Source organism: Lampetra fluviatilis, chromosome 5, assembly GCF_964198595.1.
Source record: "Lampetra fluviatilis chromosome 5, kcLamFluv1.1, whole genome shotgun sequence".
In the NCBI taxonomy this organism is placed as follows: domain Eukaryota; kingdom Metazoa; phylum Chordata; class Hyperoartia; order Petromyzontiformes; family Petromyzontidae; genus Lampetra; species Lampetra fluviatilis.
The window spans coordinates 19,329,120-19,472,271 of NC_136279.1; the positions used below are offsets into that span (position 1 = coordinate 19,329,120).

General features: G+C 50.2%; 5 protein-coding genes across 14 annotated transcripts in view; 2 read left to right on the top strand and 3 right to left on the bottom strand.

Annotated features, from left to right (window-relative positions):
- Positions 1-11,140: 11,140 nt before the first annotated feature.
- Positions 11,141-43,915, bottom strand: LOC144932724 (CCR4-NOT transcription complex subunit 3-like). 7 transcript variants are annotated; one of them, XM_078857102.1, is made up of 21 exons: positions 43,834-43,915; positions 38,296-38,368; positions 31,581-31,648; positions 30,903-30,941; positions 30,015-30,089; positions 28,050-28,139; positions 26,137-26,265; positions 25,363-25,389; positions 25,131-25,199; positions 23,778-23,997; positions 22,883-23,019; positions 21,520-21,567; positions 20,832-21,028; positions 19,696-19,865; positions 18,099-18,333; positions 17,104-17,440; positions 15,647-15,752; positions 14,620-14,857; positions 13,388-13,520; positions 12,031-12,156; positions 11,142-11,635 (listed from the first exon to the last, which is right to left on the bottom strand). In XM_078857102.1, the coding sequence occupies exons 2-21, from the start codon at positions 38,318-38,320 to the stop codon at positions 11,537-11,539; spliced, it is 2,568 nt and encodes an 855-aa protein (XP_078713228.1). In that variant the 5' UTR covers positions 38,321-38,368; positions 43,834-43,915; the 3' UTR covers positions 11,142-11,536. The 7 variants fall into 7 exon arrangements, with proteins under 7 accessions (XP_078713234.1, XP_078713235.1, XP_078713228.1 ...); XM_078857103.1 differs by having other exon boundaries at positions 38,296-38,365; positions 43,834-43,861; XM_078857104.1 differs by lacking the exon at positions 43,834-43,915 and adding an exon at positions 43,625-43,647.
- A 5,724-nt stretch (positions 43,916-49,639) lies between these two features.
- On the bottom strand, positions 49,640-78,001 carry LOC144932279 (palmitoleoyl-protein carboxylesterase notum1-like). The gene is made up of 11 exons (XM_078856220.1): positions 77,487-78,001; positions 72,750-72,802; positions 68,462-68,557; positions 67,779-67,839; positions 66,694-66,752; positions 65,491-65,593; positions 63,326-63,514; positions 57,607-57,707; positions 56,240-56,387; positions 54,901-54,948; positions 49,640-49,961 (listed from the first exon to the last, which is right to left on the bottom strand). Exons 1-11 carry the CDS (start codon positions 77,999-78,001, stop codon positions 49,640-49,642), a joined length of 1,695 nt encoding a protein of 564 aa, XP_078712346.1.
- A 5,863-nt stretch (positions 78,002-83,864) lies between these two features.
- ASPSCR1 (ASPSCR1 tether for SLC2A4, UBX domain containing) lies at positions 83,865-109,032 on the top strand. Of its 3 annotated transcripts, none has more exons than XM_078857110.1 (17): positions 83,865-83,976; positions 86,518-86,573; positions 87,423-87,537; positions 90,862-90,962; positions 92,142-92,202; positions 93,217-93,290; positions 93,739-94,171; positions 98,440-98,499; positions 99,351-99,499; positions 100,163-100,244; positions 100,640-100,706; positions 101,667-101,729; positions 102,100-102,152; positions 105,451-105,502; positions 105,745-105,814; positions 108,078-108,247; positions 108,777-109,032. In XM_078857110.1, exons 1-17 carry the CDS (start codon positions 83,890-83,892, stop codon positions 108,785-108,787), a joined length of 1,704 nt encoding a protein of 567 aa, XP_078713236.1. In that variant the 5' UTR covers positions 83,865-83,889; the 3' UTR covers positions 108,788-109,032. The 3 variants fall into 3 exon arrangements, with proteins under 3 accessions (XP_078713236.1, XP_078713237.1, XP_078713238.1); XM_078857111.1 differs by having other exon boundaries at positions 93,739-94,162; XM_078857112.1 differs by lacking the exons at positions 105,451-105,502; positions 108,777-109,032 and having other exon boundaries at positions 108,078-108,216.
- Positions 109,033-121,781: 12,749 nt separating this feature from the next.
- The window catches only part of TBL3 (transducin beta like 3), a 22,082-nt gene continuing 711 nt past the window's right edge, over positions 121,782-143,152 (top strand). The window contains exons 1-23 of one of the 2 annotated variants that reach the window (XM_078857114.1): positions 121,782-122,010; positions 122,775-122,826; positions 124,445-124,540; positions 125,084-125,131; positions 125,940-126,081; positions 126,754-126,838; positions 127,101-127,271; positions 127,557-127,632; positions 127,827-127,923; positions 128,324-128,583; positions 129,009-129,150; positions 129,931-129,989; positions 130,391-130,497; positions 130,957-131,092; positions 131,619-131,879; positions 132,369-132,439; positions 132,574-132,730; positions 133,239-133,297; positions 134,554-134,657; positions 135,042-135,113; positions 136,155-136,313; positions 136,888-136,978; positions 137,660-138,496. In XM_078857114.1, the coding sequence (XP_078713240.1) occupies positions 121,976-122,010; positions 122,775-122,826; positions 124,445-124,540; positions 125,084-125,131; positions 125,940-126,081; positions 126,754-126,838; positions 127,101-127,271; positions 127,557-127,632; positions 127,827-127,923; positions 128,324-128,583; positions 129,009-129,150; positions 129,931-129,989; positions 130,391-130,497; positions 130,957-131,092; positions 131,619-131,879; positions 132,369-132,439; positions 132,574-132,730; positions 133,239-133,297; positions 134,554-134,657; positions 135,042-135,113; positions 136,155-136,313; positions 136,888-136,978; positions 137,660-138,092 (2,913 nt within the window). In that variant the 5' untranslated portion in view covers positions 121,782-121,975 and the 3' untranslated portion in view covers positions 138,093-138,496. Of the gene's footprint in view, positions 122,011-122,774; positions 122,827-124,444; positions 124,541-125,083; positions 125,132-125,939; positions 126,082-126,753; positions 126,839-127,100; positions 127,272-127,556; positions 127,633-127,826; positions 127,924-128,323; positions 128,584-129,008; positions 129,151-129,930; positions 129,990-130,390; positions 130,498-130,956; positions 131,093-131,618; positions 131,880-132,368; positions 132,440-132,573; positions 132,731-133,238; positions 133,298-134,553; positions 134,658-135,041; positions 135,114-136,154; positions 136,314-136,887; positions 136,979-137,659; positions 138,497-143,152 lie in introns of those variants that run through there. The other variant, XM_078857115.1, reaches the window with a different exon arrangement.
- Positions 138,599-143,152, bottom strand: part of NDUFA3 (NADH:ubiquinone oxidoreductase subunit A3) — a 4,817-nt gene continuing 263 nt past the window's right edge. The window contains exons 2-4 of the mRNA XM_078857121.1: positions 141,377-141,451; positions 139,694-139,771; positions 138,599-139,047 (exon numbers count right to left, since the gene is read on the bottom strand). Coding sequence (XP_078713247.1) covers positions 138,956-139,047; positions 139,694-139,771; positions 141,377-141,451 — 245 coding nt within the window. The 3' untranslated portion in view covers positions 138,599-138,955. The remainder of the gene's footprint in view (positions 139,048-139,693; positions 139,772-141,376; positions 141,452-143,152) is intronic.

Here is a 143,152-nt window from a genome sequence, read left to right on the forward strand (position 1 = left end):
AAGTGCCATAATCACCTGCAGCGCGCACTATGTGCTGCGTCCCATGTGCCGCACACCTGTGTACTCTGCTCCTGTGTCGCGCATCTGTGCTGCGTCCCACGTGCTGCCCGCCTGTGCTGCGTCCCACGTGCTGCCCGCCTGTGCTGCCCGCCTGCGCGCGTAAAACCACATTTCACACGGCGCCCTCGCGCGGGGGACCAATACGTGCAACGCGCGGGGTTCATGCGCGCAACGCAAGACGACGTCACCGCAACGAGAAAGCAAACGGCGATATGCAACACGTTAAGCAATACAAAACAAACAAACACATCGGTACCATTGGAACCTCATTTGCCAGTAAAAAATATGATAATTGTTTTTTTACCCTTTTATCTGGCAAACTGACACCTTTTTTTTACAAGGAGTCATGTTTGCATTACGACTGCAGGTATTGTGGTATATGCAAACATGACTCCTAATTAAAAAAAAGGTGTCAGTTTTGTTGCCAGATAAAAGGGTAAAAAAACAATTATCAAACAAATCGGTACTTTCTAAAAACGCGGCAACGGTACGACCGTTGCTGAGTTCGGTGACGACGATTGACGAGGATGATGATGATGAGGAGGATGATGATGAGGATGATGACGATGATGACGAGGGGGGCAGCAATGACGCGCGGCGTAACGTTTTCGCGAACCAACCCGCGGACGTCTCCCCTTATCCCGAGCAGTTACTTTGCGCGAAAAAAATATTTTAAAATACATATATATATTAATATATCTTTAAGCAATTACTTCATGATGGCTGATTGTAATTTCGTTGACGGCACACCGCCTCGGTGACGCCGTCCCATTTGGTTCAGAGCTGCAAACTGTGATTCATCGTTTAGTCGATCGTTAGTCGATAAGGAGTTGCGTGTACGAGTCGACCGTGTTTATTTCGCAAAGCATGCTGCCTCATTAGGATTTCGTAATAATGATCATTAATAATAATAAGAATTATAACACGGGCGGCATTCGCCTGTGCTCTGTGAGCAGTTAAAACAACCGGGCGAGATTAAGATTTAAAGCTTTCGTGACTGCAGGGATTCATATTCTTGGTTCTTTCGGCAAAGTCACGTAGAAGGGAAATAATAAAATAATAAAAATATAAGACAATAAAAATTCTCACGACGTTTCAAGAAAATTTGAAATTTTCTTGCTGTGGATTTCACACCTGATGATGATTGTGCGTGTGTTGCAGTCGAAACGTCGTGAGAATTTTTATTGTTTTATATAAATATTATTTTATTATTTCCCTTCTATGTGACTTTACTGAAAGAACCAATAATATGAACCGGGCGACAGTTCTGTATCAGATGAATCGAGGGATCTGTATCAGATGACACCAGGGTTAACCGGATGAGACGAGGGTTCGGTATTGGATGAGACACATCTACTGTGAGAGGGGTTTGCGTGCTACGCGTCTCTTTGGCAATTCTCTTCTGAATGGAAGAGAGCGGCCCAATACTCTGACACGTCACGTTGGTGATGTCACTAGAGTCTTATGCCTGGCCATGACCTGAAATGCTTTCTTTTAATTACCAAAGCTTCAAAACTCGTGTTGGACAGCCTGGGACACATAGTCTAGGTCAGTATTTGAAAGATTTTATTTTTATTTTACCAAATAAGGCCCACTGAGCTGTATAACTCAGCAGGCGTCAGAGGGTCGGCCTGGCGATCACAAATGATGGCTCTACGAAGTGGCTTATCGTCACGGGGAAATGTATAGCGGACATCTACTCTGAACGCGTAGTTGTTGATTCTAAATGTGGAGGGAAAAACCGGAGGACCCGGAGAAAAATCCACGTGACCACGGGTAGAGAGACACACGCAAACTCCAAATATATAGCAGCAGGCGTCAGGGTCGGGATCGAACCCACGACCTCCTGTAAACCAGGCGAGGTAGTTAACATCTCGCCACCGAATAGCGACGAGAGAAGAGCTGCTGTTTGGATTGTCTTCCTTTCGCCCACATTCTCGACATAAATACAGGTATCCCTCGATTTATGAAAGGGATGCGTTCTTCAAAGAACATGCGTAAAAACGACATTTTCGTTAATCGGAATTGCTATTCCCATCCGTTTAAAAGAAAACCCTACTACCTCCGATCGGCACGGTGCAAATATACACCGATATCACTTTCCACAAGACAAAAATAATAGATGACATGGCTATTAAAACGAATAAAAGAATTTAAAAGATTTAAATTTCAAACAAAAATGATTGACCTTTTCAGGGCACTCGCCAAAAGACCTGCTGCTGCATTGTTGCATTGTTGCATTGTCTTGAGAGGTAATGTTGACGCCGCCTTCTGCGTTGGCTTCGCCGCGTTTGACGATCTCGCGGCGCGCGGCCAGAGCGAAGCTTCTTTCGCGAGGAACAATTCGATGCCATCAATCGGGGGGGGGGGGGGGGGGGGGGAGTGTCCGTAATTTGCCAAATGCCGTGAACGCGAAACGTCGTAAACACCTAAACGTTCGCAAATCGAGGGATACCCGCGATTCAAATCGCACGCTTTTTAAACATCGAAGCGAACCCGTGTCACTTACCCCAAGAACACCTTCGCAGAGTCTCAATAATTTTTCTTTATATTTTAAAGAGGCCCCTTGCCTGCCTTGCGGCGCCAGTTGCGGGACCAGTTGCAGGACCAGTTGCGGAACAAATTCCGCGTGAGAGGAAACCGGAGTTCAGCTCCGCACAGACGGAGTCACGAATCCAGTGCGTTATCACTGCCATCTCCTGGCCCACCGCGCAACACAATCCCGCCCCCCTCCCAAAAAAACCCACCCCGGCGTCCGCAGGCAAGGGGCAGCCCCAGCCAGCCGAGCCGGGCGGTCTCCCGTCCGAGTACTTAGCGGGGTTCAAACCCCCCCCCCCCGCTTCGCTGTGGCTTCCGAGATCGGACGGGAAGCGGGGTGCATCACGAAGGGCGTTCACTTTGACGGGGGATGAAGCGGCGGCTTGTCGTCGCTTAGCGTCCGTGCAGCGCGCGCGCGCGAGAGTTTATTTTAGCGTTGCTAAATATTGTGCATTAAACTATTACACAAGCAATCTTTACGTTACGTTCTCACACACACACACATTGCGGTGCTTATACTTGAATATACTTCGTTCATATGCATCGTTTATGACGAGTGACGGTTACGGTAACGCACCTTTATTTTTGTTTAATTCGCGTAGCTTCAAATGGACGTGGTCGCTCACTCGCGTCGGTGTTTTGTCGGCGCTACGGGGGAGCCGGGGGCAGCAGGGGGGGGGGGCAGGAACGACGTGCCGATTTACGCCGAGTCCAATGTGTGGTTTTTCTTTTTGTGGAGTCATACGGGTTTGCAATGTCACGGGGAGGAGGGGGGGGGGGGGGCTTCGCGTGCGCATGAGCCACGCAAGCCCCCTAACAGCCTCTGACCTCCCGTGACCTCCTCTGATGATGATGATAATAATGTCATTTACACACCCAGAAAAGCCTCACCGAGTCTCAAAACAGATTTTTATTTTTCAAGAGGGTCCTGCTACATTAGGGTGTTTGACCAAATGCCTTTTTTAAAATATTTTTTTAATTCGTTTTTGTTGTTGTTGTACACATGAACGTAGGCCCACAGCTAAAGGGGTTGGGGTGACCAAAAAATATACAGCCGGGGCAAGAGCATCCGTGAGGCTTGCGCAGCCGACGCGTTCAGCAATGTTCCACTCCCGTGTTTGGAGGAAATCAGAGTGTACAGTGACACCCCGATGTTTACGTGTCTCCCCCCCCCCCATCTTTCACGTCGTTTGGCAAACACGTGCGTCGCCGATCTGCGCCCACAACGACCCCAACGCTGATGGCATCGCCTCGTCCCTTCTCGTGTATCCGTCGCCTCATCCTTCGCCTCCACCACCACCTCCCCTACTGCCCCCCCCCACCCCCCGTAAGTCGTTGCGATTTGACGCCGTTTCGAGATTCGTCATCGCACATTTCAGGGAACGTAAACCCACCGGGGTGTTACTGTACCTGGAATAAATAAAAAAAAACTCACCACCCAATTCAAGGGGAAATATTTCAATTTTTTAGACTCCGTACAGACAGGTCAGCAAGCCACGCCTGCTGTACTGACCATCTCCTGACCGCCCCATATCTCAGGAGATTGTTGAGTTTCAACCCTTGCCCTTCCAAAGCTCCGGGGGACGCTCACTTCGGGACAAGTGTCGTTTGCGAGCAGCTATTTTTAATTCCTGCGCAAGCTTATATGCCTCTAATATGTCCACACGACGTGTTCTGTTCTGCGTTGTCAAAGTACTTTGACGTCTTTCGTTCTGTGCGCCGTTGTTAGTGTTGTTACGCTTAAAGGGAGCAAAGGGTATAACTTTCTACGCATTTTTAATTAGGCACGTAACGACTCAATAATAATAATAATCGACACGTCCGCAATTGATTGCTTTTTAACGCCGATGGCATGCAGTTCGCGAAATCGAATCGTGCCTGCAAAAGCAAAAGTCGATCATTTTCTGATGTATGCAAATCATATGCAAAGTATACTGCTAATTGAGACATGCTAGGCTTAACGCAAGGGAACGAGACAGAATGACAACAACGAACGAGACCGCAAGCGAGGCAAGGAGTGAAGATTGGAGTCTCGAGTCAACCACGATCGTGACAATTTTCTGCGTCGGCTGGCGGGCGAATCATTGCATGCCCGACGATCTGGAATCGCTACTCACGACGATGACGGGAGACGTTGTCGGGACGGTCTGTCAGCGTCCACTCTGAACCCTCGGGTCAAGCAGCCCCCCCCCCCTGCCCCCCCCCCCCCGAAATGGTCCCCCCGGAACTCGTCGCCTTGAATATCCCTTCCGCGTCGCTTACATTCATAACCGCAAACGCGCGCACGTAGTGACATTCGAGTAAATATACATAGAAATATTGATTTTCTCAATCGACGTGAAAAAAACATTCGAACACGACAAACATACGAAACGTGTCGCCTGTACGACGAACCGACCTGTGGAAACGAGCGATGTTGCGCAACGCGACCTTGATGATGTGATCTTCTTCGTCTGCTTTTGTTCCGATCAATGTCTCACGGTGTCGACGATTCACGTCGAGCCATTTGTGACAACGCCGCTGTCACCTGCTTGCTCGCCGTGTCGCACCCAACATGCCAAAAACAACAACAAAAACAACAAGTAGGACGCTCGTACCCGCAAAGGGGGTCGGCCATGAACACCGAACGTGAAGAGGCGGAGTTTGAAGTGCCCGCCGTACCTTTCTTCATTATTGACGACTTGCAGCTCGGCACACGGCAGATGCCTTGCGCAGTGCGACTCACGACCTCCTCTTGATACCAAGATCCAGGATGGTCACGTCTATGCGCCGCTTCTCGGTGGCAGCCCCAACAGTCTGGAACGCAATCACCCCTCTGCACATTCGCAGCATCACCTCAATCGCCTCCTTCAAGAGACACTTAAGAACTCACCTCTATAACCACGTGCTTTCGAGCGACTCTGAGCTTGGCTCCGCGCCTCTGAGTTGCGGCCGTTACGTCCGCAAATTTGCGCGCGTTATAAATTGCATTATTATTATTATCCGAGGCAATGAATGAGGGACCAGGCGATTTACGAAGACCCCCTGAGCCGTAGCAACTCACCAAGCTCTTCGCTGTACCTCGAACCCTTTAAGCACGCCCGTCAACTCAACACCCGAACCTCGCTCTCGAAACAAAACCCTGCCCTGCTCATAACCCTCAGCGCCACTAACCGACCAGACCCTAACCGTACACGTACTCTGACGTGTCGATAAACCCGTGGTCCTTACCACGACCAAATCCCAAACCGAAGCCCTCAACCACTGGCAATGAACCCGGTGCCCCCCCCCCCGCCACCTTTCTTACTCGAAGTTTCACTTTCGGTGCTCACGGCATCATTCAACGGTGTAAAACCAATCTTCGACAACAATGCCATTTGCAGAATTGAACGATTCAAACACCACGCGACGTTCTAAATGGGAGTAGGACTCAACAACTCGTGCGTGATTGAGAGTGAAACCAAGACGACGCTCGACTGGGGAAAGCGATTCGAATTCACGGCGAGTGTGGGCTTGGCATTCAGACACCCAACCTCTTGTGGAAGTCGGTGAATCTGTCTCGGACTTGGGTTTTCGCAAATTCAGTCCGGAATCGCACATCGCACATCGGCATTGGGCGAGCTTAATCGTACGAGGCAGAGGTGTGGACTCGAGTCATGTGACTTGGACTCGAGTCAGACTCGAGTCATGAATTTGATGACTTGCGACTCGACTTGGACTTGCATAACAATGACTTTGTCCAACCTATGAGATGTGGACTCGAGTCATGTGACTTGGACTCGAGTCAGACTCGAGTCATGAATTTGATGACTTGCGACTCGACTTGGACTTGCATAACAATGACTTTGTCCCACCTATGAGATGTGGACTCGAGTCATGTGACTTGGACTCGAGTCAGACTCGAGTCATGAATTTGATGACTTGCGACTCGACTTGGACTTGCATAACAATGACTTTGTCCCACCTCTGGTACGAGGTGTAGGGGGTCCGAGTTTGTAAGCCTTCTGTGCTCGAGGAATCAAGTAGCACCGATCCATGCACCACACACACGGACGTAAGGACCCGCACCCCCGAGCTCGACATGAAAAGTTTCCAAAAAGAGAACAACCTTCAAGTGGGAACCATCACCTCTGAACACCGCACAGTATCATCGATTGTGCAGCTCCGCTATTATCTTCGCGTGTGGCGATAAGACGCGATTCGACATCCGGTTGCTTAGCGCAATCTGAAGGTAACGACTTCCAATCTGGTTTGAGGTGGGGGTGGAGGTTAACTCAGCCAATCATCCCTTTGGGGTTGATAAAAATGAGTACCATTCTGCGGGCAAGTCAAACAGGAGTTTACCCGACGGGAGAGACTCGCCCTTGCCAAAAGGAACGTGGAATTTCCACCACAGGCTCAGGGCTGCAACGGGATGTGAACACCGACTCACCGCTCGTTTGAGCAATAATTTTTTTCTTGGGACTAGTTTGAGCGATAAGTGTTTATTTATTTATTTTTGTGCCGCCGATATTCTAACGAAGTGGGTTCTTCCTCTGCAGGGTCGTGCGTCAGCTGTTTTTTTTCTTTTGCTGCGGTGCGAGCTTCGTTTCTGTTCACCTCTTCAGTTTCTTGGCGTCTTTTTTCTTGTTTACGCTCTGCAATGCTCCGCGAGCCTCTGCCCGTCGCGCAAAACGCCAGCGTCGGTCTCGCGTACGCGCAATGCGTTTGGCAACCGCGCGACGTTCGCACGCGTTAGAACCGACGATGGTACAGCACACGGTGCGCGCTTTCAAGCACGCTTCAGCGGCCGTCTGGAACGCTCTTTCTTCTCCGATATTAGGAAGTCGCCAGGAGCTATGCACTTTTGAATCAACCAGATTGACCAACTCACGTCTTTGGAACTGCTTTTTTGTGCGTTTAGTTTGTTGTCCTTCCACCCGCACCTCCGATTAGCGGGGTTGGCCACGTTCGGTGCTGCGAAAGATGCTCAAAGGATTCAAACTCACAGCCACAAACTCAACGTCGGGGCAATCCTGCGCCAAGTCCAGGAGGGACACTCCTCATGTTGACTCGGTACAACGAATGGGTTTCCACTTGTGGGTTGTTCTCGTTTTGAGCTTTCAAAATGTTGTAAAGGAGGGGTCGGGCAAAAATACGACCTTTTTGTATGTTGGCGTTTCTCCTAAATTAGACAAATGTAATCAAATACAAGTCTGTCGTTTAAAAAGAAAATATATATAGTTGTATGTGTTCAGCGGTCAGAACTAAGCTATGTGCGTGGCGGTGTCTGTGTTAATCGTTCATGGGTGACTTAACAGCCCAACGATTGTTCAACAACGGGGGGGTCAACGATTCCGGAAACGATCCTCATCGTAGCCTCTCCCGTTATTCGTACTCGGAGCCGCGCTGTTCGTGTTCCTGCAAACAAAAAATGAACATGCTTTATCGACGCGCGGAATATGAACACACGTGCACACACGCCCTCATACCTGTATAAACATTTGCAATGGGTTTCCAAACTGAAAGATGCGAAATAACTTAATTTGTATTAACAAAAATCATTTTTTAAATGTTTTCAGTCTTAAATGGATTAATACAAAAATATATACAGTATTAAAGCAGGTTTAAACCAAAAAATAAGCTATCTATATATTTTCGAAAGCCGCTTATTCGAAAATAAACCACTTCTTTAAGCAACAATAATTCTCTCAACGTAAACCCAGCGATACACGCACACACGAAACACTCGCACGCTTGAGCGTGTGTGGTTGCGTGTATACTCATGGTTAGGGAAAACACTTGTGCCAATCGCAGGATCGCAGCTTGTTGTCCAGCAGTCGTTTTCATGGAAATGTTTTGAATTCCTGTGCAATGTTCGTGGCCAAAAATGCAACCGTACTCATGGGTTCGGCGTGGCGGTCTCGCGTGCGCCGAGCCACCGTCAAACCACTTCGGTGTACGGATAGCGAAGGTTCGAGCCCCATCTCGAGGAAGTTTAAACATTTTGGGACGAGTGCAAGCCAAGGTTACACCCCCCCCCGCCCGCTGCCCCCCGCACTAAACTCAAAATTGGTTGCATATTCTCGTTGTGAAGTATTAACGGTGTGAAAAGTGTCCGTGGTGCCAAAACTCTCTGCGCCAACTTACACGTGTGGTTCAGGTCTGCCGATGTATTAATAAACGAGCTGGTGTATTTACAGAGGGTACCACAAAGAGGGGCACACCTTCGTGCCCACTCATATTTACACAATGCAAATCGATGTCACGGCTACGTGGCATGAACGTGGCTTGACCACACTCCTGGGTGCACTTTGAGATTCTGTTTCACCTTCCGAAAAGTGGAAACGGGCGATCCAAAGGGGGCCACCACTTCACGTCGCTGGATGAAATAGTTGCGCAGCGCGGCTTCTGTAAACGTCGTCACTTTATGTAATTCCCGCTGTATTGTATTTCTACCGTACTGTAACGTTAATGTAAAAATAAATCTGCAAATGAAAAAACAGAAACACTGCTTTTTATTGAACGCCAGTCACCACAAGCGTTGCTGTTGCTCTGGAGACCGGTGGAAGATCGATGTTCGGTCGTCGCGTTGATTGAATTCGTCGTGAATTCTCACTTAACAGAGTGGGCCGCGCGAAGGCTGCCACCCTCAATTAAAGTTTCCTTCTTTTAGTTAACCCAAGAGATGTGGATTGCGTAAATCCTTGGCAACCGTAGGACTACTTTCTTTTAGGATCGGTGGCACTAAGCTCAGGACCAGGAGATGGCGGCCACCTTCGTGGGGCTGCGAAATAAGCCGAAGTGTTGACGAAGCAAATGGGTATTTTTGGTTATTTCGGTAAAGTCACGTAGAAGGGAAATAATAAAAATAAAACAATAAAATTCTCACGACGTTTCGGCCACAACACAAGCAGCCGTCCTCAGGTGAAGAACAGAGCTGTCGGAAAGACAGCGTCCCAATGAACACCGCTAAGCTTGGCAGCGTATTTTTAAGCTGTGTGGGAGGAGCAGAGCGCCTTGACAAAGGAGTTTACATATCAACAGAGGAATTTAGTATATTGACGCTAAAAAACTGCAACTACCCTACTACCATACAATAAACCGATGTGAAAAAACTAAACATAAACTACGTCAATATAATCAATGTACTCAATATACTCTTCAATAAGCTGAGCTATTAACATTTTAACAAGCATTAAAAAATTATCAAGCTTAAAAAAAAAATTTGGGATTTGCGCATTTCCCGCAACTGTCTTTTTAAATCCTTTATATTAAGTTCGCTTGCTTGCTTACGACCGTGCAAATCTTTCGGTCGTTTTTTAACCCACTTCCCGTGATCCAATCGAGCTGACATTTTCCACACAGACTCGTTGTGCGTGACAATTAATGTTCGTGAAAATTTTTTCCAAAATTTAACACTTTTTAGGACAAAAATATTATATTTAATTACCAATTGCTTAATGGTGCAATGCAATCATCTGACCCATAGGTGGCAGCCATCTGAAGCCAGAGGACGAGAGGACTCTAGCCGCCACGCATATAAAGGATTTATAGTGAAAAACTTTGTTTTTACGGGTTATACTTGTTGGGTTTCACCTTGGCCCGTCAAGAGCTGCGACTGTTGCTGCAAGAGGCAAACGGCACGGCACCTCTTGGCTCTGTCGACTGCTCGAGGAAGGCCCCCTAACCCCACCCCCACACGCTGCGCGAGAGGCTCTTGGGCGCACAGATTTGCTCGCCACTGGGAGACGGATCATTTGACTTCGGTGTCAGGACGGCGGGCGCGAAAACGAAGATCTCCGCCCGGCAGGAGCTGGCGAAAATTGCGTGAAGCGTTGCGAGCATAACAACAGCATCTATTGGCTTTTTATACAGATATATTGGAATATGGAGGCGTTTTTAGCTAGCTGATGGGAGTTGAGAGCATTGAGGCAGAGTTCAACATGACGAGTTTGGCAGTGTGCAAGAGTTGAGAGTTTTCCTAACGTCTCACGTGTTCCGTAAACAGGTTGCAAATTTATGAAGTTGGGAGAGAAAAATAATGCGAGCAAGTCTGCGTAAAAAAAAATCCAGGCTTAACTCACTTGCAGGCAGAAAGGTAGTTTCTGCACATATTTGGCAGAAAAGTGGCCAATAACCAAGGATATTTCCTGGAAACCGAAATGTGATCTGCACTAAAATATGGATTGCGATTTTCTTCAAAAAATTTTCTTTCCTCTAGGTGATGCTCACGGTTTGCTTTGTATAACCATCATCATCATCATCCACGGTCAATGCACCGCTGGGATGAATCCCTCCACGAGCCACCGGCACCTCTCGTGATCCTGCGACGCAATAAGTCAACCGGGCACCTGCAGACGAACCGATTTCTTCGCTCCATCTCCACGGCGGACGTGTTACTCCACACTACTACGACTACTGCTACGTACACACCGAGGGGCTTAGGCCCGTCGGGTTTTTCACGCTCCGTGACCGGGCAAGTCGTTCACGACGCCCGGGAGTTGATCCAACCCACGACGCAAACGCCAGCGGCGCACGGGCAGGGAACAAACGAGACGCAACAGCGGCCCCTGAAAAAGAAGACTTTTTTTATTTCGTATCACAAGCGCTCCGAAACGCTTGCACATCGTTAAGTTTATAACCAATACTGTACATGATCACAGGAAAATTCTCTCCCTCTTGGCCATACGACAACGTATGCATAATCAAGATGCAAAATACACGATTTACAAGACCCTTGGTTTACTGTCCTTTATGGGATGATGGAGGTTTGGAATTCGAAGATTTGTTTTTTGAGCGGGAGCGGCGTTTCACTGATGGAGAACAGAAGGGTGGGGGGTTAGCCGAGGTTGGGTGGGGGTTGAGGAGGGGATGAGGGTCAAGTTGAACCCTCGGTGTCTCCACCACCACCGCCACCCGCCCAGCGAGAGAGTCACCCCCCCCCCCACCATCGCTCCTGGTGGTCGTGGCAGCCCTCTCACTGCAGGTCGCGGTCCTCCAAGTAGCGATACTCGAAGGTGAACCCTTCCTTCTTGCGTTGGCCCCACTTCTCGTAATCAAAGTAAATGTACGTACCCTGTGCAGAGACACAACAAAGACAAAATGGTCCCCCCGTACAGCCTTTATAAGACTGCTGGAGCAAGTGATGTTAAGCGAGCACCTATGAAGGCCTGCGCGGCCTTTGTCTCCCGAGTGGCGATGTCCACACATCACGACAGGTACTCATTTATGGCCGAGTAGAACTAGGGGAGGCCCAGGACCGGCTCAGATAATCGTCACTGGTATTGGCCGTGAGCGGGAAACAGAGCGAGCATGTAAGCGGGTGTACAAGCCTGGGAGTGAGTGTGTCGGTGAGCCTGTAAGCAAGTGTGCAAGCCTGCGAGTGTGTGGGTCAGCGTGCACGTGAGCACGTAAGCCTGGAAATGTGTCGGCGAGTGTGTAAGCAACGAGCGAGTGTGCAGTGCTACCTACCTGCTCGTACTCGTCCGTGATGGTCTTCGGCTCCTCGTGCCGCTGGAACCACATCATGTACTTGGTGTGGAACCTCCACGACTGCTTCTTCAGGGCCTTGGCTGCCAAGTACTGCGCCTTGGTGCCCTACAGAGCATGCACGACCCACAATGCCTTGCAGGCGCCACAAGCACCACCGCCACTTCTACCGCCACCTCTAAAACCACCACCACCACCTCCATCACTGCCACGACCTCTATCATCACCACCAAAACCACTACCGCCATGGCTCCATCTACACGACAACTCCGTTCAGGTTTCACGCTGTTTTGGGATCGTCTGTGCTGCATTTTCCCGCTACCCCATATGACAACAACAATGATATCCGTGCCACTATAATTACATAGTTTGGTGAGCCAGGTCACCCGCACAAACGAGAAGAAAACGGTCTCTTGAGTCCTCACCTCGTGAAGATAAAGAAACCTGAATTTGATCTGTTAGGGAGCATTAGGGCAGTATAGTCATGCCATGCGACGTGAAATGTAAATGTTGCAATTTAAATGAGGGACTGTGTTGGTTGGTGTGGTCTGGGACGGTTTTTTGTTTTTCTGCCTTGCCCAAGATTGCATTTGGTGCTGAAAAATCGACAGGAATTGATGTACTTACGCAATTTGTACTGTTTATTTACTTATATTTAGTTCCTTGCTTAGCTTTCCTATACTTTGTACCCCCTATCGTTTTTTTGTACCGTTTGTTGCTTTGGTAACTTTCTGACCCGCCCCGACTGGACATCTGTGAAAAAGAGCTTCACGGCTTGTCAGATTCCTCCAGGGTGAATAAAGATTCTAATGATTCTGAAACCAGTTTCACCTTTTATGCAGTCGTCAACGTCGCGTTGTATTGCTATCGCTCGTGGCAAACATTGCGCGCTTTTCAACCCAATAAACTATATATATATAAAAAATATATTTTACCACGTAAGGCCTCACTGAGCTTTATAGCTTTTTTAAGAAGCGGCCTGACCATCACGAATTACATCCCAACGAAGTGGCTTGTCGTCACGTGGACATTTTATAACAGCCAAATACTCTAAACGCGCGATGTTGATTCTAAGATGTGGAAGAAAAAACCGGAGGACCCGAAGAAAAATCCACGCAACCACCACGTGGAGAACGTGCAAATCCCAAATATACAGAAGGCGTCAGGGTCGGGATCGAACCCACGACCTCCTGTATACCAGGCGAGGTAGTTAACACCTCGCCACCGTAGAGCCCAAAAGCTATCGTGCACAGCTGTCCTAAAACCGGTTTCCCGTTAGAATCCGACCGAGACCATCGGCACAGCGTGGACAGGGGAGGGGGCAGTCACGGCACTTTACCTCCAGGTAGTAGAAGATGAAAAAGAGGGTTTCGGTGGAAAGGCGCTGGTAGAAGTCGAGGGAATCGTAGCTGCCAGGCAGAGCGGGCTGGTGGTACACGGGTATGGGGCACGGACTCCTGGGCAGGTAATGCCTGTGAGAGGAGCAGGCACGGGCGGGGGCCACATGGATGTGGATCGAGTGTCCAGACGCTGGGATATGAAACTGGACGGGAGGGCGGGCCCCATTTCATTTCTCGCAACCAGGGCCCGTGGCAACCGGGCCATGCCATCGACCGTCGAGTAATAGACGAATGCGCGGACACGTTGCGTGAATACATGCACGCAAGAGCAGCTACACGCTAAGGCTGAACTTATTTATATTTGACCAGGTAAGGCCCACTGAGCTACATAGCTCTTTCTCAGAAGCGACCTGGCCACAAATGTCAGCTCAACGAAGTGGCTTATCATCATGTGGAAATGTAAAGCAGCGAAATAAGCTGAAGGCGTGATGTTGATTCGAAATGTGGAGGGAGGGAAAAACCGCAGGACCTGGAGAAAAGTCCACGCGACCACGGGGAGAACACGCAAACTCAAAATATAAAGGTGTCAGGGTCGGGACCGAAACCACGACCTCTTCCATACCAGGCGAGGCAGCTAACATTTCACCAGCAGCGCCCCTGCAGCATGCCTGTGCAAGAATGCACTTGTGCGCACAATTTAGCAGTAGGCAAGCACTTCCACTTTTACACGACAGGGCCAATAGAGCCAACAAGACAGAGATCCCCCATGCGGCCTCTCACGAACTTTTGGCGCAAATGCTGTTAGCGAATGGCACCTACATGAACGCCGACACGGCACAAAAGAGGGTTGGTGTGGGACAGCACCACGCCCGGCCGCCTTTTGCCAGCCCAGTGCTGATGTTTACACACTGCACCAGGTACACATTGCGCTGTATAATATACACACTGCAAGAGGCTGTGCCCACCTAGGGGAGGCCTGGGACCGGCTCAGATATTCATCATCAACTCGGGTCGCCGGGTTTGCACCGCGGTGCACGAACCGCTCCACCCATCACACACGCACAACAGCACCACCTCGACTGACTAAATAAAATCACTGAAGTTGCAGTGCGAATGTAATTCTACAACACAATTCAAGCTTGTCTGTAAATGTGGAAATTGCTTCTTAGCCCGATGGGTTATGGTTGGGAGGGGGGGGGGAAATTTCAAGAGGCGTGAAATCGACCCTCACCTGAGCCTCTCCGAGTCGGAGGGGTGCGGCATGTGATGCCACACCGCCTCCAGCATGGCCTGCTGGTACAGCAGCTCCTTGACAAGAGGCACGGGCGCCAGCGGGCAGACGCCCATCACGGGCTGCAGCCTCGCCTCCACCGTCGCCACCTCCACGCCGGGGGACGGCGCGTCCGAGCCCTCGCCGTCCAGCACCACCGGCGGCGGCGGCGTCTCCAACTCCTCCTCCAGCAGCAGCTCTGGGGGGGGGGCAGGGGGAGGCAGGGGGAGACAGGGCACGGGCAGTGAAGTTTCACGAGGAAAATGTCACGGCCGTGCGTAGTGGCACACGAGCGTCTGATCCAGCAACATACAAAAAATACACCCGAAGTGAAAAGCTGTTAATTGGGGCACCGCAGTGGGGCAAGGTGTTAACTACCTCGCCTGGTATGCAGGAGGTCGTGGGTTCGATCCCGACCCTGACGCCTGCTGTGTGTTTGGAGTTTGAATGTTCTCTCTCCCCAAGGTCGCATGAATCTTTCTCCGGTTCCTCCATTTTTTCCCTCCCCATTGAGAATCAACATCACGCGTTCAGAGCATTTGGCTGCTATAAACTTCCACGTGATCAGCCAATTCGTTGAACTATCATCGCATGTGGCCAGGTCACGTCTGAAAAACAGCTATGTAGCTCAGAGGGCCTTACCTAGTAAAATAAAATAGTAAATTTTTTATAGTTTACAGTTTCATTAACACTTTGAATAGGAGCTAAGGCAATTTGTTATTAAATAATTTGTGCAAGGATCTCATAAAGATCGGCGGAGCAGCCAAACCTGCTGTGCTGCGAGCGTGAGTGTAAGCCGGTAGCAAAGCAAGTGAAACTTGTCTGCGTGGACCTTTGAGTGTTACATTCTTGTGTGTGTGTGATGGTGGAGACTCCAGGCTCTCTCGATCGATCGATCGCTCGGTCAGTCGCTCGCTCGCCCACACGGTTTACTTGTTTGTACCATCGCTCGCGAGTGGGTGCGTCATCTGGCTCGCCGCATTCTCACCGCTGTGGTTGAGGTGCAGCGAGTGCACCTGCTCCTCCAGGCCGGCGCTCACCACAATGTGCGCCGCCAAGCTCTTCGGTGAGCTCAGACGCTCGGGGCTTGGGCTCTGGAGCGCCATGTGCGAGCGATTGGCGGAGACGGTCGCGGGGTAGGGGGAAGAGAAAAAATTATAATTACGCTTTCGTCAACAAATGTCAACGTACAACACCACGCAGGAAGGCGATTTTAAATAAACTTACATGGAAAAAACGCAACCTCGACGACAAATTGATCTTGTAATATACGCGCCGAAGGTGGAGCGCGGACGCACTGGTTTGCGCACTGCGCTATGACCCTGGCAATCCCGAGCACGGTTCCTGAACACGGCTATCATCGCTGGCTAAGAGTAACATCATCACCGGTGCTGGGCCTCTTCGCCTTCACCAACCAACGCTGAACAGCTCACCGGAATCTGCCCTAACTTTCCTCTGGCAAAAAGAATGCGAAAAATCAAGCGACAAAGCTGCTGAATGGAGCCGGTGAGGAATCACCCCCAGTGAGGAGTTCGCGTCTGGCTCCAATTCCGAATGGCTCACATGGCGGAGCCGAAATAGGCTAAGAGTGGGTTTCGGTAGATGAAATCATGGGGGGGGGGGGGGTGGTGCACTTCTGCTGCACAACCGACCTATGTGCTTTTCAGGAGAAGCAAACCATGGATCACATCTCCTGAGATGCCCTGCAGCAACCACAACTTCTCAAGATTTGGCAATGCCAACAACGGAAGCGGTGGGCCTGTGCAGAATATTGAGATCTGACTAAAAAAGTTGGACAGGAGACGCGACGGAGACTGACCAGCTTGGCAAGTATTGTCCGTCATGGTATGGGGATATCTTCATCCAGCAGTAGCTCAACAAAAGGGTTGTAACTTATAATTATTTAATATACTCCTAGCCTCTGCGTCCCAGGCTGTCCGATACATCCTTGGAAGCTTCGTAAAATTAGAAAAAAAAGACTTGAAAGTTACGGTCAGATGCGTCATCATGTTTCAGTGAGTTCATGTTGACGTCACTCCTATACGCTTCAATTAAACGGAGCGGTGATGTCACTAGTGAGCTATAATGGCGGGCAAACAAAGGAGGGCAGAGGAGCGACGCTGACAAAAACGAGCGGAGCGCCGGGCGGCTAAAATACACCAAGTTGGCACAGCAGGGGACACAGCTGGTGCCTTTGCCGGTCATCTCAGTCAGTCAACCCATGGCACCTGGGTCCATCCCGTGATCTCCGGTCAGCGAGCCTTCGACACTTCACGTGGGCTCAAAGTGCACCTGGCCTGGCACAGGCACCATGGTGACGTCACCGTCGCTAAGTGGCGAATGGCGGGTATTGGCATTGGTGACCGAACACAGCAATAACCCCCCCCGGCCCGCCCCCAATTTGTAAATCTCTAAATGGTTGGAAGCCGGAGCGCGTGCCCCCACCTTGGCGTCGCAAGGCGAGTGAGCGAGCGGGCCGTTGCTGAGCGCAGGTAGCGACGCCGCGACGCTCGCTCCAACGTCGTGGAACGCCGCCGCCGCCGTCGTCGTCTGCGTCACGGTGACGGTGAGCGTCGCCGTCACCGTCACGGCGGCCGTGGCGATGATGGTGCCCGGAGTCGCCGGGGTGGCCGGCGGTGACGGTGCACTGGCGCTGCTGCTGGCGCTGCTGCTGGCGCCGCTGCTACTGCTGCTGGCGCCGCTGCTGTTATTTGTGGCAGGAAGGGTGGCGTTACCGCTGGGTGGCCTCGGCAGCCCTGAACTCGACGAGTACTCGCTGGTGCTGTGCACGGAATGGGGGGGGGGGGGAATGAGAGGAGGTCGTTAGGCTCCGTTACCTCGGAACAGCGGCCAGGGAAAATTGCCGAGTGACGGTGGCAAAAACGCGGTTGGCATGGGCCTCGGTACGCAGCAAGAACAAGGAATGGCATGGCTCCCGCCGTCCTATCTCCAACCCTCTTGGTAGCACGGGCACCTCGGCCCTGGTGCAAGTTGCACCTCCTGCACACTTGCTTGCTAGCTACTGACAAGAGATGTAACAAATAGTATCCGTTGATCTACTACAGATTCCTGCACCCACGACACGCGCATCGATAATTATGAGTGCAAGGGCCAACTGTCTCGGATTCACCAGTGTGTGTTGCATGTGACCGGCACATAGGAACTATGCAGCCATTCTGTACAGTGTACGTGGTTGACAACAACAGCTGCTAGCAAACCCTGTGCCGGTTTCGACTTATCGCGTCTCCTCAGCAGGGTCCCCCCCCCCCCCGTTCCCCCACCCCCTATTCCGCACAGTGCACGTTAACATACAAAAGCCCGTCAAGTTCCAAATTTACCTAAATCCACCCGTTTCACACCAACCCCTTCGACGACGTTAAGCGCCGTTCCCCACGAGTGTGAGGAATGGCTGGCAGGGAGTTACATCTGGGACTCAGTACCCGGTGCTGGGTGAGGGGGCGGTAGACAGCGGAGGTTGCGCCGCGCTGGGCAGCTGCGTGTGTTCGCTGCCGTTACTGCTGCTGCTGCTGCCGCCGCTGTTTGTGCCGCTGCTGCCGCCGCTGCTGCTACTGATACTACTGCTGCTGCTGCCGATGTTGTTGCTGCTGCTGCTGCTGTTGTTCACAGACTGCGATGGCTCCAGGTTACCTCCCTCCGCAACCACGGCGCTGTAGCCTGAGAACCGATGCGGGTGGAGAAAGGGGAAAACGAGGCGGGATAAACAAGCGTGTCGGTACAATCGAGTTTAACACGTAGGCTTTCGCGACCAATATTAACCATTTGTAAATGTTGTGGGTTTACTCTCCAACACACCGGTGTGCTGAACTAGTAACTAATTGGCATCTTTTGTTTACGTGACAAACCTTACTAATTGGCTGTGTCTGGTGGTGGCGGGTTTAACAACATATTCATACCTACACGATCTAACCCCAAAAAAAACCTCTATTACGGTACAATCGAGTCATCTTCAAGACAGGGCTCAACATGTGCCGGGTGTCCTGTAAAAAATGTTGATAACCCACGAACATCAATGCCCAGAGAGTATTAACCCCTTCCCGTTCCGATGCCATACGTGTACATCATCAGCTTTTCTTCCAATTCCGAAACCGGAAGAAAAAGTATAATAAAATAACTTCATCGGTACCGATCCTCCCACAAGGCCATGCGGGAGGGCGTGCGACACTGTCTGGCGCCAGCGGCCGTAGAGTGTGGTCGTGTCGCTACGGTTCTCTGCGGTGAGTAAAATGTCTTCAAAACCAACGGCGCTACTACACCTCCCTGAATAAAATTAACAAGGAGCCGCTTGCACATTCTGAGATTCGGCGGTGAACGGGGCACGCCACCCCGCAACTTGTAGACGTCTCGGAAAGGGTTGTGTGGACGAGAAAAGCACGAACTGTTCAGTTAATTACGTAACCATGTGTGGGGGAGAGATCATAATAAGTATGATCGAAAGTGGATCGTAAATGTATTCTCCATTAGGTTAACGTAAATACATGTCGGTTATCAACTCTTCAAGGACACTCCCCCGTTGTTTTGGATGAAGAAATCATTTAAAGCCGCGAGTAGAACCTCCCGGCACAACCCCATTTATAACGCACGAGCTGGTGAAGCCAAAGACGCCGACGCTGCAGAATTCCTCTGCAGCGACGCCTCTGTCTGAAGCTAAGGAGGGGTGGGGGGGGGGCGGTCGCTATCTGTCGTTCACCTCCCACGATGCACTTCCGCGGCGTGAAATCAACAAAGCATTTGATTTTTAGACAAAACTCAAGTGCGACCTTTGCAAGGTCAGGTGGCGTTCCGAGCACGAATTCTATCGGCGTCACGAAAAAAACCACGCCCCACCGCGGGTTAAAGTTCAGCGAAGTGAGGTCATATGTCCCTCACTTCGACTCCTGAAGGTGCCCCACTGCGGCGCTCGGGAAGGCGGCGGGAAAAGCCGTCGCAAATGGATGCCGAACACGGAAGGCCACGCTTGCGGGTGACGAGCGGCGGCGAAGAGCACAAACGCACTTAATCGAAAAGAGGCGCACTCACTCGTGATGCCATTGGGCGGTTTGGCGGGAGTGTTCGGCATGGCCACGGCGGAGCCGGGAGGCCGGGGCTGGGAGGTGCCACCGGCTGTGCCGCACGGGGCGCTCGCTCCCACCGCCACCACCACCACGTAGCCCTGGTTCGGTGTGGCCGGCGCCGGTGCCACGTGGTTCCTGGTCGACACGAGAGAAGCGCAGCGCAACCGCGGCATGGCACCCTTCATTGACACGGGCTCCCCCACCCACCCCCCCCGGTGCTCCGAACGAGCGATGGTTTTTGCGTCAGCCGAGTTACAGGCGCATCGAGCCGTCGATGGAAAAAGTCGATTCTTGCGTTCGCAGTACGCATCGGATCATAGCGCGCATGAGAACCGATAGGTTAGAAATCGGAATGCAAAACTGCCAAACTTTACGAGCGAGACAGACAGAAACAAAACAATAAAAACAAGACAGAACAAATGAGACAAAGGAGGATAATTGAATCAACTAGTGACCGTGAATTGGCAATCTTCATAAAATCAACGTGTATGCATAACACGACTAATACACGTCAGATGCCCGACAAGCCTAAAGCACCTGTAAGGCAAGTAACGATCAAGCGAGTCGATTCTTACGCTGAAATCGCACAGATCAAAATCACAGCTCGCGAAAGAATCGGAAGGTTATTATGTTTTTGTGACATGCAAATGTCAAAGTAAACGCCAATTGTGAGAATGAACTTCGTGGAACAAACGAGACGAACGGTACAGACGACACGGAACGAGGCAGTAGACCGCACAGTTCCCCTAAACCAGTGGTTCTCTCTACCGTTTGGGTACAATAACCCCCTCCCAATCAAGACCAATGGCTCTGCACCACCTCCCACCCCCTCGCCACCCGCTACAACACACAAATAATCGGATCACAAATCCAAGTCTCTCATCAATGCAGCGTTTAGTTAGGCATTTGCTTCACGTCGTGTGGCGCGCATTCAAACATTTCTCCTGCACGGTATCCATGCTGCAGCCTGTGCCCTTGCCCACCGCCCTGAAACGCTTTCCCGGCGCCCTGGTAGAGCGAGCGAAGAGCAAAAAATCTATAAACGATCCCGCGAAAGCGTACAAAATACGAAGCGCGTGCACCAAGCGCACGGGGGCTTACATCGCGGCGGCGGCGGCAACGACAACGGCGGAGTTGGCGGAGTTGACGGTCCGGGCAGGAGCCGAGCCTCTGCCCGCTGTGCCGGGCACCGTCGCATTCTTGGCCGTGCCCCGGCACGCCACGGGGTGGCTGGCGACGGGCGACGGCGGCGCGTGGTTTGTGTGGTTCGCCTTCACGCACAACAGTTTCGGTAGTGACTGCGTGACAGGGCGGAGGGGGTGGGGGGTGGAAATGGCATGCTGAATATTGATTATTCTTGTCTACCCAGAAGAGGCACGCCGAGTTGGACGATAATTTTCAGGAGGGTCAGATCCTGCGACCGAATCAGTAGACGGTAAACACCTACAACTGGTCAAGTAATAATAATGACAGTAAAGGTTTTGCGTGGAGTGGTGGTACAGTGGGTGGGCGCACTGCGCTATGAATCCGGCGACCAGAACTCGATTCCCAAATTTATATTCTTGGTTCTTTCGGTAAAGTCACGTAGAAGGGAAATAAGAAAATAAGAAAAATAAAACATAATTAAAAAAATCTCGCGACGTTTCAGCCACAGCGCAAGCAGCCGTCCTTTCTACGTGACTTTACCGAAAGAACCAAGAATATGAATCCCTGCAGTCACAAAAGCTTTAAATCGAAATTCCCAAATTGTTTATGTCGCGACTGAAATGGAAAAAAGTGTGACCCCCACCTGCGTCATCTCGCAGTCCTTACTCCTCTTCTCCTCATCGTGGTTTTCCTGTGAAAAGAAGCAAGTTGTAATCTACGTCACCCCAGGAACCGCGACGAACGTTTGATTAAGGCAAATTATTTTCTTTGAAGATGGGGAGAGTAACGAGGTACGGGCAGTCCCGGAGATACGAACGTCCGACTTATGAACAAATGCGCTTACCAACGGACCACCATAAGACATTGCGAACATTCGGTCGTGGTCACGAACAGAGGAACTATTTTGTTCGGTGGAGCAATCCTCCGCGAGATGTAATGAGTCCCAGCATCCCGCGTGATGCACAACAAAAGTGAACTGGCTGACTCAAGGTAAGTGAAAATAAAACGATGTTTTTTTTATTTCATGTTACCAAATCACACAACCAGGCAAGGTAGATTATTTAAGGAACCACTGCAAATCACTCTGTGGTGTCAAGGCTACTACCATCAACATCATCATTTAATGTTTTATTTACTGTACAGCATGTATTACAGCAAGTGTACAGTATATATTTTTTGTTATTTATGACTTTAGCAACGCTTCCCTTTTTTGTTGAACCACATTTTTCGATTTAAAGCTTTCGTGACTGCAGGGATTCATCTTCTTGGTTCTTTCGGTAAAGTCACGTAGAAGGGAAGTAATAAAATAATAAAAATAAAACATAATAAAACAATTCTTCGCCTGAGGATGGCTGCTTGCGTTGTGGCCGAAACGTCGTGAGAATTGTTTTATTATGTTTTATTTTTATTATTTTATTACTTCCCTTCTACGTGACTTTACCGAAAGAACCAAGAAGATGAACCACATTTTGTAACACTGACTGTACGTATGATAAAATATTGAGTTACGAGATACGAACAAATTGACTTAAGAACAAACGGGTCTCTGGAACGCAACCCGTTATTCATAATCTTCTTGGTTTTTTTAGTACTGCCTGTGCGCACGTGTATTTTTTTTTTCATTGGAGAGGAGAGGTGTTGGACGTTTGAGGGGAGCTGAACTATTTTCACAATCTTTATTTTACCAGGTTAAGGCCCAGTGAGCTATGTAGCTCTTTTTCAGAAGCGACATGGCCACAAGTGATGGCGCAACGAATTGGTTCATCACGTGGAAATTTACAAGCGCCAAATAACTCTCTAAGTGCACGTTTCTAAACGTGGAGGGAGAAAAGAACCGAAGGACCCGGAGAAAAATCCATGCCACCACAGGGAGAGAGAGAGAACACGCAAACTCCAAATAAACAGGTGTCAGCATGGTCGGGACCGAACCCACGACCTCCTGCGTACCAGACGAGGCAAATAACACGGTGGCGCGGGGTGGGGCCAGGGGGTTGCATGGAACGTACCATGGCCAGGAGGGCGCCGGGGCTGGCAGGGAGCGGTGAGCTGCTGGGGCTTGACGCTGGCGAGCTGTTAAACTGCAGTGAATCCTCCTCCGTGATGCTGTTACTGCCAGGGGATGTCGCCATCAACGCCGCTTGCGCTGCGGAGGGGAGGAAGGAGAATGCGTGTGTGACGACGAGGAGGGAGAGTGCGCAAGGAGGAGGGGAGCAGTGTTGGGCAGGAGACAGGTGTGGGGAGGAGTGTGGTTGAGGCAAGGCGTGTGACAAGTGTAAGGAAGAGCAGCGTGGAGAGAAGAGTTTGGGGGAAGAGAGGAGTGTGTTGAATGGGAGCAGTGTGAGAAGGAGTATGGGGAGGACAGGGGGGAGTGTGGGGAGGAGCACAGGGAGTGTAGGGAGAACAGCGTGGTGAGAAGGAGTTGGGGAGGAGTGTGGGGAGGTGAGGAGTGTTGGGAAGTAGACAAGTGTGGGGAGGACAGGAGTGTGGGGAGGGAGTGAAGTGAGGGAGTTAAGAAAATAAATTGCGGGGCGCGTATCGTGCTCCCACGTCACGTAACCGCATGGTAAAAACTTTGTTTTAATTGCCAAATCGTGAACGCGGCTGATACGCTGACAAGGGCTCTTCACACACCGAGGTAGCCAGACAAGGTAGATTATTTAAGGAACCACTGCAAATCACTACGTGGTGTCAAGGCCACCACCACTACACCATCAACATCATCATCCTGTAGGAGCCAACAAGATAAAACCACTCACGGCTAAGTGCCGCGGTCGCGTTGCATTCTCACAGTGAACCAAACACGCAGGATAAAATTAACGCACAAAGCCAAACGACGATTACGAAAGCAACCAAAAAAAAAGAACAAGCAGGACGAAAAGGAAGTGGTCAAGTTGCACTCACTGATGTCCTCCATGTCGATGTCATCGTAAAGGAATTCGTTTTCTTCGAAGTCTGGGTCTTGCGAGGAATCGACGTAGTACTCCACGTCGTCCTTAATCTTCTTGATGGAGTCAACGTCTATCGTGCTGTTGTCCAGCATCCGCAAGAGCGTCTCTAGCATTCGTATGTGGTGCCTGTGCCTCTCAATGTGCCTCTTCAGCTCCTCTAGCCTGTCCTGCTTCTACACAACACACAAGGCAAGGAGGAGGAGGCAGCGGGGGTTGGGGGGGGGGAACCAAACGCTAACGCTGAAATAATAGTAATGATCGTAATAGTCCTTTGTTTTAACACGTGAACGCCTCGGCTGAGTCTCGAGGCATGCTTTCGAGAGGGTCCTGCTCGGGACGTTTGGACAAATCTGCAGGGGGCGGGTGGGGTTCCTGGAGAAAACCCACTCGTATGGGGCGGTGTAACTCTTACGCACTACACCGACAGGGCAACAACCTACTTGGGCTGTACAGCTGTCTACTAGGCGATCCCTCACAACCCCACCAACCCGTATCCCTCGCAGGGTTGAGTGTCTCAGGCACATGTTGATGTCTGTGTGATTCACCAACCCCGCAACCCAAAGGCTGGACCACTAGCTTGTATGACCGCCATCCCTTATTCAACTGGGTGACCCCCTTCTCCACACCCCCCATCCCAGCGATTGAGGTTCATCACACTGCTCTTGACCGGGGAGTTGCACTTGATCGTAGTTACGTCGGAACATTTAATGTCGAGACGCCCCCAAAAAACACAAAACCCTAAACGGAAACAAGGATGCAAAGGAAAATAAATGAGTATTAGCAGGAGAGTTTGGTTCGGGTTAAGTTACGCATAAATAATAATAACAATAACATAGTATTGTAATTAGAACAACAAGAACACGGTCACAAAGCCCAGGGATAAAAAAAATTAACTAAACGAGGGTGTGACGTACTCTTTGTCGGCAAAGAAAAACGAACCAACAGCGAACACGCGAACGTTCGTGAAATTTTACAATTTTTCCAAGAGCTATTTTCCAAAAGATGAAACGCACAAATGAGGAAATTTCAATGCAGCGGCGGAAGATCGAGCAAACCTCAAAGAGGACAGCAGCGCCGCGTAAAATAGAGCACATGCCTGCGTGCGTTCCGTGGCGTAACGCGCTTCGGGGTCGTTGTTTTTTCTCGAGCGTTTCGAGTCATTTGAAAAGTCTCTGATCACATGAAAAAGGGGGGAACCCAAGCACGCCTCTCGCTTCCATCTTATCCGACCATCGCGTTAAAAAAAACCCTGCGAGCCTGGCGTAAGCGAGCTAGGATGGGACCAACGGATCCGGACATTGCTCACCTCTTTCTCCGCTTTCTTTTTCCTCGTCTGTGCCGATATCGACTCCACCTCGCTTTCAAATTGGTCCACCTACCAGTAGGACAGACGGAACACCCAGGGGGGGAGGGGGGAGGAGGTGAGCGACGCTTGTCTAAGAAAATAGCCGCTCACTCTCCGCAATTTAAAGCCCTTTATTTTTGTTGTTTTATTTTGCGTGTTCAAACCGAACTCAGGGCGTGGGCGACGCTCTTACCTGCATGTTGAGTGTGTCAATGGTGTTCTGCAAAACAATGCGTTTATTTGGATTAGAGGCGAGTAGGCAGGTGGGCCTGTTATTCTTTCATTTTACGTCCGCTCGTTTTACGCGAGCTAGAGACGGAATTATTTCGGCAGCGTCGCCTTAGTGTGGCCACAAATGCAATGCTTTGTTTTACAAATTATTAAAGGTGACCGTTCAGACATTGAGCATTCTTTAAACTGTGACGACTAAAATGGAAGGCACAACGCCCGTTGATGGAATTAGAGGACACACACTGCCGGACGATTGCTGGTGATGGAGATGCCGTTAGTTTTTGTTTTAAAATCGGACAAAAACTAACATCGGTCAACACGCAAATCGCGAGATACAAGAAGCCACATTTTAAAGAAGTAATTCAGGACAAACACTTGGCACATGAGTAGTTTGCCAAAACAACACATGAAGTAACAAACCTTAAATAATATAAACCCGAGGAAGGGAATGTTAACCAAATATCGAGGTCTTGCTTTCGACTCAAATTAACCAATTTACCAAACACGTGATTTAAATCCCAACAAACGTATAAAATGTTTCATTTTCTTTTCAAGCAACGTAATGTATCGTCTGCATTTATCTCGAGAAAACCTCCATCCGAACCCAACATGACATGTGCACCACTCACTCATCTCCCATTTACTTAGATGTTGCTTTCCTGGCCTAACACCTCACAAGACACAACGAGGGTAGAAAGCACAAAAGCTAATGATACAATACGGAAGTGAAACTCACGGCCAGCCACTGACAAATGTCCTCCTTCTCCCGCTGAGCTGGGTCCACCTTGGCAGCAAGGCCTAGGCCTTCCTTGGAGTACGCCTTGGTCTTCGTCTCCCGCTCAATCACCTTAAACCTCTCCATTTGCTACACGCACGTGCACATAAAACACACCGTTCCACCATATAGCCTTCAAAAAGACTGTTGGGGCGAGTGCTGTCAGCGAGCACCCATTACGTTTGGCCTGGTGCACAAGGAGATGATATTTTTGTCAACACCGCACCAGGCATTCAGTTACGGTTGGGTTGACCTATTGGGAGACCCAAGACAGATTCATACGCTACTTGAGACTGATGTCAGCTGTGGCTAGGAATTGAACACAGGTCACTGGAAAAAAATAACTGTGCAACCATTGCACACATATACACACACACACACGAGTGGTGCAGGAACGCACATGTAAAAGTACAAAGCTCCCCAGTATAACGTTAAAGACTGTAGAAGCAAGCACGGTTGGCAAGCACCTATGAAGGCCGGTACAGCGCACGAGGGGGTGAGTGGCAAGCACCACGCCCAGCCACATTTGTCTCCCAAGTAGCAATGTTTACACATTGCACCAGGTACTCATTTGAGGCTTAGTCGACCAAATACACACACACCGCTAGGGGAGGCCGAGGACCAATTCAGATAATTGTCACTGGTGTTGGCCAAGAGCGGGAATCGAACTTGGGTCGCCAGGTTTTGTAGAGCAGCGCGCTAACCACGACACTACCGCTCCCCACACTCCCCACATATAAAATTACACTCAGATATTATATATATATTTAGTGACATTGCGGATGTCGCTGTGTAATGTATTGACATCGTGGACACCACGTATATGTGGGTGCAGTACCGGCCCTAGAGGGGCTCGGTGAGCGCTGTCTGACAGTGCTGGATGGCACCACGCTCTGCGTGCAGTGCCAACCCCTACAGGATAGGGTGTGAGAGTGCCGGCTATGGGAATGGGGTTACTAAGAGCCATGGCACTCTGGTTAACCTCGAAGGACACGTGACCGGTAAAGTCTACACAGGGCCCCCAGGTGGGGGCTATGGGTGGTCATGTGTCAGGGCCGAGATCCTGCTTGAGGGTTATCGAAGGTGGGCGTGGCTAAGGGCGGAGCCAGTCACACCAGAGGATAGAAGCCGGGTCCCCGAGAGGGATCGGCTGCTGTTGTTATCCTGAAGAATCTTCGTTCTAAGTCAGAGAAGAGTCACCAACACGTGGACCTGGCGCCAAGCTGGGGTCCTGTCCGTTTTAGCTACTCCCAGTGTGATTAGTGCAGTTAGCCTGGGGGTCCACCACCATACGTTGTTATCTGGTTAACGAGCAGTTACCCCTTTGTGTTGATATCAATAAATGTGTTGCCTCCAAAGAGTACGTCTGCGACTCAGTTGAACTCACTACATATATACACACACACACAAAAACACACATGCGCACACATATTCATTCATGCACAGGCAGCCCACATTCAGCATGGGAAGCCCAAGGTTTCAGCCAATTAAAAGTCTGCTGAGACAGAAATCTTGGCCAGAGACCATTAGACCAATGCTTCAATTGATCAGTCCTTTAGATTGAGGTCCTGAACAACCAGAAACTGTAAAGACTCAGGTCGGACACAATCAAAATCAATGAGGACACAAAGTTGTAGCCAAACAGAATAAAGTTACACTGCGCTTTCAACACGTAAGATCAGACAAAACTTCTCAGCCAATCAGATCCTTACAAATTAATCTCTGCCGACTGAAGTCTCTTTACGAAGAAATCTCAACCAATCGGATACCGTTCACACTCAAGTCTCGACCAATCAGAGCAAAGGCCTGAGCGTATCCGCTGGGATTTTGATTGGTTTATTATCCGGGGCCGCCAGGCCACATCGGTGGCACACCGTCTCTATGAGTTTCCGGTTCTCCAACAGCTGCCGCTTGTCTTTGATGTCATTGGAGGCCACCCATGTCTTGATTTGGTCCCGTAACCTCTGCAGCCACACACACACGTACGCAAGCACGCACGCAAGCAGGCACGCAAGCGCGTACACATTGAACGTCACTCGCTGCTGCAGAACCCACCTCGCAGTGCAAGAGCTCATCTCTGCGGAAAAAAACAAGAAACATTTTTTTTACAAACGTGTAAGGCTGCCAAGTTTAAAAATAAAAATAGGAAGCTAATTATGTTTGTCCAACAACACGGACAATGGGTTTTTAATAATGTTCTTCTTCTCTGGAATGTGCTAATTATGAGTAACAAAAAATTGCAAAACCAATAGGTTTGATATAATGACCATACACCTATTTCAAATAGATCCCAGGTGTTGACATTTAAAAAACACATTTGAGACGCAGAGAAAATAGCACCTTTTATTTGTATTAACAGTGGGAATATTCCCTACTTTTCATGGGAAATACAAAGACATAACTCTCCGATTTATCTTCTTGGTTCTTTCGGTAAAGTCACGTAGAAGGGAAGTAATAAAATAATAAAAATAAAACATAATAAAATAATTCTCACGACGTTTCGGCCACAACGCGTTGTTTTATTATGTTTAATTTTTATTATTTTATTACTTCCCTTCTACGTGACTTTACTGAAAGAACCAAGAAGATGAATCCCTGCCGTCACGAAAGCTTTAAATCGAAAAATAAAATCTCCGATTTATTTTAGAAGCGGCGATCCCTGATGAGCGTAAGGGGCATAACGGTAAATCCTTTGTTGATTTGAATCGACGATCACGCTCACGATACACACATCGAATTGTGAGTGTGCGAACCAATCGCTTCACAAAAAACGCACGCTGCCTGCGACCGATTCCTACTAAAAACCTGCAGCCGCGAGACTCTACGGGAGCTGTGAAATACCCGACGAAATCACCAATCAGTCCATATGTGGATGTTGGCGTGGCGTTGCCGGTCTCTGCCCATATATGGTCTTGTAGAACCTTGAATCGAGGTGTCGATATCGTATCGATTCTGCTCACAGTCGATCCGACAGCATTGTTCTGAGCATAGATTCGTCGAGGGATAATCGCTGCGTCGGTTCATTGGCAAGGGATTTACGGATCGAGCAAATCCCCATCGGTTGGTAAAAAGCGTCGCGTGAAACGTCGCCCCTCTTTCTCGCGATTGGCTAACGTCCGTACGATCAGCGATTCTCTCATAGTCCGTTGTCATCGCGCGTTACAAGACAGAAAAGGAGGGGGAGGGGAGAGACTCGTGATGACAAATCGAGACGTGTCTCGAGCAAGCGGCCGACATCACATTCACCCCCTCTATTTAAGACAGAAACAGGAGGATTTCTCTTGATATGCAAATTCTTTTGTCAAGGCTCTCTTCCCCCTCCAACCCAGCTTAAATATACGCTCCAAGCCTGGGGTGTTTCATTCAGACGCTGTCTTCCCGACAGACCTGTTCTTTACCTGAGGACGGCTGCTTGCGTTGTGGCCGAAACGTCGTGAGAATTATTTTATTATGTAAAATTTTTATTATTTTATTATTTCCCTTCTACGTGACTTTACCGAAATAACCAAGAAGAGGAGGATTTCTCCACAGTTCTGGTCGTCGCCTGATGAGGCTGGTTGTTGTAATCACCGATGAAAAGTCACGGTACTCGAATTGTAAATGTTGTGGGTTTACTCTCCAACACACAACCGGTGTGCTGAACTAGTAACTAATGGGCATATTTTGTTTACGTGACAAACCGAACGAATCTGGTGGAGGATTTCACGACACATTCATAGTTACGCAAAAAAAAACCTGCATTATGGATAATATTGGTTGCGAAAGCGCTGCCACTACGTGTTAAACTGACGAGGAGGGGGTGGAGGGGGGGGCTGGAGTTGGCAGCTCGCGGCGCTCACCTGCAGTTTCTTGATCTCCTTTTTGAGGTCGGCCTCGTACTTCTCCTTCTGGTTCGCGTTGGCCGCATTGTGCACCTGGGTTTTGTCGCCGGCATAAAATTTCAGAGACAACGCAGGGTATCAGCGACGTGCGTTCACGTTACGGAGAGACGCGCGCAGTTCAGCCGGGGGTCCACGCGAGTCCGTTAATAGTGAAACCACAAGGCACGTCGGAGTCTATATTAGAGAGACGGGGGGGCTCGTTTAAAAAAAAAGCTTCATAGCTCCAGCATAAACACACATTCCGATTCTGAAATGGAGATATAGGTTTGGGTCGGGCTCTCTCGCGACGACGCTCAACACACACTGTGACCGGCGCGGCGAAGTGGGGGTCAAGGGGAACCTTCGTAACCCGCAGGGTGTAGGGGAGGCCATTGTCCAGCAGTGGATTAACAACAAATAGTTGGTTGGCAAATGTCTCATCAAACCGAGGGTGGTGCATAAAGTTTGTTAGAGAGCGTCGCGGAACACAGGCAGGCAAATTAGATCAAACTGTTAGATTGAGGTCGGATCAATAAGTGCTCGTTGGCTTGAAGTTCCGACCATTGACAGTCGAGTCAGCTGAGGTCACATCCAATTAAAAGTCTGTGAAGCCAGGAAAACAGCCAATTGGAATCAGTGAGAGCTCATGTCTTTTACAACAAAACTCGCACCTCCAGTCTACAAGAGACGGCTTCATTATTTACTTATTGACAAAGGTGAAGCTCTCTCATTGACGACGCAAACAAAACGATTTCATCCGGTCCGCTCTCCCATGGGGACAGCGGGCGCATGAGGCCGTTACAATTAAGTTAGAGGAAAACAAAACCCCAAAAAACAAACAGGTGTCTATGGCGTGTGGATATGCACCTCGGACGTGTGAGCAGGAGTCCGACAAGAGGTCTGAATCTTCATTAATGAGACAAAAAGCATTTAAAGTTATGGTCGGGCGAGCCGTAGCAACATCTACAAATATCGTCACACCTCAAGTGACATCAAAGCGACAGCAGCGTGTCAGGCCATAACTTTACAGGTTTTTTTAAATTCACAAACAAAGCATCTTAAGATCAATGTCTACATTACATCCAGCTGTTTGTTTCTGTGTTTTCCTTGATAAGCGGGGTGGGGAAGCTTTTTTTTTGCCGAGGGTCACACATTAACACATCCCAAGTCCCTTCTGTCACCGCAAGAGGCACCTTTAAAAGTGGTTGCATTCTAAATTAACAAGACAGTGTTGTGGGGTAGAAAATATGCCCCTCTAGTACCTTGATTAGTGCAGCCAAGCTGCTTGGATTTATGGGTAGTACTAAAGTTGAAGGCCTCATGTGACTGCGGGCGATGAAGTAGTGGGCCGTATTCAGCCCGCGAGCCGTAGGTTCAACACCCCCCGCACCCCACCCCCTCCCCGACTAGCACGGTTGGCTACGTACGGTGCGAAAAAAGTTCAACATACACACACACACGTACGTACGGAACCTCAAAAAGGTGCGGATGTGGGTGATGCGGACCCCCGTGTGTTGAGGGGAAGATGTAGGGGCAGAGCTTTACCTTCTGCCAGATGTCTTCAAACATCTCCACGCCCTCGCAGACCTTTTTTAGACAGCGCTCTATCTCTCCTGCACCCCGCACGAGGTAAACACGCAGCTGATTTCGTTCTGCAACACGTCGAACCAGTGAGCTACGGTTTAAGGCTGGGATATATTTCGCGTACGTATTCATGCATGGTAGGCATCTAACGATGATGGCATGGACTGGCTGAAACCCATTCTTATCATCAAAATATATATACACAGAATCAGACGTGGGAGAAATTATTATTATTATTTTGGCAAGCATATTCTGCGTGTGTCAGTGCGATTAAGTTTCACCGCACTGTGAACCTGGCGACCCGTGTTCGATTCGGCAGCCGTGCAACCGCTTATTCCTGCTTGCGCGACGTAGTTCCATTCACTCAAATCGCGTCATATCCAAATCGCATCCGCGTTATACAAAAAATATGTTCCCTAACACATCCATCGCGTTATATCCAATTCGTGTTATAAAAACACGCGTTACAGGAGAACTGTAGAATCAAACCGACAGTTTGAATTCTAATACAGTAATCCCTCGCCACTTCGCGGTTCAAGTTTCGCGGCCTCAGTGCATCGCGGATTTTTCGAACTGATTTAAAGGCCTCATTATACCTGTGCAGTAACACTATCATCATCATCATTCATCATCACATTCATCGAACTGCACAGGTCTGTCATCGTCATCATTGTCATTGTCATGGTCGTCATCGTCATTACTGGAGTCAAGTCTCAAGATACTACTGTCATTGGTGAGTGTAGAACACCATAATACGTATCGTATGAGAGAGAGAGTGTATAATATTAAGGTTTTATAATTAAATAGATTTAAGTAAAATATATATATATAAAGTATAAATATACATATTTTAAACATTCTGGTACCCACACAAACATATACGGAAATTCCTAGGGGGCCAATCCTACTTCGCGGATTTTCACCTATCTCGAGGGGTTCCGGTCCCCATTAACCGCGATAAACGAGGGATCACTGTACATTTTTTCTCACATCCATGCCACAGCTCCTGGCAAGCAAGTGACTCTGGGCTGTCATCCTTGCACGATTCATCAACATGACCTCCGAGTCGTTCACATCGAGGCGTGCGGCGCTGCCAGATGGTTCATAGAGCGGCTTTTACTCCCTACGACGGCTTTTGGCTAACGGTTGAACAATGATGGTCACCGCAACGCGCGCTTTCAGATGCGCTTCTGCGGCCGTCTGGAACGCTCTTCCTTCCGATATTAGGAAGCCACTGTGGAGCTATGCACTCTTAAATCTAAATAAAAATAATAATTTCGTTAGAACTGCTTTTCGTGTTTATTATGTCGTCCTTCTCCCACACCTTCGATTAGCACGGTTGGCTGCATAATTGTGCAAAAGAAGTTCAACAGACATACATACAATGTTTCGATTTAAAGCTTTCGTGACTGCAGGGATTCATCTTCTTGGTTCTTTCGGTAAAGTCACGTAGAAGGGAAATAATAAAATAATAAAAATAAAACATAATTAAATAATTATCACGACGTTTCGGCCACAACGCGACTTTACCGAAAGAACCAAGAAGATACATACAATGTGTCGGATCTGGCATTCAACGGATTGGTTGTTGGGAGACTTGTGTGTGTGTGTGGGGGGCTGCAATGTGTGCAATTCACCCCACTCATTGGCCTTTTATACAAATGGCTCTTTTAACACCACGCAGCCCCGCAGCGAGATTTACAGCTCCGCCCGTGGCGACACGTTAATAAAGGGTGATTTATCCGAAGGCATCCCCTACGCACCGCCTGTACCGATTGCCACAAATCCAGCCATCCGGGGTGGCCAGGCCAGGAGAGGAGGGAGGTATGGAGGGAGCAAGGGAAGGAATTGGGTCTTAAAAAAAAACACACGGCAGGGAAATTACTGTCTGCCGGAAATACTATTATGTGTGTGGTTATATTTATGAAAAGGGAGATTCGTTTTTCTTACTGACCAGAGGGATGGGTTGTGCACCTGCTACGCATCACGTGACTGCTACGTAATGCATTTCAAAACGTCTGTGCATTGCTTAGTAATTAGCGAACATTCCTCTGATCTCGTGATTTTTATCTCCTGCTCCCTCTCCCTTTAACTTCAGCGAACACTAACTTCCTTTGTCTCTCTCTTTCCCTCTCTCTCCCCGCGTGCCGCCATCGTACCATTGATTGCATTTTCATATTCTTAAGCCAAGCGTGGGCAAGTGTTGGTAGGTGACATCGTTTTGTGAGACTGATATTGGCCTAACAGATGAGAAGGAGCCTGGTGGTGTGTTCATTAACCCATCTGTATGGGACGTTGATATCTACGCGACCTTTTTGCCAGTACAGTATAAATATTATGGAGTAAAAAAAAAGATAGGGGTTAGCCTTTCTGGCAATAAAAAAAAGCAGGCATTTGATGTTCAAACACCAAATAGATACACATTACGTCTACATTGACCATACATACTTGTGGCAAAACATGTAAACAAACATGCTCTGATAATATGTGCATTGACTTTGAACCCAAATGACCTACGCCAGAAATAGCCTTCTTTATTTTCTTCACCGTTGTATTTGACCCTTTGCCCTGTAATGCCCTCATACGCGTAGATTTTTCTGGGGTAATTTGATTCCCTCCCCAAAACAAATTGGGGGGGGGGGGGGAATCCCAAATGCCATTACGACCCTATTCTCCATATTACAAGATACTCCCTTCCCCCTCCTGCCCCCCCCCCCGCCCCGGTAGTTTAAAGCAAAAGGTGGAGGTGCAAACCAGATTTCTAAAACTGTGTTTACAATAGGGCACAAACTTGTGGTGCATCTTACTTTCTGGAGCATCCTATAGTCCCGAGACTACGCATTAAGTCTATACACGATGGGAAGTTGCTCCTTTTTCCAAGGCAATTCTTTGGTCTGAAAACAATATTGCCCCTTTATTTGAGAATTTCAGACTTTCTTTATGCCAATCTTTCTCCCTCCACTACTCACTGTGTGCTACATACATCGTTTCACACTTACATCATTTATTTAGACGTACACAGCAAGGTGTGTATTATGTGTTGAAATGCGTTTACTCTTAACCCAACCCTGAGAATAATTACACATGTGCAACTCGGTAAACAATATAAATATAATTGTATTATGATTCACCGCAAAAGCAAAACTGTAGGATTCAGTGTGGAGTGCTATATTATAATGCATTTTATAATATAATTATTAACTGTTAAAATGTGTATCCTTGTGACCCCATGGTTTTCTCGGTCTCTCCTGTCAAAAATATAACAACTCTCAATGGGCACTCACCTTGTTAAATAAAGGACACTGATGAATTAGCAAGTCAACTTTTATCACTTCTTTAGAACTGCTTTCTGTATTTAGTTTGTTGTCCTTCCCACGCAACTCCGATTATATTCATCACGGTTGGCTACGTACGGTGCGAAAGAAGTTCAACATACATACAACTTGTTGCAACACTATACTGCAGACTACAAGCCAAACTAATTTCCATATTACTATTAAAAACAATGATTAAATAACGATCAGTTATTGCCAAAGAGGAATAACGTTGCAGTTCAGACGACAAAGGGACAGTTCAGCTACGGCAACGCACAAACTATTGTTTGTTGCTCAGAATCACAAACCAACCCAGCACTCACAAACAAGACACACATAGCTTAACCCAACATAAACCTCCAGCCGGTGCACGTAGCAGACACACAAGGGACGTTGTTACGGGCCACCCACAGCAGGCAGTCCAACGTCAGCAACGTGTGACGCAACATGTGACGCACGCGTGCAACTTAACCCCAACGTGTACGGACAAACCACACAGGCAGCGCTTCCAAGACATGAGAAGCAAGTGACCTAAACACAACCCGCACGGTTGAAATTTGCCAACTCCGTGCGCATGCATACACACAAAAAGACAAAGATCCCCCGTATAGCCTTAACAGACTTGGGGAAAGTGCTGTTAGCGAGCAACTATGAAGGCTGGCATGCTACACGAGGGGGTGGGTAGCCAGCAACCATGCCCGTCCGCCTTTGTCCCCCTAGTGACGATGTTTACACATCACATCACTTAATCATTTGAGGCTGAGTCGACCTAGGGGAGGCCCAGGACCGGTTAACATAATTGTCACTTGGGTTGCCAGGTTCGTAGCGCGGCGTGCTAACCGCTACACCACCACTCCCCGCACACATACACGCACACACGCGCACAACTTGATCTGAACACATACGAATAAACCGCACGCGCAACGCAAACACTTATCCCAAACCACAGGATTGGAACTTGCCAATACGACGCTCACATAACTGACAGGCACACAGAACACTTGAGACGTACGGGGTGACAGAAAACCCCACAAAATGAAACTCACCCACAAGCACACAACACGCACAAAGTAATTACACAACTTGAGCGCTGCGATCATCTAGCAATGGCTCATACATTGACGATTTGCTGCAATGTATCTGAATATGGTTGCAAGAAACTATTAATTTTGATTGACGAATTAAATCTGATGTGCTTTTTTTCTCTTTCTGCAACTTTTCTCGAAGGTTTCCTTTACATATAAAGCGTGTTAATTAATGGTAAACGTGTTTAGAACTGATTTAACACAAACTTAAATGAAGATAAATGAAGAATCCCCATATTAATAACCAGGTGTTAGAGCCTACTGAGACAAGCATCCAATTCAAAGAAGACCTGAAATGCAGGAAAATCAGGACATAATCTGGTACATAGAACGCATGAAAACAAAATTGAGAATTACTTGGCCAACCATCCCAATCTATTTTTAAATCCCGGCGTTCCGTTTTTCCGTCAACTAAATTACAAGAGCCTCTCAGAAGGCCTGAATCAAAAAGTTAGAGAAACTGGACCCTCCCCCGAGTGTGGGGGTAAATAGTTGATCCAACAGGTTACCAAAAATTGTCGACCCCCCAAACTTTTTTTACTACCCCCGCCCATCCGCCACCCCCCAAAAATGTTAATTTATTTTGCAGGCATATATGCCGAGATACCCTACATACAATAGAGGCAGTAGTATCTGCACACATTTGGGGGGGGGGGGGAGAAGAGGACATCAGTGGGGGCGACGGGTGTTTGCAAAAACGTGTCTGGACACAGCGAAGTTCACCGCGATAAATGAAATGCAACTTTTACGTCAGTTAAGCGTGAATGTGCACAGACCAACAGAATTAAGATTACATTTATTTTCCAGGAACATACCACTTATATAAAATAAGACAGATCATTCTGACCCAACAACAATTCAGCCCTTGAGATGAAATATACTCAAGAGAGCAGTTAGTACACCAGCTGATAGATGGAGCGCAGATGTCAGGAAGCTGATAAAAAAAAGACCACCTCTAAATGAATCCGTGAGGAATTTCACATGAACACAAACGTTGTTGTTCCTTGAACGTTAGCAGGAGGTTCAGAAATCTTAGAGAGCGATAAGAAGGGGGCAATGTCTGCCATATATAACGCGAGAGCGAGGGATTTCTCTGTGCCCCCTTTGGGCGTGCGATGACAGCTTACAAGACACACAGCGCTCCGATGTACTCCAGGAAGAGGAAAGCTGCACAAGGGTGTACGTATTTCATGTGTGTATGTGTCCTGTTCATGGCCAACACCAGTGACGATTATCTGAATGGGTCCTGAGCCTCCCCTAAGTCGACTTAGCCTCAAATGAGCACCTGGTGCATGGTGTGTAAACATCGCCACTTGGGAGACAAAGGCGGCCAGGCATGGTGCTGGCCACCAATCCTCTCTTGTGCCGTGCCGTGCCGAGCGACCTTCCTTAGGTGCTACTCGCAAACAGCACTTGGCCCAACAGTCTGTTAAGGCTACACGGGGGATCACTGTCTTTGTGTTTTGCGCGCGTGCAAAATTCTCAAGGCGCGAGGCTTGTGCTTTCGCCAGCTGCTCTCCCATCAGCAGCAACTTCTGTTTTAAAAACATCCTTGTAAATGTGTCAGAATAACAGGACGCCCGATCCGAAACGTTGAGTGCAGTGATGCGCGGTTCATGCTGCTAGGCATACACTGTACATGCCATCTGTGCTTATCGCAAATAATTGTGCGGGCGTTTTGTTCCCTGTAACACCGTGAAGTGCAGAAAGAATTAGTAACAATAATTATGACCATGGTTTATATCCAAGATGGGGACGACGGGGGGTTGTGGGGGGGGCATGTGTGCGTGCATGGTGGTGCCTTAGGTAGTTCTGGCCACGGGTAACGTTAGTGGCGAGTGACACCAGACCCGGTCCAATGAGCGCGGTTGGCTACGTATGGTGCGAAAAAAGTTCAACATATATACGTACAAAGTGGAAACCCCTTCAACAACCTGCATTGACCAGCGTGGTGAAGTGTGATCACCACACCGGTCCGTGAGACTTTTACGGAGGGTCCTGCTTGTGCTAAGATTAAACAGCTCAGAAAGGTTTTTCTTTGCACAAGGAAAACTGAGGTACCTGAAAAAAATCGACACGCATGAGGTAAACACCACTAAAAATCCAATACTTAAATAGTCTCTCAGAGATACCTATTTACCATACTGACACCTCACAGCGTCAAAGATGGCTCTGTCACGTACACGCCGATGACTGGCGTGATGGCGTGAACCACCACCCCCCCGGCTCGAACGACGACGCGGTCCGTTCGAAAGTCGTGCGGTCGCGCCAACTTACCTTGCAATTTCCGCTTGTCAGCCATCGCTGCTCACGTCACGATCTCTCGCTGCTCCGCACCATACTCCACCTACTGTGAGAGAGCGCGCGCAAAACCCGCCCACGCTCTTTGTCAGCGAGGGGTACATGCCGCGCGGCACGGCGTGGAAACACCGTAGAATGGCGTGGGTCACGGCCAGGCTCCTCCGATTAGCGGGGTCGGCTACGTACGGTGCGAAAGAAGTTCAACGTGCATACAGTACATAACACAAAGGCTCACCGCGAGCCAGACATGAGCGTTCCGGCCGGTCTACACAGCGCACGGCGGTCGGTCCGCTGCACCAATAGCAGCGATGTGCAGGGAAACAAGTGTACGGATATCGTAACGGCCCGGCCGTAACATCAAACATTTAAAGGTATGCAGGAGCGAACAATCAGCCAAGAAGGTTTGTCTCATGTGCCATTACAAACACACAATAAACATGTATATGTACACACATCCCTTTGTCATCCCACTGCTGGATGAAGGCTTCACCAAGCCCACGTGGGTCATGTGGGTAATTTGACAACCCGTCCGTATTTTATCCAGGTTTAAATCCAGCTTAGGTTCCGAGATCTTCAAGTTCATTTATTAGGTATAGCCCTGTGAGCCATTCGGCTCTTGAATCGGGTGCCTACCGCAACAAACAAAAAACAAAAACATGAACAAGAAAACATATTAAAGTGAATATGTGACTAAGTGCAAACAGAAAATCCAAGAAAAGACAGCAAAATATTGCAGAAAAAACACCGTACACCAACGCTGTGTGCAAAAATCCCAGTGGGATGCAAGTCAAACAACAACAACAACAACCACAAGACAACTTAGATTAAGGCCATCAGTCTTACTCCGTACTACAACAAACAAACATAGCATGCACATTCCAATTGATATTCTCTTTGGCTCAACACACATACATTTTTAAATATTATATATCATAACAAGGCCAAAAAGCTAGAGCTGGCGGCAGGCTGTCAACATGGTGGCGAGATGTTAACTACCGGGCCAGGTATACAGAAGGTTGTGGGTTTGATCCTAACCCTGACGCCTGTATATTTGGAGTTTGCGCATCTCTCTCCCCGTGGATTTTCTCCGGTTCCTCCTGTTTTCCTCCCGCAATTTTTTAAACATGCGTTTTAGAGTATTTTTCTGCTATATATTTCCACGTGATGATAAGCCACTTCGTCGAGCTCTCATTTGCGGCAAGGTCTCTTCTGAAAAAAAGAGCGTGTCGCTCAGTGGGCCTTAACTACTCAAATAAAAACAATAGTTTAATTTACTTTTAAATTCAGTGTGCAGAAAAAAAGCAAAAGGCCCAACAGGGACGAAGGCTTTGTAAAACGACCCAAGCATAAAGACAGCAGATGGTCATCCTATTAAGTCAAATAGCTTTTAAAAGCTGGGATCAAGATGTTTGTAGGGCAAAAATAATTCACAGACTGCATGACTGGCGTTGAAATTAAACGATTCCTTGCGGGCCCCTATGCCGTTTGTTTAAAACGTATTATATACGTCATAGGTACACACTGTACACATTAAAGTGTTTTAGAAAACTGCATGCCGTAAAAAAATGTGTTTGCATCAAACAGTCCAAAAATATATTTGAAAGTCGCACAAATTGTACAGGCGAATGCAAATTTTCTTCCCCTTCACATCACTGCATCCGTCAAATCCACCTATGCCCGTTTTTACAATCTTTTGGAAATAAAGCATGTGCTCATAAGAATTATCAACAAATTACCCACAATGCACCTGATTAGAGAAGCTCACCCGGTACAGAGCCTGGATAGTGCTTGGATGAGCGATAGGAGGCTGCTGCAGAGATATGTTGTCAACAGAGGACAGCGCAGCAACATGCAATGTTGTACTGCAGTATGCTCCACCATCTATGCTATCCACCTTTATCAACTCACACTGACCAGCGTGTTTAAGTGTTTGCTAATAACCCCGACGACCAACAGTGCGTGGAGAGGCCCTCATCCAGCAAAAGGGCTGGTCATGTGCACATGTATACACATTACAGATTCTCACACAAAACGCATGCATGGGCCTATCACGTGCAAACAAACACATGTACATCAATGCCCATCACAAACAATGCACACTCCAAACGTACGCACGCGTACACCTGAAAACCACATAACACACTTGGGCAAATGCACACACAAACGTAACCTTATGCACGTACACAAACCCAAAATACACACATATGGCATACATTCCCAATCATTTAACATGTATCCATCTACCATGCACACACACGTGACATTCACTATCCTATCGCAGACCTACGAGAATATATCATGCACGTACATCCATAAGATGTTTTTGGGTTAGATCGCGTCAATATAAATGTGTCGTTAAACCAGACACCACCTGACACAGCCAATTAGTAAGGTTTGTCACGTAAACGAAACATGCCAATTCGTTACCAGTTCAGCACACGTGTGTTGGAGAGTAAACCCACAAACATTTACAATTCCAAGTACGACGTTTTGCCAATAATTACAACCAGCATCATCAGGCAGACAGCCATAGTTGTTCTTGTTAGGAGGATTTCTCCACAACTCTGGATGTCCGCTTGATGATTCTAGTTGTAATTACTGGCGAAATGTCGTACTTGAATCGTAAATGTTGTGGGTTTACTCTCCAACACATCGGTGTGCTGAACTAGTAACAAATTCGATTTGAAGCTTTCGTGACTGCAGGAATCCATACTCTTTGGTTCTTTCGGTAAAGTCACGTAGGTAGAAAAATAATAGATCACGACGTTTCGATCACAACACAAGCAAGCAATCGTCATCAGGTGGGACAACCACAGCAAGAAAAAAAACTGAATTTACCGAAAGAACCAAAGAGTATAGTAAAAAATTGGCACGTTTTGTTAACGTGAAAACCCTTACTTTTTGGCTGTCAGGTGGTGGCGGGTTTAAGAACACATTTATATTTACGCGATCTAACCCAAAAAACCTTTAATATGGATAATATTGGTCGCGAAAGCCTACGTGTATGCACATACATGATGTGCACTCTATCCGAGACAACAAATAGAAAACGTGTAGCTGACACATGGACACACAACATTATTATACGCATATCACTGTCGTGTATATACACTTCACACAAACCAAAACACAACGCAACACCCCAATATCCAACACACACACACACAGTCCTGATACAAACACCTACAACATAAACTTACTTGACACACACACACACCCACCTCTCACACCACCACTATCCCTCTCTTTCACACCCCTACCTCACACCTCTCTCAAACACCACCTTTCTGTGTCAATTGGGGATCATGCATCACAATCATCACCCACATACGGGCAGAGACGAACGTCCCTTCAGGTCGCTTGTAAAGGAGACTTGTGGTATCGTCAGTTCTCACCTCGTAAAATAAACTTGAAACTTGCACCTACCTCCCTCTGACGCACACACCTCTCACACATACCCACACACACTCCTCTCACTCACCTCTTTCTCACACAATATATACCTATGTAACGTACACCATTCACTCACATAAACCTGTCAAACACACACACCTATGTCTGGCACACACACACCTACGTCTGACACACACACACCCACTTCTCTCACAAACTCAACTATGTCTCAGACATCTGACACATCAAAGATAAAGTTCCCCCCCCCATAGCCTGAATAAACTGTTGGGGCAAGTGCTGTTAGTGAGTAGCTATGAAGGCCGGTACAGCACACGAGGGAGTGGGTGGATAGCTACGCGGCCGGTCGCCTTTGTCTCCCTCGTGGAGATGTTTACACACCGCACAGGTACTCATGTGAGGCTGAATCGACTTAATACACGCATACCTCTCACACACAAATCACACACCTACACCTCACATACACACACCTGTACCTCACATACACACACCTCACATACACACACCTACACCTCACATACACACACACCTACACCTCACATACACACACACACCGATACCTCACACACACACACCTACACCTCACACACACACCTCACATACACACACACCGATACCTCACATACACACACACCTACACCTCACACACACACACCTATACCTCACACACACACACCTATACCTCACACACACACACACCTCACATACACACACACCGATACCTCACATACACACACACCTACACCTCACACACACACACCTATACCTCACACACACACACCTATACCTCACACACACACACCTATACCTCACACACACACACCTATACCTCACACACACACACACCTACTCCTCACATACACACACCTGTACCTCACATACACACACACTTATACCTCACATACACACACCTATACCTCACATACACACACCCCTCACATACACATACCTCACATACACACCTCACACACACCGATACCTCACATACACACACACCTATACCTCACATACACGCACCTATGTTCCACACAAACACACCTCTCACACACACCTGTCTGACACACACCTGTCATACACACCTATGTCTCTCACACGCACCTATGCTAGACACATATCTCACACGCACCTATGTCTGACACACAATGTTAGACACACACACATGTATGCCTTACACCTCACACAAACCCATGTCTGACACAAACCTATCTCCGACACACACCTGTCCCCCACACACACCTATGTCCGACACACACCTATCACATACACCTCCCACAAACACACCTATGCCCGACACACACAAACCTATGACGGACACACACCTCCCACACATACACCTGCCCTCACAACACACCTACGTCCGACACACAACACACACCTACGTCTCACACCCCCCCACGTGTACCCGAGGTTCATGTGCCAAGTTCACGCGCTCCCCCCCACCTCCCAACGCTGGCGAGCGAACGTCCAGGTGAACACAAAAGGAGCGCGCTGCTATTGTTTGCGAGCATCATCATCATCAGCATCATCATCATCATCACCACAGCGCACGGTTTCCCATCTTTACCATCGTTCACAAGTTCCACTCGCCTAAGAGTCGAGGACGTAAACATTGCGATGACACACGAGGCCCGCGTTGTCGAGGAACGCAGCAATCCTCAACACCATCACCACCCCCCGCTAACCACCACCACCACCAACCTCACGTTGAGGGGGGCCATGATATATTTTTAAACACGTAACAACAAAATAAAAGATATACATATATACACCCACGACGCCGACGCCGCCGCAAACAACAACAAAATTACCCTCTTGCAAAATCTATAACAGAACGCGAATCGTGAATTCCGTCGTCGTGTGTATGTTTATAGATGCACGCGATAATTTTACGCACATTAATTAAGAATCTGCCTGTGCGTCTGTGTGAGTGAGAGAGTCTTGCAAAAAGCCCCGAGTTAGCGCGCGTAAATAAAATAAAATAAAACCCGCCGTCACACACACACACACCGCAGTGATTTAAAACGTCGCGTGCACACACGCGGAATGTGTAAGAATAATCGCAATCGCGTCTTTATTGAATAAAAATAATAATAATATTCTTACCAATCGCATACCTAATGCTACAGATCCAAGATGGCGTCCCGAGCCGCATCACCTTTTGTTGCGCGGAGGGATACACCGCCGCCCCCCCTCCCCTTCACCCCGACCCCCATCCACTGCACCCTCCGCCCCTCAAAAAAAGGTCGCGTTTCGTTCGCGCGGTAACGCGAAATTCGACGCGATCGCCGCTCCGAGCGACTCGAAGCGACTTCGACACTTCCCCGAGTCGCCGTCGCCAGCGACAGCGCGGAGTTGGCGCTTCCTGTAACGGGGGAAGGGGTTGTGTGGGTCGGGACTACTTGCCGGAGGCGGAAGAATAGTGAATAGCGGCGGCGGAAGAAGAAGGGGGGAGGGGGGGTGAGAAGTAGTGATGCGGTTTTGGGACTCGGATCGTGTCTGCAACCCGGACTGGATTCGGACCTGATCCGGACCTGGATTTTGCAGGACTAAGTCCGGGACTGGAGCATTAACTGGATCATGACCTTGTCCGGACCTGGATATGTGGGACTGAAACCTGGACTGAAACCTGGACTGGATTCAGACGTGATCCGGACCTGGATTTGCGGGACTAAGTCCGGGACTGGAGCATGACCTGGATCATGACATAGTGCGGACGTGGATGTGGGCCCGAGTTCTGGATTGAAACCTGGACTGGATTCAGACGTGATCCGGACCTGGGTTTGTGGGATCTGGACCGGGATTGGAACCCGGACTGGATCTGGGAGACTAAGAACTGCACTCTTTCAATATACTTACCTGTTTCAAACCAGAATCACGAGCTAAACGCGGATCTGGATCCCATTCGGATCTGGATATGTGGACCCAGATCGTAATTGATTACCGTGGCCAGATGATCCTTTGTGGGACCTCGGATAAATTTTATCCAAGATTTTTGGAACATGGTCTGTGATTGATATCCTCCAAACCAAGAACTGGAGTCGACGGGACCTGTGTCTAGATTTGAAGTTTTCGTGACTGCAGGGATCCATACTCTTTGGTTCTTTCGGTAAAGTCACGTAGGTAGAAAATGAAATAAATTAAATGACGACGTTTCGGGCGCAACACAAGCGTCCGTCATCAGGTGGGACAACCACAGCAAGAAACTACTGCTGAAGTGCTTTTGTTGCGCCCGAAACGTCATGTTTTAATTTATTTTATATCTACTTGACTTTACCGAAAAAACCAAATAATAAGAATAGATCTGGTATAAACCTGTATCGCCGGTGCGTTGCACCTGTTTTAACCATACCGATGGTGCAATTTTCTTAAAGATTCAGATTCTGGTATGAGTACACTGTAAGTTAGCCGATCGGCAAAGCGCGTGTGGTGGGGTAAAGTGTGAGTACTTCCATCGCTTCCAAGACAGCGTGGCCAAGTGTGGGCCCGCCCATACTGGACATCCGAAAACAAAAAGAGCTTCATGGCTCATCGGATTCCTCCTGCAGTCGAAATCAATGATATCTGATCCGGGAAGAGTAGAGGGTCAAATGCCCTCTAGAGGGAGCTCCTCCGCGATGGAGGCCCTCTCGCGGACACTAGCGGCGTGAGCAGAGGTCGTAACCGGGTACCCGATACCCGTACCCTACCCGATACCCGGCTACCCGTACCCGGCCGGGTACGAGTAACCGTTTGCGACCCTGGTGCGGCCGGGTACGGGTAGGCCGTGAGTCACTGGTGAGTAACTGTTTGTCACTCATTTCCCAACGTCTTAATCTTAATTTTGGAGCTTTCGTGACTGCAGGAATTATTCTTTGGTTCTTTCGGTAAAGTCACGTATAAAGATAAAATAATAAATTAAATAATAGCATACGACGTTTCGATTGCAACACAAGCAATCATCATCAGGTATAATGAAATAGCGACACAAAATCTAACCAGAAAACCACAGACAGATATCACCAAGATATCTGTCTGCGGATACGGGTAGGGTAGGGTACGGGTACGGCCGGGTACGCGTACCCGTTTGCGACCCTGGTGCGGCCGGGTACGGGTAAGGAATCAAAACCCGTTTGCGACCTCTGGGCGTGAGTGAGCGAACAACGGCATCGAAATAAGCGCAGTGCGGCGGCAACTATTGGGGATATTTCAATTTACACGCGTTTATTTAACTCACTCTGGTCTTCTTGGTTCTTTCGGTAAAGTCACGTAGAAGGGAAATAATAAAATAATAAAAATAAAACATAATAAAGATACAATTCTCACGACGTTTCGGCCACAACGCAAGTAGCCGTCCTCTTTCTGACAGACCTGTTCTTCACCTGAGGACGGCTGCTTGCGTTGTGGCCGAAACGTCGTGAGAATTGTATTTTATTATGTTTTAATTGTATTATTTTATTATTTCCCTTCTACGTGACGTTACCGAAAGAACCAATAAGATGAATCCCTGCAGTCACGAAAGCTTTAAATCGAAATTCACTCTGGTCTGTTGTTGTTGGATCCTCAAATCTTGTAACTCAATTTTAACGCACTTCCCAATGTGGTATCGACTGCAAACAGGGTATACTTCTGTCCTACTGATGACAATACTATTTTCTATTAAAAAAACTTTTTTTTTTTAACAATCTTTTTGAAATGTTATGTTTCGGCTTGGGTCTAATTGTCCACGCTCAACTGACGTTGGCTGTAAATCACCACGGTCACTTACGTTATGGCAACCTCGGGGCCACTTCCTGAAGTCGTGGAGTTCTGCCATTACTCGTACGGTACATTTCATTAAAGCGTGTTTTTTTAAAAAGTATTTTTAAATATTACTTATTTACAAGAGGAACGTGTTGGGGTTGGACTTGAGGGGACTCGGCAGCACAGGTGGCAGGGTCGTGCGGGCAGGGGAGACAGTAAAGTAAAAAAAGAGAATAATCAATGAAATAAATAGTAAGATTTTTCCACTGATCTGTCTTATAAATGTCATTTCTGTACGCTTCCAATAATTGTTATAGTCAAAATCGCCAAATTTGCGGAGCTCCGCTGCAAATACAGGAAGAGACGAGAGGTGAGGCAGCGACGAGCTCAGCCTCCCCTCTGATTGCGCAACCCCTCAGTAACTGGATGGAGCGTGGGCAATAAGCGCGTGCCTGTTACTATCTCAGTATGTCACCAATGTAATGTTTGTAGACCCCTTCATTTCATGTCCTCGCCTTCCATACTCCAGGTAACTTATTTCACGTATGTGTATAAATATATTTAGGCTCGCTGGTCTCGTCATGAAACTGCAATGAAAAAGCACCAGGGGAGGCAGCTATCACATCTGCCTCACTATCTAACACGCCCCCCTCAGTGAGGACACGCCCTCTCAGTGAGATCACGCCCCCTCTTTGAGGCCACGCCCCTCTCCGTGTGTGAATCTGGCTCTGACACGAGCCAGTGCCTCCCCAGCCATTGACCTCGCCGCACGTCACTGACGGCTGGGGCTGGGGCGAGAGGAGAAAGGAGGTTCCTGCATTGTGATGTTTGGATCTAATGTTTTATTTGACCAGGTAAAGCCCACCGAGCTATATAGCTCTTTTTCTGAAGTGACCTGGTCACAAATGATAGCTCAACGAAGTGGCTTATTATCACGTGGAAATGTATTGCAGCCAAACACTCTAAATGTACGTTGGTTCTAATTGTGGAGGGAAAAAACTAGAGGACCCGGATAAAAATCCACTCGACCACGGGGAGAACACGCAAACTCCAAATGTACAGCAGGCGTCGGGGTCCATATCGAACCCAGGCCCTCCTGCATACCAGGCGACGTAGTTGAGTAGTGACATGCGAGAATCCCATCTTAATCGACAGCATCACCATTCGTGCTGGGCTGTTTTTCAAATTGAACATTTCTTTATTAAAAAAAAACATTTAAGAACGTAATACCAGAGCAAAGAGAGGGTTTGTTAAATACAATAAAAAATATACACGTACACCGGCAGAATTATCACCCTAGAGCCTTTCAATTCGACACGCGCTGAGAGATGGACGACACGCACACGTACAGCGCACGTACGACACACGTGGGACAACAACAACAACAACAACATTGTTAGCATCATCAGGGCTTCATTTCTGTCGGAGCTGTCCGGGCCTGAGCACCAGAAAATATCCCCCTCCCTACCCCCTTCTCGCTGTTGGAAAGGCGGTGGGGGGGGGGGGCTGTCTGCATCCTGGGGTTGAGGAGGCGCCCTTGAAATTTAGAATTATACTCCACGAGAAATAAAGCCCCCTGCTCGTCATCGTTAAACCGTCGGATTTATGTTCAATATTAACGCACGAAAAATTACCACCGTATAATGATGATCATGATGATGATACAGTACAAATCACTCATTTCACGTCCATCGGTGGTCACTCCATCTCCGCCTTCCCCAGCCCCAGAAGCGAATCTTGATGGCAGAACAGGGGCTATCAAAACAAACGTGTTTTTTTTTGTTTGGCAGGGATAAGTGGCGAAATCTGCCCCCCCTCCCAACAAAGTGTGTTTTTTGCAGCATTTATCAAGCGAGAATTGTGTGACGCCCATCATCATCATCGTCGTCTGCTCACAACTCTCGTGCGGTGCGTGGTGGAAATTCCATGTTCCTACGACGGGGGCGAATTGAGCCTCCGAGATGCCCCCCCTCCACTCCCCCCCCACCCCTTCCGACTGGGATTTTTTAACCCGATATTGGGAGAGAGAGAGAAAAGTGGTGTCAAACCTCGGTATATTTCCATAAAATATTGGATTTTGCTGGCTCTCCACCGACACTTAAATTCGGTCTCGGGATCTCTGAGAAGCACATGTCAAAAACTAGAGAGTGGACCCATGAAGAAATGCGCCGTTCTCCGTACCACTTTTGTGAACTGATAAAAAGTTTATTCCATAATTTTGCCAAGCTGCTGGGTAACCCATGTGCTCTGGTTTGGAAGGTCACCTTACTGTCCTGTGTTGAGATGGATGTAATGCAAAATTGAGCCTCGATTTAAGTTTTAAAGATGTGAGTTGAATACTTAACATCTGGAGTCATTGTCATCCTCCACCTCTCTTCCCTTCTTATTTGTCTATTTTTTTCATCTCGCATCCCTCTGTGGATTCCCAAGTTTCCATTTATCATTCATCCCTCCATTATTATGCCCCAATTACCAAAATCCTCCATCTCCCATCTCTCTACCCCCATCCCTCCATTTCCCATCCCTCTATCACCCATCTCCTTACCCTTCTCCTCCCATGCACCCTTCTCTTTCTCCATCTCCCATCGCCATCCTCTCCCATTCCTGCCCCCCATTCTGTGCTGTTATGGGGACGCCCACCCCCCATTTTACTATGTTTAGCAATATCCCAAATTAACAGCACCCCTGCAAATCCTAATGTAGTGAGCCCACCCCCTCCCAATCTGCTGACACCTCTGTCATTAAAAGCACCCCATGCCGGTTAAGAGCAGTCCCCCAACGTTTTCTCTCGTTAACAGTGCCCCCTAATTACTGTTAATCGCACCCCCATCCTGCCAATACCACGGTCTCCCGGCTCCCATCACCACCACCACCATCATCTTCACCACTGTGACTCTCCCTAGCCCCCCCTCCACCGCCCCCCACCCCCCCCCCCCCGTGCTAGCCCCCACTCCTTACCCCAATCGCGCTATCTTCCTGCTCCCATCACCACCACCACCATCATCTTGACCACTGTGACTCTCCATAGCCCCCCCCTCCCCCCACCACCCCCCCCCCCCGTGCTAGCCCCCACTCCCTACCCCAATCACGCTATCTTCCTGCTCCCATCGCCACCACAAAACCAACCATCATCATGCTCACCACTGTAACTATCCATCGCCAGCCCCCCCCGCCCCACCCCCACCGGGGGCTAGCCCCCACTGTTGAGCATGGCGAGGAGCTTGTTGGGCTCCACGCCGAGCTGCTGCGCCATGCGCTGCACATCGAAGCCCAGGTGCATGAGGAACTGCACGGCGCTCATCTCCTTGCCCGTGTAGTGGTCGCGCATCGTCGGGCACGACGGGTTGCAGTGCGGCCACGGGCAGTTGTCCACCAGGTGCGAGGGGCAACCCCGGGGGGGCGCGCGGGCGCCGCCGCCTCCGCCACTCCGCGACGCGTCCTGCAGGGCGCGCTCCCAGCACTGCAGGGCGCGCGCCAGCGACGTGCCCTTCACCTGCACGTCCAGCCACGAGCTGCACGTGGTAGTGGTGGTGGGGGGGTGTCGAGACGGAGGGAGACGTCGGGGGTGATTCGGTTTGGGGAGATGTGAGATGATGATGGGGTGGGGCAGGGGGAGATGTTGGAGATAATGATGAAGGGGGGGGGGATAGGGGAGGTGATGGGGTGTGGGAGATATGTTGGAGATGGTGATGGGTGAGGGTGATGGGTTGTGGGGGAGATGTGGGAGATGGTGATGGGGGGACGGGGGGAAGGTGATGGGGTGTTGGGGAGATGTGGGAGATGATGACGGGGGAGGGGTAAGGGGAGATGATGGGGTGTGCGGGACATGCGGGGAGAGATTCGAGTTGTGAGTGTTAGCTCATGGGTTGGTGTGTGGGATTGGAGATGCACAGAGACACAGAGAGAGACACTCAGAGATAGGGGCAGAGACACACAGACAGACAGAGATACAGAAGATAAATGTAGAGATACAAAGACACAGAGATGGGCCCAGAATCAAACGCAAGTATACAGGCACAGAGACGCAGCAACAAAGGGAAACGAGAATAGACGGAGGCAAAAAGACAATCGGATATAATGATTCTACTGCATATTTATAGAGCGCCTTCACACAAGGCGCTCTATGACGGAGCTTGCAAAATGATGACGTGGAACGGAACGGTGATGGGGGGCAGCGGCGTGCTACAAGGATCGAGGAATGAAAGGACAGCGATAGACGGATGCTTGGGGATCACGGAAGGGTAAGGGGAGGGACGAGACGAAGTGGAGAGGCGAGGTTGGAGGAAGAGGAAGGGAATTGGCGATGGAGAAGAGGCGAGACTTTCATAGAGGATCGGAAGAAGGCTGAGGGGGACTGCTCCATGTACAGGGGAAGTGTTGAGTCTCATGGTGCAGTGTTGAGTCTATGGTGCAGTGTTGAGTCTATGGTGCAGTGTTGAGTCTCATTGTGCAGTGTTGAGTCTATGGTGCAGTGTTGAGTCTCATGGTGCAGTGTTGAGTCTATGGTGCAGTGTTGAGTCTATGGTGCAGTGTTGAGTCTCATTGTGCAGTGTTGAGTCTATGGTGCAGTGTTGAGTCTCATGGTGCAGTGTTGAGTCTATGGTGCAGTGTTGAGTCTATGGTGCAGTGTTGAGTCTCATTGTGCAGTGTTGAGTCTATGGTGCAGTGTTGAGTCTATGGTGCAGTGTTGAGTCTATGGTGCAGTGTTGAGTCTATGGCAGAGGTGTGGACTCGAGTCATGTGACTTGGACTCGAGTCAGACTCGAGTCATGAATTTGATGACTTGCGACTCGACTTGGACTTGCATAACAATGACTTTGTCCCACCTATGAGATGTGGACTCGAGTCATGTGACTTGGACTCGAGTCAGACTCGAGTCATGAATTTGATGACTTGCGACTCGACTTGGACTTGCATAACAATGACTTTGTCCCACCTCTGGTCTATGGTGCAGTGTTGAGTCTCATTGTGCAGTGTTGAGTCTATGGTGCAGTGTTGAGTCTATGGTGCAGTGTTGAGTCTATGGTGCAGTGTTGAGTCTCATTGTGCAGTGTTGAGTCTATGGTGCAGTGTTGAGTCTCATGGTGCAGTGTTGAGTCTATGGTGCAGTGTTGAGTCTATGGTGCAGTGTTGAGTCTCATTGTGCAGTGTTGAGTCTATGGTGCAGTGTTGAGTCTCATGGTGCAGTGTTGAGTCTATGGTGCAGTGTTGAGTCTATGGTGCAGTGTTGAGTCTCATTGTGCAGTGTTGAGTCTATGGTGTAGTGTTGAGTCTATGGTGCAGTGTTGAGTCTATGGTGCAGTGTTGAGTCTATGGTGCAGTGTTGAGTCTCATTGTGCAGTGTTGAGTCTATGGTGCAGTGTTGAGTCTATGGTGCAGTGTTGAGTCTATGGTGCAGTGTTGAGTCTATGGGCAGTGTTGAGTCTATGGTGCAGTGTTGAGTCTATGGTGCAGTGTTGAGTCTATGGGCAGTGTTGAGTCTATGGTGAAGTGTTGAGTCTATCAGCAGTGTTGAGTCTATTGGCAGTGTTGAGTCTATGGTGCAGTGTTGAGTCTATGGTGCAGTGTTGAGTCTATCGGCAGTGTTGAGTCTATGGGCAGTGTTGAGTCTATGGGCAGTGTTGAGTCTATGGTGCAGTGTTGAGTCTATGGTGCAGTGTTGAGTCTATGGGCAGTGTTGAGTCTATGGTACAGTGTTGAGTCTATGGGCAGTGTTGAGTCTATGGTGCAGTGTTGAGTCTATGGGCAATGTTTAGTCTATGGTGCAGTATTGAGTCTATGGTGCAGTGTTGAGTCTATGGGCAGGTTGAGTCTATGGTGCAGTGTTGAGTCTATGGTGCAGTGTTGAGTCTATGGGGTAGTGTTGAGTCTATGGGCAGTATTGAGTCTATGGTGCAGTGTTGAGTCTATGGGCAGTGTTTAGTCTCTGGTGCAGTATTGAGTCTATGGTGCAGTGTTGAGTCTATGGGCAGTGTTGAGTCTATGGGCAGTGTTGAGTCTATGGTGCAGTGTTGAGTCTATGGGCAGTGTTGAGTCTATGGTGCAGTGTTGAGTCTATGGTGCAGTGTTGAGTCTATGGGCAGGTTGAGTCTATGGTGCAGTGTTGAGTCTATGGTGCAGTGTTGAGTCTATGGGGTAGTGTTGAGTCTATGGGCAGTATTGAGTCTATGGTGCAGTGTTGAGTCTATGGTGCAGTGTTGAGTCTATGGGCAGTGTTTAGTCTATGGTGCAGTATTGAGTCTATGGTGCAGTGTTGAGTCTATGGGCAGGTTGAGTCTATGGTGCAGTGTTGAGTCTATGGTGCAGTGTTGAGTCTATGGGGTAGTGTTGAGTCTATGGGCAGTATTGAGTCTATGGTGCAGTGTTGAGTCTATGGGCAGTGTTTAGTCTCTGGTGCAGTATTGAGTCTATGGTGCAGTGTTGAGTCTATGGGCAGTGTTGAGTCTATGGGCAGTGTTGAGTCTATGGTGCAGTGTTGAGTCTATGGGCAGTGTTGAGTCTATGGTGCAGTGTTGAGTCTATGGTGCAGTGTTGAGTCTATGGGGTAGTGTTGAGTCTATGGGCAGTATTGAGTCTATGGTGCAGTGTTGAGTCTATGGGCAGTGTTTAGTCTATGGTGCAGTATTGAGTCTATGGTGCAGTGTTGAGTCTATGGTGCAGTGTTGAGTCTATGGGCAGTGTTGAGTCTATGGTGCAGTGTTGAGTCGATGTGCAGTGTTGAGTCTATGGTGCAGTGTTGAGTCTATGGTGCAGTGTTGAGTCTATGGGGCAGTGTTGAGTCTATGGGCAGTGTTGAGTCTATGGGGTAGTGTTGAGTCTATGGGCAGTATTGAGTCTATGGTGCAGTGTTGAGTCTATGGGCAGTGTTTAGTCTCTGGTGCAGTATTGAGTCTATGGTGCAGTGTTGAGTCTATGGGCAGTGTTGAGTCTATGAGCAGTGTTGAGTCTATGGTGCAGTGTTGAGTCTATGGGCAGTGTTGAGTCTATGGTGCAGTGTTGAGTCTATGGTGCAGTGTTGAGTCTATGGGCAGGTTGAGTCTATGGTGCAGTGTTGAGTCTATGGTGCAGTGTTGAGTCTATGGGGTAGTGTTGAGTCTATGGGCAGTATTGAGTCTATGGTGCAGTGTTGAGTCTATGGGCAGTGTTTAGTCTCTGGTGCAGTATTGAGTCTATGGTGCAGTGTTGAGTCTATGGGCAGTGTTGAGTCTATGGGCAGTGTTGAGTCTATGGTGCAGTGTTGAGTCTATGGGCAGTGTTTAGTCTATGGTGCAGTATTGAGTCTATGGTGCAGTGTTGAGTCTATGGGCAGGTTGAGTCTATGGTGCAGTGTTGAGTCTATGGTGCAGTGTTGAGTCTATGGGGTAGTGTTGAGTCTATGGGCAGTATTGAGTCTATGGTGCAGTGTTGAGTCTATGGGCAGTGTTTAGTCTCTGGTGCAGTATTGAGTCTATGGTGCAGTGTTGAGTCTATGGGCAGTGTTGAGTCTATGGGCAGTGTTGAGTCTATGGTGCAGTGTTGAGTCTATGGGCAGTGTTGAGTCTATGGTGCAGTGTTGAGTCTATGGTGCAGTGTTGAGTCTACGGGGTAGTGTTGAGTCTATGGGCAGTATTGAGTCTATGGTGCAGTGTTGAGTCTATGGGCAGTGTTTAGTCTATTGTGCAGTATTGAGTCTATGGTGCAGTGTTGAGTCTATGGTGCAGTGTTGAGTCTATGGGCAGTGTTGAGTCTATGGTGCAGTGTTGAGTCGATGTGCAGTGTTGAGTCTATGGTGCAGTGTTGAGTCTATGGTGCAGTGTTGAGTCTATGGGGCAGTGTTGAGTCTATGGGCAGTGTTGAGTCTATGGTGCAGTGTTGAGTCTATGGTGCAGTGTTGAGTCGATGGCAGTATTGAGTCTATGGTGCAGTGTTGAGTCTATGGTGCAGTGTTGAGTCTATGGGCAGTGTTGAGTCTATGGTGCAGTGTTGAATCTATGGTGCAGTGTTGAGTCTATGGGCAGTGTTGAGTCTATGGTGCAGTGTTGAGTCTATGGTGCAGTGTTGAGTCTATGGGCAGTGTTGAGTCTATGGGCAGTGTTGAGTCTATGGTGCAGTGTTGAGTCTATGGGCAGTGTTGAGTCTATGGTGCAGTGTTGAGTCTATGGGCAGTGTTGAGTCTATGGGCAGTGTTCAGTCTATGGTGCAGTGTTGAGTCTATGGTGCAGTGTTGAGTCTATGGGCAGTGTTGAGTCTATGGTGCAGTGTTGAGTCTATGTGTAGTGCTGCTCAATGTACAAGAGAAGTTGATTCCAATGGAGCAGTTGCAAGGAGGGAAAAGGCCCCTAAACGGGACTGGGCACGAGGAGAATGAGGGACAGAGAGAGGATTGGGAATGAAGATGACGAGAGGATGGGGGCATGGAATGAGATGAGGGAGGTGAGATGCGGTTGATACACACAGACCAAGGCTGCTTACCTCTTGCTGATGAGGCTGTGTGAGAGACAGGACGGCGCAAACACGGCCCTGCACACGTGCACACGTGCACACAAGCACACACGCTTACACACGCGTACACGCGTACAAACACAAAGATTCACACCCCGAATTGCAATAACAGACTGTTGGGGCAAGTGCTGTTAGCGAGCGGCTCCTACGAAGGCCGGCACGGCACGCGATGGGGTGGGTGGCCAGCACTAATTTGAGGCTGAGTCGACCTCGAGGAGGCCCAGGACCGGTTTAGATAATCGTCACCGGTGTTGCCCGTGAGCTGGAATCGAACTCGGCTACACGCACGTACACTTACTTGCAAGCGTACAGGCACGCACCTAGACTGGTACTGTGTCACGTACACACACACAGCTACATGCATGCTGTTGTGGTTTTTTTGTGGTGGTGGTGTTGGTTGTTGTGGATGTTGTGGTTGGGGTGCGTACGAGACGCCTCGGAGCACGTTGTGATTGTTGTGGTGGTGGTGGTGATTGTTGTGGTGGTGGTTGTGGCGATTGTGGCCGTGGTGATGGTGGCGCATACAAGACGTCTCTCAGGGTGTTGTGGTGGTTGTGGTTGTGCTGGCTGTGGTGGTTGTGGTGGTTGCCATGGTAGCAGTAGTGGTTGTGGTTGTGTGTCGCGTATGAGACGTCTCTCAGGGTGTTGTGGTTGTGGTGGTTGTGGTAATTGTGGTTGTGCTGGCTGTAGTGGTTGTGGTTGTGTGTCACGTACGAGACGTCTTGCAGGGTGTTGTGGTGATTGTGGTAGTGATTGTGGTGGCTGTGGTGGTTGCCATGGTAGCAGTTGTGGTTGTGTGTCGCGCACGAGACTCTCGCAGGGTGTTGTGGTTGTGGTGGTTGTGGTGGTTGTGGTTGTGCTGGCTGTGGTGGTTGTGGTTGTGTCACGTACGAGACGTCTCGCAGGGTGTTGTGGTTGTGGTGATTGTGGTTGTGGTTGTGGTGGTTGTGGTGGTTGTGGTTGTGGTGGTTGTGGTTGTGGCTGTGGTGGTTGTGGTTGTGTCGCGTACGAGACGTCTTTCAGGGTGTTGTGGTTGTGGTGGTTGTGGTTGTGCTGGCAGTAGTGGTTGTGGTGGTTGTGGTTGTGGCTGTGGTGGTTGTGTGTCACGTACGAGACGTCTCGCAGGGTGTTGTGGTTGTGGTGGTTGTGGTTGTGCTGGCTGTGGTGTTTGTGGTTGTTGTGGTTGTGCTGGCTGTGGTGGTTGTGGTTGTGTGTCACGTACGAGACGTCTCGCAGGGTGTTGTGGTTGTGGTGATTGTGGTGGCTGTGGTGGTTGCCATGGTAGCAGTAGTGGTTGTGTGTCACGTACGAGACGTCTCGCAGGGTGTTGCGCAGCTCGCGGCCTAGGTTCTGCAGGTAGCTCCACTTGTCGTCCTGTACGGGCTGCCCCGTCAGGTGCACGTTGTCCACCGACAGCTGCGCCTCGTCAAACAGCCACTGCACCACGAACACGGGCGCTGCCGCAGGGGTACAGCCTCCTCGTCATCGTCGTCGTTGTTGTCATCATCATCGTCATCATCGTCATCATCACCGTCATCATCGCCGTCATCACCGTCATCATGATCATCACCATCATCATGATCATTATGATCAATTTCAAATGTGTATCGTCACCATCGTCATCATCGTCATCATCATCGTCATCATCACCGTCATCATCATCATCACCATCATCATGATCATCACCATCATCATGATCATTATGATCAATTTCAAATGTTTATCATCACCATCGTCATCATCGTCGTCATCGTCGTCATCATCACCGTCATCATCATCACCATCATCATGATCATCACCATCATCATGGTCATTATGATCAATTTCAAATGTGTATCATCACCATCGTCATCATCGTCATCATCGTCGTCATAATCATAATCATCATCACCGTCACCATGATCATCATTGTCAATTTCAAATGTTTAACATCACCATTGTCATCATCGTCATCATCGTCGTCATAATCATCATCACCATCATCATCATCATGATAATTATCAATTTCAAATGTTTATCATCATCATCACAGTCAGAGTCGTCGTCATCATTATCGTTGTCATCATCGTCATCGTCATAATCATCACTGTCATCGTCATCATCATCGTCACCATCATCATAATCATTCTTGTCAATTACATTTTTTTTTTCATCGTCGTCGTCGTCATCTTCATGAAAACTCATTTTCATCAGCATCATCGTCGTCATCATGGTCATCATCACCGTCATCAATCTGCCAAGGCAGAAGGGAGCCGATGATGCGATGACGATGTGTGATGATGATGAGAAAAAAAACCGAACTCGGCCCCGTGATGTTCAAAGTCATGGTGAATGGAGTGGTCTGAGCCCCCCTTTCTGAATGTTTGCCCCCCCCCCCCGCCCCATTAGGTGCTGCTCGCTAACAGCACTTGCCCCGAAAGTCTGTTATGGAGAATGCACGTTTAACTTCTTTCGGCTGCTCGCCTCGCTCTGTTATTTCCCACTGCGTTATGAGTGGAGCTGGCTACCCACCCACACCCACCCAGCCCCCTGGTGTTCCATGCTGGCACACAAATAAATGAACTTTGAACTTCGCAGGCGCTGCTACTGCTGCTTACTCGCCCACAGCACGTGTTCCCAAACAGTCTGTCAGGGCTACACGGGTGAATCTTTGTCTCTGCCGAGTCCGGGACTCACTCTTGAGCGTGGGGTACACCTTGTAGCCAAAGAAGCACTGCCACTCGTCCCCGCGGCGGAAGAGTTGTCGGCAACGATCCGGGACGATGCCACTCCAGTACCTGGGGGAGGAGGGGGGAGGGGAGGGGAGGGACAGACATGGACACGTGTCTTCTTCTTTCCCACGACTGAAGTAGATGCAGGGCATTCGCATTGTGTGCGCACAAGAAAGTGGCACAGTGTCTTCAAAGGCTGACACATTCACAGAGTGCACCCAAACACTGACACATTTGGTGCCGCACCGTGGAGATGGAGTGATCACATCAGTTCACGGGTGGGCTACACGCGGATTACTACATCGCAGGAGGTCGCGGCAGTACGAGGTGGTCCTTCGTCCGTCCAGCAGTAGATCGACCGTGACCGATGACGACGATGGCGGTCTTCTTTTTCTTCTGATGTCGATGTAGAGCCACGACTCCAATTGCGCATTCAGGTGGTCAAGCCAGATAACCGCGTCAGGAACAGCGGAGATGTATCGCTAGAGATGGCTCCTTCGTGTTTGCGGATCGGGCGTTGCGTCGTTCTGCGTTGTTACGGTCTCTCCTGATTGTCCGCAGTCGCACACGACTCCCGGGGAGTTTTTTTCAACGGTTTTACTGAACTTGATTACTCTGTTTGTCGTGGTCAAATCTTGTCATCAAAATTTCGTCCACTTCCCGTTGTCCAATCAATTCCACATGTTGCACACGTACTCAGATCCGGTGACAATGCGTGCCTGTATCAAAATCGGCATCAATTAATCAATTAATTCGCAATTAATATTTATAGATTTTTTGTGTAGTTCAAAAACGCCGCGGTCTCTAAACTGTGGAATCGGCTCGCGCAAAACGCAGGCGCCACGTGTCTCAGGCGCCATTGACGGACTTCTCGACCGTGAGTAAAAGAAAGTTGTTAATAAAACCGTTGTTTTTAAAAAACTTTCTCTAAGGAGTTTATTAAATTTTCAATGTGTGCATCAGGTATCCGCATCTGCTGCCGTGGTTTGTGCAGTGGACGTGGTTTACGGTGGACCACGATCTTCGTGTGAGATCAAACCCTAGGGATTTCCTCCAGTGGAGCTGAGACATCTACTCTGGATCTAATCTTCTCATCCCGTGTGACAAATTCATCAAACATAATGAGATCGTTGCATGCTACAATATGTAGTGGTGTTATGGGACAGCACACACACCAGTTACCGCCGTTATGGTGTTACGGGACAAACACATCAGTTACAGCCGTTATGGTGTTACGGGACAAACACACACACCAGCTACCGCCGTTATGATGTTACGGGACAAACACACAACAGCCGTTATGGTGTTACGGGACAAACACACACATCAGTTACAGCCGTTATGGTGTTACGGGACAAACACACACATCAGTTACCGCCGTTATGGTGTTACGGGACAAACACACACACCAGCTACCGCCGTTATGATGTTACGGGACAAACACACAACAGCCGTTATGGTGTTACGGGACAAACACACACATCAGTTACCGCCGTTATGGTGTTACGGGACAAACACACACATCAGTTACCGCCGTTATGGTGTTACGGGACAAACACACACATCAGTTACCGCCGTTATGGTGTTACGGGACAAACACACACATCAGTTACAGCCGTTATGGTGTTACGGGACAAACACACACATCAGTTACCGCCGTTATGGTGTTACGGGACAAACACACACATCAGTTACCGCCGTTATGGTGTTACGGGACAAACACACACATCAGTTACAGCCGTTATGGTGTTACGGGACAAACACATACATCAGTTACCGCCGTTATGGTGTTACGGGACAAACACACACATCAGTTACAGCCGTTATGGTGTTACGGGACAAACACACACATCAGTTACAGCCGTTATGGTGTTACGGGACAAACACACACATCAGTTACAGCCGTTATGGTGTTACGGGACAAACACACACATCAGTTACCGCCGTTATGGTGTTACGGGACAAACACACACATCAGTTACAGCCGTTATGGTGTTACGGGACAAACACACACATCAGTTACCGCCGTTATGGTGTTACGGGACAAACACACACATCAGTTACAGCCGTTATGGTGTTACGGGACAAACACACACACCAGCTACCGCCGTTATGATGTTACGGGACAACACACACACACCAGCTACCGCCGTTATGGTGTTACGGGACAAACACACACATCAGTTACCGCCGTTATGGTGTTACGGGACAAACACACACATCAGTTACCGCCGTTATGGTGTTACGGGACAAACACACACACCAGCTACCGCCGTTATGGTGTTACGGGACAAACACACACATCAGTTACCGCCGTTATGGTTTTACGGGACAAACACACACATCAGTTACCGCCGTTATGGTGTTACGGGACAAACACACACATCAGTTACTGCCGTTATGGTGTTACGGGACAAACACACACATCAGTTACCGCCGTTATGGTTTTACGGGACAAACACACACATCAGTTACCGCCGTTATGGTGTTACGGGACAAACACACACATCAGTTACAGCCGTTATGGTTTTACGGGACAAACACACACATCAGTTACTGCCGTTATGGTGTTACGGGACAAACACACACATCAGTTACCGCCGTTATGGTTTTACGGGACAAACACACACATCAGTTACAGCCGTTATGGTTTTACGGGACAAACACACACATCAGTTACCGCCGTTATGGTTTTACGGGACAAACACACACATCAGTTACCGCCGTTATGGTTTTACGGGACAAACACACACATCAGTTACCGCCGTTATGGTGTTACGGGACAAACACACACATCAGTTACTGCCGTTATGGTTTTACGGGACAAACACACACATCAGTTACCGCCGTTATGGTTTTACGGGACAAACACACACATCAGTTACCGCCGTTATGGTTTTACGGGACAAACACACACATCAGTTACTGCCGTTATGGTGTTACGGGACAAACACACACATCAGTTACAGCCGTTATGGTGTTGCGGGACAAACACACATCAGTTACTGCCGTTATGGTGTTGCGGGACAAACACACACACCAGCTACCGCCGTTATGGTGTTACGGGACAAACACACACATCAGTTACTGCCGTTATGGTGTTACGGGACAAACACACACATCAGTTACAGCCGTTATGGTGTTACGGGACAAACACACACATCAGTTACTGCCGTTATGGTGTTACGGGACAAACACACACATCAGTTACTGCCGTTATGGTGTTGCGGGACAAACACACACATCAGTTACAGCCGTTATGGTGTTACGGGACAAACACACACATCAGTTACCGCCGTTATGGTGTTACGGGACAAACACACACATCAGTTACTGCCGTTATGGTGTTGCGGGACAAACACACACACCAGCTACCGCCGTTATGGTGTTACGGGACAAACACACATCAGTTACCGCCGTTATGGTGTTGCGGGACAAACACACACATCAGTTACTGCCGTTATGGTGTTGCGGGACAAACACACACACCAGCTACCGCCGTTATGGTGTTACGGGACAAACACACACATCAGTTACTGCCGTTATGGTGTTACGGGACAAACACACACACCAGCTACCGCCGTTATGGTGTTGCGGGACAAACACATCAGTTACCGCCGTTATGGTGTTACGGGACAAACACACATCAGTTACCGCTAGCACCCTGGGCTGACCCAAAGGGGGCTGTGGGCTTTGAATCCCCCGCGCCCCTCCCAACGGGTGGGGGCTGCGGGGTGTGCTGTGATCCCTCAGAACCCCGCCCCTCGGTGGGCAATTGGTATAAAAGACGGAGAGCCAGAGAGATAGAGGCAGTGTTCGAGAGCCGAAGTCCGAAGACCCAGTTGAAGATTGAAGGCCGGCCAGATAGACCCTGGGACTCCGCTGCCCGCTGTCCTTCTCAGGGCTGGGCAGAGCAAGCCAGCGGTGTGACCCCAGAGCCTCAGAGTTGACGTCCTTCTAAGGGCCGGGTCTGTGTGGTTGGTGGTCGTGACCTGCGCCTTGGCTGGGCCAGGTCAGTTAGCCTCCCCTAGCGCCCTTAGCGGAGGACCCGGGAGCATAGATAGCTAGGCGGATAGCCTAGGGGTGTACCCCAGTGTAGTACGGGTGAAGGGGCCGTTACCCCTTCTCAGTGTTGTATACCTTGCCTGTTCAGTGTTGAGCTTTAATAAACAGTGTTGCCTTCACTTCGCCATCTCTGTCGCTTGGGAACCCACGACAAATATACGACATTTAAAAAATACGAACGAAGCTCCAGGAACGCATCGGCTTTATATGTCGAGGTATTATTACCGCATTGCTGGTTTTCTCCACAATTTTGGCTGTATGCCTGATGAGGCTGGTTGTAATTACCGGCGAAGCGTCGTACTCGAATTGTAAATGTTTGTGGGTTTACTCCCAAACACACAACCGGTGTGCTGAACTGGTAACGAATTGGCACGTTTTGTTTACGTGACAAACCTTACTAATTGGCTGTGTGCGGTGGTGGCGGGTTTAACGACACATTTATATTTACATGATCTAACCAAAAAAAACCTCCATTATGGATAATATGGGTCGCAAAAGCTCGCATTGCTTTTTTTAGGTTAAAGAGTAGCGGTGATTTGTAGGTACCATATTTGTAGGTACCATATTTGTAGGTACCGCATTTTCTGCGGCCGTCTGGACGGTTCTGCGGCAGTCTGAAATGCTCTTCCTTCCGATGTTAGGAAGCCGCTGGAGCTACGCACTTTTCAATCATCTAGATTGAAAACGAATTTCTTTAGAACTGATTTTTGTGTTTAGTTTGTTGTCCTTCCCCCGCACCTCCGATAAGCATGGCTGGCTATGTACGGTGCGAAAGAAGTTCAACATGCATACATAGACACGTTTTGTACGGGATGCTCTTGCCGATGACATTTAGCAATCCAGCAGATTTTGTGTGACAGGCCTCACTCTGCAGATGAAACCGACGCGGCTATTAATCATTAACTCCAGTTCCCCACTGCTCCCCACTGCTCCCCTCAATCTTAATAAATAAATAATTTTGGTTTTTTTTTCTTAATTTTTTTTTCTAAAGTAGACGTGAAGCCAGCACACGTGGCCTACTCTTCCATGAAACGAATATTAACGTCACGCAGCGACCTTCCACACCCAGTGAGTCACAGCTGACAACACCTGAGCAGTATTAACCGGGGCGGCCCTGGTAGGTTCGAACCGTGAACTTCAGCAACGAGGATATTTGACTATTTAAATTAGATATTTTTAATGTATTTTACCAGGTAAGACCCACTGACCTATGCAGCTCTTTTCAGAAGCGACCTCGCCACAAATGATCGCCCAACGAAGTGGCTTATATCGTGTGGAAATGTATAGCAGCCAAATGCTCTGAACGCGCGATGTTGATTCTACACGTGGAGGGAAAAAACACAGAGGACCCTGAGAAAAATCCACGCGACCAAGGGGAAAGAGAGAGAGAGAGGCGACATGCAAATAATACACAACAGGCGCCAGAATCGGAATACGTATTTACACTGTCGGAGGAATCCGATGACCTATAAAGCTCTTTCATCAACAGATGTCCACTTGGGGCACGGGGTAAGAACGTTACAACAACAAACAACACAACAACAGTGATAGGGTTCGAAACGCCACGGACCTCCTTGCATACCAGGAGAGTGAAACAATCATCGCAGTCCGGCACTCACTTCATGCCCTTCTTGATGGCGTCCGTGGGCAGGCAGGAGTATGAGTCGAGGCAGTCGGCCGGTCGGAACTGCTTGTTGTCGATGAACCAGCCCGAATCTGCGAGTCCGCGCATCTGCGCCGGCGAGCCGAGCGCCTCGAGCTGCTCGGCCACGCGGTCGGCGTTCAGCAGCACCCCCGTGCCGCCCGCGCTAGGCACGGGGAGACGCACGTTCACCACGAGGGTGGCGTCAACAACGACGATGACAACAATAACAACGATAACAACAACAGCGACGATGACAACACCGACAACGATGACAACGACAATGATCAACATCGATCAAAATCTTGATTTAGACGGGAGAAAACCCGATGAGCTATGAAGCTCTTTGTCACACGTGTTCAGCGGGACAGCGCTCGTGTTGCTGTTGGAGAGCGATCCAACGCGCAGCATTTCACGACGTCGATTTGGAGCGGCGTGGGCCCTTTCAAGAACGAGGTGGGTGAGTGGGGTGGGTAGGGTGGGGTGGGTGAGTGAGTGAGTGGGTAGGGTGGGTGGGTGGGGTAGGTGAGTGGGGTGGGTAGGGTGGGTGAGTGGGGTGGGTGAGTGGGGTGGGTAGGGTGGGTGAGTGGGGTGGGTGAGTGGGGTGGGTAGGGTGAGTGGGGTGGGTAGGGTGGGGTGGGTGAGTGAGTGGGGTGGGGTGGGTGGTGGGTGGGTGGTGTGAGTGGGTAGGGTGGGTGAGTGGGGTGGGTGAGTGGGGTGGGTAGGGTGAGTGGGGTGTGTAGGGTGGGGTGGGTGAGTGAGTGGGGTGGGGTGGGTGGTGGGTGGGTGGGGTGAGTGGGTAGGGTAGGTGAGTTGGGTGGATGGGGTAGGTGAGTAGGTGGGGTGGGGTGAGTGGGTGGGTGGGGTGGGTGAGTGGGGTGGGTGGATGGGGTGGATGGGGTGGGGTGAGTGGGTGAGGTGGGTGGGTGGGTGGGGAGGGTGAGTGGGGTGGGTGGGGTGAGTGGGCAGGGTAGGTGAGTTGGGTGGATGGGGTGGATGGGGTGGGGTGAGTGGGTGGGGTGGGTGGGGTGGGGTGAGTGGGTGGGTGGGTGGGGTGGGTGAGTGGGGTGGGTGGATGGGGTGGATGGGGTGGGGTGAGTGGGTGGGGTGGGTGGGTGGGGTGGGTGAGTGGGGTGGGTGGATGGGGTGGATGGGGTGGGGTGAGTGGGTGGGTGGGGTGGGTGAGTGGGGTGGGTGGGTGAGTGGGGTGGGTGGGGTGGGGTGAGTGGGTGGGGTGAGTGGGTGGGTGGGGTAGGGTGAGTGGGGTAGGTGAGTGGGTGGGGTGGGGTAGGTGAGTGGGGTGGGTGGGGTAGGTGAGTGGGTTAGGTGAGTGGGGTGGGTGAGTGGGGTGGGTGGGGTAGGTGAGTGGGGTAGATGGGGTAGGTGAGTGGGGTGGGTGGGGTAGGTGAGTGGGGTGGATGGGGTAGGTGAGTGGGGTGGGTGGGTAAGGTGGGTGAGTTGGGTGGGTGGGGTGGGTGAGTGGGGTGGATGGGGTGGGTGAGTGGGGTGGGTGGGTGAGTGGGGTGGGTGGGGTGGGGTGAGTGGGTGGGGTGAGTGGGTGGGTGGGGTAGGGTGAGTGGGGTAGGTGAGTGGGTGGGGTGGGGTAGGTGAGTGGGGTGGGTGGGGTAGGTGAGTGGGTTAGGTGAGTGGGGTGGGTGAGTGGGGTGGGTGGGGTAGGTGAGTGGGGTAGATGGGGTAGGTGAGTGGGGTGGGTGGGGTAGGTGAGTGGGGTGAATGGGGTAGGTGAGTGGGGTGGGTGGGTAAGGTGGGTGAGTTGGGTGGGTGGGGTGGGTGAGTGGGGTGGATGGGGTAGGTGAGTGGGGTGGGTGGGTAAGGTGGGTGAGTGGGGTGAGTAGGGTGGGTGAGTGGGGTGGGTGGGGTAGGTGAGTGGGGTGGGTGGGGTAGGTGAGTGGGGTGGATGGGGTGGGTGGGGTGGGTGAGTGGGGTGGGTGTCTCCCCTCCGCTTCCCTTCCCCATATACTTCCCACATATTTATTTTAAGTTTTAGTTTAGTCTCATGAGGAATGAAGGGGGGGGGGGGGGGGGGTGGCGGGGGGGGGGGCGGTTGGCGGGGGGCTATTGACCCCCCCCCCATTGACCCCTCGGGATCCGAGACTGGTTGGTGTCTGCTGCCTGTGTCACCTCGTCCCGGCGAGCATCAAGAGCTTGGCCTGGTCCACGCCCTTGGGGATGAGGTCCCTGATGACCTGCTGCAGGATCAGCGCTCCCATGAACGCGTAACCGTCTAGGAGGTTACGCGAGGCCACACACAGACACGCACAGACAGACACACACACACAGACACACACGCACACAGACACACACACAGACACACACATACGCACACACAGACACACACGCACACACAGACACACACGCGCACACAGACACACACGCGCACACACGCACACACGCCCACACAGACACACACACACGCACACACACACACATACGCACACACAGACACACACGCACACACACACACGCGCGCGCACGTAAGACAAAGATCCCCCGTGTAGTCTGTAACAGACTGATGAGATGAATGATCTGTTTTATTTTACCCTTTTCCGTCCATAATACAGCAGCAGGCGGTAAGATGTTCAAACGACGAATAGTCACGCGTATTGCAAGGCATCAAGTCTGCACATCACGCTCGTAGTAAAACACATGCACGCACAGAGAAGACAAATATCCTCCATCCATAGCCTCAACAGACTGTTGGGGCAAGTGCTGTTAGCGAGTATCAGCTCCTATGAAGAAGGCCAGCGCTGTGGCACACGAGGGGGTGGGTGGTCAGCATCACAAAGACAAAGATCCCCCTTATAGCCTCAGCAGACTGTTGGGGCAAGTGCTGTTAGCGAGTAGCAGCACCAATGAAGAAGGCCGGTACTGTGGCACACGAGGGGGTGGGTGGTCAGCACCACAAAGACAAAGATCCCCCTTATAGCCTCAGCAGACTGTTGGGGCAAGTGCTGTTAGCGAGTAGCAGCTCCTATGAAGAAGGCCAGCGCTGTGGCACACGAGGGGGTGGGTGGTCAGCATCACAAAGACAAAGATCCCCCTTATAGCCTTAGCAGGCTGTTGGGGCAAGTGCTGTTAGCGAGTAGCAGCACCAATGAAGAAGGCCGGTACTGTGGCACACGAGGGGGTGGGTGGTCAGCACCACAAAGACAAAGATCCCCCTTATAGCCTCAGCAGACTGTTGGGGCAAGTGCTGTTAGCGAGTAGCAGCTCCTATGAAGAAGGCCGGTGCTGTGGCACACAAGGGGGTGGGTGGGGAGCAGCCAAAGAGCCGCAGGCGTGGAGCCACATGCCCTGGGGTCAATAGGAGAAGCAGAACGTTACCTTTGCCGGTCTTGGTGGAGGTGCCGCTCCACACGTCGCTGGAGCAGTAGGGGACGTACCTGTGCCACCACCACACAGAGCAGCGCCACTTTAACACGACTGTGACTACTATTACTACTACAGCAACTCTATAGCTTGTATTCTTAGGCTTTTTTCGGTAAAGTCACGTAGGTGAAAAATTAAGATTAATAAAAGTACATAACAATAGGCTCAGTCAACCATTCTACACAACAAAGACTCATTTCCTGCCAGCGATTTCAGCCGCATCATCTCTACATAACAAAAGGCTCAGTCCCATTTACAAGCCCCTTTACATCATCCGCACCTAGTTTACACAACAAAGGCTCATTCCTAACAGCGTGCTTCAGCCGCACAGAACCTCGCAAAAATAATATTCAGGGCCTACTTTGGCTCCTCCCACCCTCAACCAGTATATATACAAGGACTGTTTTCTTGGAATTTCTCTTATTTGATGCAGCAGTCGTGCTGTGACGGTTCCACCTGAAGACGGAAGCTTGTGTTGCCTCCGAAACGTCGTGATTTTTTGTTTTATTTTTTATTTTACTTTCATTAATTTTAAATTTTTACCTACGTGACTTTACCGAAAAAACCTAAGAATATGAATCCTTGCAGTCACGAAAGCTTCATCTATAGCTAGTGTTTTACCAGGTGTAAGGGCGTGCTGAGCTGTATAGATGTTTTTTTCAGAAGCGACCTGGGCCATCACGAATGACAGCTCAACCATGTGGCTGATATCGTCACCGCGTGGACATTTATATCAGCAGCCAATAACTCTTAAACGTGTGACGTTGATTCTAAACGCGGAGGGGGGGGGATACTGGAGGACCCGGAGAAAAAATCCATGATGGTTGTGATGTGGCAGTTGATGTTGGTGACGCTAGATTTTGATGATGGTTGCGATGTTGGTGATGTTGGGGGGTTGATGTTGGTGTTAGTGATGTTGGTCGTGAGGTTGGGGTTGTTGATGTTGGGGGGTTGATGATGATCGTGATGTGGGAGTTGATGATGTTTATTGTGATGTTCGGGGTTGATGTCGGGGTAGATGTTGGTGTGATATCACTCACACGGAGTTGGCGTTCCACCAGTGGGGGTTCTCCTCCGGCGAGGACGAGAGAATCCCTTGTCCTGCGAGAGGGAGAGATGACGACACAGCTCCCGCATCACCGCTAACCTGCACTACCACTCACCTGCACTACCACTCACTTGCACTACCACTCACCTGCACTACCACTCACCTGCACAACCACTCACCTGCACTACCGCTCACCTGCACTACCACTCACCTGCACTACCACTCATCTGCACTACCACTCACCTGCACTACCACTCATCTGCACTACCACTCATCTGCACTACCACTCACCTGCACCACCACTCACCCGCACTACCACTCACCTGCACTACCACTCACCTGCACTACCACACACCTGCACCACCACTCACCTGCACTACCACTCACCTGCACCACCACTCACCCGCACTACCACTCACCTGCACTACCACTCACCTGCACTACCACCACTCACCTGCACTACCACTCACCTGCACTACCACTCACCTGCACTACCACTCACCCGCACTACCACTCACCTGCACCACCACTCACCTGCACCACCACTCACCTGCACCACCACACACCTGCACTACCACTCACCTGCACTACCACTCACCTGCACTACCACTCACCTGTGCCCACCCCTCTCTGACCTGCGTGACCCCGTGCTCACCTGCGTGACCCCGTGCTCACCTGTGCGACTCTGAGGCCAGTCCGCGGAGCCCATGAGTCTCCGCATTGTGCTGTACCGCGCGTCACAGCTCTCCTTGCTGAAGCAACACCAGCCTCCTGGTCCCGGGCAGCAGCAGCAGCAGTAACAGCAGCAGCAGCAGCAGTAACAGCAGCAGCAGCAGCAGTAACAGCAGCAGCAGCAGCAGTAACAGCAGCAGCAGCAGCAGTAACAGCAGCAGCAGCAGCAGTAACAGCAGCAGCAGCAGCAGTAACAGCAGCAGCAGCAGCAGTAACAGCAGCAGCAGCAGTAACAGCAGCAGCAGCAGCAGTAACAGCAGCAGCAGCAGCAGTAACAGCAGCAGCAGCAGCAGTAACAGCAGCAGCAGCAGCAGTAACAGCAGCAGCAGCAGCAGTAACAGCAGCAGCAGCAGCAGTAACAGCAGCAGCAGCAGCAGTAACAGCAGCAGCAGCAGCAGTAACAGCAGCAGCAGCAGCAGCAGTAACAGCAGCAGCAGCAGCAGTAACAGCAGCAGCAGCAGCAGTAACAGCAGCAGCAGCAGCAGTAACAGCAGCAGCAGCAGCAGCAGTAACAGCAGCAGCAGCAGCAGTAACAGCAGCAGCAGCAGCAGTAACAGCAGCAGCAGCAGCAGTAACAGCAGCAGCAGCAGCAGCAGTAACAGCAGCAGCAGCAGCAGCAGTAACAGCAGCAGCAGCAGCAGTAACAGCAGCAGCAGCAGCAGTAACAGCAGCAGCAGCAGCAGTAACAGCAGCAGCAGCAGCAGTAACAGCAGCAGCAGCAGCAGTAACAGCAGCAGCAGCAGCAGTAACAGCAGCAGCAGCAGCAGTAACAGCAGCAGCAGCAGCAGTAACAGCAGCAGCAGCAGCAGTAACAGCAGCAGCAGCAGCAGTAACAGCAGCAGCAGCAGCAGTAACAGCAGCAGCAGCAGCAGTAACAGCAGCAGCAGCAGCAGTAACAGCAGCAGCAGCAGCAGTAACAGCAGCAGCAGCAGCAGTAACAGCAGCAGCAGCAGCAGTAACAGCAGCAGCAGCAGCAGTAACAGCAGCAGCAGCAGCAGTAACAGCAGCAGCAGCAGCAGTAACAGCAGCAGCAGCAGCAGTAACAGCAGCAGCAGCAGCAGTAACAGCAGCAGCAGCAGCAGTAACAGCAGCAGCAGCAGCAGTAACAGCAGCAGCAGCAGCAGTAACAGCAGCAGCAGCAGCAGTAACAGCAGCAGCAGCAGCAGTAACAGCAGCAGCAGCAGCAGTAACAGCAGCAGCAGCAGCAGTAACAGCAGCAGCAGCAGCAGTAACAGCAGCAGCAGCAGCAGTAACAGCAGCAGCAGCAGCAGTAACAGCAGCAGCAGCAGTAACAGCAGCAGCAGCAGCAGTAACAGCAGCAGCAGCAGCAGTAACAGCAGCAGCAGCAGCAGTAACAGCAGCAGCAGCAGCAGTAACAGCAGCAGCAGCAGCAGTAACAGCAGCAGCAGCAGCAGTAACAGCAGCAGCAGCAGCAGTAACAGCAGCAGCAGCAGCAGTAACAGCAGCAGCAGCAGCAGTAACAGCAGCAGCAGCAGCAGTAACAGCAGCAGCAGTAACAGCAGCAGCAGCAGCAGTAACAGCAGCAGCAGCAGCAGTAACAGCAGCAGCAGCAGCAGTAACAGCAGCAGCAGCAGCAGTAACAGCAGCAGCAGCAGCAGTAACAGCAGCAGCAGCAGCAGCAGCAGTAACAGCAGCAGCAGCAGCAGCAGTAACAGCAGCAGCAGCAGCAGCAGTAACAGCAGCAGCAGCAGCAGTAACAGCAGCAGCAGCAGCAGTAACAGCAGCAGCAGCAGCAGTAACAGCAGCAGCAGCAGCAGTAACAGCAGCAGCAGCAGCAGTAACAGCAGCAGCAGCAGCAGTAACAGCAGCAGCAGCAGTAACAGCAGCAGCAGCAGCAGTAACAGCAGCAGCAGCAGCAGTAACAGCAGCAGCAGCAGCAGTAACAGCAGCAGCAGCAGCAGTAACAGCAGCAGCAGCAGCAGTAACAGCAGCAGCAGCAGCAGTAACAGCAGCAGCAGCAGCAGCAGTAACAGCAGCAGCAGCAGCAGCAGTAACAGCAGCAGCAGCAGCAGCAGTAACAGCAGCAGCAGCAGCAGCAGTAACAGCAGCAGCAGCAGCAGCAGTAACAGCAGCAGCAGCAGCAGCAGTAACAGCAGCAGCAGCAGCAGCAGTAACAGCAGCAGCAGCAGCAGCAGTAACAGCAGCAGCAGCAGCAGCAGTAACAGCAGCAGCAGCAGCAGCAGTAACAGCAGCAGCAGCAGCAGCAGTAACAGCAGCAGCAGCAGCAGTAACAGCAGCAGCAGCAGTAACAGCAGCAGCAGCAGCAGTAACAGCAGCAGCAGCAGCAGTAACAGCAGCAGCAGCAGCAGTAACAGCAGCAGCAGCAGCAGTAACAGCAGCAGCAGCAGCAGTAACAGCAGCAGCAGCAGCAGTAACAGCAGCAGCAGCAGCAGTAACAGCAGCAGCAGCAGCAGTAACAGCAGCAGCAGCAGCAGTAACAGCAGCAGCAGCAGCAGTAACAGCAGCAGCAGCAGCAGTAACAGCAGCAGCAGCAGCAGTAACAGCAGCAGCAGCAGCAGTAACAGCAGCAGCAGCAGCAGTAACAGCAGCAGCAGCAGCAGTAACAGCAGCAGCAGCAGTAACAGCAGCAGCAGCAGCAGTAACAGCAGCAGCAGCAGCAGTAACAGCAGCAGCAGCAGCAGTAACAGCAGCAGCAGCAGCAGTAACAGCAGCAGCAGCAGCAGTAACAGCAGCAGCAGCAGCAGTAACAGCAGCAGCAGCAGCAGTAACAGCAGCAGCAGCAGCAGTAACAGCAGCAGCAGCAGTAACAGCAGCAGCAGCAGTAACAGCAGCAGCAGCAGTAACAGCAGCAGCAGCAGTAACAGCAGCAGCAGTAACAGTATCAATAACAGCAGTAACAGTAGCAGCAGCAGTAACAATAGCAGCAACAACAACAGCAGTAACAACAGCAGCAACAGCAGTAACAACAGCAGCAATAGCAACAGCAGTAACAACAGCAGCAGCAATAGAAGCATCAGAAGTAACAACAGCAGCAATATAAGCAGCAGCAGTAACAACAGCAGCAGTAACAATAACAGCAATATCAGTAACAACAGCAGCAATAGCAACAGCAGTAACAATAGCAGCAATATCAGTAACAACAGCAGCAATAGCAACAGCAGTAACAATAGCAACAATAGCAGCAGCAGTAACAACAACAGCAATAGCAGCAGCAGTAACAACAGCAGCAATAGCAACAGCAGTAACAATAGCAGCAATAGCACCAGCAGTACCAACAGCAGCAGCAGCAGTAACAGTAGCAATAACAGCAGTAACAATAGCAGTAACAACAGTAGCAATAGCAGCAGCAGTAACAACAGCAGCAGCAATAGAAGCATCAGAAGTAACAACAGCAGCAATATAAGCAGCAGCAGTAACAACAGCAGCAATAACAGCAGCAGCAAAAGCAGCAGTTATAGCAGAAGCAGCAGCAACAGTAGCAGTAACAAGGAACAGCAGCAGTAGGAGCAGCAGCAGAACACACGCGTGATGTTCGTGGGTGTGTGTTGGTGTGGTCGGTGTTCCTGTCTGCGTGTGTGTGGTTGTGGGGAGCGGTAATGTAGCGGTTAGCACGCTGCGCTACGAACCTGGCGACCCGGGTTCGATTCCCGCTCACGGCCAACACCAGTGTCGATTATCTGAACCGGTCCGGGGCCTCCCCTAGGTCGACTCAGCCTCAAATGAGTACCTGGTGCGATGTGTAAATGTCGCCACTGGGGAGACAAAGGCGGCCGGGCGTGGTGTTGGCTACCCACCGCTTCGTGTGCCGTGCCGACCTTCAAAGGTGCTCGCTAACAGCACTTGCCCCAACAGTCCAGTCGGGGCTATACGGGGGATCTTTGTCTTTGTAGGGAGTGGTGGGGTAGCGGTTAGCGGCGCTGAGCTACGGACCCGGAGACCCGAGTTTTATTTATAGGGAATCGAACACCGGTGAGGTTTTTTTAATTAAACAATCTCAACCGGTGCATGCACTAACGATTGCGCTACCAACTCTACAGCTCCCCCCCCCCATTATGCAGTACTTTATTCACTCTGTATTTTTTTGGGAAGATTTGTTGGTTTATCCAGGATGTTTCAGTTGCGCGTCGTCGCTTTAAGATGTTCATATTTTATTTGTTGCGATTGCACCCGACTTAAGAGCCGCATGGCTCAGAGAAACTTGAAACTATTCCTAGAGAGAGAGAGAGTGACCGTAAGAGAGCGCGCGAACCTTCGAGGAAGATGAGCCACCGCTTGCTTCCTTTCGACTCCCGCAGGTAATACCTGTGACGGGGGAGGAGGAGATGACGAGGTGAGCCGGCTTGGCGGAGTCTGCACGCACTCGTCACCACCCCATTTACGCGCCGCATCACGTAACGTGCGCACGTTACGCGCGCACGTTACGCACGCACGTAGAACTTTACCTCTTTGCCACCGTGCACGTAGCCAACCGCGCAAATCGGAGGTCCGTGGTGGAGTGCCGATTTTGGAACCAAACGTTACGCGTCACCCGGCGTCAGGCCACATCATCCAGAGCCACGCCACACCACGCCAAGTCACAACACGTCTAAACATTTCGAGGGAAGGTGGGGGGTGAGGGAGAGGACGGGGGGATTCCTGCCCTTTTCATTCCACATCCAGGTTCATCTCCGAGCCTGGGCTGTTACTCTACAGTACGTGTCCTCGGATTATGGACCAGGAGATGTCAGAGGTACAGCAATGGAATTATTTGGAATCCATCCGTGTGGAGCTGGTGTGAGTATCAAACTCGTGGCGTACGCGTGGTGGGTTTTCCCGGTGGGGGGGTCCTCTGATTTCTTTCAACGCAAAGCCAAAATCTCACCAATACTTGGAGTGGGATTTGGTCAAACATCCTCAATGTAGCAGCACCTTCCTGAAAGAAGTGTCTTGAGACCAGTGACAGTGACTCAAAATCGGCCCAGGCATTCGTAAACACACCGGCCCAAATTCGGCCTATGGACAATTATTAATTGTGTATATATATTTTTAATGGTTGTTGTGCGACAAACTGTGTCATTGCTCGCCGCGAGATGTTGCGATGAGAGACGAAGGAGGAGGAGCGTGACCTTGCCGAGAGATTCTCATTGGCCCGTTTTTTGGGGGGCTGGGCCCAAACAACAAATGGGCCCGGGGTGAGGAAGAATAATCTTTGGGGATGCCAAAATGTTGGGGACTTAATGCCAACTGAGAGCGCAATTAAGCAATGAAGCGTAACACCTTAGAGGTAATAAAGTATATTAATAAACTAAAAGTTTTGACATACATTTTATTTATTAATATTTTTTTAATTTTTACTCTGATCACATTTGCAATTTTCCCCACACAAACCGGCGGACCACCGGCATTTGAACCCACTGGTGGAGCTAGTGGGGGGTGGGGGGGTGGCACGTGCCCCCCCCCCCCCCCCCAATGATCCGATCGAAATCCCTAATTTCGATCGGATCATTGGGGTTTATTAGTATTAAATAGGCATTTTGCGACCCCCACTGCCACTGTGTAGCATATTATTACGTGCCAGATGATAGGGCAATAAGTAACGGCAAAGCGGTTATAAGTGACTCACAGAATTGTGCGCAGTTGCGTTCACAGTACACGACTTCCCTGAAGGCATCAACACCTTCAGCGAGCGCGATGCCGATCACACAACGCGGTTCGAATTCGACCCTCGATCGATGGCTGCGCCATCGCCGCACACGCGTCAAATACAAAGCAAGGGACAAGTCGTTACTTACCAGAGGTGTGGACTCGAGTCATGTGACTTGGACTCGAGTCAGACTCGAGTCATGAATTTGATGACTTGCGACTCGACTTGGACTTGCATAACAATGACTTTGTCCCACCTATGAGATGTGGACTCGAGTCATGTGACTTGGACTCGAGTCAGACTCGAGTCATGAATTTGATGACTTGCGACTCGACTTGGACTTGCATAACAATGACTTTGTCCCACCTATGAGATGTGGACTCGAGTCATGTGACTTGGACTCGAGTCAGACTCGAGTCATGAATTTGATGACTTGCGACTCGACTTGGACTTGCATAACAATGACTTTGTCCCACCTATGAGATGTGGACTCGAGTCATGTGACTTGGACTCGAGTCAGACTCGAGTCATGAATTTGATGACTTGCGACTCGACTTGGACTTGCATAACAATGACTTTGTCCCACCTATGAGATGTGGACTCGAGTCATGTGACTTGGACTCGAGTCAGACTCGAGTCATGAATTTGATGACTTGCGACTCGACTTGGACTTGCATAACAATGACTTTGTCCCACCTATGAGATGTGGACTCGAGTCATGTGACTTGGACTCGAGTCAGACTCGAGTCATGAATTTGATGACTTGCGACTCGACTTGGACTTGCATAACAATGACTTTGTCCCACCTATGAGATGTGGACTCGAGTCATGTGACTTGGACTCGAGTCAGACTCGAGTCATGAATTTGATGACTTGCGACTCGACTTGGACTTGCATAACAATGACTTTGTCCCACCTATGAGATGTGGACTCGAGTCATGTGACTTGGACTCGAGTCAGACTCGAGTCATGAATTTGATGACTTGCGACTCGACTTGGACTTGCATAACAATGACTTTGTCCCACCTATGAGATGTGGACTCGAGTCATGTGACTTGGACTCGAGTCAGACTCGAGTCATGAATTTTATGACTTGCGACTCGACTTGGACTTGCATAACAATGACTTTGTCCCACCTATGAGATGTGGACTCGAGTCATGTGACTTGGACTCGAGTCAGACTCGAGTCATGAATTTGATGACTTGCGACTCGACTTGGACTTGCATAACAATGACTTTGTCCCACCTATGAGATGTGGACTCGAGTCATGTGACTTGGACTCGAGTCAGACTCGAGTCATGAATTTGATGACTTGCGACTCGACTTGGACTTGCATAACAATGACTTTGTCCCACCTCTGTTACTTACTAACACCTGCTGCCCTATCGGCCAGTCCGAGCCAGCTTGAGACTTAGCGATGCTCTCTTTGGCAAATGTAAGTAATTTTTGGGGGGAATTTGTTATTCACTAATTCATTTCGCACCAGGCCAGGAGGCATCACTGACACGACTCAATAACTCCGCTGGCAAATAAACACACCGCTATACGTGGAGGAGTCAACGGTGGTTGTCCTCTGGATGAACAGAATCAGAATCTTTATTTAGACTGGGAGGAATCCGATGAGCTCTGAAGTTCCTTTTCGCAGATGTCGAGTGAGCGCGGGGTCAATGCAACAACCCATAGGAGTGCAAAGCATAGGAAAATCACTCAAAATTAAGAGATAATAATTAAATATGTAAGTACAATTTGCAGAAAAAGTGTATCAATTCCTGCCGGTATTTCAACAATAAATGCAAGATTGGGCAAGCCAGCAAAACAACAACAACAGTCCCAGACCACAGCATGACAACAACAACAAAACAGTGGTCCATCAATAAAATTGCACCCCTCCCCCACGCCCCGCCATAGAAATGTGGAATTTCTACCACTCGGCGCAGGGCTGTAAAAACGGGAGAGTGAAAACCACATTTGGCAACTTGACCTGGTGACACGGCACGCACCGACACGACACGCGCAGTCACCAGGTCACCGGCGTCGAAGCCACTGGGAGCTATGGCAACTTTGAAATCATCGTCTGGATTGACAAACTCGTTTCTTTAGAACTGCGCGTTGTGTTTAGTTGGCTACGCAATGCCACACAAATACAAAGATCCCCACGTATCGCATTTAACAGACTTGTGGGGCACGTGCTGTGAGCGAGTAGCACCGATGAAGGAAGGCTGGTACGGTGCACGATGTGGTGGGACGCCGGGTTCGTCGCGCAGTGCGCTAACCACTGCGCCACCGCTCCCCATGTCACACACACACCGCTATACTACACTCTCCACACCATACCACAACATACCACACCGAAACCACGTCCTAGACCATGCCACACCACATTACGACACGCCACGCCACGCACCACACGACTCTCAACTCCACACCACTCCATACCGCTCAGAGCGACACCAAACACGAAGATAACGATCCCCCGTATAGCCTTAACAGACTGTCGGGGCAAGTGCTGTTAGCGAGCACCTATAGAGGCCGGAACGGTACACGAGGGGGTGGGTGGCCAGCACCACGCCTTTGTCTCCCGAGTGGCAATGTTAAAACACCGCACCAGGTACTCATTTGAGGCTGGGTCGACCTAGGGGAGGCCCGGGACCGGTTCAGATAATCATCACTGGTGTTGGCCACGAGCGGGAATCGAAACCGTGTCGCTGGGTTCGTATCGCAGCGTGCTAACCGCTACACTACCGCTCCCCACTACCACACACACACCTACCACATAACACACACCCACCACGCCACTCAGTCACACCACGCACAGACTAAACATCACCACCACGAATGTACACGACACACCACCACCACCACCACACCGCAGCAGCATCGGCAGCCAGCCATTCACACGCACCACACCACGACAGCCGGACCTCGCGAGACACCACACCACACGTACAGTTCACGCCACACCATCCCCCCCTCCCACCCCATAACTCGAGCACACAGCAGCCGACACCGCCGATCACACCACGACCACACCGTGCAAACTGACGCCGCACACTGCGCCACATGGCACCGTGATGATATCGGCGGATATCATACCACCCCCTCAATAAACACGCGCCACGCCACTCACGCAACTTTCAACACAGTTGCCTAGCCCGTACCACCTGCACGCCACGCCATACACCACACCATTAGGACCTCACAACCACATGATTTAGACTCTACCCGCCACACCACCCCCATTAGGATCTCACTGGACATCACCCCACATGACTCTGACTCGACACATCACACCACCGCCACGCCGCTGGGACCACACTGGACCTCACGATTCCGACTCTGCTCGCCACACACCCACCACGCACCCGGCCGGCGTGCCGTCGTTACAGGTCACCGAGTCGTTGGAGATGAGGTGCAGCTTCATGTCATCGCTCGCCTGCGCCGAGCACGAGTAGAGCGACTGCGCCAGGTTCTTGATCTGGCTCATGAAGGTCTCCACGTTGCCCTCCACGGCCGTGAAGTCCAGCGTGAAGCTCTCCTCCCGTTCGGAGCCTGCTGGAGCTGCCGCCGCCGCTGCCGCCGCTGCTGCCGGAGCTGCTGCTGGTGGTGAGGGTTGATGTTGAGAAGGTTGAGCAGCGACTAGCAGCGACTCGACATAACCTATCCCCTGCTGCTGCTGCTGCTGCTGCTGTTGCTGCTGCTGCTGTTGCTGCTGCAGCGTTCCAGATCCTCGCCTGTTCTGGAAGTTGCTGCTGCTGCCGCTGCTGCTGCTACTGCCGGGACCTTTGCTGGTTCGAACCAGACGCCGGTTCTGTCCCACGGACGGGCGAGTCAGCACCAGCAGCAGCAGCACCACGGATGGAAAACAGCGGCTCCACATTGCGACGGCCAAGGCGAGGAGATTGTCTATGAAAGGGGAGCGGAAAGCACTCGGAGATCGGGGGAGACGGTGAGAAAGAGATGTTGGATGGAGAGATGATCGGTGACTTGATGAGCGAGATGGATAATAAGTTGAGAGAGCGTTTAAGTAATCGAGTTAGGCGACTGAGAGAGATGATGAGCAGCGAGATAGAGGAAGCCGGTGAGAGTTGGTGAGGTGGTGAGAGAATTGATGGGGGAGATTGGGGGAGGAGGCGGGGGGTGAAGAGGAGAGATGGAAACAGTGAGAGAACCGGAGTGCTGGTGAATTTGGACGACCGTTGAGAGTCGCCGAGCGTATTGGGGGTAGAGCTGGTAAGAGAGTTGAGTGAAAGTGGAGACGTGAATGGTGGTGGTGGGAGAGAGAGAGGGAGAGAGAGAACCGGTGGAAGGCTCTAACAACGAGATGAACACCGCGAGATCGCGATAACGTGGTGCAGAGGCACGCACGGGGAGAGTCCGGCAGCGGACACGGGAGATGTCTCAGAGATGGCAGGGCCGTGGAAAGCGATGGAGAGTTGGGGCGCTGGAGAGCGAATCTGACGGGCGAATGCAGCAAGCGAAGAGCTTTGGAGCGAGAGTCCGAAAGCCCCCGGGGGCCACTTGGAGAGGAGCGGGGAGCTCGACAGAGCGAGCTAAGCGAGTGACTGATCCTTGCGCGCTCCTCACACACATCTTAAATAATTCCCCGACCCCCCTTTTGGGGGCTACCCCTCTCTCTCTCTCTCCCTCTCCCTACTCTCTTTCTCCCCTCTCTAAATAACTCTCCCACCCACCTCATCTTGCCGCTCTCCTCCCTCTCCCTGCCACTCTCTCTTTCTAAATCTTTCTCCCACCCCCTTTCGCTCCCTCTCTCCTTGCACTCAACAACACCACTCCCCTCTCTCCCTCGCTCTTCGTCCCTCTTACCACCCCCCACACACACACTCTCTTTATCTCTCGCTCTGGAGCCCGTTCACATCAAAGCACTGAGCGCTTCATTGTCACATCCTGAAGCTCATTGGTGCGGGAATTGAGAGTCGGGGTGGGAGGTGATGCGGTGGAGCTGTAGGGTGGAGAGCGGTGGCAGAGTGTGGTGGGGAGTGGTTGGTGGTGGTTGTGGTAGCGCCGGTGTGGTGTTTTGTAATGTAGTTGGTGTGGTGCTTCGTGGTTGGTGTGATGAGGCGGTGTATTTTGATGCTATGATGATGCGTCCGGTATGATGGGGCTTCAGATGTGCTTTCCGCGGCCGTCTGGAAGGCTCTTTTGATATTAGGAAGCTGCTGGACCTCATGTACTTTTAAGTCATCTCGATTTTAAACTAATTTATTTAGAACTGTTTTTTGTTGTCCTTCCCCCGCACCTCCGATTAGCACGGTTGGCTACGTACGGTGCGAACGAAGTTCAACATACACACACGCGGTGTGGTTTGAGTCGTGTGCCTGGTGCAACTTGCTGAGTGGGTGTCGACATTATGTCCAAATGTAAAGCGTAAAAGTTTATACCTAAATTAAATCAATCTACCCCCCCCACCCTCCGATTTATCTTGTAATATGTTGTGCATAGGTATATAAGTCCATTACCCTATTGGTCCTTCATGCCAATGTGACCCATCGACACTTGCTGTCGAATGCATGTTGTGTAGAATGCACAACACTGGAACATTTCCTGTTGACAGTTCATCTCTCCATACTTCTTGAGCGCACTTTACAGCTTTTTAGTTCAATTTGTTTTGCTCACGAGCACGCGTCTGTGAATATATCTGGCAGCAGCTGGTTGCGCACCAATGTCACGCGTCTCCCTTTGGGCTAATTGGCGCGTTGCTTCATTGATTACGTTCAGCCAGAGCCGGATTATCCCAGGAGCGAAAGTATCAAATGCTCCGGGCCCCGCACTTTCAAGCGCCCCCGCGCTAAATGCTTTCAAGCTATCAATTCCGGTTCAGTGATTCTGCACTCGCTCTATTACTAGAGTACTATACCGCCTTCAACTTTTATGAACGGCTGGGTGTTTAAGGTTAGCGATTTGTCGTATTATCTGGCTGTATAGCAAATGAAAAAATAATTACTTTACTATGCAAGTTAAAAATTTGTCTTTTCATATTTATGTTAAAATGTGTATTTAGGGCCCCTTTATAACAACATACTGCAGGCCCGCACTAGCTTAAGCCGGCACTGCATTCAGCCTCAGCTTTGCAATCTCAATCCAACTTTCACTCGTCAGCCTGTACATTGCTTCCGTTTGCGACCCGTCCGCCTATTCTGCTGTGTGATTTTCCAGTTGCGTCCCTCCGACAGATACTGTGTCTCCAAAATATTTAGCAGCGCTGTTGTAAACTATCTTTCACTCCCCTATTTAAGACCGAAAACAGGAGGACTTCGTTACAGATCTGGCTGTCGCCTGATGAAGCTGGTTGTTGTAATCACAAGGTCGTACTCGAATTGTAAATGTTGTGGGTTTACTCTCCAACACACCGCCGCTGTGCTGAAGTAGTAACTAATTAGCACGTTTAGTTTAAGTGACAAACCTTACTAATTGGCGGTGTTGGGTGGTGACAGGTTTCACGACACATTTACATTGACGTAATGTAACCCCAAAAAACACCCTGCTATTATGGATAATATTTGTCGTGAAAGCCTACTACTTGTTAAACAAACCACCTTGGGTTTGCTAAACAATGTATTTGGTGATATTGCCTTGGCAGGTGGTGCACGAGCACAAATAACAAAACACACCTCAACATATTACGTCATTAACACTGCCTGTTGAGGGTAATAAGTATTTCGGGCAATTGCCATACTTCACACTACATAGGCCAGGTAGGTAGAGTGGGTAACACTTCTCAGATCTCTTACCTTACTGGCCTCTCTATGCGCTGTGCAGAAGGACCATTGCCCAAAACGTCACCTATGTTTTTTAAATCCTTTATATTAAGTTTGCGTGCTTGCTTGCTTGCTTGCGTGCTTGCTTGCTTGCTTACGACCGTGCAAATCTTTCGGTCGTTTTTTAACCCACTTCCCGTGATCCAATCGAGCTGACATTTTCCACACAGACTCGTTGTGCGAGACAATGTTCGTGAAAAAAAATTCCCAAAATTTTACACTGTTTAGGCAAAAAAAATATATTTTACATATATTCAAATAGAACTCATTCATGGCTTTGGCTGAACATCACAGTGTAAGAGCCCAGAGCGTAACCCCTCCACAGGCCGTGGCGGAGTAGCGCAGTTGGTAGTGCCCTTGCTTCCCATGCCAAAGGTCGCGGGATCGATCCCTGCGTCCTCCACAGGCGAATATATTTTTAAATCCTTTATATTAAGTTCGCTGCCACGCATATAAAGGATTTATAGTGAAAAACTTTGTTTTTACGGGTTATACTTATTATCAGGTAAGACCGGCTGAGGTGTGTAGCTCTTTTTCAGAAGTGATAACTGGAACCCAAATGACAGCTCAACGAAGTGGCTTATATCGAGTAGAAATGTACAGCAGCCAAATACTCTAAAACACATGTTGATTCTACACGTGGAGGGGGAAAACCGGAGGACCCGGAGGAAAATCCATGCGACCACTGGGAGAGAGACACGCAAACTCCAAATGTAAAGCAGGCGTCAGAGTCGGGATCTGACCCACGACCTCCTGTATACCAGGCGAGTTATTTAACATCCCATACCTAAATAATGGTACAACTTTGTTTTAACTTTGTTTTAACATTATGTATTAATACTTAACTTTGTTTTAACATTATTTATTAATACTCATTCATTAGATTCGAAGCTTTCGTGACTGCAGGAATTACTCTTTGGTTCTTTCGGTAAAGTCACGTAGAAAGAAAATGAATTAAATAATAGTAGAATACGACGTTTCGATTGCAACACAAGCAACCATCATCAGACACGAATGAATGAGAAAACAAACATAGAAAACTTAGCAATATAATGCAATACAACCCAGAGAGTCGGCTAACACAACAGTCAACATCCTACCTGGTTGATTAACGTTCTTCCAAAGAATGCTAAATTTGAGAGAGAGACAAAACACAGATACTTGTGTGTCTGTCTGTGTCTCAATAATAATAGTAAAACTTTTGTGACCATTATTTACGCCGAGCCCAACTTTTCAGCCTTGTATATGGACTCCTAACTGTTGCATGCAGATCGTTCCCGTTCGGACGTTATAATGCCTCTGGCCTTCAACAAATGTGAGATGCTTCATCGTGATCGAGATGGCTGATCAGATGGGGTGACACGCTTTAGCCAAAGATATTCGCAGAGACGTTATAAACACTTTCCTCAAATCCTGTTGGAGAAAACAAAGGGATGAATGGCATTGGAGAAAAACACCAATCCCTTAAGTCTGAAGACTCGAACCCATAATAACCCCTGCGGTGGTGGTGGCGTTTCAGTGGGGGCTGAGTAGAATTGATTTACTCGGCTTCCCTCTGTTCAATTTATAAACTCCAAGTGAGATGACAAAGCTTGGGTGGTGAAGAAAACATCGAGAGAGAGAGAGATAATGAAATGACTCGAGGCGTGGAGACGACAGAGATATGTTGAGATGAGATGTAGGACGAGAGAAAAAAAAAACTACTGGACATCTGTAAAAACAACAGCTTCATAGCTAATCGGATTCCTGCAGAATCAATATTCTAAATGAATGAGAGGCGAGCGATGCGGATTGAATAGAGGCCGAGGGAGATGGCGACAGCAAGTCAATGGAGCTATGCACTTTTAAATAATCGACATTGAAGACTCATTCATTTAGAGCTGCTTTTTTGTGTTTAGTTTGTTGTCCTTCCCCCGCACCTACGATTCGCACGGTTGGCTACGTACGGTGCGAAAGAAGTTCAATATACAGTACATACATATAGGAAATGTAGTTATATCTAGAGCACGTTGCAGAAACACGAATACAGATGTTCTCAATGAATCTCACGCTCCCCCCCCCCCCCCCTTGAGCTATTTGGGACCGCGCGCTTTTGCGTTTTCTAACCATCTCAAATATTAATATTCTTGGTTCTTTCGGTAAAGTCACGTAGAAGGGAAATAATAAAAATATTAAACAATAAAATTCTCACGACGTTTCGACTGCAACACAAGCAATCATCATCAGGTGTGAAATCCACAGCAATAAAATTTTCAGGTGTGAAATCCACAGCAATACATTTTTCTTGCTGTGGATTTCACACCTGATGATTGCTGTGGACTTCGTGACTTTACCGAAATAACCAAGAATATGAATCCCTGCAGTCACGAAAGCTTTAAAAAAAAATCTCAAATATTATTATTATTAGACGCGCACTCGCTTCCCTCCCTGTGCAATCTTTATAAAACTATGAAGGTTGTGGACGAGGTCGCTTTTGGAAAATAAGTTCATACCTCAGTGGGCTTTGTCTGGTAGGATGGGGATGGTTTCGTTTTTATTTGTACGTGTTTGGGTGATCTGTTTACCTTTATTGGACTTTGCACTCGTATCATGTTTTTGTACTGTTTGTTGTTGTAACCTTCTTACCCCGTGCCCCGACTGAACATCTGTGAAAAAGGGCTTTATAGCTAATCGGATTCCTCCAGTGGGGGGGTGGGGGGGTCTTGTGGGAGGGGAGAGGGCTTGGTGGGGGGGGGGCTTGGGGGGGGGGGTGGAGCTTGGTAGGGGGGGGGAGCTTGTTGGGGGGGGGAGCTTGGGGGGGGGGGGGAGCTTGGGGGGGGGGGGGAGCTTGGGGGGGGGGGGGAGCTTGTTGGGGGGGGGGGGAGCTTGTTGGGGGGGGGGAGCTTGTTGGGGGGGGGGGGAGCTTGTTGGGGGGGGGGGGAGCTTGTGGGGGGGGAGGGAGCTTGGTGGGGGGGGGAGCTTGCGGTGGGGGTGGTGGGTGGCCCCTGTGATGGCGGCGTCAGTGACAGTGTCCGTCTTGGCTCCCAATGGCCGGAGACAGAACGTGCGGATCGGGGCCAGCACCCCGCTCATGCAGGTCAGTCGCTCGCTCGCTCGCCCGCCACATTTCTTGTTTCATCCCCGCAGCCCAGAGACGCGCGCCGCCAGGAGGCCCGACAGAGACGGCGACGCAGCGACGGGGGCCCGTCATTGTTGTAGGCCGCCGGCGGAGCCTACGGCGTTGCCTAGAAAGTGGCGCCCAGCGACGGGGAGGGCGACCCGCCCGTCTGGCGACGACGCCACCGCCGTCGCATCGGCGTCGATTTTCGCGATTTCGTACTCGTGATCGGGGAGGCTTGCGGGTTCGAACAGCTCGCAGCGGCTATGCTTTGCGAGTGTTCACGATGCTGAATTGTGTTGAAAGTCGGAAGGCAAAGGTTGGTTTGACGAGGTAGCTGGTAAGAGGCCTCGTCGCCCTGAGCCAGCGGTGGACATTCCACATTTCTATGGCGGCGGCGGGAGTTCTTTGTATGACGGCAACAGGTTTTATCCACCCTGACAGATCTGTGGGATTACACAATTGGCAACATTGTTTTTGTGAAACGATCACTGGTGAGGATGGCCTCATTGAGAGCCCACGGGACACGCTTTGTGCGCGTTGGGGCCTGCACTGGGACACATAATGTTGCGACAGACCGTGGTGAAAGGAGGTAAGGCAGAGTGCGTGTTAGAAATGATAAAAAAAACTACTTCCAACAAATTCCGTGCGGAGTTGGTCGGCGACCCGTGTACTGCACTTTTTTTTTGCTATTTTGTTGTTTTTTCCTGGATTTTTCTGTTTGGGCCGAATGGCTCAAAGGGGGGCTATACTGTACATAATAAATGAAACTGAAATGAAAACTGAAAACTGCACTGCCATCTACCGGCCATCCATGGCAGGGTGGGTGGGAGATTTACTTTTTTTACATTAACGGCGCATGAAAAATATATAAGAATGGTTTTTTACCCTTTTCTGGCAATAAAACAGTTGTGTTCAGATGTTCAGACACCAAATAGATGATACCTTTTGCAATGAATTTGAACATCTTGACACAGCTATGTTTTTTTTCTAGAAAGGGTAAAACCTATTATATATAGTTTTCATACTTTGATACTGGCAAAAAGGGTCCCATGTTGTAGCTGCTCACGCTTAGCTATAAATGTCCTGATAGTTGCATTGTCTCTGTGCTGTTCGCCTTTTGGCGTTCTTTGGTCTGACACTGGCAAGACAAAGCCACAAAGAAAGCTGTCTCTGGTGTATGCCAATCAGTTTCACAGACAGTGCGTATATTATCAGAGCCGTGTGTTGTTTTCATGATCACCACAATTACGTGTGGTTAATACAGACTTGATCCCTCGCAAAAGGTTTCTATTTGATGTTTGAACATCTTAACACGAATGTTATTGCCAGAAAGGGTAAAACCTATCCTTATTTTTTCATACTTTGATTCTGGCAAAAAGGTCCCATTTTCTTAATAGTGCAGTGTCATCATCTTTCCTGGGGTTGAGGGAAACGAGTTGGCACAATCTGGTGGGATGTCAACCAACACTTGTCGTGTTGACGATGGGTGGACGAGGCTATGTCATAGGCGTGCGTGTGGCCCAGAATCGGTGATGTTAATAGCACATGGATATAACTGTTCGTTAAACGGTTATTGTTGTAACTCGCTGACCTGTCCCTACTGGACAAAGATATTCGCAGAGACGTTATAAACACTTTCCTCAAATCCTATTGGAGAAAACAAATGGATGAATGGCATTGGAGAAAAACACCAATCCCTTAAGTCTGAAGACTCGAACCCCTAACAACCCCTGCGGTGGTGGTGGTGGAGTTTCGGGGGGGCTGAGTAGAATTGATTTCTTCTTGGTTTTTTCGGTAAAGTCACGTAGAAGGGAAGTAATAAAATAATAAAAATAAAACATAATAAGATAATTCTCACGACGTTTCGGCTACAACGCAAGCAGCCGTCTTCAGGTGAAGAATGAGACACTGCCAAGCTAGGAGCTTATATATAAGCTGGGTTGGAGGTGGAAGAAGAGCGCCTTAACAAAAGAATGTGCATATCAAGGGGAATTTAGCATATTCATGGAAAATGCGTAGGAGGTGGGCGGGGGGGTTTCAAAGTCATATTATGCCCATGCATTATGCAGGATCAGCAGCACCAAAGGTAGGGGGCAGGGGGTAGCAATGTAGCCGAAACGTCGTGAGAATTATTTTATTGTTTTATTTTTATTATTTTATTACTTCCCTTCTACGTGACTTTACCGAAAAAACCAAGAAGATGAATCCCTGCAGTCACGAAAGATTTAAATCGAAATTTAAATCGAAAAATAGAATTGATTTGCTCGGCTCCCCTCTGTTCAATTTATAAACTCCCAAGTGAGATGACAAAGCTTGGGTGGTGGAGAAGACATAGAGAGATAATGAAATGACTCCAGAGATGGAGACGACAGAGATATGTTGAGATGAGATGTAGGACGAGAGAAAAAAACTACTGGACATCTGTAAAAAAAAGTGCTTCATAGCTCATCAGATTCATCCAGGCTAAATAAAGATTCTGAAAATGCTGTGCATCGGTTTTTTTTGTCGCTTCCGCAGGTACTGGAGGAAGTTTGTAAGAAGCAAAACTTCAGTGCCGACGATTATGACCTCAAGTGAGTGACATTCGCGTGCATGTGGGACGTCCACCTTCATGGGAATCTCCTTAAACTTCACGAAGCTCACAGTATTGAGGTCACCCGAATCCTCCACTACCTCAACCCAACCCTATTCAAACCATCAATAGCTTCATAACTCTATCCAAGACTGCACTGACTTACCCAACGATCCAGTATTGTAATTCCTAGCCTTAGCTTTTCCATCCCTACTCTACCTTGCACGACCTTAATAGAGTGCTCCTGATGTAGCATTAGCATCTGGAATCACCTGGCCACTTCCAACACTTAACTTTTATAATCCAACCCCCACCATCTCACAAAAAACAACAACATTGACCTATGTCAGTGTTTCTCAAACTTTTTTGGCCAGCCGATCCAAACCTTTTCGCAGACCATCCAGCCCCCTATATCTCTGTTGGCAAAACGCATGAACTAATCTCTCTAAAAACCAGTATTACAAAATTATTCATATTACCGGAACATATATATTTTTTCACAGCTTTAAGGTTTCTTTTGGGCGGGGGGGTGGGGGGTGCATTTATATCTTCGGGTTAGGGTGGTTTAATCCAGGTAGTTTAGCTAACTTAATGTTTATTTAACATAAGTAAAACATGAATTCACGTCACAAACAAAAGGTATAAACATGGTAATTATTTCCGGATCAACCTGCATTTGCATCACAGCCTCGCGGATCCCCTTGAGGACCATCGCGGACCACTGGTGGTACCGTGGACCACGCTTTTGAGAACCACTGGGCTTCGTTCTCCACTGCTCTCGCTGCCTATTTCAATTTCTCCTCCTTTACCTGAACCTCCTACTCCCTGTTACGTCCATCGGACCCCCCAGATTCCAGAGGAGCATTCTGGACCTGAGCATGCAGGGACGTTTCGCCAACCTGCCGAACAATGCCAAGCTGGAGATGGTGCCGAGCTCACGGCAACGTTCCTCCGTCGAGGCGCAGGTGAGATCCTGTGAGGTGCTCGTCTCTTCTCTAGACCCTGCTGTGCCCATTAACCCCAACCCCTTTCCCCGTTCCGAGATGACCGCAAGTTGCTGGGTGCGTCGTCCCGTTCACCGCTGAATCTCAGAAATGCACAAGCGGGTTCGGCGTTTATTTTATTTAGAGAGGTGTAGTAGCGCCGTTCTTTTTAAAGACATTGTACTCACCGCGGAGAGCCATAGCGAGACGACCGCACTCCAGGATAGCTGGTGCCAAACCGTGCCACACGCCCTCCCCGCATGGCCTTGTGGGAACCTCGGTGCCGATAATATTAATTTATTTTAGTTCTTCTGGTTCCGTTCCGATGACGTACACGTCCACATTCGTTATCAGAACGGAGTCGGAAGAAAGACAGATAACGTACACATACATCATTGGAACGCTTCCTTTGTCTGGCAAAAACCCAGAGCTGTGTGGTTATTCGGTAGCTCGGCCTGTGGGACGTGCCTCACTTTCCACAGGAGTCAACTGATGGGATGTCGTCCAGATGTTTGTAATGCCCGTGAGCTTCTCCTGTGATCCTACCTGGATAAAGTTAGGAAAGATTAGATTGGAGAAATGTGAGCCTGACTGTTTCAGGCTAGCATGAGCATTCCTGCACAGGGAGACATTTACCAAGAGTAGCAAAGTAGGTGGTGTTATGCTGGCTGCGAATACGTGAAGCTAAGCAACAATATAAAGACAAATAATCCTTCCAATATAGCCATATCAGACTGTCGGGGCAAGTGATGTTCGTGACCACCTATGAAAACCGGCATGGCGCGTGAGGGAACACACTCAAGACATGCAAAACAACAACAACTCTTATTTATCATTAAGTCGCGGCGACGTTACCACGGCGCTTGTGCCAGGTTGGGTGCACTTTGAGGCCACGTGAAGTGTCGAAGGGTCGCTGACGGGAGGTCACGGGACAGACCCAGGTTCCACGGGTTGACTGACTGAGATGACTGGCAGATGCACCAGCTGTGCCCCCTACTGTGCCAACAGATGCACGCACACACACTTGCGTACACGCGTGCACGCAATCTTACACATACCGCCCAAATTGGCGAAGCGCGCGAGCCTACGAACTGACAGGACGGCTCGCGATGCCCCTGTGGCCCATGTTGCTCCCACATGTCTCATCCGGTGAACTTCAAAGAGCGCACGGTGGTTTTTACACGGGGTGGGCCGCTCTCCGCCGAGTGACACCTGTATCGAAAAGGTTAATCCGGCACATGCCGCCACCACCGCTGCCGGCAACGGATTTGGCATGAAGGGGGGGGAGGGGCATGGGCGTTGGGGTAGCAGCAGCGGTGGTCTGGCTCTGCATGCCCCGGAGGCCGGCGTGACAAAACGGGAGCTCTTCATTTGATGCGGCAGGAATGTGTCAGCGCCCTATCCACTGCTCCAGCGTCGTCGACAGATCCATCTCGCGTGCGCGTGTGTGCGTGTGCGGCCATTTGACCTGGCCGGTGGAATTCTCTTGAGCGTTGTTTCGTAAGACATCAACGCGATGAGCGTCATGTTGAGCGTGGCGGCTTTAATTGCCGTGTCAGGAATGGCTTGGCGAGTCGGAATCGGAATATTTGTTCATACTGGAGGAATCTGATGAGCTATGAAGCTCTTTTTCACAGATGTGCAGTAGGGGGCACGGGGTCAGAACGTTACAACAACAAACAATACGAAACACATTAGGAGTGCAAAGTTAGGAAAGGTAAACAAATCAGTTTTTTTTAAATCTACAAATTAAACTAAACTATTTTTATGTTACCAGGTAAAGCCCACTGAGCTATTAACATCTTTTTCAGAAGCGATCTGGCCACGAATGATAGCTCAACAAAGTGGCTCATGATGTGGAAATTGATAGCAACAAAATAATCTAAATAATATGAATGCATGTTTGTAAAGATTACATTTTGAGATAACATTTTTGGAAAGGCCCTGCTTTGGAATGTTTGTCCGAGTTAACTTTTTCTTTAATGAATTGTTCTCAGTTTTTTTCTCAGCATTATTATTTGATATTTGTGTCTTTGTAACGTAATAGAAAAATAATAATTTTGCTTATTCACAGAGGAGCCCTCTGCCATATTTATCAGAAACAGCAATGAATTGGGTCGCTCCTTGCTCAATGCAATGTAAGATGATTAGTTTGGTACGATATGGTCAGCATTGTTGGGCAATGTGCTAGCTCAGGGGTTAGGCAAACTTGCGTCTCCAGAGCCACTTGTGGTTCTTTAAGTACTGCAGTGCGGCTCTTGAAATTTGAAAGAAATTACCCTCATTGTTATTTTGGTTGCCGACCCTGAGCATGGAGGTCCAGTTTACCATAGAAGTCCAGTTTACCATGGAAGTCCAGTTCACTATGGAAGTCCAGTTTATCATGGAAGTCCATTTCACCATAGAAGTCCAGTTCACCGTGGAAGTCCAGTTCACCATGGAAGTCCAGTTTACCGTGCAAGTCCAGTTCACCATGGAAGTCCAGTTCACCCTGGAAGTCCGGTTTACCATGGATGTCCAATTTACCATGGGCAGCGGTCAGCAACATGCGGCTCCAGAACCGCATGCGGCTCATATTATGGACTCTTCAAGGGCATTGCGGTCCTAGAAATATTGGCTATTTTACCGAATTCGAAAAAATTACTCAAATTGTTGTTTTCATTGCCGACCGACCACTGTGCGAGCTAAACCACCCCTTCACATGTGCCCTTTTGCCCTTAAGGTGCTCGCTAAGAGCATTTGCCATATCAGTCTGTAACACTAAATGAGTGGTGAGCTTTGTCTTCATATTTTTTAAACATATGTGAGATAAAAATTGGTTAGTGCCCTCATAAAATCCCGGCCATCATCATTCAATTCCCAGCAATAATCTCACATCACATTGAATGCACACCACCAATGCTAACTCGGTGGTAATCGGTATCTAAAGCTAACCCTGCCATTGGTCCACTCATCCCAAAATAATTTTACCTGGTGTGTGTGTGCACGCGTGTTTGTGGGGAGCGGTAGTGTCGTTTGCACGCTGCACTACGAACCTAACGACCCGAGTTCGACTCCCGTTCGTGGCCAGCACCGGTGATAATTATCTGCACTGGTCCTGGGCCTCCCTGAGGTCGACTTGGCCTCAAATGAGTACCTGGCGCGGTGTGTAAACATCGCCACTAGGGAGACAAAGGCGGCCAGGTGTGGCGCTAGCCGCCCACCGCCTCGTGCCGTGCCGGCCTTCATAGGTGCTACTCGCTAACAGCACTTGCTCCGATCGTCTTACGAGGCTACACAGGGGATCTTTCTCTTCGTTTCCCTCAGGTGCGCATTGCTCTACAGGCGCCGGACGGGACGAGAATGCAGCATGGCTTCATGACGAGCGCCACCCTGTGGGACGTTGTCACGAACTTCCCGCAGAGCAGGTGCCGAGTCTGCGAAGCAGAGGAAAGGGCCAGACTCCTCAATTGCACTCGTGAAATGAGAACAAGTATCGCCCTCAGTATCACTCCACTCGCTCCCAGTCTATTCCACAAACAACATCTTCAGAGATCCTTTGTTGACTCATCCCTGCGTACCGCCACCCCCTCATTTCTCTCTACTCATCTCCACACACTCTCCTGCCTCTCACCTCTCTACTCCCCTCCACACACTGACCTATCTCTCCCCCTCTCACCTATCTACTCCCCTCCAGACAAACTCTTTCCATCTCTCCCCTCTCATCTCACTCAACTCCCCTCCGCACGCTCTGCTGTCTCACTCCAGCAACCAAGGCTTTCCGCAAAAAGCCTCCAGGCAATCTTTTCTCAGTGGGAGGTCGCTAATTCTCATCTGCTGCCCCCCCATATTGTGGAACTTCCTCTCTTCCCCGCTGTCCGTGCTGTTGGCTCCCTGTCCCCTGTTCAAGTCGAGCTGAAGACATTCCTCTTCTCTTCTGCCTGTGACCAGGACTGCCTCTCTCTATAAAGTAAACACTCCTACTGTTTCCGTACAGCGCCTTGAGATGCGTTCTCATTTTGCTGCCGTATAAATAAAACGTCGTATTGCAATAGAGAGTAGTCTCCCTCGGTTGCCGCTTTTAATCCATTCGACGAAATCTACCGTTAGCCGGATTAACTGTTAATCGATTATAGGAATTGCATGTTAAAAGCATTAATCTGTTCCAAGACGGTCGGAAGTTGACATTTTTGACCCTAAAAACATCGTTTGAAACCAAACAGAAGACGTATCATGTAAGCAAAGCCAGTCGAGGTCTAAACGTTCACAAATGGGCGTCGCCAATTGGCTGAGGGCGTGGCTCAGCCCCAATTACATGCACTCAGATTGACCGAAATTGGCGTCCGCGTGCGTAATGTAAACACACCGTTAATCTACTTTTTTACGCGAGTCGAAACCATGGGATACTATGTATGGGAGGCAAAACTTTAACCGAAAAACCGTGAATCGATGTCACTGTTGAACCCAGGGACTGCTGTATAAGACTCAATATACGTACAGCTCTCATCTGCTAGATAAGCCAACTCCACACTCATATTGAGTGTGGCGACACTTTGGCTCCGAATGCGTGTTGATGTTTCTCGTTTTTTTTTCTTCTTTTTTTCCAGGTTGGTTGTTGAGCAGCAAGGTGAAGGTTCGACTCCTGCCTGTGTGTTCACCCATGACGAGGTGCGTGATAAGAGCTGATGCTACAGGGGGAAGGCTTCACTGGGTGGGGTTTTCTCAGCCTTGTCATTTTACTCAGTGGTTCTCTACCTTTGTTTGGCTACCGTGTTACCCCCCGTCCCCACCCCTTGTTGCATTTAGTTTCAACCGAGTACCCCCCTCCCCCACTTGCCTGACCCAACATGGTTCTGAGAAATCAATGTACAAATAATGAACATCAATATTTTAACTCAATTGTCCATTTTGTGAGGTATCCTAACTTAGCTAGAATACCTCACAAAATGCTTTTTACGAGACAAATGTCGTCAAATGCCACCATAGTATACTCGATAGAGAATATTGTTTCGCGCAATAAACTGGTGTGATGTGAAACACGTGCAGAATAAAGGCGTCCATAAAAAAGACGGTATTTATACGAAGAGTTTTGCCAATGGTGGACACTCCTCAAGGTGAATTTGCGTAGAATTTACCACCCCAGGTGGTACCCATCAATCAACCCCCTTGGCTCAGGGACGATATGTCCAGATTAGTTTGCCGGGGAAATGGATCTAGTGCATTGCTTCCGTGCCTCCGTTGATTTTCTTTGTTTTGGAAATCGCAATGGTTCGTTGTTCTGTGGACGATGCCGTGGGTGAGTCTTTTGTATTGCGAAATCTTTGAGTATCCACCTGGTCTTGCGATGGAACCTTCTTTAATGGTTTGCACGAGTTTAGGAATATAAAAAAAAATGTGGCAAGTGAACGAATTGATGAAGCGCAAGAAGGTGACGTATTAAAACCAAAACTGTCTCCGTGCCCCAAAAGAGCATTGGATGGCTCCCTTATCGATTGCTACCAGCGATGGAAAATTGACATTGCCATGGCCGAATCCAGTTTCAACGTGTGGCGGGACTGCTTTTGACCTCCCTAAAATAATATGGATGTTTATAAATCACCCTGGCTTGAAACACTTTCTAATTGTGTGTATAACAATGCGGTACCCATGTGTGGGTGTGCGTTGTGATTTTATTACCTCCAGTATGTTGGAGAAGAGGTTCTGAAAAAGACCACGCTTAAAAGTCTGGGTTTAACGGGCGGCAGCGCCATCATCAGGTAAGCATTAACCTAGCGGTGAGTTGGGAATTATGGTTAGGGTTATGGTAAGGATTAGGTTAGTTTGGTCGGAGTCATGGCTAGCAGTTCGGGTTTTGATTTGTGTTAGGGTTATAGTGGGGGGTTTGTGGTTGGGGTTTTGATTGTGGATAGGAACCGGGGTTGGTGCTCTTATGAGGGCTATGGTTATGAGTCTTGATAGAGTTGGTGGAGGGTTAAGAGTTATGCTCAGGTCAGGCTTATGGTTAGGTAGTTATGGCTCTGTTTAGGGGGTAGTGCATGTTTAAATAGCAGGGCACAGTGCCCACGCATTCATGAATACTGCTTCACCGCTAGAACCCCCTTTAACCCCCCCCCATCCCCACCAGAGCTATACCAGCTGCTATGTCGTTAGCGTGGCCGCATGAGGTCACGCAAGGTCACGACACCGCGCCGTTGTTCCGCGCAGGTTCCTCGTCAAGAGGGAGCTGACCTCCTCGTCAAGAGGGGGCAGACCAAGTGACGGCGAGGGTCCCTCTCAGCTCCCGGCCGACCCTGGCGACCCCGGCGACCTCCAGCCGGAGCCACGAGGAGGGGGGTCTCCACGGCCCGGCACATCCACGCGGAAAAACAACAACGTTGGCGACGACGACGACAATGACGATGGCGGCAACAGGACGCCTGTCGCCCCGTTCGTGGCATTTGGCGGCGGCGGTCAGCGGCTGGGGGGGTCGGACGGAGGAGCCGCCGGTGGTGGTGGTGGTGGCGTCGCCGCCGCTCAACACCGGGTGGTCCCTTCTACGTCGGCCTCTGCCCAGGGTAGGGCAGCCACGGGCCCGACACAGGCCAAGAAATACCGCGTCGACCGCGGGGAGGAGCAGGAGGTGGAGACGGTGAGCCAGGCGAGTTGCGTGGACTTGGTTCGCTCTAGCGGCTGTAGGGGTTCACCGGAACCGACTGTTGTGCTGGGCGCGACTCAGTTTGCATTCAAAATAACAGCAAACGACCAATTTTTACGCGCACGACAAGTCGGTCGACTCGCGGGTCGCGTGCGGCTGGGTGAAGCGTGGTACTCCCACCACTTCCAAGACGCAGTAGAGGAGGCCAACTACCCTCTGGAGGGGCTCTTAAGAGCTTCCCCGAGTGGAGGGTCCTCCTTCCGTCGTCAGCGGGAGCGCGAACGAGCAACTGGAGGTCTGCTCCGTCCCGCCTTGAATCCGCGATTTTGCGATCGTTTTCGCCCAGCTCGACATGTTCGCTAGACACGGCCGCGCGGCCGATCCGCTTCCACGTTCCGGTCTCCCCTCAAGGTTGGTGCCGCCCGTGCGACGGGCAGAAAATCGGTCGTGCAAAAAAAAGCGTACAAGCGCGCGGAGGGAGAAAAGCGACATGCGCGCGCGGGCGCACGAATGACCGCATTTGTTCGATGCGTTTGCTTACGCCCGCACGCGCATGCTTTCCCGCACGTGTGCGCTGAGCGTAAGCAGGAAACCCAGTGACCCGAGTTCGATGACCGGTCACGGCTGACTGTGGCCAGTGATATCAAATTGACTCCTTGTCTTATTTTAGCAGGTAAGGCCCGCTGAGCTAGAGAGCTCTTTTTTTAGAAGCAACCTGGCCACAAATGATAGCCCAACGAAGTGGCTTATCATGTGGAAATTTATATCAGCCAAATACTCTAAACGCATGTTTTAATGGTTGGAACCTACTGGTTACACCAGCCTACAGGGGATTATTGTGTCCGTCCGTCCGTCATGCAGGGAGGGGCAGGGTGGGGAGGGGAGGGTGGGGAGGGTGGGGCTGGGTGGGGGGGGGGTGGGGAGGGGCTGGGTGGGGTGGGTTGGGAGGGGCTGGTCACCCCGTGGTGCCCTTATAAAACTCAACGTTTAACCTACTCACGCCGGCTTGTGCCCGCCCTCACAGTCGGGCATATTTGCGGAATACAACACGCCGCCGTTGACCCTGGCTATCGACCGAGCAACCCAACGTTCCTACCAGCTCCCTCCGCAGGAATGTGTTTAAATGTGGAGGGAAAACCGGAGGACCTGGAGAAAAAGCCATGCGACCACAGGGAGGGAGAGAGAGAGAGAAAACACGCAAACTCCAAATATACAGGGGGGTCAGGGTCGAGATCGAACCCACGCCATCCTGCATACCAGGTGATGTAGTTAACATCTCACCATCATGGTGCCGAAATGACCAGAGTGGTGAAGTATGCTAAACAAACCACAGTGACCGACATGCTGTGGGGGAGGCCTTAATGCGTTGGTGGATGGAGAATAGATGGCATTTATTTACTTTGTTTATTCGCAGTGTAACACAATGCCTTGTTTTGAAAGGGGCTTTGTAGTTTTTGGTTCGTAACGGCGTGAAGAATCCTCGGATGGATGGACAGATGCAAGGACGCAATTACAGATGTAGACATTCGATTTCAGCTCGAAGAACCCAATGAGCTACAACGATCTTTGTCCACAGACGGGTGTCCAGCCCCCAGCTGCTCTGCAGTGGCGGAAAACTAGAGAAGAATTTCCATAGGTAGATTGAGTACCAAGGCACAGTATTAAGTAACCGATCTGCTCCATTAAAATTTCAATGTCCCTGTGCTTTCAATTGCCAGTGGCTGGGCCCTCTTTGCTGCCGACACAAATGAGGCCACGTTTTCGCGCTCAGCAGAGATAGAAGAATCTAAAAGCCAAGCACCTGCATGCCTCGTCGTCGCTATGCGGAGAATTCTATTTGGCGACGGGGAAAAAGAGAGAGACAAAGGAAGCCTGTAATTGGCGTCAGCTGACGTACTGCTCAGCGTCTTGTTAATTGGTCCTGACAGGCGGGTGGGTGGGTGAGCGAGTGAGCGTGTTGCGTGGGTGGGTGAGTGGGCAAGATTGTCTGAACCAGTCCTGGGCCCTCCCGTAGATCGATTTGGCCTCAAATGAGCACCTGGTGCGCTACGTAAACATCACTACTCGGGAGACAAATCTGGCCAGGCGTGGTGCTGGCTGGCCACCCACCCTCTCGTGTGCTTTACCAGCCTTCATAGGTGCTACTCGCTAACAGCACTTGCCCCAAACATCTCTTAAGGCTACACAGAGGATCTCTGTCTTTTGGGCCAGTGAGCAGGCGATGGAGCAGGTGTATTGAGTGATTGAGAAGATGATGGTGATGCATCCTTACGTGGCTTGGCAGTGAATGATCGGGTCAAGCATCCAGTTTGTAACGACGGACACGACGAGTGGGTTTGGGTTAAGACAGATTAGGTGCCCTTTTATTATAATCGGCTTAGAGCTTACCAACACGTTGGGGGACTCTCTTTTGGAAGGGAGACCTGGGTTTAAATAGCACCGTGGTTTTGTTGGGCTATGCTTAGAGCAGAGGCTCGTGAGCCTCGGAGCCCACGTTAACTTTTTCGGAGACACCCAGTTAGACCTCTGGGTAGGTGTGGGGGGGGGGGCATGGGGGCTAGCGGAGAGGAGGCAGAGTGTTTGTTAAGGCAGGCACACTAACGAGCTGCTCTGATGGGGCGTAACGAGGGGGTGGCGGGTCGCAGCCGTCGTTTCGCGTCAGCTCATCGCGCATCCGTCTGTGAATGGGCGCCAGCAGCCGCATTCCTGTGTGGCCCGAACGGCGGCAGTGGTGGCGGCGACGGCGGCGGCGGTGGCGGCGGCGGTGGCGGAGGCGTTCAGAGTTTAACAACAGAGGCCGTTTAAGTTGAACCAGAGCCGAAACTACGGCTGCAAATAACTCGGGATTGTAACGGTTTACCAATTTGTCGTTGTCTTCAGCAGTGATGGTTAATCCACTGCTGGATGAAGGCCTCGCGCCGCCGCCACGTTCGTCGATGAAACGACCCACCCAGCACCTGCTCTACACGCGAATCCGATTTCATCGCTCCATCTCCTCGGTCGTTTGTGCTCTCTGGCATTCTCAGTTCCTTGGCTGCCGCTCACTATGCTTGACGGTTGGTCATCATCCCTTAATTTCCTGCACCTCCGATTAGCATGGTTGGCTATGTACAGTGTGAAAGAAGTTCAACATACATACATTTTAGCAATGTGTCCTTTGGATCCCCGGTTTTCTTAATCGATTGAATTGTGTCTATAAGCTGCATACCTTCTCTGATCTGTGTGTTCCTCTTCCTGCTTCTTAATATAATTCCACACATGCATCTCTCTCCAACCGGCTTTTTGGCGTACTTTTCACGTTTTGTTCCGCCTTGATGCTGTATCAACGGTTGTAGGAGTTATAAGGGATTGCCAATTAGGTGTCGTCCGATTAATTTGATCAATGTTTTTTTTTTGTGGCCATGGAGATAAATCGCCGTCGCTGAGAATACGGTGCCAACTTGCACCGGAGAAGTGTTCCTCGTTGCAACCAAAGCAGGCCGCGACTTTTCACCCACAGCGTCGCCTCCCGTGCCGAACGCGACTCGCTGGGTTTGACACTTGGCAAACTCACACCACAGAAAACTCGCTAAATCCAGAGCCGGGGGGCGTGATTAGTCAATAAAGTCAATCAAGCGACGAAACATTCTTTCCTCTACTACTGTTTTCGTGGTCGATGGCTCGGGGCCCAATAAAAAAATTAAAATAGCGGCCGCCTGATATCCTGCCACCCAAAGGCGAAACTTTTTCTTCCCCATCCACCTTCGTGCTATTCGATTTAGTCGAGTGATTCTAAGCAGATTATCTACAGAGGAATTGATACTGGTAAGAACCTCCTGATTACACCAGCCCACGGGATTATTGTGTCCGTCCGTCGTGCAGGGAGGGGTTGGGTGGGGAGGGGCTGGGTGGGGAGGGGAGGGTGGGGCTGGGTGGGGAGGGGAGAGTGGGGCTGGGTGGGGAGGGGAGGGTGGGGAGGGGCTGGGTGGGGAGGGGCTGGGTGGGGAGGGTGGGGAGGGGCTGGGTGGGGAGGGTGGGGCTGGGTGGGGAGGGGCTGGTCACCCCGTGGTGCCCTTATAAAACTCAACGTTTAACCTACTCACGCCGGCTGGTGCCCGCCCTCACAGTCGGGCATATTTGCGGAATACACCACACCGCCTTTGACCCTGGCCATTGACCGAGTAACCCAACGTTCCTACCAGCTCCCTCCGCAAGAATGTGTTTAAACGTTAGTGTCGGGGGCAGCCTGGCTCTGGCTAAACTCCCCCATCCCCTGCCTGTGCTCTGCGTAGATCCAGCCGGCCGGGCTGTCGCACGCGAGCCAGGACTTTTCATCGGAGGAGCTTGCACGGGTGGGTGACGTTCACATCTCGCCAGCGGCCGTGTGGTCAGATGCGATCGACTCGGTTTGCGTCGCATGTCGGGCGGCCGGAGTTGATTTGGCAGTGATGGTGACGGTGTTTTTGATTGCAGCCGCGATGATACCGTAATAATAATAATGTAAGTTGTTTATCCACCAAGCGTCGCTCTTTCAGAAGGGTGCTGATACATTGGGAGGTTTGGCCAGTTGCATTTTTAAAGGGTTACGTTTGGCAGGAATCCAGAGCACCCGGACAAAACCCACACACTCACGGGACTGTGTGCGTAGGCTTTGAAAAATCCCACTTGCTGTACTGCCATCGCCTGGCTGCTTTGCAGCCGAGTGGATTTTGGGAGCTTTATTCATCTTCTACGTGATCCCACTAACCCTCGTCTCCCAAGTGATGTTACGGAGGGACTTCTTGGATTTGACTGGGAGACAAGTCGGATCTTAAATATAAGTTAGTGTCATTCGACCGAGCGGTGCTGTCATTTCAGAGCTTGACTCGCAATTCTAAAATCACATAGAGTTGAAATCCGAGGTGGTAGGACAACTCAGCCTTGGTGTCACCAAAATGAGTACATTGTGGAAACTCAGCTATGGTTGTACTGTGATATAGACTGGCACCCGCCAATGGTGGAATTTCCACCATTGGCCTAACCGTGTCAACAGATAAACGCCACCCCATGTTCATTTGAGCAGAGACCAAATCGACTAACCAACTCGCCCCTAGTAGATCGAATAAAATTTAAATTACTCAACTGTACAGCTCTAACACTGTAATGCCTGCGCATCCAATCCTCGCCTCCCATTCCGACCCCTCTCCCCTGCCCCTCGACGCAGCCCTGTGAGCGCCAGGTGCTGGTCTTCAACCCGTCGCTCGACGTCTCTCACGCTGGCGGCGCAGCCACTGGGGACGAGCTGCCTGACGAGTTTTTCGAGGTGACGGTGGACGACGTGCGCAGGAGGATGGAGCAGCTGAAGAGGGAGAGGTGTGATATGAGTCGGTGTGTGCGTGCGTGTTTTTGTGTATGATGGGGAATGGTAGCGTAGTGGTTAGCGCCGCTGCGCTACGAAACCGGCGACCCGAGTTTGATTCTCGCTCACGGCCAACACCGGTGGCATTTATCTGAACCGGTACTGGGCCTCCCCTAGGTCAACTTAGCCTCAAATGAGTACCTGGGTGCGGTGTGTAAACATCAGCACTGCGGAAACAAAGGCGGCCAGGCGTGGTGCTGGGCACCCACCCCCTCGATTGCTGTGCCGACCTTCATAGGTGCTCGCCAACAGCACTTGTCCCAACATTCTGTTATGGGGGATCTTTTGTCTTGTCTGTGTTGTGGGGAGTGGTAGTGTAGTGGTTAGTGCACCGTGCTACTAACACGGCAACCTCAAGTTCGATTCCCGCTCAGGACTAATAACAGTGGTGAATATTCTTGTACCGGTCCTCCCCTAGGTCCACTCAGTCATCCATAAGTACCTGCTGGTGTGTAAACAACACTGGGGAGACAAAGGCGGCCGGGCGTGGTGTTGGCCACCCACCCCCTCGTGTGCCGTGCCGGCCTTCATAGGTGCTCGCTAACAGCACTTGCCCCAACAGTCTGTTAAGGTTATATTGGGGGATCTTTGTCTTTGTGTGCTGTCTGCATCATCAGGATCAAGATGGAGGAAGCTCCCCTTACCACCCAGGCACTCAGAGAGTCGCAGGAGCTGGAAAAGATGAAACGCTACCCGCAGGTGGGTGAAGGCATTCCCTCCTCGCCCTCACCTCGTATGTGTGTATGTTGAGCTTCTTTTGCACCGTACACAGCCAAGCTAATTGGAGGTGTGGGGGAAGGACAACAAACTAACATGCACGACTAATAAAGTACATGAGATTAAAAGACAAATATCCCCCATATAGCCTTAACAGACTGTTGGGGCAAGTGCTTTTAGCGATCACCTATGAAGGCCGGCACGGCACACGAGGGGATGGGTCGCCAGCACCACGCTCGGTCGCCTTTGTCCAGGTACTCATCGCGTCGCCAGCGTTTTTCTGCAGAGATGGCTATGTGGAGCGGGCTCTCCGCGTGAGACCGTCCTGGGAACAGGGCCCCGTTTGAGCAGCTGCCGTCCCTGTCTCACCACGTTAGGTCGTTATCCGAGTGCAGTTCCCCGACCGAAACATCCTGCAAGGGGTCTTCAGGCCAAATGAACCAGGTAAGAGCTGCCCCAGCCCACAGCAATTTCAGGTCATCATCCGCATCATCAGCTGAGTGAAGGCCTCCCTAAGGGCGATCCCACCTCTCATCATATTTTATACTTGTAGAGCGCCTTAGCACAGGGCTGTCTATAACGTGGTGGCTCAAAAGCGGTCACAAAAATAGAGCGAATTGAGATGGCAGGGGCAGTGCGATGGCTCAAGAATGAGTGACCGTAACAGAGGGAACACGGGGGTTCACGACAGGGCAGGGGAGGGACAGGAAGGAGTGGAGGGGAAGGCATGGGAACAGAATGGGCGAAGGAGAAGAGGTGAGGCTTTCAGGGAGGAACGAAAGGAAGTTAAGGAGGGAGGTCTGCTTAATGTACCGGGCAGTGTTGAGTCTATGGGCAGTGTTGAGTCTATGGTGCAGTTGTTGAGTCTATGGTGCAGTGCTGAGTCTATGGGCAGTGTTGAGTCTATGGGCAGTGTTGAGTCTACAGGCAGCAGCGTTGAGTCTACAGGCAGCAGTGTTGAGTCTACAGGCAGCAGCGTTGAGTCTATGGTGCAGTGTTGAGTCTATCGGCAGTGTTGAGTCTATCGGCAGTGTTGAGTCTATGGTGCAGTGTTGAGTCTATGGGCAGTGTTGAGTCTATGTAGTGGATAACAAATCTAAAATTGCATCTTGAATCTGCTGTTATTAATGCATACGAAAGAAGAAGAAGAGCTCTGAAAAATAACGAACAGCTCGGTGAGCTTTACCTGTTCAATGAAATCTTTTTGTGTTGATTACGATTCTGGTGGTGATGATGACGATGATCACAGCACAGAATTTAACGATGAGCCACAACGCTCACAGCTACCACCACGTTGATTCATCTACCTTTGTTTTTTTTAACGAATAGGGCTTAATCGAATCGTGGACGTTTTATTAATTTGAATCCGGAAATGCGCATGACCTGTTGCCTGTGACTTGGCAGTGTGCGCGCTGGTGGAGTTGGTGAGGTCGTGCCTTGAGGAGCCAGCCCCGCCCTTCTACCTGTGTGAGTGTGGAACGCACGACAACCACACGGCTCTCAGAGTGCCTCACCCGAGCCCCTTGCGATTCACCGGTTCGCAACAAAAGATGCAGATCCCCCGCGCGCAATGCAGAGTCGCCGGCGCAAATGATGTTCGCGACCACCTATTGAGGGACGGTACATCACACAAAGGGGGTGATTGGGCAATTAACCACTCCCAGCCACCTCCCCTGTGCCGATGTTTACTGATCGTTAACCTTCGACCCTTGCCTTATCTGATACAGAATCCAGAACCATTTGTCTCATCCGATGCGTCCGTGACTTGAGGACGTGGTTTTGAACGCACGCCGTGTCTGTCCCTCCCCGAACCTCCCTGCGTCTCCCCGCTGCGCAGACACTGCCCCTCCGAAGCGAGTGCTGGATGCTCCCACACAGACGCTGTTCAAGGTGAGCACGGCCGTGCACTCGTAACGCTTCACGCGGCTGTCTTGTCCATCTGTCTTGTCTGTTCATCCATCCGTATGTACACAAAAATCAGTTGTAAAGAAATGAGTTTTCAATCTAGATTATTTTTAAAGTGCATAGCTCCTCCAGTGGCTTCCTAATATCGAAAGCAAGAGCGTTCCAGACAACCGCAGGAGCACATCTGTCTATCTATCCATCTGTCTGTTCATCCATCTGTCTATCCGTTTGTCGGTCTGTCTCCATCCGTCTGTCCATCGGTCTTTCTCCATCTTGTCTATTTGTTCATCCATCTGTCCAACCGCCTGTCTGACCATCCGTCCATCCGTCTGATCATTCATCTGTCTGTCTCTCCATCCATAACAGAGGGGGCACTATAACTATCGTAAAGGTAAACCGGTATTAACCAACATACTGTTGTATAAAGTTGTGTTCCTATTGGGGACTTGCGCTCTTAAAAACGGAGCCAAATTTATCAAAGGGTTGCCCAAAACCTTGAGACACACACCAGAGCTAAAATGTATCTTCACAAATATGTAAAGTTTGGCCCCCAAAGTCCTCATTAGCTTCCGTACTGCTAATTCAATACTTCCGAAGACGGACGCATATTGGAAAGCATTACATAATCCGTGCGTCTTCATACATTTTTTTTACTTCTTCTTAGCTGTTGTCTTTTCTTCGCAAATGTTATTCCAACTCGGCTATCGACGTAGAGTCCTTTTGGAAAGGAGATATCGCACAACTACTTCTGAAATCCCTGCAAGTGACTTTATCCGTGGGGCGCCAGGGTGGTGCGATGTTAACTCCCTCGCCTGGTATACAGGAGGTCGTGCGTTCGATCCCGACCCTGACGCCTGCTGTATATATTGAGTTTGCATATTCTCCCCGTGGTCGCGTGTTCTTTTTTGTTCCGGGTCCTCCAGTTTTTCCTTCCGCATTTAGAATCAACGTGCGTTCGTAGAGTATTTGGCTGAAATGAATTCCCACGCGATGAGCCACTTAGTCGAGCCACCATTTGTCGCCGTGTCGCTTCTGATAAAGGAGCTACACAGCTCGGTGGGGCTTAGCTGCGAAGATAAAAAGTTTAAATAGTTTTATCCGCACACTTGGGTGGCGTATTTTCACGAGTGCCCTGCTACAGAGAAATGTTCGTCACCTGGCTGTCAAACTGTTACTTTTTTTTTTCTCACAGCTGCAACTTTGCAAAAATTATGTGAAAACCCCAATTTTTATGTTGTTAGGCTTTTGTTGTTGTTGCGCAGTCGATATTGACATGGGCTGACAACGGAATCTCGCTCCGCATCGCCCATTAGTGGGCTACGTATGGTGCCAAAGAAGTTCAACATACGTACAAACATTGAATTGTAACATATTCTGTCATTTACAGGATTGTTAACTTTTACAAATTCCACCTGCATTACCAACATGATCAAATGTTTACGATTTTTCAAGCTCGCCGTTAAATAAATGGATGAACTGCGTTCCAAGTGGACCCAAAACCTGTGGGGTGGGGGGGGGTGGAGTGCACAAGGGGAACAATGCGTTCCCCCGTTTTCTCGCTAACGAGCTAAACAGCCCGGCCTAGGAATAGCTCCTCACGGGCTTCAAACGGGGGCGTGGAGGAGAGCGAAAATCACTCTCCCGGGAAGAGAGAGGAGGGAGACAGACAAAGAGAGGAAGAAAAAAACCTTAACCGTTTTCACGTCCGTAATTTTTCGTCCATAACTTATCCTGCGGCAAACAGTTTTGAAGACTCCTTTATTTTCTTAGACTTTTTTTCTTTCTCTCGAGTTTGCAAATATGCGCGCGTGTGGTTTTCGAATCAAGTGTCCACTGCGCAGGACTTGCCGGTAGCTTTATTCAGCGGCGGCGGCGGTAGCAGCAGCAGGAGCAGACACGGTCGCGCTGGAACGTGCTTAAATCGATTATTTTGGCGGCTCTTCGCCGTAATAATAAAGCGCGGGGCGAGGTTTGGCGCGTGCGCCGTGTTTACTGCCGGAGCCCGGAATCTCTTTGGCCCCCGCTCGCCCGGACAGATGCGAGAACGTGAAAAATGAATACGCCTCCGGCTTAAATTTGTTTGCATTTGCTTGAGCGCATTCCCATCGTTGTTCGGCTCTTGTCAGCTTCGCGTTTTACAAATCACTGGCTTATTAGCGTGTGTTGGTTGAAATATTTCACCTGGATGAACGCGGCGAGCTTCTGATGATGATGTTGGTGGTGCGTACGCACCGTACGCAAGTTATTTGGTGAAGCTCTTGTCGGTTGGCAGTGGTGAGTGTTTTTGTTAATGATTATAATGATGATGATGATTACTCGAAATGCAACATCTCATTTTGGAAGGGTGCCCTGGGTGTCAGCTGCCACACGCTTAGCAAAACGCTTGCATAACACGTATGCTGACATTTTTAAACATATATCACTCTTTCAGTTTGGATTCACACAATAAATATAACATATAGTTGCGTTGCATTGTGGGTTTCTTTCCCACAGTGCTCCGCCGCTCGTGTATCCTCGACCCCGGCGCGGGTGTTCTCCGTTTCCTTTGCACCGTGCTACTTGGCTTTGATGAGATTGTGCGTTGGAGCATCGTTTCCTTCATCGAGTTCTTCCTTCATATCTTTTCACATCTGCCTGTCCCTCCTTGAATTTGCCATTGCTGAAGCACGATACGATGCGGATCTAAATATTGTGCCACTGCGACCGCATCTCAAGGATGTGTAGAGAGAGCGAGAGAGCGGGCGTATTTTGTGTTTGATTGGTCGTAGGCAGAGGAGAAAAGGGAAGTTCTTGGATTTGAAAAATCGGGGCAGGGTGTCGAGAGCACGGTTCGCTGGGGGAAGGGATTTACAGACCATGGGTGCTGCAGATGAGATTAAGTGACTCATACTGAGCAAAGGTTGACCCTGAGGCTTTGATTAAAAAAAGCCTTGGTTGCTGGAGAAGAGCGTGCATGTATGCTGAACTTCTTTCACACTGTACGTAGCCAACCATGCAATCAATTAGGAGATGCGGGGGAAGGACAACAAACTACATGAAAAAATATGTTCTTAAGAAATTAGTTTTCAATCTAGATTTTAAAAATGCATAGCCCCAGTGTTTGTGTATGTGGGGGGGGTGGGGTGAGAGACCGGCTAGTCCATGCAGGACCTTGAAGACAGTGAGTGTGATCCGGTATGCGTGAGTGAAATGTGCCACGCGAAAGAAGTTGTGCTAGATGACTGAGCGAGCGAATAAATATATCCGCACGTTGCTTGAAGGGTCCTCTTGAACTCTCGTGCAGGCAAACCTCTTTCCCACCTCCCTCGTTCATTTTGGCTGCACGGTGAAGAGAGGTGAGTGGCGAGTGACACACACACACACACACGGGCGCTTTGGCACATACCCAACTGTTGTTGAAAATTTTGTCGCGCCTTTGCTGCAGCAGTTGGATTGTTGGGTTGTGTGTTCCATAGAAGGTGGCTATGTAGGGATACATGCTGCTGCTACTGTTAGACGGAGCGGTTCTCGCTTGCGCTGTCCAGTGCCCAGTGCCGCTCTTGGAGGCTGTCGCTTGTGTGTGCTGCTGTTGCTACAGATCACTACCTCAAGCTGGCTATCCTAGAGGCCACGGAACCACAGGTCCATGCTGATGCCATCCTCTGCAGGTGAGATTGTCAGCCAAAAGGACGGGATTCTGCAGTTGTTGGCAATTACTGAACACGTTCTATAGTCAATTTTCCAGTTATATCCCAAGCGCAGTGAGCTGATGCAGCACACCCCAGATGATATCCGAGTTCACGACCTGACGGAAGCACAAAGCGGTTTGAGAAAAACTTCATCAAACGTTGGTGTCGGATTCAGTCGTGAAGAGTCGAGAAAGCCCGCCGGGTTAGGAGCTCTATTGGTCAGAAATTGGTGAAAAAAATCGGTTTAAACGTAAAAATGTGTTTGTAAATGTGACGGTCTTGTCGAGTGTCAGGTTAACGACCAAAGCCTTCGTCATAAAATTGCCACGTAGCCCAACCCAAACACTAATGTGTCTCATCAATCCAATTCTGCGGTCGGCTTTTCCATTCGGTGACTCTCACAAGGCAGTGTGACCTCATGTTAGACAACGGCCCGTGGAAGGAGATATCGCGGAACTGCTGCTGAGGTCCCATCCCTTCAAAGTGACCTTTTCTATCCACACGCCCTGGCAGTCTTAGTGCTCAAGAGTGGCAAACCAGAGAACGGAACGCACACGAGGAGATGGAGCGGTGAGATCGGTTCACACGCAGGAGCTAGCTGGATCTTTGCATCGCGGGATGTGAGAGGTGGTGGCGGTGGTTTGGGTGGGGGGTGGGGGGGTAGGAGGCCTTCATCCAGCAGTGGATCGATCATGGCTGACGACGACGATGATGACGAGTGCTCGCTGAAGCAGTGCTAATACTTCAAAACTGCAGGTCGTCTGCATCCTCTTGTTTTCAAATCACAGAATGCTGTATTTGACAAGACAAGTAAAATTTACGGAGTAAGTGCTGTATCGAGATTTAGCATTGGCAGCCTTGAAGTGGGCCGTATGCTCACATGCGTGCAAATGCCTCTTACGGTGCTACACGATTGACCTTCGGGTATTCACAGAAAGGTATTTGAACGTCCTACTGTGTACAAACGGAGCTCCTTTGCATTAATGCAAATAGTTGAGGCGTTTGAGTTATCATCATCAGGCATGATCAATCCACTGCTTGATGAATGTGTCTCAATCCATCGTGACCGTCGCGGTGATGCGATGTAACCAATCCGCGGAGGCGGCGTCTGCGCACGAGCCGATTTCGCCGCTCCCATCTCCTCTATGAGCAACGACCTCGAACGCATTCCTGCGCCTGTGAGCATTTTTTCGAAATGGTTTTCAGCTCTTGGCCTACCCCCACCTTGCACCTCCACCCCTTGCCTGTCGGTAGTGGAGTGGCGGGGGGGGGCTGGGGGGGTGGGCCGGGGGGGGGGGGGTGAGGAGGGGGCTTTGCTTCACTCGACCTGGCTCGTGGCCACCGTTGGGGCTTGGACAGATTTTGCGAGCGCGATGAAAAACTACTTCCAAGAATGCGAATAGGGAAAACGGAGAAGCGATCTTACGATAAATGCCGCACCCCGAGCGGGCCAGGGATATCGCTCGAAGCCGCTGGCGTTTTGTTTACACCCGGCTTGATGAACAAATTACACCCCAGAGGTGGCCCAGTGACTGGGGGGGCTAGGTGAGGTGGGGGGGGGGGCGGATGGGGGGTGTATGGGTAGGAAAGAGTTGGTAGTTGAGGCACTGATGCTAACCAACTCGCGTTGGAGCCACTGAGGCAGCGTCGCTGATATCCATGGTTCGGATTCGATTGTCCTGCGAGTTGGGACAGATTATCGTACGTAGTTCATTCCATGGTCTCATCTTGTGTCCGCGAGAGGCCCGATTATTGGGGCTCATCCCGCAATTCCGTGATGCTTGCCTCTATGGACGTCCACGTGTAAGTAGTGATCGTGATGAGGCGAGCCGCTGGTCGCACGGCGCGGTAAGTGAACGGTTTCAGGTGACTGCTCAGAAAGATCCGTAAAGAAGGCAACTGGCGCGCCATTCATTTGTGTCATCGTGAAGTTTATCATCGTCATTGTCTTCGTCGTCGTTGCCATGGTCCACTCGGGAAACTGCTCGTTGGCAACTTTGTCACTCTGATACCAGTAGCAGCCTTTACTTTACGCATGGCCCAGCGCCGACTGCACGGTTGGGCGACAACGAAGACAACATTCTAAAGTAACAGAATCAAATATTTATTTATACTGTAGGAATTTGATTAGCTCTACAGCTCTATTTCACAGATGTCCAGTATTGGACAAAACCCCTTGCCCCCAGTATTGGTGTAGAAGTTATGGAAACATCCATGCGTGTTTGTGCGTGCGTGCCCATAGTGTCCTTCCCAAGACTCCAGTCCCCGGCGCGGCGGCCTCAGCGGCCGTCATGTATCCAATTCCCGACTCCTGCGAGGCCTGCGATGATGACCCAGAACCCGTGGCCGGGCCGAGCCACGAAGCCTCCAGGCCGCCAACTGCCACCGTTCCCAAGTGGCTAAAGCTGCCAGGTGAGAGAGCCACTTGAGGGATAGACGAAGAGCCTCCTTCCCGTCCCACACCTCCCCCACCCTCCCACCCACTGCCCCACCCACCCTCCCAACACCTCTCCGCATGTCCCAGTCGCCGGATGTGGACGAAGCTAGCGACTTGGGGGCCGCGTTGGAATGAGCGCTCGTTCTTTGTCAAAATAATTCACCTTCCCCTCCGCGCTCGGGTGCGAGAGGCTTTGATCCAGGGCCAAGGGCGCACGAGACGGGAGAGTTTGGAGTGCGTGTGCACCAGCTTTTCCTGGCAGTGCCTCCTCCACGTGCTTTCCCCTCTTCCCTCTCCATCCCCACCACTGCCGCCAAAACCGCTGCCAGCACCGCCAACCATTCCAGCTTCGACGTAATTTTCTCAAACATCCCTGTGGCTTCCAGAATTGTTGACTGCCGATGCTGGTTGCCCGAAGAAAACCAAAAAAACTCCGCGTGATGTAAAAAAAACAATGTAAATAATACTCGCTTGTGATTTTGCCTGTGTTGTGTTTCTGCGCAGGAAAGAGGTGAGCAGACCTCCGCCAAGTCGGCGTTTTAAAAGGAACGCCGTTTGGGGAATCGTCGCAGAGTTTTCGCGCGACGGGTGTTTGCCGAACCGCCGTGTAAATTGCACTGCGGGTCGCCTCGCTTAAAAACAAAACGCGAACGATGCACTCTTAAACGCGAGCGTAACGACCGAGGTCTGTTGCGTACTTTTCTTCCCGCACTGGAAATCCGAATTGTTTGTCGATGTTTGTAATAAAGGACGCGTTCTGGTGGCAGCCGTGCCTCTCGTGGTGATGTCCGGCTTGCGGAGGAGCGGTGAGCAAACGTGGTTTGAGCGGTGTTATGACCTGTGTTGTGCTGAGGTGCCTCGCTTCGCCGAGCGAGCGGTGGGCTGAGTTGAGATATTTTAATGCTCGGGCCGACAGTCCACTTCGTTTCTCAGGAGCATTATTTACGACACCTTTCCATCACCTCTGAATCCAATCGTAGTGACACTGTCATCTACATTGGCTCTGATCTGGTCAAATGTATGACATGGTGATGGTAGTGACGATGAAGGTGGTGGTCACCACGGTGGCTAGATGTTAACTACCTCACCTGGTATACAGGAGGTCGAGGGTTCGATCCCTGTATATTTGGAGTTTGCACGTTCTCCCCGTGGTCGCGTGGACTTTTCTCCAGGTCCTCCGGTTTTTCCCTCCACATTTAGAAACATGCGTATAGCGTATTTGGCTGCTATAAATTCCCATGTGATAAGCCACTTTGTTGAGCTATCATTTGTGGCCCGTCGCTTCTGAAAAATAGCTATATAGCTCAGTAGGGCCTTGCCTGGTAAAATTTAAAAAAGTTTACTTTTTAGATGGTGATCTGAATTATTTATTATTACGCTTGTTTACCAGGGACACCTCATTTCTTCTGGAGGATCCTACCAAGATTCGAAATATGAGGGAATTTTCTTGCCAAGTTGCGCAATCCCAATTGAGTAATGTGCAGGGAATCTTTCACCATTGCGATGTTTGGCCAATGCCATTTACATCGTATCGTGTTCCATGCCATCGGAGAAACCCGATGCAGAACAGGGGGAGCGCATACTCCCCGCACAACAGAGGTCGCAAACGGGTTTTGATTCCTTACCCGTACCCGTACCCGGCCGCACCAGGGTCGCAAACGGGTACCCGTACCCGGCCGTGTACGGGTAGCCGGGTATCGGGTAGGGTACGGGTATCGGGTACCCGATTGCGACCTCTGCCGCACAATGGACATGTAACTTGTGGAGATGAGATCATGCAACTCGTGACAAGGGTAAAATATTTCAGGGAAATATGACCGTGACTGAAGTGCGGTGCCATGGTCGGGTTGTCTCGAGCGCCAGGCGAGAGAGGTGGTGCTTTCGGGCGCCTCTTCAAAACTCGCACATCGAACGTTGCCGCTGCTGCTGCTCGTGGTGGTGCTGCTGCTGTGAATGTGCAGCGGGACGCTGATGATGCCCGCGTTCCAGACGGACAGGGTCCCGTGCTCCCGGGGTCCTTGCTGTGTAGAGGAGGAGGAGGGTGTGAGTCGAGCTGCAGAGAGTTCGCGCCGTGAGCCGACGGTGACTTGATGGTCACTTTAAGATGTTTTCTTGTTCGTTTTTTTGTTTGTTGCGGTTGCACCCGATTCAAGAGCCGAATGGCTCACAGGGATATACCTAATAACTGAAACTGATGGTGCGTTCGCTACAAACGCGCAGCGGCAATGGGGACGACGACAGTGACGGGAGTTGAGATTCGGTGACGACGTTGCCGCCGATGACACGGATGAGACGCTCCTGGTAAATAACCGCGACGCTGTCTGACGCTCGGTGCCGATGCCGCCGCCGCCGCCGCCAGCGAACGGTGATTTATGATGATGAAGTGATGACGGAAGAAGCCGATGATGGGGCGGCGTTTGAAGGCGAGCGGGGGGGTGTGTGTGTGTGGGGGGGGGTCCCTTCGCACCGGCGGCACCACCCACGGAGACGAAAACACGCGCGCACGTGGTCGCACGCGCGCAGGCACGCGCGCCCACACAGATACTCGCACGGTGGCGGGGAGCGTGCAGAACATTCCTCGGCAGGCCCATCGGAGCACGGGGGGGGGGCCCAGCTGGAAGCTCGGAGGGTTAATCTGAAGGCCAGGTGGTGACATAGGTTAAGGTTTAGTAAAATTGATGTGGCCTGGAGGTGGGGGGGGTGGTGAATTAATCGCTCGGGGCCGGTGTCTCTGCTCCTTTTGGGGGCTTTGTCATGCCCGTGTTGAAGCCACGGAGCTGGCACTGCTGCTGATGGTGGAGCTGATTAGTGCCGGTCGCATTGGGGGCTGCCCGTGACGGTGCTGGTCACAGTGGCGGGTTAGCGCGCCGTGCGACGAACCCGCCAACCCTGAGTTTGATTCCCGCTCGCGGCCAACATCAGTGACGCCACTGGGGAAACAAAGGCGGTCGGGCGTGGTGGCCACCCACCCCACTGTGTGCCGTGGCGTCCTTCATAGGTGCTCGCGGCACTTGGCTCCAACAGTCTGTTAAGGCTACGATGTATCTTTGGTAGTGTAAGGTCGATAATGTGTGAGGAACCTCAGGCCCGCAGGCTGGGTATCCCTCGTAACAATTTCATGAGGCCACAGGAGGTCTACGGACTTCCAAACAGCCCACAAAATATGTTTTAGGGCGAGACATTAACTACCTCGCCTAGTATACAGGAGGTCGTGGGTTCGATATCGACCCTGACGCTTGTATATTTGGAGTTTTCACGTCTCTCTTCCCGTGGTTTGTGTGGATTTTCCCCGGGTCCTCCGGTTTCCCCCACCACATTTAGAAGCAACATGCGCTCAGAGTAATTGGCTGCTATTCATTTCCACGTGATGGGCCACTTCATCGAGTTATCATTTGTGGCCAGGTCGCTTCTGAAAAAACAGCCATATGCATACATCTTAGCCACAGCCACACTTATCGGGTATTGGAGAGGGGGAGGGCATTATCGATTTGTAAACACTGGCTGCCTAAATTTATTCACTGAAAGGACTTCTTCCAAATTGTGTGTTCTGGAAAACTGAGAACTTAAGAGTACTGAATAAGATAGACCCACTTGCACAAAGACCCACAACAATTCCCTCTATAGCCTCAACATTATTTATTTGAGACAATGTAATTCAATCGACGCTCGTATTTACATTTGATGATGACGCTGGTAATGGTGATGGTGAGGATGGTGCCTCCATGTCTCACCCTGCCACACGTCAATCTCACGCCATCAGCTGGTGGATCTCGGGCATTGAACATCGTATCAACCAAACATCTGCAAGGGCAAGAAGACAACAAAAACTAGAGCAGGAGCGCAAACAAAATACAGTTGAAGAAAACAAAACATGACCGTTCACGTCAAATATGAAGACGTGCGAAATAGTTATTTAATTCTTGCATTGCAAAAAAAAAGACCCACATTTCTTGCATATTTCGCATTTGAAATGAAAACAAATGCTCTCTCTTGATCTTCTCAACGAGTTGAGAGAGAAAAAAGGAACGAATTTTTTTGAACTGAAGTCTCCGTCACCACCTTGGTGGTGCTGCTGTGTGGAGGCTCGTACGCACGGCAGTGTGGGTCGGGGAGAGTCCACCAGACATAAACAACACATTTATCCGAAAGGCTTCACTCGAGCACTTCAAAGTGTTTCTTTAGGAATGGGCGCTCATTACTTTCACGAGAGATGTACAAAGGTGTACTAGAGCTGGCCGGTGGCTGCTGCGTTGTAATATTTTGCAATCTGTGTCAACAATGAGCATCTTTGCTTGTTTCTTAAGATGCGATGTCTGCCGAATTGTTTATGTACAGAGAGAGAGCTGCAGCGAGGCTGTGGGTTGAGAGGGTTTGAGTTCAAATCCCACTGGGGGCATTGTAAATACCATCTTGTCGTCACCACCACCACCACCACAATAACCATCATTGTCATAACTGCCGTTACTATCATCACCGTCGCCATTGCAGTATCACCACCACCAATAATCGCAGCTACACAATCAATACTCAAAATTCCCGACTATCACACCAATAACAATCATCACAACCACCACCAATACCACCACTAATATGTAAGAAATAATCCCTCAGTGTCGTCTTAACAGACTGTTGGGGCGAGTGCTGTTAGCGAGCACCTATGATGGCCGGCACTCCCACCACCACCTTACACCGCATCCTCTTCAATCACCTCCACCACATCCAACACCACTACTACCACCATCGCCTCAACCACCACCACCACTGCCAGCCCACCCCCAACTCCCCACTCCTCTCACGCAGCCCCTACCCCACCACTCGTGTCGGTTGGATCAAAGCTTCGCTTCTCGTCTCGCTTTCATCCCCATTGAGCGTCGAGTGGAGGCCGTGGAGAAAATGCTGACCCCGTTTAACCTTCGCTCTCCTCCCCCCTCTCCCCTCGCCTCGTTCTCCATCATCTCTGTCCATCTCTCCCCAAGTCTCTCCTCTCGCCCCTCTCTCTCTCTGTCCCCATCGCTCTCGTCGAGTGTGCAGGCGGTGTAACTGCATTGGGCACAAGGGTCCACGCGTTGGACCACGATGGTGAGAAATTGGACATGGGGCCCCATTTAAATGTTTGCATCAATGCCCTTGCTAACCACTCTGACCCACTGCTTATAGAACTCACTCACTTACACGTCTCTCCACGTCTTTCTCTCTCTCCAAATGGTCTCTTCCTATTTATCTCTCCCTCTATATTCGTACCTCTCGATAGCCACCATCTCTTACAGATCATCCTCTATCACCAGGAAGATCTGAATTGGGCAATATATAAATCAGTGCTCCTCACTAATTTTAAGAGGATGGGCCACTTCCGCCGAAAAGCCATCGTCAGTGTGAGGGCCACCACACATTTGAGGAAACCATGGTTGGGTTTGATTGCACGATGGTGGTGGTGGGTGTTTTCACAATTTGTGTATTGATGTGTTGGATTGTCGGGGAGCTGCACGTCAAGGGACGCACTAAAGGTCGCTAGTTGCCTGCGGGCCTTGCAATGAACAACACTGATACAGACGCCTTTACCGTACACAAACTCATCACTTTAAACGCAGCTTGATAAATATTTCCCTTGGAAGCCAACAAACATACCTGTTGGATTTCAATAGAAGCCCATTTATATGTGGAGACACAGGGCGGAATTCAGCGTATGATTATGGATGCGTTAATCCATCGCCGTTTTGTCGGTTTCAAGTCTGCGAAGCGAATGCGTAGAGATGGCTGGCGATATATTTTAAGGACCCCACACTGTTCTTGCAAGTCAGGGGTGGTCAGGATTTATGTTTGTTCTAGGGTTTGTGCGTGCGTGTGTGTTTGAGAGAGGCCGGGGTGGTCAGAATTTGTTTTGTGTGTTTCCTTTAGACGACGGTGTGGTTAACGTTTATTTAAACCCCGTGACGAATTTTTTCAATTCTCCCAAAATTCAAACTTGCCCCGCCAATTTTGCACGCATCCCTCTGAGCAATTCCAAAAACCTCAATGGTCAGGCTGTTATTTTTTGTTGTATTTTTTGTTAAAGTTTTTTTCCCCTTGGGATTAATTGTACAACCCTTTTTTAAACCACTTCTGGATCAGGGTCATTGTGAAAGAAAGGGAACATTTCATCTGTACCATAGAAAAGTAATGGAATTGAAATCCGGGTGACTTCACAGGTGCTCGCTAACAACACCACGTAATGTTTCATACTCTTAGTTTTTTCGGTAAAGTCACGTAGGTAAAAAATTAAATGAAAATGAATAAATAATAAAATAATAAAAAATCACGACGTTTCGGAGGCAACACAAGTCTCCGAAATCAGATGGGACCGTCACAGCCAGATTTGCTGTATCAAGTGAGGCAGGGATTCCAAGATGCAAGTTCTTAAATACAAGTTAAGGGGGAGGAGAGGGGGGGGGGGCTTATCAGAATGTGGTAACCCCCCCCCTCTCCTCCTTAACAAGTTAAGGGGGAGGAGGGGGGGGGGAGCTTATCAGAATGTGGTAGCTCCCCCCCCTCTCCTCCTCCTTAACTTGTATTTAAGAACTTGCATCTTGAATCCCTGCCTCACTTGATACAGCAAATCTGGCTGTGACGGTCCCACCTGATGACGGAGACTTGTGTTGCCTCCGAAACGTCGTGATTTTTATTTTATTTTTATTTTGCGTCGTGATTTATTATTATTTTTTATTAATTTTAATTTAATTTTTTACCTACGTGACTTTACCGAAAAAACTAAGAGTATGAATCCTTGCAGTCACGAAAGCTTCAAATCTAGAATCACGTAATGTTTGTTTTAAATACATTTGCAGAGGGTGTATACACATATAAATAAGCATGTTTTAACCTGTCGATCTGCTGGATTTCCGGACCAATATTATCCAGAGGTATTTAAGTAAAGTGACGAACTATAATTTCACAATCATCATTACAGGAGTATTGTTATTTCAGTATTAATGCCCTTTATCCAACACTGGGTTGATTGACAAAGAGCTTTCAAAAAAAAAATTAATAAAGAATAATTACACTATGTAACACAATTTTTGTTCCTGGGTAGTGAGTGTTATTGTGTAATTGCTTTTGCCTAAAAAGTATAGAAAATGGCTATTATTCCCTACAAACTTTGCTTTTGTGACCAGGACAGTAATATTTTGAAATTTACCTATTTTCAATGAGAAAACGGGCGAATTTGTGTCTTTTCGTTCACGTAGAAAAAAAACATGAATCAAAATTAAAATGTATTTATACAAAAATAATACAAAAAGGACTACAAAAGATTTAGAAGTGAGTAGTTTTTCAAGATTTACGATTATACTGTAAATCACTTTCACGAATCAGCCCCCAAATGTAGTCTCCATTTCATGTTCTCGTTATACTGTCCTTGGTAGCGGCGTTCAAAGTCCAGTCTATCCTGGTGGAAGCGCTCGCATTGCCCCTCCGAGTACGCTCCCATGTTCTCCTTGAATTTATCAAGATGAGCATCAAGGATATGGACTTTGAGGGACATCCTACAGCCCATTGTGCCGTAGTTCTTCACCAGTCTCAACCAGCTCCACATAGTTTTCGACCTCGTGAGTGCCCAGGAAGCCACGAACCACTGCAACAAAGCTGTTCCAAGCCGCTTTCTCCTTACTAGTGAGCTTCTTGGTGAAATCATTGCACTCCAGGATTTTCTTTATCTGTGGTCCGATTAAGACACTGGCTTTGACCTTTGCCTCAGACAGCTTTGGAAAGAAGTCTTGAAGGTACTTGAAGGCTGCTGACTCCTTATCTACAGCTCTGACAAATTGTTTCGTAAGGCCCAATATGATGTGTAGTGGTGACATCAGCACCTTCCGGGGGTCCACCAGTGGCTCCCACTTGACGTTGTTCCTCCCCACAGAGAACTCGGTCCGCTGTGGCCAGTCCCACCTGTGGTAGTGCGCCTTGGTGTCCCTGCTGTCCCAAAGGCAAAGATAGCAGGGAAACTTGGTAAAACCGCCTTGGAGACCCATCAGGAATGCCACCATTTTAAAGTCTCCGATGACCTCCCAGCCGTACTCTTCACACTTCAAGGCATCCAGCAAGGTCTTGATGCTGTTGTAATCCTCTGAGGTGCGCCGAGTGAGGCAGGGGAAGAGACAGGTACTTGTTACCATTATGGAACAGCACGGCTTTGAGGCTCCTGGATGAGCTGTCAATGAAGAGGCGCCACTCATTCTGGTTACAGGCGATTCCGATTGCCTCGAACAGACTGGTCACATTTGTGGCAGAAGCAGAGCCCATCTTGACGGGTGAAAAAGCTGCAAAAAGGTTGGTGACGCTTCCTCTGATCTGCAACTTGCAAACTTTCATCCAACAAGATCCACTGCTTGAGCCTAGACGTCAAAAGCTCGGCATTGGACTTGGTGAGACCAAGATATCTGACCAAGTCGTTGAGGTCTTTTTGGTTGGGATAGTATGGGTTTCTCTCCTCAGCTCCAAATTGTCATCTGGATCTACAGCATCTTCCTCACTCTCTGACTTGCTGCTCTCTTCTAAAGACGGCTGCTCTCTCTCCGGAGTAGTGGGTACGGGGAGCTCCTGGCATCGTGGCACCGGGGTGATGGATGAAGGACGTTTGGAAGGGTCCACCATGCAGAAGCAGCAGTTGCTTGAGTGGTCAGTGGGTTCCCGGCAAATTCATGGGATAGCGAACTTCATGGCTCTCTTTTCCGCTCTGTACCATCCTACAAAAATAAAATTATTTCACCCATGACTAATGTGTAAGCGATTCTAGCAACATTTTTCATATACCTAGTATAATCACCCAGGAATGTCTGTCCTTAACGCTCGTGACGTTACTCCACATCGACCAGCCCCCCTCATTAATATTCATGAGCAGGTGACGTCCTCCAAATGGACACCCCCCACCCCTTTTAATAATCATGAGCCGGTGACGTCACTCAATATGGAGTACTCCCCCCCTTCATTAATAATCATGCGCAAGTGACGTCACTCCACATCGACCAGCCCCCCTCATTAATAATCATGAGCAGGTGACGTCCTCCAAATGGACACCCCCCCCCCACATTAATAATAATTAGCGGGTGACGTCACTCCACAGGGGGGGCCGAGGCGCCTCCTCCCCCCTCCTCGTTGTCAACTTACAACCCTCACTACAAAGGCAGAACCCTCACGTCACGCGATCTCCGTAACGCTGTTGAGACATCAAAGTAAAAAGGACATCATGATGAACAAGGGTTTATAACCTTAAAATGAAATAAGTCTGTGTCACCGCGCCCTTACAAATTGCACACGCATTAATGCAATATCACGTCGCGGTCTGCTTTTCGCTTGCAAGTTTTAGATTTACTACAATACACTCGTCCTTGGACGGGCAAAAGGCTAGTACAGTATTATATATTTTTTCAATAACAATGAAAATTGTAAAACATTTTTTTATCAAAAACTTTTACAATTAAAAAAATTGTAACAAATTTTAAAACGGCAAATTCCGGGCAACAGTTGTCCATCTTACCTTCCAGAGTTATTTTTGCATTGCTCGCAGGTGAAATGAGGTGCCCAGGGTCTTGATCCCCGACAGGCATGCCGAAATATGCCTTGTAGGCCTCACACATCTTAGCAGATGCTTCCACAGAGAACTTTTTCGCTCTTGTCTTGATAAATTTGCCGCAGACATAGCAAAATGCATCTGCCAGATGCTTGCAGCCTCTTGATGCCATCTCAGGAAAATGCAGATATGTATCCACTTAGGCAGCTGGAACTAAACTGAATTGGTGGGCTTAAGGCCCCTGCATTTATACTACTATTTATATTACTGGAAAGTTCTAGAATGTTCTAGAAGTTACTCCAAGTTTACTCAGCACTGAATCTATCTGGAATGTTCTGAAAAATTGTTAAATATCACAAAAACAAAGTTTGTGGGGAATAATAGCCATTTTCTGTACGTTTCAGGCATAAGCAATTAGGAAATAACACTTACTACCCAGGAACAACAACATTGTAACACAGTGATATTATAGATTAAGTCTATTCTGCCCCCTGCAGGGGAAAGTGTATCACCGACGTAAAGCGGGGTATGCCTGAATATTGTATTTTTATGATTGTATGCAATAATTTTGCGTTGTTGTGCAGCATCTTGGTTAAGCAGCACTCTGTCTCCACGTTAAACAATTAAAACAGATTTAAAGCTTTCGTGACTGCAGGGATTCATATTCTTGGTTCTTTCGGTAAAGTCACGTAGAAGGGAAACAATACAATAATACAAATATAAACAATAAAATTGCTTGTGTTGCAGTCGAAACGTCGTGAGAATTTGATTGTTTTATATTTTTATTATTTTATTATTTCCCTTCAACGTGACTTTACCGAAAGAATCAAGAAGATAATTTAAAAAGAATTGGTCCATCGACCGTATTGGCTTTCCAGATCAATACACGTAAACTTAACGACCTCACCTGGTCTAAAGGAGGTCGTGGGTTCGATCCTGACGCCTGCTCTATATTTGGCAGAGGTGGGACAAAGTCATTGTTATGCAAGTCCAAGTCGAGTCGCAAGTCATCAAATTCATGACTCGAGTCTGACTCGAGTCCAAGTCACATGACTCGAGTCCACATCTCATAGGTGGGACAAAGTCATTGTTATGCAAGTCCAAGTCGAGTCGCAAGTCATCAAATTCATGACTCGAGTCTGACTCGAGTCCACACCTCTGATATTTGGAGTTGCGTGTCTCTCTCCCCGTGGTCGCGTGGATTTTTCCTCCGGATCCTCCGTTTTTCTCCTCCACGTTTAGAATCAACATGACGAGTTTAGAGTGAGCTGGCTGCTATAAATGTCAACTTCGTTGAGCTTTCATCGCGTTTGTCCATGTCGCTTCTGAAAAAAGAGCTACATCGTTCCAGTGGCCTTAACTGGTAAAATAAAATAGAACATTGTTTATCTAAATAAAGACCTTTAGCTGTATGTCTCAAAATCCTCTAGGGTACTTCCCGACAAGGTAAAAGCTGAAATTTAGTACATAGGTAGCTTTTAGGACATAAACAACAGGACAAATCAGAAAATCTGAGATTTGTTTTATTGTAAGGCTTCCAAATCTCGATTTGAAGTGCCCCATGAACTTGTTTGTGCGTCATGTCATTCAGAAACCATTAAAAATATGACTGCGTTGTTTTCGTTTGACAGAGTCTTAAACAACGAATACAATTAAAGCGAGAACCACTGATCTATATTAAATTTTTAAAATATATTTTGGATTCAAGCGGGTTTTTTACGAAAAAATACGCATTTTATGACGTTACAATCTGTACAATTCGAAAACGGTAAAAATATGAGAGTTTCCCCTCGTAGAGAATTAAGTTAATACATTTTTGTTCTTTCTAATAAAACATAAAAGTTTAAGCGCTTTCCGATAGGTACGTCTTTAAATATAAGAATAATCAATCCGTCAACAATGTTTATTTTTTCAGAAAAATGCTAATTTTTGGAATAGTTGTCAGTGTCTAAGCGTAGGTAAAAATTGTAAAAGAAAAAAAAACATTTCAGCTTAATAATATTATAAACTCATTTAATATTTTTTTTATTTTAGTGAACGGAGAGTGGTATCGTCCGAAAATCCGCACGCTCATTGGATGGCGTCAAACTCCCCCCCACCCACTTCTCACTGAGCGCAGCCAATCGGGTGGCCGATCACGTCTCGTAACGACGTCTTTATAACGACGTCTTTAACTCCTTCCGCGACGCGACGAGCCGGTGGCCATGTTGCTAAGGGGGACGCTACCATTCACTTCTGTGTGTGTTCAGTTCAGTTTCAGTTTATTTATTTATTAGGTATAGCCCTGTGAGCCATGCGGCTCTTGAATCGGGTGCAACCGCAGAAAAACAAAAACATGAACAAAAAACATCTTAAAGTGACTACACGCAAACAGAACAATCCAGGAAAAAACAGCAAAGTCTTCAGAAAAAACACCGAAATTCAACGCTGTGTGCAACAATCCCAGTGGGATGCAAGTCAAACAATAACAACCATAAGACAATTTAGATTTAAGGTATCAGGCTAACTCTGTACAACAACAAACAAACATGGCTAAACCAAAATGTTTTCGAAATCACCAAATTAAAGCTATAAAACAATATAACAGTCATCATAGAAACTGATTCAAATTTAACAATAAACAATATACATAACATGTACGACCAAACTTTGCAGCCATAGCTGAGTCACTCCATAACAGCAGGAGTATCACTAGGAGTATCAAACATTTCCAATGCATCTTCTTGGTTCTTTCGGTAAAGTCACGTAGAATGGAAGTAATAAAATAATAAAAATAAAACAATAAAATAATTCTCACGACGTTTCGGCCACAAGACAGAGTCTGAATGACACACCCCAGGCTTGGAGCGTCTATTTAAGCTGGAATGGAGGGGGGAAGAGCGCCTTGACAAAATAATTTGCATATCAAGATGAATTTAGCATATTTAAAGCTTTAAATAGAAATTTCCAATGCACCTTTAAAGATCAGCACACGATGTGTGGGGGGGGGGGGGTACCGTAGAACGTCACGAAAACTCGAATTGTAATAGTTTGTTGTTGTGGCGGTGATGGTGTTTACTCTCCAACACACAGCTGGCGTTGAGTTGGTGCCGAACCTATGAACGAATTGGACTCGAGTTTGTTCACGCGACACACTCAATTAGCCGTGTCGGGTGGCGGCGGGTTTAACGACACATTTACGCACCCGTCAACCCCTTATCAGTGCCCTCGCCTTATTACAGGCCAATTCAGACCTTATTGGTCACACCGTGCCCCTTCTAAATCTTCAACATTCACCCTACAAAGTCACATCACAAGAGAGAAACACAAATAGACACAAAACCATTGTTTGTGTGCCCGTATCGAAACGGCTGAACGCCGTATGGACCTGAAAACTCAAATTTACCCCGTACAACAATACGGGGTTAAACCCGCACGCTTTGAGACAGCCATGCATTTAGATATTTACACGATTGAACACCACCCCCCCCCCCCCTCTTCATTATGGATATAATATTTCTCGCGAAAGCCTCCGCTACGTGTGCAACGCAGACGATCCCCTCCTGGGGTTCCATCTATCCACGAATTTGGGCATCAGCAGCATCAAGCAGGCGGGTGGGGTCAGGCGGGTGGGGTCAGGCAGGTAGGAGGGATATTTATATTCTTAGGTTTTTTCGGTAAAGTCACGTAGGTAAATTTTTTTTAAATTAATAAAAGTAAAATAAAAATAAAAATCACGACGTTTCGGAGGCAACACAAGCTTCCGTCTTCAGGTGGAATAGTCACAGCACGATAGCTTTTATTTATTAATTTAAATTTTATTTTAAAAAAATTTCACGTGACTTTACCGAAAAAACTTTACGAATATGAATCCTTGCAGTCACGAAAGCTTCAAATCTAGAATCAGGTAGGAGAGAGTTCGCGCAGGCGGGGGGAGGCCCCCACCCGAGGGGGCGTTCCCATCCCTCCCCCCCTCCCTTACCAAGATGTCAGCCCGCACCGCGCGCCGCACGTGGCACGCCGCGTCACTCCCACGCCGCACCGCGCGGCTCGACAAGCACGTGGAGAGGAACCGAGTTTCTCCGTGCGGATTTCTACGCCGTACAGGCGCGCTGACATCTCTCTCCCCTCACCCTCCTCTCCGCAACCCGGCACCGGGGCCCGCGTTTCTGCGTCGCTCGCCATGGCCGAGGAGAAACCCATGCAGCTCAAAGACAAGTGCGTGTGTGCGGGGAGAAGTGGTGGGGGGCCGAGGCGTTGAGTGTTCGCGAGCGGGAGAGGTTCTATCGGAGGCTGTGGTCATCATCCTTAGGGGTGCTCGTTCCCCGAGCCTCAGTGGTCGCAGTGTTCGAACTTTGCTGCTGTCTGTAGAAGTTAACATGTTGCGTATTGTGTCGTAGTCGTAGTATCGTTTACTCTGGGGATCGGTGGTGCAGTGGTTAGCGCGCTGCCCGACGAACCCGGCAACGATGATCTGAACCGGTCGTGGGCCTTCTCGATGCCGACTCACCTGCAAATGGGTACCTGGTGTACTACAATGTGTAAACATAGTCCAAGAGGGAGACAAAGGGGGCCGGGCGTGGTGCTGGCCACTCACCAACCCCCCCCCCCCCCCCCCATTGCGTACCGTGCCGGCATTAATCGGTAACAGCACTTGCCCCAACAGTGTTAAAGCTACACGGGGGATCTTTGTCTCTTTTTGTAGCATCACTCCGGCGTCCCGAGCTGACGACCGCGGCGGAGATGGAGCGATGAAATCCGTTCCGTGTGTTTCGATTATTGACCTTCACAAAAGATCTGGGCATGAATCGCACCCCCAGAGAGGGCATCTCTGGGTAAGAAGAACCATATTGTGCTAGAGGAAGTCCTCCGTTTCTCCTACGCCGTGTCGGGCACGTGTGTGTGTGCTCAACCGTGCTTTGCCACGCGAATATCAGAACGTGTCAAATGTGTGACCCAAGTTGCGTTGATTCTCGTTGCAGTTACACGGTCTCCTACAAGTTCGAGCCCTTTTACACTGGAGGAAAAGTGCAGGTGAGTTCTGTGTGTAAACATCACCCATTGGGGAGACAAAGGCGGTCAGGGACAGTGATTTCACTGTGTAACAAATTAATTTATTTTTTGTTCCTGGGTAGTAAGTGTTATTTCCTAATTGCCGATGCCTCAAAAAGTTGAGAAAATGGTGATTATTCCCCACAAACTTTGCTTTTGTGACCAGGACAGTGATATTTTGAAATGTACCTATTTTTAATGACAAAACGTGTGCATTTATGTCTTTCGTTCACATAAAGTCCTGGTCACCAAAGCAAAGTTCTGTACTTTTTAGGCATAACCAATAAAAAAATAACACTTAGTACCCAGGAACAAAAATTGTGTTACATCGTGTTTTCAAATCACTACCCCCCCCCCCCCCATCATGAATTGTGCTCGCAAATAGATGTCCCATCTGCCTGCACAGGGCATCTCTGTGTGGATGTATGGATATTGAACTTCTTTCGCGCCGTATTTAGCCAACCGGTGCCATTCGGAGGCGTGGGGGAAGGACAACAAACGAAACGCAAAAAGCAGTTCCAAAGAAGTGAGCTTTCATGCTAATTGTTTTTTTACCCTTTTATCTGGCAACAAAACTGACACCTTTTTTTTACAAGGAGTCATGTTTGCATTGACCACAATACCTGCGGTCGGAATGCAAACAAAAAACACAACTCTGATAATGTATGCACTGTCCTTGAAATCGATTGGTCCACACCCGAGACAGCTTTTCTTAAAGCCTAGTCTCACATGGTGTTGGACCAGATGACGCTAAAAGGCGCACAACTCAAAGATAATGCACCATCAGAGTATGAGAGCCCGGGGTAAGCATTTACACCATTGGAACCTCCTTTGCCAGTAGCAAAATATGATAATTGTTTGTTTTACCCTTTTATCTGGCAACAAAAAAAGGTGTCAGTTTTGTTGCCAGATAAAAGGGTAAAAAAACAATTCTCATATTTTGCTACTGGCAAAGGAGGTTCCAATGAAGTGAGCTTTCAATCGAGATGTTGAATTAAAAGTGCACAGCTCCCAGTGGCTTGCTAATACCAGAAGGAAGAGTGCTGCAGACAGCCGCAGAAGCGCATTTGAAAGCGCGCGATGTGGTGACCGTCTTTGTTCGATGGTTAGCCAAAAGCCACTGCGAGGATGACCGGAGTTCGCGTGATGGTTTATGCTCCTTGACGAGTTTATTCCTGTTTATGCGTATGATGGTGTGTATTACATGTACGCATGTTCGTCTGTCCTTTGCGCGTGTATTTACTGTCTTTGCATGTCCAGTTATACTGTATCAGTGTATGTATATGTGTGTCCACTGTGTGAATAGTAATAATTGTGCCCTTTAACCCAAGTAAGTTTCTCGTGTCCCTGCGTCCCTTCCCTTATCCCCATGCCCTATGTCTCTGCGTCCCACGTTCGTTTGTCTCTGCGTCTTGTGTCTCTGCGTCCATGTCTCCCCGTGTCAGTGTGTAAACACGCGTCAACGTGTCCTGTGCCTGCATCTCGTGTCTCTGCGTCTATGTGCCCCCGTGTCTCTGCGTCCGTGTGCCCCCGTGTCCCTGCGTCCGTGTGTCCCCATGTCAGTGCGTAAATGCGTGTTCACGTGTCCCCTTGTGTTCAGTTCAGCGGCGATGGACAGCGCCTGCTGTGCACCTGCGGCACCAAGGTGCAGGTGCTGGACGTGAGCACGGGCAAGGTGATGCACACCATCGCCCAGGTGAGAGAGTCCACCACCACACCCCGAGTACACCATGCACACACCACACACACACCCCATCCACACGACACACACACACATACCACACACACACCACGCACACACACCACGCACACACCCCACGCACACACCACACACACACCACACACACACCATACACACCATACGTACACCACACGCACACCACACGCACACCACACGCACACCACACGCACACCACACACACACCCCGTGGACACCACACACCCCCACCGACTATCTGAACCAGTCCTGGGCCTCCTCCAGGTCGACTCAGCCTCACAAAGGAGACAAAGGGAGGTCGGGCCTGGTGCTGGCCACCTCTCACCCCCCTTGTGTGCCGTGGCGGCCTTCATAGGTGCTTCTCGCTAACAGCACTTGCCCCAACAGTCTGTTAAGGCTATACGGGGAGGGGTCTTTGTCTTTTGTATGGACGCACACTCCCATCTCATTTTTGTTTCTCGCCCAACCTCCCATCGTGGCGCTCGCTCCAACAATGATGATTTGCTCTTTGTCGCCCGGCAGGAGGATGAGGAGGACGTCACGTGCTTCGTGTTGAGCCCGGACGATGAGGTGCGTGGAGTGTCTGGCGGGAGGGGGGGGGGGTTATACGAGTTCCGTTAGTAATGGGTTCGGTGAGTCTTATCTGTATTGATTCGAGTTGGGGATTCATGAGTTAGTCTGGAGCTCTGTCAGTATGGTAAGTTCTCGTTTAGCACGCGGTGTTCACACTAATAACGCGTTTTCAGTATAACACTTCCATGAGGGAGCGCTTCCATTTGGGAGCACTTTCGCACAACCTGGAACGCGTGCACCGTTATAGTGTGGAATGTGCCCCGTCATAACGCAGACCGTTATAACGTGGAATGTGCCTCGTCATCACGCGGACCGTTATAATGCGGGACGCGCACCATTATAATGTGGAATGTGCACCGTTACAACGCAGAACGCGCACCGATATAACGCGGCTTCCGAGCCATCGACGCCGAATTCTTTTCTTGAGCTGCGCAGTCGAGCGGTATCGCGATGCAGTACGCGGAATGATACAATGACGCAGTGGCGGCGTACCCTCGGCTATTCGTCCCACCATCTCGCCTCGTACGCGTGGTGCATCGTATTTCACCAAACTTTATCGTTACATTATTTTGTGGGAAATTGTTCTTCACCTAATCCGGAATTTTGTCAAGAAAGCATCTACCACGTTAAACGAGGACTTACTGTGTCATCTTACCGTAGTATTGAGCCCTGTTAGTGTTGTGTGTTCTACGAGCCGCTGTATCGAGCTTCACTGCTTGATTGTGCAACCGGGTGGACACTTTATCCCATGAGTACCATCTCGGATTTCCCCCCAACCTTTTCCCCCCACCCCTCAACCTGGCAGGTGATGGTAACGGCGAGCCGGGCCATGTTGCTGCGGCAGTGGGCATGGCGCGACGCGGTGTGCCAGCGCACGTGGAAGGCCGTCCACGTGGCCCCCATCGTCAGCATGGCCTTCGACGCCACCTCCACGCTGCTGGCCACCGGTGGGCACCTCCCTGACCACTCTCACCATTTGGTATGATCCACCCTGGCCATGTGGCCTTACCCTATCATCCCCCCGTCACCACTTGGTTTGGTCCATCCCCTTCATTCTAACCCCCTTCATTCCAACCGGTACTGTGCACTTGACCGATCCAGGCCAATATGTATCAAGACTGCACCTGCCTTCATTCATGGGGGACGTGGCCCAGAGGTAGCGCGTTCACCGCTTGTTGTTGCAGAGGGTCACGGTTCGGATCCAAACGGCCGCCCCGGTCAATACCGCTTTCTGCATCACAGTGGACGTAAAATATTCCTTGGCGTCATGCGAAAAAGGGTAGGGCCGCTGTGTGCCCGGCGTCAGGGGTCCAGATTTGAAAATCACCTGAAAATCGCTCAATTGGGATAAATCGCAATCATCCCCCCCTCCACAGCGCTACGGTCACTCTTGCGTACGAGACTCGTCCACGCTTCTCTATTGAGTTCTCCCCCCTGGCCACACAAACTCAAAACTTGAAACTACGCTTACGGGATTATCCCGAGCCGTTGTTCCACGCTCTCCGCGCTCTGTCCGAGCCGGGTTCCTCCTGCTCCCTGTGGAGCTTATCGCGCTGGCGACCTCTAGCGCGGTGACCCCCCGCCCGTGCTCGTGTGTGACGCTTTTCTCGTTGGCGCAGGGAGCAGCGATGCCACCATCAAGGTGTGGGACATCGTCAAGCAGTACTGTACACACAACTTCCGCGGCTCGTCGGGCGTCGTCAGGTGAGTGGGCGGTCGGAGCCTTCGGACTCACGCGCGCGTGCGTTTGTGTGCCCTTGCCTAAATTTGTGTGTATGTGTGTCTTTGTGTGTGCCCGTGTGTATTTGTGTGTATTTGTGGGTGTTTGTGGTGCTGGCCACCCACCCCCTTCGTGTGCCGTGCCGGCCTTCATTGGTATTACTCGATAACAGCACTTGCCCCAACAGTCTGTTAACGGCTATACGGAGGATCTTTACCTTTGTACCCGTGTGCGTGCATTCCGTAGTGTGGTGGCGTTCCACCCGGACACGTCGTGCCCCCGCGTTCTCTCCGCCGCCTCGGACTGCAAGATCCGCGTGTGGGACCTGCAGAGTGGCGCCTGCAGCGCCATCCTCGACGGCCACTACAGTGCCGTCACCGCCCTGCGCTTCGCCTGCGACGGGCGCACGCTGCTCAGGTACCCACGGGTTCACAATGGCCGTGTCACGGACACTGGACTAGCGATAGTGAGATCTGTGGTTTCAGCTCTGGAGTTGAGCCTGTGTCTCTTGTCAGAGGTTGATAGTGGCCATGCCGGAGACACTTCGCCAGCACCACTGAGACTTAACGATCCAAGTCATAAGACTCGTCGTGGTCCATCTGTCACTATCGAGGGCTTCATAACGGCCATGGTGGTTTTCACACCGTTCGTGGTTGGTTGTGATGTCCGTGGGGATAACCGTTTCGTGTTGTGTCGCGCCAGTGCGGGGAGGGACAGCGTCGTGCTGCTCTGGGAGCTGGAGGCCGGCGTCGTGCGGAAGACGGTGCCCGTGTACGAGGTGAGCGCCATGGCAATGTGACCTGCACAACACCATGTGACCTGCGCGACACCATGTGACCTGCACGACACCATGTGACCTGCACGACACCATGTGACAATGCGCGACACCATGTGACCTGCGCGACACCATGTGACCGACGCAACCCGTGTGACTCCTTCACCAACGCGTCCCCCCATCTCGTGACCCCACAGCCCCTGGAGGACCTGGTGGTTCTGCCCGAGGAGGGCGATCACTCGGCACTGGGAGTGGAGGGGAAGGGCATCCACTTCGTCACCGCGGGCAGCAAAGGTGAGAGCGGCAACATGGCGGCCCGAATGAGACCTGACGCTTACAGTGTTATGGCAGAACAGACGAGGTTTTTTTTCTGCCCCGTTTATTGTGCCTCGTTTATACTGTTTTGTCTGTATTGCTTGCGTCATATTTACGGGGCAACAGGGTTCACGGGGCAACAAGGGTCACGGGGCGACAGGGGTCACGGGGCGACGGGTCACGGAGCGACAGGGGTCACGGGGCGATAAGGGACAGGGGTCACGGGGCAACGGGTCACGGGGCGACAGGGGTCACGGGGCGACAGGGGTCACGGGTGGCCAGGGCGACAGGGTTCCTGCGCTTCTCGACAGGAATACATTTCACCCGCACGTGGATCCCCGAGAGTTTAAGCGCACTCGCTTTCCCGCTCCATCTCCAGGCACGCTGCGCGTGTGGGACGCGGCGAATGCGCGCTGCGTCTTCACGGCGCCACCGCCGGAGGCCGGCTCGCCAGGGGACGACGCCGCGGCAGCGGCCGCGAGCACCGGGCCCAGCGGCGGCGACTCCGACAGCGCCGACGGCGCGGAGCGCGCGATCGTGCAGGCTCATCTCGTGCCGGCGCTCGGGCAAATCGCGGCCGTCACCTCCGGCCACAACATCATCCTGCACGCGCTGGGAGGGCTGACCGTCGCAAAGCAGGTCCGTGCTTAGAGGAAGGCGTTCGCGTTGTCTCTGCGATTGGGTCGTCGTGACGGTTAACGAGACATAATGAGTCTGGATTATTTCGATTAAGCCACTTTGTTGAGCTATCATTTGTGATGGCCAATGTTGCTTGTGAAAAATAAGCTAATAACTTGGTGGACTTTTTTTTGGTAAGATAAAAGAACTGTTTAGTTTTATTTGTATATTTATTTAAGTGATTTATCGTTCCCTTACACTTTGCACTCCTTTTTTTGTGTTGGTCGTTGTTGTAACGTTCTGACCCTGTGCCCGCTACTGGACATCTGTGAATAATTACTTTATAGCTGATCGGATTCCTCCTGGAGTATATACAAATATTCTTATTCTGCAATTAACATTCCCCCCCTCCGTCCATGATGTTTTGTTCTTTCGCGCTGCCGCAGTTCGTGGGCTACAACGACGAGGTGCTGGACGTGAAGTTCTTGGGCAAGACGGACTCCCACGTGGCGGTGGCGACCAACAGCGCCGAGATCAAAATCTTCCAGCTCGACAGCTCCCACTGCCAGCTGCTGCAAGGGCACACGGGTGAGTGCGTGCCAGAGGTCGCAAACGGGTTTTGATTCCTTACCCGTACCCGTACCCGGCCGCACCAGGGTCGCAAACGGGTACCCGTACCCGTACCCGGCCGTACCCTACCCGTACCCGGCCAGGTACGGGTAGAGTACGGGTATCGTGTACCTGATTGCGACCTCTGGGATGAAGCCATGTTGCAGGCGCGGGTGGGTTGGTTCTAGGAACTTGAATTGTGAGAAGAGACAAGACGTTGGGAAATGAGTGACAAACGGTTACTCACCAGTGACTCACGGTCTACCCGTACCCGGCCGCACCAGGGTCGCAAACGGCTACCCGTACCCGACCGGGTACGGGTAGCCGGGTATCGAGTAGGTTACGGGTATCGGGTACCCGGTTGCGACCTCTGGTGCGTGCGTGAGCGTGTGCGTGCGTCTGCTTGCGTGATCGTGCGTGAGTGGCGGCGCAGAGGTCGGCGCGCCGCACTATGAACCCGGCGACCCGAGTTCGATTCCCTCTCACGGCCAACAACAGTTACGATTATTTGAACCAGTCCTGGGCCTCCCCGAGGTCGACTCGGCCTCAAATGCGTACCTGGTGCGGTGTGTGATGTACAATGTGTAAACATGTCCACGATGGAGACAAAGGCGGTCGGGCGTGGTGCTAGCCTCCCACCTCCTGGTCTACCGTGCCGGCCTTCATAGGTGCTACTCGCCTACAGCACTTGCCTCAACAGCCTGTTGAGATCTTTGTGCTGAAGTGTTTTGTGTACATCGTTTGCGTGTTGCGGTGCAGACATGGTGCTGGCGCTGGACGTGTCGCGAAGGGGCACGATGCTCGCCAGCAGCTCCAAGGTGAGAGCTCACAACCACCACGAGCACCACCGCCACCAACACCACAACCACCATCAACACAACCACTACCACAACACAACCACCACCACCACAACACGACAATAACAACAGCCGTCGTTCGCCACTAAGTTGCGGTGACATCACCACGGCGCTCGTGCCAGGCCAGGTGCACTCCCGAGACCACAGCCGCCACCGCAGCCAACACCACAAGCACCACGACAATCACCGACATAGTCAATAGCATCGCCCACTCCGCCACTCGCACCACAACCGCCATCACCTGCGCAACCAACAGCGTCACCCTTAGATCACCACCACCACCACCACGATCACTGCTGCCGCCTGTACCCCGCTGCCGTGACCCACGCGATCGCCTGCTGTGACCCGGCCGCTGTGACCAGGACCGCACGGTGCGCGTGTGGAGCATGGAGGAGGCGAGTGGGCGCGTGCGCTGCGTCGCCGTGGCGACGGGACACGCTCATGCGGTCGGCGCCGTCGCCTGGTCCAGGTGAGAGCGACGCGCGCCATGCATGTGCGTGTCTGTGCGTGCGTGTCTGTGTCTGCGTGCACGTCTGAGTGGGCATCTGCATGCGTGTCTGCGCATGTCTATGAATGTGTGTCTGTGCGGGCGTCTGCGTGGGTGTCTGTGTGGGTGTGTGTCAGTGGTTAGCGCACTACGAACCCGGCGACCCTAGTTCGATTCCCGCTCACGACCAATAACACTGCCGAATATTTGAACCTGCCCTGGGCCTGTCCTAGGTCGACTCGGCTTTAACATGAGTACATGGTGCCGTGTGTAACAGCATCAGCAACCGGGGAGACAAAGGCGGCCGGGTGTGGCGTTGGCCACCCACCTCCTCGTGTGCCGTGTCGGCCTTCATAGGCGGCTGCTACTCGCTAAAAGCACTTGCTCCAACGGTCTGTTGAGGCTACAGGGGGGGTCGGGTTTGTCTTCGTCGTACTGCAGGCTGAAGGATGGCTTCCTGGTGAGTGGGAGCCAGGACTGCACCCTGAAGCTGTGGGACCTCCCCAAGGGTCTCTCCGCCAGCGGCACCACCACCACCGCCCTCGCCTGCCGCTTCACGGAGAAGGCGCACGACAAGGTGGGCATGCGATCACACGCACGTGCCACACCAGACCATTGCTGGCACACATACACACACACACACACTGGTCACCAGCAAAGATAAAGACAAAGATCCCCCGTGTAGCCTTAACAGACTGTTGGGGAAAGTGCTGTTAGCGAGCACCTATAAAGGCCTGCACGGCACACGAGGGGGTGGGTGGCCAACACCACGCCTGGCCGCATTTGTCTCCCTAGTGACGATGTTTACACACCGCACCAGGTACTCTTTTGAGGCCGAGTCGACCTAGGGGAGGCCCTGGACCGGTTCAGATAATCATCAATGGTATTGGCCGTGAGTGGGAATCGAACCCGAGTCGCCAGGTTCGTAATGCAGCGCGCTAACCGCTACACTACCGCTCCCCACTGGTCACCACCACACAAACACACACAAACACACTGGTCACCAGCACACAAACACACACACGTGCGGGTGTGCGGGTGGGGGGCATGCCTCCATCGAGCAGCGGACAGACCGTGGGCCCGTTGTTCGTAAACGCGTGCAGGACGTGAACAGCGTGGCGGTCTCCCCCAACGACCGGCTGGTGGCGAGCGGCTCCCAGGACCACACGGTGCGGCTGTGGGCGTTGGCGGCCAAGAAGAAGAAGGAGGGGGGGGGCGGTGGCGTTGGCCCCGTGGCGGTGCTGCGGGGCCACCGCCGCGGCATCTGGGCCGTCGCCTTCTCCCCCATGGACCAGGTCGTCGCCTCCGCCTCCGCCGACGGCTCCGTGCGGCTCTGGGGGCTGCACGACTTCGCCTGCCTCAAGGTGAGCCACGGCGGAGGCTGACACTGCCGCGGTTAACCGCGCTGGCGGCTGCTGATAGGATCGCTGACACGGCAGCTGACACGGCAACTGACACGGCAGCTGACACGGCAACTGACACGGCAACTGACACGGCAACTGACACGGCAACTGACACGGCAACTGACACGGCAACTGACACGGCAACTGACACGGCAACTGACACGGCAGCTGCCACAGCAGCAGCTGACGCAGCCACCAATGCAGCAGTTGCAGTCAGAGCAGCTGCTGCATTTGCTGCAGCAGTTGCAGCTTTCGAGAGTGAAAACAGCTGCCGCAGGAGCAGCCACGGTCGACGCGGTTGTGTCCGTGTGCTCTTTACGCATGAGATCGAAGATGATGACGATGGTGATGATGACGGCGACGATGGCAGTGACGGTGATGGTGATGACAAGTCTGGTTCGCTTGTTCCCCCGTGTCCGCCTGTGTGTCTCCCTCTCTCTCTCCGTGCAGACGTTTGAAGGTCACGACGCGTCGGTGCTCAAGGTCGTGTTCGTGGCGCAAGGGACGCAGCTCCTGACGAGGTCAGGCAGCGACTTTAATCATCGGCGCGATCAAATACATTTCCGTCGCACTTTTGATTCTTCACGTTTATTGTTCCATTTTTTTTAACCCCCCCGTGTCCGGCTCTCCCGCCGCCCGCGTCCACCCCGCGTAGCGGCTCGGATGGCCTCGTGAAGCTCTGGACGATCAAGAGCAACGAGTGCGTGCGCACGCTCGACGCGCACGACGGGAAAGTCTGGGGCCTCCACGGCAGCCGCGACGACGAGCGCGTGCTCACCGGCGGGAGCGACGCCTGCATCGTGCTGTGGAAGGCAAGTGACGGCCGGAACCACTTGACCCGAACACCCACCACCCAAACCCCCCCCCCACCACCACCGCAGCAGCAGCGGCTTTTGGCTAACCATCAGACAAAGACGGTCACCGCATCGCGCGCTCTCAGACGCGCTTCTGCGGCCGTCTGGAACGCTCTTCCGATATTAGGAATCCACTGGGAGAGATGCACTTTTAATCTAAATTCATTTCTTTAGAACTGCGTTTTGGGTTTTGTTTGCGGTCCTTCCCCAGCACCTACGATTAGCACGGCACCTCCAGCAACTGCAAGATTTCTGCGCAGCAGCAAAAATACGAATATCGCACGCATCGATCCGCACTACGCGATTCTTGCGCGTCCTATCACAAGCGTAGAGGGGCGATCATAATCAAACGCCCCGAGGGCCTCCTGTCACGTGTGCCCTCTTGTCAAACACCGCGACGCTTGCGCTATTTATTTATCAATCGACCGGCCGAGTTCGCCAACTCAACCTTCCATCTCCACCGCAGGACGTGACGCAGGAGGAGCAGGAGGAGGAACGCAAGAAGGAGGAGGAGCAGCTGCTGAAGTGAGCGTCGCCATCGCAGCGCGCAACATCAACGGCAGCGCGGTTCGGGTTCGGGCAGCAGAGATCGCAAACGGGTTTTGATTCCTTACCCGTACCCGGCCGCACCAGGGTCGCAAACGGGTACCCGTATCCTACCCGATACCCGGCTACCCGTACCCGGCCGGGTATCGGGTAGGGTACGGGTACCCGATTGCGACCTCTGGGATGAAGCCATGTTGCAGGCGTGGGTGGGTTGATTCTAGGAACTTGAATTGTGAGAAGAGACAAGACGTTGGGAAATGAGTGACAAACGGTTACTGACCAGTGACTCACGGCCTACCCGTACCCGGCCGCACCAGGGTCGCAAACGGGTACCCGTACCCGGCCAGGTACGGGTAGCCGGGTATCGGGTAGGGTACAGGTATCGGGTACCCGATTGCGACCTCTGTCGAACAGGGGGTTGGTAACCCACGGCTCCGGAGCCGCACACACGTGCCTCTTGAAGGACTGCTTCGTGACGTTATCTGTTGAGGACCACCGTGTCGTATTCGCGTGCATTGCAGCGCTCTTGGAATTTTTAGTTAATTTTTTACCGAATTCGAAAAAACGGGTCTTGTTATTTTGGTTGCCGATCTCTGGGTTCGGGCCGACAGCACCTGGAATTCGTAGGCGGTCTCCCAGTCGAAGGAGTACTGACCAGGCTCAAACTGCTTGGCTTCCGAGATCCTCGCAGCGGCTTTTGGCTCGCTATCGAACAAAGGCGGTCACTGCATCGTCCGCACGATGCGCTTCTGCGGCCGTCTGGAACGCTCTTCCTTCCGATATTATGAAGGCACTGGAGCTGTGGACTTTTAAATCTAAATTGAAAACCAATTTCTTCAGAACTGCTTTCTGTGTTGAGTTTGTTGTCCTTCCCCCGCACCTCCGATTGGCACGGTCGGCAATAGAAGTGCAGCACACATACTTACATCCGACGAAGTCTAGTGCGTTCCATTCCGGTCATAGGTGCAGGCGGCAGCGGTGGTCGTAATGGGGAGTGAAGTCGTCGGTGACGTACATGGTAACGGAGGCCCTGCCCTTCCCTGCTCTTGCTCCAAATGTGTAGTCAAATTGGTGCAAAGGAAGCGAGCATTTGGCGACTGGTGTTGCAAATATTTGGTGTGGTGGGGGGGGCACGTGTTTGCGAACCGCGGTCAGGATTTGAACCTCCGTGAACCGTCGGTGACCGCGGAGTTACGGCGCTCGTTTCCCCTCGTGAATGCTGCGTCGTCTGGCAGGAGACAGGAACTTTCGAACCTGCTGCACGAAAAGAAATACCTGAAGGCTCTCCGCCTCGCCATCTCCCTGGATCAGCCCCACACGACACTGACCGTCATCCAAGGTGAGTGGGGAAACTAAACTGTGAACTAAACTTTTTCATTTTATACCAGTTCAGGCCCACTGAGCTATGAAGCTCTTTTTTTCAGAACCTGGCCACAAGTGATCGCTCAACGAAGTGGCTTATCATGTGGAAGTTTATAGCAGCCATGTTGATTTAAAATGTGGAGGGGAAAACCCGAGGACCCAGAGAAAAATCCACGCGACCACGGGGAGAGAGACACGTAAACTCCAAATATACAGCAGGCGTCAGGGTCGGGATCGAACCCACGTTGTGAGATGAGATTTCCACCTTAGCTCGCACGTTCGGCTTTCGCGTGGCGCACTTTGCATGGTTTTGCGCCGTCGGTCGGCACGCGGTAACCCCACTCCCTGTGTCGTGGCGCAGCGATCCTGGATGAGACGGGAGGACGAGAGGACCTGGAGGCCACCATCGGCAAGCTGAGACAGGACCAGAAAGGTGTGAACGGAGGAGGGACTGGCGGCCGGTGGAGAGGCGTTCTTGCGTCGTCATCGCTGGCCTTGATAGTTACGTTCGTGCAAAGGCCGGTGACCCAGACGGACCATCGACTATGCTGGACTTGAGAACTTGGTTTGATCACAGACAGGCAATCCAAAATCCAGTTTGGATGCCAGGATCTGTCCGCCGATGGTTTTGTGCATCCGACATGGCTGTCATAACAAAATAATGTTCTGTAGCTACCTTGGATTTTTGGTCGATTCCCATCATAAGTCTTTTTCTTCGTGTGGGAGGAAACCGGAGAAGATCCCAATGTACAAGAGGGGGTTACGCTCAAAATCTTTGCACCGATGGATTCAAGAATCCACGGCTGGCTGTGCTGCCATCTCTTGGTCACCTCGCAGCCCCGTTCGTGCGACACCTGGTATTCCCCGGAATGGGAGTCTCGCATCCCGAGCAGTAACCAGGCTAACATTTTTCTGCTTAGCTTCCAACCTACTGTGGACACCTGTGAAAAAGAGATTCATAGCTCATCGGATTCCTCCTGCAGTAACACATTCCTGCGGAGGGAGCTGGTAGGAACGTTGGGTTGCACGGTCAATGGCCAGGGTCAACGGCGGCGTGGTGTATTCCGCAAATATGCTCGACTGTGAGGGCGGGCACAAGCCGGCGTGAGTAGGTTAAACGTTGAGTTTTATAAGGCACCACGGGGTGACCAGCCCCTCCCCACCCAGCCCCACCCCTCCTACCCCCCACCGAGCCCCACCCCCCACCCCTCCCCACCCTTCCCACCCAGCCCCTCCCCACCCAGCCCCACCCCACCCACCCAGCCCCTCCCTGCACAATGGACGGATGGACACAATAATCCCCTGTGGGCTGGTGTAACCAGGAGGTTCCTACCAGTAATATTCTGATTCTGACGTGGACTTCCTCAAAGGCCAAACCAACGGCCGGGGCCTGCCCTGTTGACTGCTGGCCACTCTCACCTCGGTCGCTCGGGCGTCTCACGCGGGCGGGTCGCGGGGAACTTTGTTGCCACAGAGTCGCTGCTCAAGTTCGCCGTGACGTGGAACACGAACTCTCGCAGCTGCCACGAGGCGCACGCCGTGCTCGCCACGCTCTTCCGGCACGTGTCGCCCGGCGACCTCCTGCGCTTCACCAACATGCAGCCCGCCGTCGAGGCGCTGCTGCCCTACAGCGGTGCGTCCGGTGGTGGTGGTGGTGGGCGGGGGAGTGGGGGCTGGGGTCCACCCATGGTCCACCCGTGGTCCACCCGTGGTCCACCCGTGGTCCACCCGTGGTCCACCCGTGGTCCACCCGTGGTCCACCCATGTTAACTCTCGCGCAGCCATACGTTGGTTGAACTGCCAACTGCACGTCGCGCTGCGAATGAATGCTGTGGACTAAGATCAGTTGGTGTTTCTTGTTGGTGAACGGATTGCGAATGAGTGAACCTTGAATAGACATTATTTCTCATCCCGCGCATGGCTGTGGATCGACGTTCTATCATATTTCACTACATTTCTTTATTCGGCGCAGGTCTCTTTTTAAGTGAAGATGGTTCATCTCAGTGGGCAGTGGACCCGGCTAAAAATAGTGTGAATGAATGAATGACACGGGCACAGCCCTCTTGTCGGCAGCGGGAACATCTGCGCGCTGTGCAATTTAATATTATATTGCAAGTCGCACCGTTCGGCTGCGTGTGTACGTGTGTACTTCTTCCGCACCGTGCGTAGCCAGCCGCGCTAATCGGAGGCGCCCTCTCTCTTGACAGAGCGACACTTCCAGAGGATGGGGCGGCTCCTGCAGGCCGCCATGTTTGTGGACTACACGTGGAGGAGCATGCGGCTCGTGTCCGACTTCAAGTGAGCGCCCCTCCCCCACTCGCCGCACAAAACATTTGAAGGTTGCACTCATTACTAAAACGCTTGCAACAAATGAACCACAATACTTTGTGCTGCCGATCTCGTCAAGGAGCTTAAACCAGCACGCAAACTCCGGTCATTCTCGCAGGAGCGGCTTTTGGCTGGCCATCGAACAAAGACGGTCACTGCATTGCGCGCTGTCAGATGCACTTCTGCAGCCGTCTGGAACGCTCTTCCTTCCGATATCACGAGGCCACTGGAGCTATGCACTTTTAAATCGAGATAGAAGACTCATTTCTTTAGAACTGCTTTGTGTGTTTAATTTGTTGTCCTTCCGCTGCACCTCCGATTAGCATGGTTGGCTACGTACAACAAACCGGTGTGCTGTACTAGTAACGGCTACGTATGGCGGTGCGAAAGAAGTTCAACATGCATAACTCCACGGTCCCGGGCTCCCCCCATTACACCAACCTGCACTATAACCAGCAGTCAAATAAACCGCCCATGATCGGCACGGCATTGTGGAGGGCCCGTCGTCAAGCTGGACATCTGTGAAAAAGAGCTTTATAGCTCATCGGATTCCTCCAGTATAAATAATCTGAAGCAGTGGATTGACAAGAGGGCTGTATATTGTTATTGTACACCGTTGACAACATACATTCATCTGAAATGTCTACGCAGGAGCACTGATGCCATGGAGGTGGACGGGGTGGACGCCGCTCGGCCGAGCTTCAGGGTAGACAAAGTCGGAGCTCGAACTCCGAGCGGCAACGCCGCCACCGCCGATGCCAGCGACAGCTCCGTGTCCGGGTTCGAGTCAGAGTCCGAATCGTCGGACGATGATGAGCGCAAGGCCACGGCGGTGCCCAGGACCCGACGCGGCAAGGAAACTCCTGCACCAAAACCCGGCAGCGAGGATTCCGGATCGGAGTCGGAGTTGAGTGAAGAAGATGAGGAGAAAGAACAGCCATGCTCCACTAGTGACGAGGACTCGGCTGCTCCGGGTTTTGAGGCAAAACCGCAAACGAAAGTGGAGGGGAGGGTGACTCGCGCGTGCACCATTGCTAAAGGACAATCGCCCAAAGCTCTGAAGAAGCAAACGAAGAAAGTGTAGTGCCCCGAAAGTTTAGTTTAGTACTGAGCTTAAGGTGGACAGCAGATGGCAACGTCCGTTTATAGTTGCACTGTTTCTCTATGCTCCTGCAGCATCTGCTCCCCCTGCCTTCAAACTACACTGACCCAGCAGGAAGTATGAACTCCCCCATGACCAGCATGCCATGGGGAGGCACTCATCCAGCAGTGGATTGCCAAAAGAGGGCTCTACACTTACTGGTTATTTTAAATGTGTTGCCCTTTACTGTGCCAATCCTGTGCGCCGGAGCCTCGCCCACCTATAGCTCAACATACTTTCATCAATAAAATAAAATATTCTTACCCTCAAAATGCATGGGATCAATGTGTGAGAACTGGTGTAAAGTTTATTAATTATTTAGTGATGTTACAATAAGACTAAGGGAAGCAAGGAAAGCCATACAAATGAAATGGTAAAATTGAGACAATTATCAATTGTTGAATTTGTATCATTGTAATAATTTATTAGATTTACAGGGTGGGCAGGGGGTGTGAATCGTAACCGACCGAGCCGCGGTCTACAGCTGTTCACTCCTAAGTGACAAATAAAACTCGTACACTCTTTAACGGTAACTTCAAGTTACTCTTTATTTGCCGAGCCATTTACGCGCGCGACTTGCATTGATCCGCGTGACATTCCGTACGCGCAGCGACGGCAAAACTCAATTCTAAATTATACAAGGGAATACGCGACTGGAGGTGGTGGGACAAAATAACTTCCTTTCCGACTGTTGGTGGTGCCGACAAAGCAACGCATCTCTGATGACGGTGGTGGGGGAGCAAGCGAGCGTGCGCCGGCGTTCGGAAGCCACCAGATTCGTTGAGCGTCGTGTTGGCGGACTTTGCTCAGAAGTTCTTGAGCCATTCAAGGCTGTTGCCCTTTTTCTCGCATGGGTGTTGCGGCACATCGGGCATGTTGCCGTCATCCCGCACAGGCACTACCGAGGGGGGGGGAGGTGGAGAAAAGAGGGGTGGGGGCGCGATGCATTTGGGGAAATAGTTGAACGTTCACGCCAAGATCAGCTGAGTAGGAACGAGCACAAGGACGACACTTCGATTCAAATCGATATCGTACCACGCACGCTGAATCGTGCGCGTGTGACGAGATTAGAAATAACATTCGAAAGGATTAAGTGCTATTGTTACATTCAGATGCATGGAGAGAGCAACTCTATGAATGAGTACAATAGAGCAACTGCTCGTAGCTCTTAACGAGGTCGTTTGGAGACAAAATAATTGGTTATTGAATTGAATCCTGAATTTTTTTAAATTCAGGTTCATAAATCCAAGCAGGCATGGGTCGGATTAAATTTAAAAGCATTTGCACGTGTCTGCTTTGAATGGTGCCGTGCGACATTGGTGAAATATTTGTTTTTCAAATATTTGAGATATCTGCGATAGTGACGGTAACGTCAATGAATATGGGTGTCCCGTTTGGAAAAAAAATACTGAACTAACTTACTTGCTCTCACACCTGTTCATGCTTGTGTAACATACAAACTCACAGCTTACGTTGTGAAGTGAAAGTCAGAAGACTTAATACAGTAATTTCCAAAACGCAACCGAACTTATCGAGTAACTCACCCGGATAGTAGTACGGGCTCGCCAGGCTCAACTTTCTCGAGTACTTGGTGAGGGGGCTCACGAATGGCAGAATCAGCGCTGTGGGGCAGAAGGTGGTGGATGCACCAGATGGGACAGGGAGAACAATAATAAAAATAAGTAATATTTAAAAATACTTTTTTTTTAAACACGCTTTAATGAAATGTGCCCTACTCGTAATGGCAGAACTCCACGACTCCAGGAAGTGGCCGCAAAGCTTGCCACAACGTAAGGGACCGTGGTGATTTACAGCCAACGTCAGTTGAACGTGGACAATTAGACCCAAGCCGAAACATGACATATAAAAATGAATGTTTAAAAAAAAATGTTTTGATAGAATGTGGTATTGTCATCAGTATGACATAAGTATATCAAGTTTGCAGTTGATACCACATTGGGAAGTGGGTTAAAATTGAGTTACAAGATTTGAGGATACGACAACAACAGACAGTGAGTTGAATAAAAGCGTGTAATGAAAAATATCCTTAAAACATCCTCCCCTAAATTTAGATTTAAAGCTTTCGTGACTGCAGGGATTCATCTTCTTTCAGTAAAGTCATGTAGAAGGGAAATAATAAAAATAGTATTTTTATAATAAAATAATAATACAACTTTTTATTTATTTTATTTTATTATTTCCCTTCTACGTGACTTTACCGAAAGAACCAAAAACATCCTCCCCTCCTGCCACCTTCCCGAAACCACCAACCCAGACAGGTAGCCACTGGGGACAGCGTGGTGGACAGCAGTTGCCATAGGCAGAAGACTGAGGGTTTTATGAGTCGAATCCCACTTTAGCATACTAACCATCTGTCTCAGATTGCGTGATGGTTTATGTTCCTTGACGAGATCAGCGAGGTATTGTGGTCCATTTATGACAAGCACTTTGTGTGTAATGAGTGCGACCTTTGAATGTATTCGTTCAGCAATTGGAAGCCAATGCAGTTCAGCGAGCACCGGGCGGACATGGTTTGGATCTTGCAATGCCCGTCATGTACGGTACAGTCACAGGGTCTTGGGGTCATTAAATTGCAACCGCATAGCACACGGCAATTCTCCACAAAGGCTGAGTTGGCCAAGTGGCTCAAAGGATAACGTCACCAAGCTTGCACCACTGAGATCCTGGGCTCAACTCCACGTTTCAACCACCTGATTTAACCGGATTCTCAAGTGTAGGCCACTTGATAGTGTCAGCCATGTCACCGTGATGGCTGTGTTAAGTAAACAATTACATTGAGATTTTTGACAATGTGGCCTTTTTCCAGTTCGCCTGCTTGAAAGAGATTGCTTTTGTTGACACGTCATCAACACTTTGCAGGGGGCAAATAAAAGGTGACTCCCGCCCCCCCCCCCCAGTGTGGGCAATGGCTTCTGGAGTCATTTCAGAATTGGTTCCTTGACGTCATCCTCCGGGGCCGTTCTTGACACGTGATATTACGCTGCTCACGGTGAGAGTTCCTCGTCTCATATGACAATATGGCGCTGACAATGCGAGTGGCGTTGATTAGGAGGGTCAAAAAATGCTACATTTAGAACAACAAAAAAACGTCAAGGCTGTCACCGATATCAAACCATCCGTGCAAATCCGACAAAGTCGTGAAAGCGTGGCCCACAATGCCATCCCGCCACGAGGCTACAACACAAAACCGCCGTCGCCACAATTACCGATCATGCCGATTCCCAAGGACGCCATGATCACTGGCTCCTTGTTCCACAGGTGCTTGAGGTAGGCTGCACTCCCTGCAGAGGAATGACAGCAAAAAAAGACACTTGTGTTAAGATTTTTACAAGGCTATGCCGGGATTTGACTTGCGGTAACGGTCAGGGGTAGGATGAGAGCTAAGTTTGGGTTGGACAAGGGTCTGGTTTCCGTAGTTATTGCGAGGACTAGGGTGAGCTTGGCTAGTTAGGATTGGCAAGGCGCCCCCCTTCCCCCCCCTTCCAACCCAGCTTATATATATGCTCCAAGCTCGTGTGCTGTTTCATTCAGACGCTGTCGCCTCGACAGACCTGGTTTTCACCTGAGGACGGCTGCTTGCATTGTGGCCGAAACGTCGTGAGAATTATTTTATTATGTTTTATTTTTTATTATTTTATTACTTCCCTTCTACGTGACTTTACCGAAAGAACCAAGAAGAAGAGTAGAGCTGCTGTCTGCTTCATTCGTGTCCACCCACCAACCCTGTGTGGTTTCATCACTTTTGATTCACCAGTCACTTGCCGTGTTGACAGCCCTGTGTGATGCTGTTAACAATCAGAGCAGAATCAAGTGGCATCTGAGCTGGGAAAATCTCGTGGCATCGACCAATCATTCACTGCTATAACAGTGAATTTCCAATGATGTGCCCCTCTTCAAGGGTTGGCACAATCGTATTGCCGACTCCCCCTTTTAAAAAAACTATACAAACTACACTTTTTTTTTACTTAACCAGGTAAGGCCCACTGAGCTATATAGCTTAATCATTTTCAGAAGCGACCTTGGCCCACAAATGATAGCTCAACCAAGTGGCTTATGGCGGGAATTTATCGAAACAAAATACACGAATCGCGTGATGTTGATTCGATATTTGGAGAGGGAGACACGCAAACTCCAAATAAACAGCAGCAGCAGCAAGCAGCAGGCGTCAGGGTCGGGATCGAACCCACGCCCTACTGTATACCAGGCGAGGTAGTCAACACATCGAGACGATCGGTAAGTCCGTGCACACGCTCTGCCTTTGCTCGGTCTATGCCTACAAATGCACTTCTCGTTGTAAACGTATTTTCATTTCGCTTTGGCGTCATCGTTATAATGGCGAATTGGGGACAAAACCCGACGGTCAGGATTTAGGAAGAGCGATGCCACCAGTGTGGATAGTGCTCGCTGCGAACCAGGAAACCCGAGGTTCGATCCCGGCTAACATCAGCGGCGGCGAACGATGCTCGGAACCGGTGCTGCGGCCAGTAACAACCAGCACCGTCACAGTCGTCATCGACCGAGAGGTTAGCGCATCATACTCTTAGTTTTTTCGGTAAAGTCACGTAGGTAAAAAAATGAAATTAAAATTCATAAAAATTAAATAAAAATCACGACGTTTCGGAGGCAACACAAGTCTCCGTCATCAGGTGGGACCGTCACAGCCAGATTTGCTTGCTCCGAAACGTCGTGATTTTTATTATTTTGTTAATTTTAATTTCATTTTTTTACGTACGCGACTTTACCTAAAAAAACTAAGAGTATGAATCATTGCAGTCACGAAAGCTTCAAATCTAGAGTTAGCGCATCACTTGAATTGTGCAAGGTTACGCAGTCGTAGCCGCCTCCACCCCCGACTATGCCCGCAGCAACGCAGCCACAGCCGCTCAATAAACACGACTCGTCAACAAACATCTGAGGCGTAAACAAAAAACAACACGAAGCGTTACGATCATTCACAACAACAACAAACCACACCAGCGCAC

Excerpts from the sequence above, each read along its gene's own strand:
- LOC144932724 (XM_078857102.1), bottom strand. The coding sequence starts at position 38,320 with ATGGCTGACAAGCGGAAATTGCAAG. Across the intron at positions 28,140-30,014 it reads AGGAGATCAAGAAACTGCAG|AGGTTACGGGACCAAATCAA; the intron begins GTGAGCGCCGCG and ends GTGTGGCTGCAG. Across the intron at positions 23,020-23,777 it reads CATCGACATGGAGGACATCA|CGCAAGCGGCGTTGATGGCG; the intron begins GTGAGTGCAACT and ends TCCCCTCCGCAG.
- LOC144932279 (XM_078856220.1), bottom strand. The coding sequence starts at position 78,001 with ATGTGGAGCCGCTGTTTTCCATCCGTGGTGCTGCTGCTGCTGGTGCTG. Across the intron at positions 68,558-72,749 it reads GTGGCTCATCTTCCTCGAAG|GAGGCTGGTGTTGCTTCAGC; the intron begins GTTCGCGCGCTC and ends GCCCGGGACCAG. Across the intron at positions 65,594-66,693 it reads CTCCACCAAGACCGGCAAAG|ACGGTTACGCGTTCATGGGA; the intron begins GTAACGTTCTGC and ends GTAACCTCCTAG.
- ASPSCR1 (XM_078857110.1), top strand. The coding sequence starts at position 83,890 with ATGGCGGCGTCAGTGACAGTGTCCGTCTTGGCTCCCAATGGCCGGAGA. Across the intron at positions 93,291-93,738 it reads GGCGGCAGCGCCATCATCAG|GTTCCTCGTCAAGAGGGAGC; the intron begins GTAAGCATTAAC and ends TGTTCCGCGCAG. Across the intron at positions 99,500-100,162 it reads GAGCAGCTGAAGAGGGAGAG|GATCAAGATGGAGGAAGCTC; the intron begins GTGTGATATGAG and ends CTGCATCATCAG.